Genomic DNA, 121,896 nt, shown 5'->3' on the forward strand with positions numbered 1-121,896 from the left:
ACTTTAGAGAGATCTGTGTACATGTACGGCATCACCAGGTAGCTAAAACAGAAAGGAATTGCTTATTTCTCTTTTTATTTAAGGAACAGTTCACCCAAAAAATAAATTCTGTCATTATTAGGGCAGTCAAACGATTAATCGCGATTAATTGCATCCAAAATTAAAGTTTAGTGTATAATTATTTTGTGTAATATATATAAATACACACACATGCATATACAGTATATTTAAGAAAAAAATATAAAATATAAAATATTTATATTTATATATAATATACATTATATATAAATCTATGTACATTATAAACATGAAAATATTTCTTAAATATATACAAGCATGTGTGTGTGTGCATTTATATATATATAATTATACACAATGCACCCACATATATTATGTAAACACAAACTTTTATTTTGGATGCAATTAATCATTTGACAGCCCTAGCTCCATGTTGTCACAAACCCATTGCAGTAATTCTCTCCATTAGAAAAGGATCTTCATGCAGCTCTTTTACATCATGATCAGGCTGAAATTAAAGTCACTATGAACTGTCATTTTATAAAAATAAAAAAAAAGAGATAAACGTTGAGTAAATAAAGACAGAATTAGTTTTTATGGCTGAACTGTTTCTTTAAATCCGTCTCAGGATAGATTTCACATACACAGGGCTCATTAAAGACTTACAAGTCTTGGAAGTTTTCCATTCTGGAGGCAGGAGTAAAAACGTCTAGCAGACCTATCACCTTGGATTGGACAGCAAAAAGGCAAGAAGTGAGTCACCATCTTTTCCAGATATTAATATGGTGTTAGATGGACTGAATAAGGCTGCCTGGGTTTCAGTGTTCTGTGTATCTTTTAGATGCTAATATAATACACAGTTTATGACACTGCAATCAATCATCATTGTCTCCAGGTGCCACAAGTATCCTGTACAGACATACATACACACATTCAGTCCACTAAGCTAAACATAGTGATACTCGCAACATTCTCAATGAAAACAATAGGTATGGTGTGATACAAGTCTTTTATGCCTTGCAAAAGCCATTTAAACCATTGAAACTTCTTTCTGGTTGTGCTGAAATCTAGCACTAACAATGAAAACAACAAGATCTGACCTCGAGGCATGTCAGGCATAGACAACACTTACGTTTTCATGTTTCATATGCTTGAGTAGCCTTAGTTCGCGATAGGCTCTCTTTGCGAAGATCTCTGACTGAAAGGGTCGGTGAAGCTTCTTGATGGCCACCTTCTCTTTGGTTTTATTGTTGATGGATGAGCTAAGATAGGAAGAACAATCACTATCATACCCAAACATTATGAACTGAGGTTACAGTTTTAAGAAGCAACTGTAAGATTCAGGAACTGATACAGAAAGTGCAATATTCAAATAAGAAACTACACTAAGCATGTTTTCTGACACACACACACACACACACTGCTTTGCTGTAAAGACTAAGTTGTCAGGGCATGTGTTTTTCACAGTCGCCCACTTTCACCAGAGTTTGATCAAACAGCAGTCGTGAAGGTTTTGTGGCATCAAACCCTCAACAGGAAATGTCAATCAATGCTGTTGGGATAGATCATATCATGACTAACTTAAGCAATAATGTGACTGCCGTAGTAAATGCGCAAATAGAGTAGCACAGATTAACATAAATGTCCATAGCAAAAGGCCTGCAAAATTAGGAATGCTGAATACATTAGTGACATCAGTACCATGTCAGCCCATTTGCCGGATGTTGAACATTTCTAACTAGAGTTAAGAAAAGAGATTTAAAAGCGTCAAAATATTTCACTTAAATCACATATTTAAAAACAGTCTAAACAAAATAGAGTTCTACCATATCTGTTACCATTCATAACACTGGTTATCGTATCAGGCCAGGTGTATTATATAACTCCACACATGTATATATAAGTTGATTTAGGATTTAAACGAAGTTCTGCACAAAATTACAGTACCAGGATTAGATATCTTTTTAAATTCCCTAAGTGATTATTCACATGATACTAGAAGTTAATCCATTAAGTAACTTACTGTTGTTGTGTTACCCTATTAACCTATGCTTTTACTAGGTACTGTCGTAGTAACGTTACTTATAACTGTATAGTAATGAGTAACTAAAGATTAAGCATGGAATACTTAGGATAGTGACTAGTAACAACTTAAACAGTCACTATGAATGCTAACAAAACAGCAGTTCGTTGAAAAAGCAATGAATGCTAATGCGGCTTGCCACACGGCGTCTTTCTAATCTTCGTGCATGCGGTAACCTGTTGAGATGCAGCTCGTGTGCGGGGAACGTTACCTGTCTGTCAGGAACTTACTCACCACACGCTGCCATACGCTCCAGTTCCGATTTGCTTCAAGCAAATGTACTTTTCCGGAACTTCCCATACCGTACTGTTAATCTCCTCTCGATTGAATTCTACTCGTGACTCCATTTAGCTGTGAAGGAAAACTGACAGAAATCAAACGTTCAATCACCGCGCACACAGCGACTCCTACGCGCTGTTCTGCATTCGAGCTCCAAAAGGTCACTGCGTAGGAACGATTCTGTTTCACGCCTAACTAAAACGGCCGTTTATCTGGTTCTATGTAGTGCGGAGAGGCCGCGGAATCGACGTTTTAAATCCCGATCCATGGAAACTTTGAAAAGCTCGCTGTAATCGAACGCGCTGAGATCTGCCTGACGTCGACGTCATGATCCCCGCACACGCCCTCTTTCGAATTCAAGCAACTGCAGAGTGACACACTGCTGCTCACCTTCATGTAAAAACCTACTGATCTAGATCAGTGTGTAAACCTCTATGATGTAAACACATATCTGGGTGGTTCAGTAGCCTACCTTAGCCCCATAGGGTTAGCATAGCAGCAATCTCTTTTGAAATATCTCTCGAGTTCTCTGAAATGATTCTTTTTGATAAAATATTATCATAAACCGCATTAAAAATTTGCTTAATTAAATATTAACTAAATTAATAAATAGAATTATTATATATTTTTTTACTACGGAAATTAATCAACACTGAACTTACTTAAAGGAGTAGTTCACTTTAAAAAAAAAACTTTTGCTGATAATTTACTCACCCCATGTCATCCAAGATGTCCATGTCATTCTTTCTTCAGTCGAAAAGAAATTAAGGTTTTTGATGAAAACATTCCAGGATTTTTCCATATAATGCACTTTACTGGTAACCAAACGGTTCAAGGTCCAAAAGACACTTTCAGTGCAAACTGCAAACTGTTCAAAGGGCTTTAAACGATTCCAGACGATTCGTACCAAATGATTCGTTCGTTGAATGAACAAAATGAAAGATTCGAACGAATTGACTCGGGAAAAATTCATCGTCTGGAGTCGTTTAAAGCCCTTTGAACAGTTTGCAGTTTGCACTGAAAGTATCTTTTGGACCTTGAACCGTTTGGTTGAAGTCCATTATATGGAGAAAAATCCTGGAATGTTTTCATCAAAAACCTTAATTTCTTTTCAACTGACGAAAGAAAGACATGGACATCTTGGATGACATGGGGGTGAGTAAATTATCAGCAAAAGTTTTTTTTAAAGTGAAATACTCCTGTAACGGGATTTTTCACCCAAAAATGAAAATCAGCCCATCGGAGTTATTCGGCCTGGCTGTTATGGAAACTGACATGTCCTATTGGTATATCAGACAGTTATACCAATGTGATTGATAGTACATTAAAGGTTATAGTGAGCCATCACAAAATTAAATGCAGTAGAGAATCTGGGAGTAGTATCTCTTGGATGTTCCCTCTGGGGCATATACATCTCTCTACCAGTTTTACAGGCACTGAACCACTCAATTATTGGAAGGCTATAACTGTGAAAGACAAAAATGAATTCTTACAGGCTCTCCACTGGCCCATAAATAAAAGCTTGTTTATTTAAACATTTGCTATCCACCAGATGGCACTGTCAGACAGTCCTAACGTGAGCAGTCTCACAGCAGGGTAACATTAGTCATAACGCCATAATCCCCGATATATGAGTGATTCATGACCCAACTTTACTGCATTTCCCATCTTTTAGGTTGTGAACTCATGAAAACTTATAAGGTCACGAAGTTTAATACATTAATATTAATATGCTTTGGTATAGAGGTAATATAAAAGCATTAAAAACTAGGCTTGTCTAATAAGCCCTTATACCCGTCTAACATTTTCGGTGTCAGAGAGCTGGCTGACAAGCTCTTGTAAAAATGATGAATAAAAGAAAAGTCACTCTTTTACGGCCACGACTTCCTGTGTTGCAGTGCAGAGATAATTGGCTCATTAGCAGCAGACTGCGTTGTGGTGGGCTCTTCCTTCCTGAACTAACGGTTGTGTGTGTGTGTGTGTGTGTGTGTGTGTGTGTGTGTGGGAGGGGGGGGCTTTGGCTCTTTATCCCCTCTCTGAATAATCACACTGGATCTAAATGTCAGTAGTGTCACTCTAATATGTATTCATAACACAGGGGGGTTTATTTATTAAAAGATCTGGGTGGTGATGTAAACCCGAGCTAAAATACACATTTAAACCTGGATTGACACATCTGCAAATCATTTCAAATGAATACGTTTAGGCTTGTTTCTTGGAAAGCCTTAATAATGCACTATAATAATGCATTCAGAAGTCTTAATAAAACATTCAGTGTATGTTTTAAAGGGTTTAAATCTTGCAGACTGTTTTGAACAGAGAAAATTTGACGGGTATGAGATTGTGCTTACCCAATGGCTTTCTTCAGGACCAAGATTTTACATATAGACGACAACTGGCTGATGATGTCATAGCTACAAATTAGAATGAATTACACCTCAGTTGAATGCCTTTACTGTAAAAAATAAAATAAAATAAAAGTCATATGAACAAGGTTATGACAATATATGTTTTTACTTTGCTTTAACTCATCAAAATAAGTTAAGCAACTTGTTTATAGGTTGCGAGATTCAGCTCATTTTTTATGTCAGTTTAATGTGATTTAAAGGGTTAGTTCACCCACAAATGAAAATGAGTCTATAATTTAAAAAGCCACGGCTGTACACTTAGTATATGACTTTCTTCTTTCAGCCAAACTAGCTTCCAGTAACGGCCATCCACGCGACTTTAAAGGTGGCGATGTTGCTTCTTGTTGACGTTTAAAGTATTGTCAAACAAAACGGAAACTAGCTAGACCCTCCCTCCTCCGGTAATCCATCAGCCGGAAGTTGAAGCCTCGCTGGAGCCGCCATCTTGTAGCAGAACTTCACTTGAGTTAGCATTTCCATTGACTCCCATTCATTTTGGCATCACTTTGACAGCGAATAACTTTACATCTGATGCGCCCAAAGACTTAATTTGTCCATTATTTATTTCTAAAGAAACACGACAATGTATAAAAGGCCCCATTACTTTGTATCTTACTTTACGGAAAGCTGTTTTTGTAAAAAAAAATAGGCTAAAGATGTATGGTTTTCATTTTTGGGTGACTATAATTAAAAACGATTCATTAATGACTCACCCTCATGTCGTTTCGAAACACAGTTTAAGATATTTTAGTTTTAGTTTGAGAGCTTTATGTCCCTCCATTGAAAATATGTAAAAGTGAGCTGTAATACATGAAAGTGAGTGGCCGGTGAACTGGGAGAAGAAGAATAGGGTCAAATGTAAAGCTACTTACACAATGTGTATCTGATATGAATAAAACGTGTCGTTTTATTATAATGGAAAGGATTATTGTTGCCACTTCCATAGACATCAGTGTGTATTTTCCTAAGTCAAAAATCACTTTTTTGATAGTACTTATGTGTATTTAAATATATGAAACCTAAAATAAACATTATGTGGTTGAAAACACTGAATAGTTGTGAGAGCACTGAGCACGTCTGTCTCTGGTTCAGCGCCAGCCAACGCACGAAAGCACGTTTCAATTTAGCAATTCACGTGATGCACTGACCAGTCTAGTCACACCGGTGTGATTGTAGCCTATATAAGTGCGAAAGGGTTAAGGCTTGTTTACAGTGTTCTGACATCCACAACAAAAGAACTGAGTAGTGTCTTGATTTATTTTGCAATGTTATAATTTTGCTAACTCTGAATTATATAGTTACATTTACCCAACCAGAACAGATATGCAACAGATTTTTTGGGTCACAAACCAGTTAGGGACAATTTTTATATCAAATCTTTGTCTTTTCTCTCATCGAACAACCCAATTTACTCCACTTTCTCTCTAAAGAGAGTTCGGAGAATGGAAGTGTGTCAGGTTAGTTTGAATCTCAACTCATGAATAATTTAAATAGCATGAGATTTCATATTAGTTCATATTTAGACATTTTCCATGTTCTGTCATAAAAAAAAGGACATTGAAGATGACTGGCTGCTTGTCTATGGGGAACTGCAGTCATATAGAGGGGTTAGAACAAACAAACAAAACATTCATTATTTTCACTTGTTAAAATCCCACTTGTAATCAGATCAACAGTTCGTTCTGCGTCTAGAAAATTACACTGCTTGACTGGCATTTCTGATCCTTTTTCAGGTCTTGCGTATTTAGATGTGATGTGAGAGAGAGTTCATTCAAAGGAAAAGCTGAGAGATACAGGAAACAAGTAGACGTTATGCGTTCAAATCACCTGAGAATGCCCTGCGAAGTGGTCCTCAAGATTTTATTCGGTCTAGTGAGATTCCAAATCCAAGGGAGTTTTTATGCACAGTCTGAAAGACAGCAAACGGCATATGGAACAAGTGTATCGAAAGTAACAGGATATGAAGACAGATATTTACCCATCAGTCAGTGCAATATAGGCTACTACATGAAATGTGGCCAAACCCCTAAATTACAAAGTTGGTTAACAACGCATACATAAAATTAAACATTGCAATTTGAATATGCAAGGCTTCCATTGTCAAAAACAGTCCGTTATGCTGCTTGATAGTTTATCATTTTATTTTGATGTATCATAGTCCATAAAACTGCTTTGAAGTGCAAATTGTTTCACCATTTACTGCATGTTGTTATTCTAGTTGAATACGGCTAATGAATGGGAAGGGTCGCAGATTTTGAAATCGATTACTTGCACGTGAATGTCCTGAATGAATCAGAGCCTGCATCCAGTGTTGTAGTACTCGAGACGCGGACTCGTCTCGGACTCGGTCTCGAGACCATATTTTAATGGTCTTGGTCTTGTCATGGACTCGTGTCCATTTGGACTCGGAATTGACTCGTACTCGAACATTTTTTTTTTAGGACTCGGAATTATTCCCGAGTCCACTCGAGTTCAATTAAAAATATTTTTCATGATTATTAATGTATGTTAATAAAATATTTCTTTAAATTGATTGACACGGCCAGTGATTGGTGATTTTCTAGTGCGCAACTGCGCATGACAAATTGTAATAAAATTACTTTTAACACCACCTACTATGTGGCCTTTTTACCCTAAACTGATCATATTTTTTAAACTCTAAGTAAATTCAGTAAAAAAAAAAAGGATTTCTCTAAGTAAATAAAAGTAAATTAGGTAATCAACCCTCACTGGTCTCGGTCTCGACTCGGACTCGACCGTCTCTGGTCTCGGACTCGACTCGGACTCGACTCTCTACGGACTCAGTCTTGACTCGGACTCGACTCTCTCTGGTCTCGGTGTCGACTCGGACTCGAGTGAGGTGGTCTCGACTACAACACTGCCTGCATCCAAAATCGCATACTATGGGCGAACAACAAATACGGCCTCCAAATGGGTCCCTTGTTTCCTGGACAATGAAGGATTAATAAAGGTGGACCTTCGCAGCGTTGTCTACCCTTGAATTAATTGCATGCCAATGACAATATATATATTTTAGTTCACTTTAAAACATGAGCATTGGGTTTCACTTTACTCAAATATCTAATGATAGCAGTTCAAATGTTGACTTATATCTTATTAAAATTCAATTATATAGATTATACTCTTTATTATTACACGACTCTGTGGAATACTTGATTCTGATTGGTCAGTTTGCGCTATCCACCAGTAAGCAGTGCTATACGCCTGCTAGGAACGGTTAATCTTTGTGGAAGTTTTGCGTTTGGTGAGCTAATAAAATATTAAAACTCGGTCGAATCAATATTTTGTGTACAGTTATATATTTATGCCATCCGTTATTGTGGACTTGCTCTCTATTGTTTCATACAAACGCAGCTGCTATCATTTTGTGACTACCCAGACAGCAACAAATGTTGGCCCAGATCCAGGTGTACCAAATGTGGGCCGGATCTGGGCCGATATGTTGCTGTCTGGGTATTGTTTTGTACACTGTTGGATTTTGAGATACAAACAGGTATGATTTTTAAACAGTTTAATTTACTTATCCCCATAATTATTTGTGTTGCGAAATGCTGTGTAATAAGTGATGTGAACGCAAAGCTTCTGGCTCTCTCCCAGGAAGCTTTGCGTTTAAAGACCTAATAAAATATTTTAACATTTAACACAGTCTAATTATTTACTTATGTGGTAAGTAGCCGAGTGATCCTCCACTTTGCGTGGGGGGTTATTTTGAGAGAACCACCGGCCGGATGTATTATTCCTTACTTATATACAAAAATGGACCGTGGTGAACATATTTAGACAGTTTGTGAACTCTCTTTAGTTTTCACAGTTTAATATACCTTTCAAAAAAGTCGAGTACAAACGTTACTGTCACTCATCAGTGGCAGCTGTCATAGTTGATAGGCGACAAGAAGGCTACCGTCCCATTTAACAATGCTCCGACCTTGGCCTTCGAAGGATGCAGCCTCTGAATTGGGACACAGCTAATATCTCACTCATAAAGGCAAATTGCTTGTATTGTTCCTGTTGACCAATTCGGTTGCATAAAAGAGTCAATGACTGGCTCAAAGACAGTGGCTAGATCCAAAATTAAATATTGTCTTAAATCAGCACTTATTTAAAATAAGTAGTTTGCGAGAGCTAAAAAAAAGTATGTTTGAGTATGAGTGCAAACTAGACAGACTGCATTCGCCATGTTGTCATTATCATGTGTCCTACCAGCATCAGTTACAAACCCTACCCTGTGGCCTCATGGGATACTAAAGTGTCCATCGCATGCACACTTCAGGATCTCTCCGGAAGAAGTAGGTCATTTAGGTGGCAGCCTACTTAACACACAAATCAAGTAAAACTAGACATCGCCTGATTGGCATGTAGGAAACCTTGAACACTGCTCAGGGACCCTATGAAGCAGAACACATTCATCCTTTTTCATGCGTCCTGGTTGCCATGTGACCATCCAGGCAGTGATTAGAAACAAATTAAAGATGTGATTTCACAAGTTCCACCTGCTTTACTGAGGAATTAATCACTGGCCTCAATCAATGATGCTATCTGGGACTGGCGGTGAAAAGACTCTGGCATGATTAATGGCGGCGACCTTCTTCATGACCCAGAGTCCTCTTCTCAAATCTCTTCCATTTAGATGTGACCTCAGGACAGGAAGTTGTGCAAGGAGCCCACAGCATGCTAATGCTACCAACAATCCACAAGAGATCGAGCAACAGCACGCTTTAGCTCACTAATAGCGCTGTCGGATCGCAGCATGTCCTCGGAAATGATGTTTCAAACATGAGAACGAGTTACAGCATCTTCATGATTCAGAGTTTACGTGGAACGTTCTGTGATCAAATCCGTTCCGCATAGCAACAGGTTTCTTGTTTAATTCGCCTCATTTACGAGCTGATTTGCTCTGCTTTGGCGGTGTGACCTGCATGGTAAAGGCTATGCAAATGCCATTTGCCAACTTCAGATTTCTCTTTCCTCTCGCTCTTCATTTCCTCTCATTTCACCTCCACTTCCTCCTCTGCTGGTGTTTAGTCAGTGGCAGTAAAAAGGCTCCTTTTAGGAGGATAGAGATAATGGAAACTCCCCGGTCTTGTGAATGTTTCATTTGTTTTAAAGAGATTGAGATTGGATGGCAGATGGGTAATAAGCTTTCTTTCCATTCCCCTACAGACACATGGACAGTGCACACATCCACACAATCACTCTTTCTTTTTTCTTTGCAAACATACACACACATTTTTAATTATGCTCGACAGTGCTCTGTGTGACCGGTCAATGTACATTCGGGCAACAGTAAGCACTGTCATTACCATCCATTACATTAAGAGATGGGCCTGACGAGTCCTTTTTACCACACCGTTGCCAGGGTCTCTCTCTCTTTTTCTTTTTCTCATTGTATCATTGTTATAAACTCTTAATGAGACGCTGTTGTGCCGCTGAGGCTGCTGCGCTGGTCATTTATGTATCTCAATTATTTATGCATGGGTTTATTTGCTCATTAATTTGCATTCATTGGGAAATTAAACACATGAGACATTTCGGGTCCTCCATTATTCGACTAGAGCACTTACCCCTTTCTCTGACAGAGAATATGAAACACTCTGCAAAACAAATAAAGCTATAATGAGCCAAAACTGATAAACACAGAGGGCTGAATTTCATCCAAGATCATATACGAAATGATCTGTTTTGCTCAGCCAAGCTTATAAACCTGTATCAGACTGAACAAAACAGGTCAGAATTGTCAAGGGTCACCAAATGGCATTGGAAAAATAATGGTTTCAAACAGGTTTCCCCAAATTCTCCATTGGTCAAACAATCTCACACCATTGGTTAAGCCAATGACAGGCTAGTGCAGACGCTCAAATTAGCGGTGGAAAACCTGAGGCTTTTCGAAACGCTGAATCAATATAACCAATTGCTTTGCAAAATGATTCACTGATTCGAACACTCATAACCAAAAGCATTGACGATAAATGCATGTAAATGCAACAAGAACTAACCAAATTACAAACCAAATGGTTCTTCATGAAAGTGTAATCTGTTAAATGTAATCTACAAATAATTAAATTTGAAATGCAAGTATAATTTGTGTTCTTTTTAGGCAGGACATGACCATTTAGGTACTGTCCCCTTAACATGCATGTTAATTATCAACTTCATTACTGTACCTACATTATAAAACTGACCCCGATATTGGTCAAAACCACATGTTAAACACAGATTCATGAATTCACCAGATCTATGGCCGAATTCGAACTCAGAATTCGAATGTTTCGAAATTAAAGTTCGAAACAGTTTGGCTGCATCCGAAATATATACAGTTGAAAACGGTTATGTGACAAAAGAAGTATATCTGAATTCACAGTATAATCACAAAAGAGTTGGCAAAAAGTACCCAGAAGACCGAGATTCTTCAGGAGAGATTCTGAAGTGTGTATATGACAGATCCCATGAGGCCACAGGAGTGGATTTGTGAAAAGGTGTGTTTGACTTGAAGTTGCTCTGCGCAGACCGATAAGAGCCATCTGCTCTCTCTAATTTACTCATTACTAGCTCAGGGACAAAAGGAGCAGAGTTTTGCAGTGCAGGCATCATGGTGTTTACACTTTTTAGGGGAATTAGCCAACACATTTATAGTTAACTCTGTATATGGAAAAAGTCAAGTCAAATCTTTGATGATTCATTCAGGAATCATCTGATGATTCATTCAGGAATCAGTTTGATCCAATTCTCGAGTTTGAACTCTTTGACTCACTCAAGGATCTGGTTACGAGCACTTATTTGAGAAGACTTTCAATTCAAATTTATTTGTATAGCACTTTTCATAATACATATTGTTTCAAAGCTGCTTTACAGAAAGTGCATTTCAGAAATGTACGTAGAAAAAATACAGTTAGTTATTAATTTAGGGCATAACATATCGCCGACGTTGACTCGTCTCTTCAAAGGTGTTTAGTCATGTCATCGCAGGTGTTGGGGCATCTGAAGTCTCCTTGAGAGGTTGGAACTGACGAATGCCATTTACCTCTCACGGAGACTTCAGATGCCCCAACACCTGCGATGAGATGACTAAACGCCTGTAAAGACGACTTGATGCAAGTGAAGAGACGAGTCAACGCAGATGATGCCCTAAATTAATACATGATTAACTGTATTTTTTCCTATGTACATTTATGAAATTTACTTTCTGTAAAGCTGCTTTGAAACAATATGTATTGTGAAAAGCACTATACAAATAAATTTGAATTGAAAGTCTTCTCAAATAAGTGCTCGTAACCAGATCCTTGAGTGAGTCAAAGAGTTCAAACTCGAGGAATGGATCAAACTGATTCCTGAATGAATCATCAGATGATTCCTGAATGAATCATCAAAGATTTGACTTGACTTTTTCCATATACAGAGTTAACTATGGATTGGATTTAATTGAAAGTTTTCTCAAATTAGGAGACCAGACTTGGGAAGTAAAAATGCATAAAATTGATAATCAGTAGAAAGTAAGTTATGTGTTATAGGGTGACAGAGTTCTATTCTATTGGCTGGGATATTAATAATAAAAAAAGAAAAAAATGTCCTATCTTTTGTTCAATCTTCTGTCCAATTGTCCAATCTTCTCCTCTAATCAGATAATTTAATAAAAAGCCTATAAAACACACGCACTGACATTATGCAGATATGAGAAGACCAGTCAGATATGACATATGTGTGTCCATCTGCATATATTTGTCTGTACCTAAATAGAATGCATATGTGCGTTTTTGTTTTCGGATGGGCATTCAGATGTCTACGTCTCTGATTGAGTGAATGTGGGCGCCGCATGTCACTATATATTAAAGTCAGTAAAAAAAAAGAGAATGTGTTACTCACGCCTGTCATCCCCCAGCCGGCTACGGACCGTTAAGTGACAGTGATGCTCCATGCCTAAAACAGGGGCCCGAGGGCCAGCACCTGGAAGAGAGAAACAGGGACAGAGATGAAAAGAGACCCTTCCTGTCTTCTGTCCCAATCGTCAGGTCCTTGACTTCATGCCTCACATCTGACCAGGGAGAAGGTACATTTGACCAACAAGTAGGGTTGTATAGCTAAAATTCAAGTTGACTTTGAAGCAGACTTGATATTCTCAGTGCCTCATCCCATTTTGCTAAAAAACTTAGGCGCTGAATCAGGCGGTATTGCTAAAATGCTTTGGGAAAAGTGACTTTCAGCAAGTTTTCATGCAAGTAAATGATCAGTAATCAAATAAGTAGCCTACCTAGACAAGTTTAATGTTGAGCTGTGCTTTTTGATTGTGCTCAAAGTGCTTTTAACTGCCAGTGCAAATACTAAACCTAATGGTTCTGTGATTCTACTATTGATTACTTCTACTTTCTTCTCAGCACTTTGTGCTACTTCCCATCTAACTCTAACACACTCAGTTCTTATTTATATATATACACACACACATACAGAACTGGTCAAAAGTTTGGAAACATTACCATTTTAATGTTTTTGAAAGAGGTCTCTCGTGCTCATCAAGTCTGCATTTATTTGATCAAAAATGCATAAAGACAGTAATATTATTAAATATTATTACAACTTAAAATAAAGCTTTTCCATTTTAAATATACTTGTATATATAATATACTTCAATATTTTAATATTGAAGCAACTGCCATGTGATTGATTGATTAGATAATTGCATTAATGAGAAAATGAAGAGGTGTAGATAATGAGTGTTTATAAAATACATGTAATGTATAAATATATAATGATGCATGCTAAATTCTACCTCTCTGTGTATAAATGGTTTATATGAGTTTATGGAAACAATTGATATGTAACAGTATATAATAAAAATGTACTAATGTAGAAGTCACAATAAAATATTTAAATTAAATATATAAATGTATAAAAGGGTTCACTTGGACTTGGTGTTTCATATGACAGCTGACTTGCATCCATAGCCTACTCTTACAGCACACCCCCCCACTCACACACACTTTTACAAGCATATGCTGTTTTTGCGACATGCTTTAAGAAAAAGCAACTGGCAGAAACAGAAATTCGAACTATACATATGAATAAAAGATTAGCGGTGAATGTTGGAACTTTAAAACTGTGACGTGGGAGGGAAGGTGATGTTTTCCTTAATGAGAGAAACGCTGATTGCTATGTGTTAAAAAAAGAAGTGAAGAACAAAGACTTTGCTTGCGTTTTATAGTTCACAGGTTTTCTGTTTGTCACGTTTGGGGTGTAAATTAGCACTCACAACCCTGTTTAATGTCACACCTATAACAATGTGCCTGCATTATGTACACACAAACAGATACACACATACACATCTATAAATGGAGGAAGAGAGAATTACAATAATGTGGTTCTTGCACATTACTCTTGAGTTACTGGTTTCTGCAGTACGTCTAATGTGACATATTGTCAAGGCAGACTCTTAAAAGCATTTCCTAATACTGCAAGCATAACACAGAACCTTTTCTAAGAACTCAGAACCCAGTGTAATAAAGGGCTTGTTTTTGCTTTAATACGAGCACTGTAAACCCTAATGTTGTCTTTACTTAAACAATCAAGTGTACTTGACTAAACATTACTTAAAATTTTGCATTTTGGCCCTGTCACTCAAAAATATAAGTTCAAATAACTTATTTACCTTCAAAATACCAAAACTTAAGATTTCAAGTGCTGTGAACTCAAAAAAATGATTAAACCTTACAAAAGGTAATTTTCAAAAATGTCTTAACTGTGAAATGATGCATCATTCATGCTTTCTTCAAGTGCAAGGTGTCATTCTTATTTTACCAGAAAACAAATGGCTTTCATTTTACAATTATTGATTGTAATGGAAATAAACTGATGTTTATTTTAAAAAAAACCTGATACTTTAAACTTGACAAATAAACTTTATTACCCAATTTTCATACATTTCACGTGCACATATATGCCACGTGCCAAAATGCATGAAAGAGTTCCTCACATCAGCCACCAACCAAGTCTCAATAAAAATAAAAAAAAACATAACAGAAATGACAGAAATACAGCGACGACACATTATGTTGAACGTTAAATCAAATTCATTTCAAAGGTTTAAAACGTCTCTCTCTGATCTTCCTCTGATGCGATTTGCCACGCAAGCAGTTCTGCATGGCAACAAGAGAACTAATGCGCTGATTGGTGGATTACAAAATTGGTGATTTTCGCATCGTCTCGTCAGTTGCTGACACCAGTTCAAATGAAGACGGGACGGGAGTTTTTCTTTGAGTAACATTCTCGGTAAGTACAACTATTAAGATATAAAGTTACTTTGCATGACTTTTTAACTCAGAAATATGTTTATTTAAATCCTTGCACGGTTAATAAAAGAGAACGCAGCCATAACGTTAATTAGTTCCTGGTCAAACTTTTCCAACACGTTTTATGTGATGATATGATAACTGCGATATCAAACGATTCTTTAATTTATTAGTTTAATTGTGTAATCGTGTATTTCTCGGCAAAAGAACATAGTTAACTAACGTTAACGTTATTTGAGACCGGTCAACTTAGTGACGTTTTTTCTGGTCAATCTTTTGACAACCTCGACATTAATTAACAGTGTTTTCTTCATGACTTAGTTTGTGATAGTATGATTATTGAAATGTCAACTGCTTATTTTCTTATTTTACTAGTGAGATAGCTACATATTCGATTATCTTTTTTTTCTGTGCAAGAAAGAACATGGCAGCTATGCACAAACCATGTGGGTTATTTTTCCCGGGCAAAGGTCAGTTTTACCAGTAACTTGCACATATTTTCATGATACATTTCTGATTTTGACTTGTAAAACGTAGTATTTCGTAAAGTATCTATCTTAAGTTATAAGAACATTTGTTACTAGCTACGAGTCTAGGACGAATGATGTTCCGTAGATTGAAAAATTAACGTCACGCTTGTCACCAATAATTACAGCGATTTAGTCATATATAAAATACTATAGAAGTCAATGCGAACTAGCAACTTTTGGTTACAAACATTAAACATATTACTTTTTGTTTTCAGCAGAATAAAGAAAACCATGCACACAACTGTTTGAGCATGAGTAGGCTATGATCATTTTCATTTTTGAGTGGTCTATTCCTTTAACGTGTTAAAAATATTTCTTAGCCTCTACATTTGTTTCCTAATTATTCAATTAAAGCATTTCAATGTGCACGCTAATGTGATTATGTGATCTGCTCTTATCTCCCCAGTTCAACAGAATTGCTGGCAAAAACCTAAAGCAGGATTTCTACGAGAACCTTGATAGAAATAGTCCACGGTTCATGGACCTTTTTAAGCCAAAGGGGGGACTCCTGGTCAGTAACGTTACTTGGCTAACTTTTTGAATCAAATAAAGGTTAGTAATGGTTAATAATAAAAAAAAGGTTTTGTCTTATTTAAGATAACTTAAAGGATAACTTTTATTCACCCTCAAGTTGTTCCAAACCTGTATACATTTCTTTGTTAACGCTGAACACAAAGGAAGATATTTTGAAGAATGTTTGTAATTGAACAATTTTGGGTACAATTGGTGTTCTTAGTATTGTTATTTTTATTTTTTTAGCATGTATAACTCAATGTTGGCCCAAAACTGCTTGGTTACAAACATTCTTCAAAATGTATTCTTCCTTTGTATTCAACTGAGCAAAGAAATGTACAGGTTTGGAATAGCTTGAGGGTGGCTAAATGATTACAGAAATTTCATTTTGGGGGAACTATATCTTTTAAGAGCATTCATTTAATCGTATATTCTTATAAAAGTTCTTCAAATATATTGATTACAGTAGTTGGCATTAATGGAATTTTGTGTTTTCCTCTAAAATCAGCCCAACCAACGGAGGTCCTAACCCTTGTGATTCAAGGACTACCTATCATGCTTGGAGATGATGGTGAGTTCATTTCTTCAAGTCATGTTTAGTAAGTGCATCTGTTCTTCACGTGTTAACATTAAAACAACCACCTGTGCTCCCATTAGTCTAAGCATTTGTCAAGCATTTGAAAATCATGTTGATTTTAAAGCAATAGTTTCCGAAAAAAATAAAATTTGCAGGAAATGTTCTCACCTTCAGATTATTCAAGATGAAGAAGAGTTTGTTTCTTCATCTGAAAAGATTTGGAGAACTTCAGCATTACATCACCAGCTCACAAATCGATCCTCTTTAGCAAACAGAAGCTCAAACTTGTTCAAACAGCTGATAAAAACATCACAATAATCCACAATTAATCCACACGTTTGCTCTTTGGACTCTTACTTACAACACCCATTCGCTACAGAGGATCAATTTGGGAGCAAGTGATGTGATGCTACAGTTCTTCAAATCTTTTCAGATGAAAAAACAAAACAACAACTCTATATATTTAATGGCCCGAGAGTGAGTGCATTATCATGTTTGGGTGAACTATTAATTTAAAATACAAATGTAGCCAGTTCTTCAAATTAATAAAATGTAATTTATACTGCATACTTTAAAAAAAAAAGTATTATCTTTGCTGGAAACATGTACATTTTCATAAAGTCAAATGCATACTTGTCCATATAATTTGGGATTAAGGTTAGTGCTATGTGTGTTTTTAATAAATCTAGTGCACGTTCTGATAAACATCAATTTATAGACATTTGATTCCTGATCGTAATACTCTATTTATGTCTGTTTTTACACTAGGTGTGTGATCATCGCAACTCCATCCTTAATGTGCCAGTGGGCATCTTATTTGAGGACACTGACTTTCAGCCCCCCAATTCCTTGTATTTAACTTCTACGATTGGAATAATAAAATGCAGGACCTCCCACAGGCTATGTGTCTCCTCTTCGGTCTGATCTACGAACTTGAACTGAATTACCCCAAATCACTTGGCAACACGTTTGATTTCATCCAGCGTGTGTTAATGTCAATGGGACAATATTCTCTCAAGCCTAAATTGCAGTCTCTGGCAAACCAGCTTTTTGTAAAAAAAAAAAAAAAACTTCACTTTGAGACTTTAACACCACTCTGAGAATGTTCTACAAATGATTTGCAGGATATATATACCATGTATTGGTACCATTTTTACTACCTCTTCAGTTTTGTGACCCAGAAAATATATATTTTTTTTAAAAATGCCACTTTGAGACTTTAATATTTCTGACAATGTTTTGTTTTGTGAGGGAAAATGGTTTAAATTGTGAAATGCTCTATAATTAATGTGCATTAGTCAATTTAGTATATTGTTACCATTGTTGGTAACAATACCTCTACAGTGTGTTTAATTACAGTATAGTTTGTACTGTAATATTGTGCAAATATTTGGTCAAAGACTATGGTCAGTATGCTTTACTTATTTTGCTGTGATTGCATAAAGCTTAAACCAGTAAAATGTTAAAAGAATGTACATTACGTGTAAATGTTCAGTACATTTACAAAAATCTGAGACTTAAGTGTATTTTGTAAGTGATCAGAGTTGTACAATTGATATTGCACTACTTAATGTTAGATACTGTTGCCACATGTAAAGTTATGTACAGTGTGAGACTCATTTCCATTTGAAATTTTGGTCAATAAAGACTCAAAAGATCAATATGTTCATTGTTTTATGTAAGTGCAGTGTGCACACAGCTTACAGTCAAAAATAATAGCTTTAATATTTTGAAATAATATTACAGTAACATTTTCATGTTGAGTTTACTTAAATATACAAGTACAATTGATATTAACACTTAGTTAAGTGAACTTTATTGTTTAAGTGTATTAAATAATCGTCAAGTTTGGTGAACTAAACAATTTAAGTCAAGTCTACATAACTACCAAGTTAAGTAAACTTAAATATGCAAGTTTTGGGAGACCCCATTACTCAATTAAATTGAGGGAACGAGTTTACTCAAATCAATTGAGTTAAATCAACTTATTAGGGTTTACATCATTCGACATGTACAGAGACCAGAGTAAAGAAATGAGTACAGAAATGTAAAGATATGGGTTATTTCTCAACACTGTAAAAAAAAAATTATTTTCAAGATTTGTAAATTACAACGTTTTTTTCTTTTGTCAAATCAACTTAGATAATTTATGTAGTTCAGATAACATAATATTTTGAGTTTCTGATGATTAAATCAATCTCCTTCATTGTATTAACTCAATTTTTCGATTTCAGTGAACTTAAAATTTTAAGGCAACCAGGTTACTTATTTTTTTAAAGTTAAAACAAATTTTTTTTTTTTACAGTAAACAAATGAATGTCACTTAAAGCCCAAAGTTATTAAATACTGAAAACTTGTTGATCATTTGCTGTCATGGTTATTTTATAAGTAATTTAAAATATCTTGCTCAAAAACATAGTGACACACATTACCATATCACTATTGTCCCTGCATTTACACTATATATATAGCCAACCGTGGAAATCTTTTGTTCCTCACTGTAAAAACAAAAAAAATTTCATAATTTGTAATCACAACATTTTTTCTTTTGTCAAATCAACTTAATTTATGTAGTTCGGATAACATAATATTTTTAGTTTCTGGTGATTAAATTAATCTCCTTCATTGTATTAAGTCAATTTTTCCATTTCAATTAATTTAAAATTAAGCCAACCAGGTTACTTATTTTTTTTAAGTTAAACCAACAATATTTTTATAGTGTTTATATTAACATGATTTCTAATTAAATCCAGACATTTTAAAACCTTTCTACACAGATGATTTTGATCCATTAATTTTTATATGTTTATAAATGCTCTAAATATGATTTATGCACATTAATTTGTAATTTACGTTGAATAGAGAAAAACGAACGGTATAGTCACAAATATTTATCATCAAACTATCATAACAGTGTAATTTTTATTACCTCATCTGTCGACATGACGCCGGTGAATTGCAGAGCTTGTGCAAACATATCCACATTGCTATGATCAGATGCTTTCTTACAGCTGTAACTTTTCTTGTGTGTTTATTTTGTTATCGAGAGGAAAGTACGCAGAACATATTTACATATTCATCTAAACGTCGCTCTCAGCAGTGTGGACGGCATCTGGATGTTTGTTAACAGTATAAGCAAAGAACGTAGCCGAGTGAATGTCGGGGCATTGAATGAAGTTCAGTCTTTTGTACGCTACGTGGGCACGTCGGCATGAACTGTACATTGTTGGCTGCAGTGTACTTTAAGGCCACCTGTGTTGCCAGTAACAAAGGTTTCTGAATTCTCCATTTAGCCCCTTTAAGCACTCAAAATCAATATGGATTAAATTCAGACCTTGTAAAAGCTCTTTCTTTCAACCCTCATGTTGAATGAATAAAACTTTATAGGGGTTGTAATTCTACATTGACTATAGACATTATGCTGATTTGAACTGTTCTTAGGGGATTAGTTTTCTTTGGTTCTCTCTCAGTTGGTTAGTTTTGAACAGCTCCGGCCTGGACTCGAAACAGAAAATTATTCTCATATATAGAATCAGGGCACGCCTGCAGGATGATGACAATTTTTCCCCCATTGTTTCTTGCACTTTGTCTACATGTCGACGGCATTTCCCCCAGGGTACAAAGTGTACAGAACAGTCTGAATCATTACACTAATGCCTCTATGTGTGCCAGCTCAACTCAAAACTTGTTAAGAAGTCCATCATTATTCATACAAGTTCCAACATTTTAGTTTCAACTTAGTACTTCGCATTATTTTGGGCTAGGCATGCCAAAGTATATAGCAAATATGGCTTGTGCATGATAAATCTGCCATATTTCAGTTTGGCCTCACTTAGTACCTAAAGGGAGCCATACTTCAATACAGCAGTCTGTACAACTGAAAGCCAAAACTATCAACGGCACATGCTAATAATTCACCTTGCTTGTCTTGGAGAGTTAGTAAAGGCTTCTGAAGTAGGTAAGAAGACAAAGTCTCTGGGTTTGGGATCTTTAATCCAAAGTAATTTCACAATTTGTTTAACGGTTAATAGGATACAGAACAATTATTTACATCAAACTATTAACAGCCTACTGTAGCTTTGTGTGCTTGTATCAACACAAACTTTATCAAACTTTATTGTTGTTAGCTTTTCAATTATATTATCCAAAGGTACATCAGCTGGCAAACCAAAGTATGGCTTAGGGCCGGTTCACATATCGCGTCTTTTGCGCGCTCAAGTTCGTTATTTCAAATGTAGGCGCGCGGTATGCGCGCTCATAATGGAAGCGACGCGGTCGCGGTGCGACGCGCTCGTTTTTTCCAGGCGCGTCCGCGCCGCATCGAGATAAAAACATCTCAACTTTTCAGAATGCCGCAAGCGCACCGTAGGTCACGTGTCACGTCAACCAATCAGTTTCCTCGCCATTTTTGTTACCTCTTCTTAAAATATAATCAAACTAGTCCTTGTCCACTCTGAAATAGGCTTTGAACCTCCCATTGTCCAGGTGGAGTTCCTGAATCAGCTGGTGAAATTCCCCATGGTTCTTGCGTTTTTGTAGTATGGGGTGCACCCAAACACTGCGGCGTTTTTTTACTTTTCTGAGAAAATAAATCTTGTAACAGAGTTACAGCAAAGGTTTTTCGGTGGTGGAAATCCATTTCTGAAATTTCCTTCATGTAATGGAGAGCGCAGCTGATGGTTGCTTAGCAACGACAGACGCCTCCGGAGTGCAACCGCCCTAGCGCTTCTTTGGAAAAAGGAGAACGCGTGCGCCTAGCGTTTTCTACGCGTTTTTAGGCGCGATATGTGAACGGCCCCTTATTCATCTATTTAAAGAGAATGACTGTCGTGACTCGTGGGGAATTTGGTCAAACAATGGCAGCGAATAGTTGTGTAAAAAATGTAAAAGTAAAATAAATAATATATTTTCAAATTGCATAAAAAATTTAAACAAAATACAGTAATAAGCATATTTCACGTGTCTTTTATTTGTTACTTCTTGACTTTTATTCATTATTACAAATACTCACCATTTTATATTCAATGTTGGGTAAATTTGCTTTAAAAAGTAATGGATTACAATATTGCGTTGCTCCCTAAAAAGTAACTAATTGTGTTGTTACTTTTTTTGAAGAGTACCGGTAAAACTTATAATAGCCAAATAATAGCCCGGGCTTTTATTTTCCCAAATCGTCGACCTGCACCAGCTTGTATTTGAGACAGGCGTCTATAAGAGACCAGCCTTTATAATTTAGTGTTGAGATGTTGTTCATTGAGTCTCTAATCTCTAAAAATCTCCAAATGCTCCACATGAAACTGCAGTCTCCCAACCTTTTACTATCGTGTCAATGGATTTGATTAATATGCGCGAGGGAGAGAGAGCAAGGCGGCGCTCGTGTTGTTTGAAGACGTGAGAGTGCGCACGCTCGCTCTCTCTCGCTCTCTCTCTCTGCTTGTTATGCGCCCTGTCAAGCGCAGCAGTCATTCTATTCTACATCACTCACCGATCACAATAGGTTTTGGCGGGACAAAAATTTGCTTCAAATGGCGACCGCCAAAAAGTGGACAATCTGACGGTTTTAGAAGATTAAATACAACCCGAAACTAAAAAAAAACAGAGGCGTCTATTTGGGACTCGGCTATCATTTGAAGTTTTATGGAAATACGTTACATTACATTTGCGTTACTTTTTCTCACCAGGGCTGGGTTTGCTCGTTTTTAAAGGGTAAATAAACCCCTGGTCAGAGCCTGACTCCACCCACTGGCAATATTTGAAAAATGCTGAAAAAGTGGGCAGACCCCAGCAGAGATGGAGGGGACGAAAAAGATGCTAAAACACTCTATCCTGATCGTTTTCAATACTCGCAATTCCAACTTCTGACTCGCTACAGTGGTTTTGACGAAACAAGCTGTTTTTTATACTTCCAAGGGCGTAGCTCGTACCAAGAGCGTGGTGAGCTGAAATATGTGTACGTCACGAAGAACACGCTAACATCCAATAGAAAAATTCAACTGCAGTAGCCACTGTTCAACCTGAAGAGGGCAGCACTAAGACGTTTTTACACCATATATTGTAGAAATAAAACACTTTATAAACAAATGTCAAAAAAGTTACTCGAATCAATAACTGGTAATAATAAAGATCCATTCTTATAGATCATTAACTAAAAAAGTCGGTTAAGTGTTTAGTTACTCTTTAAATAACAAAAAAGTTCTAGATTTACTCAACAGCGTGTGAGCACCGTTGGGAGTTTCATGCATTATTTAATTTCATGAAATTCAGACACCTTCAAAAGCACTGGTGTCCAATTAGGGGACTTAAAGTTTACTGCGACCTTTTTGACCTTATTTTACGAGCGTTTAGCAGCATTATCGCACTGATACTGCGAGTAATCAGCCAATCATAGCGATGTAAAGGCATTGCTCCCCCCTCCCCCTCACATGACTCCTCCACATGATCCATCAGTCTCAGTAGTCATCTAATGAAAAGCGCACCTTCTTTGCCCAGGCCTGTACTTATATCTCTATCAGTGCACTAACATGTGCAAAGCATCCAGATTTTCTGCTGATCTGCGTTGCACATGCCCATGAATGACAAACAGTCTTTTTATTATGTGGAATTGAAGGCATTCTAGTCACAGCCTCTTTATTACTTTTTTTCCCCCCTTTCTTTTTTCCCTGCTATTAAAGTGCTGCATCATTAAGCTGGATAATGCCATTTTTAAAAAGGCTGACAGTCCTGGGGTTTTTATGAGCGGCAGCGGAGACTGCCGGAATAGTGATGAAACCATATGGGGAGAACCGTTGTAAATGACTTCTTAGTGGCGCAGTGGTTCGTGAAGGACACGTTGACGGGCGGCTGGCAGGAAACTAATGATCTACACACTTCGCACCACCCTAAACACGGGGTCTGGAGGAAAACAGTCGTAATTAGAAAACACAACATCGGGGGGGGGGGTTCTCCCAGTGATTGTCACGGCTTATATCGTGTCTGGCCCGATAGCACAGCGCAGTGAGGTTTAAAGTGTGTCGGGGACACTTGGGACCTGTCAGTGGAATCACATGTGTGGGATTTGTGTGCTTGTTGCCATAGGGACTGCAGTGCAGACGACCATAATAAAATGGAGGATGTTCATATGACTTTATGAATGTTCATATTCCTCTGGGAATTTCACTGCATTCAAAGTCAGTCAAAAGCAACGGCACTGCCTGTCAAAAGTTTCTTTGTGAATGTCTTGTTTACATCACATACAAAGGACAAGTCTCGGTAATAGAAGCTGACAGTTGAACTAAATTTTAGCTGTGATGGCCTAATTTAGAGACACGTTCGCTTGATAGATAAACAGCCTCGTTGACAGGAAAATATCATTGCATAACCTACAAAGAAAAGCTGTGCTCTCTGTATAGCAGCATCTTTGACCCTAACCAATAGACAGGTTTGATAACGACGGTCTGTAATTAGTGTTCTTTCCTTTGTTTGTGTCTCATTCCTCCGAATAATTAGGATGCCGTGTTTATTTTCCTCGCTAATTAGTGTATGCTAATGATGCAGAGGTCGCAATTTGTGATCTCGGCTAACCATGTGCATCACCTGGCACTGGCGCTACACAGAAAACTTCAGTCTCTTTGACTTCAGACCACATATATTGAGTCCTTGTGCCAAAATGTATCGCTTCCTGATCCTGTGGAAATGGTTCATAAAATATATTTCCAAGCAAACACTTCAATCCAAACTGCTTTATTATGGCAGCTGTCATGCTGATACTGTCCAATAACAGTTGCGTTTATGCCGAACTCACAGTTTGACTTAAAGTAACATCTCATTTAATACAGTGTAGCCCATGTTTTTTACTGTTATGTTCTTTACTGTAAGGTAAAGGTTGAGAACAGCTCAATTCACATGGTTTTAAAAACAATTACTATAGCTACAAGAACATTTTTTACACACTGCTGATCAGCTGATTATGATTTATGTCACTTTCTTTTCAGATCATTGGGTGAACCTCATCAAGAGGTGGTCACATTTATCCCAAAAAATAACAGAAAAAAAAAATTATATTTTGATTATTATCTTAAGAATGGACAACAATGTTCACCCCAGGACCAAATAGGGAATACATAAGCATTATGCATAAAGAAAACATCTCGTAAATGTATGTTTGTTGCATTATTTTTCAGACAATTAGGCACATTTGACCTCTAGTTCTCATTAGTGTAATGTGTCTGTTATTGTCTTTGTCATTATTTTTTAATGAGGAGTCTAATATTATAATAGTGCAATCAATTTTTTTTTTACTGTTTTGCTATCAGTTTTATAATTTTTAATTAAAGGCAGCACATTTTACACCTCAATTTACATTAATATTAAATTCATAAAAATATATAATTTTTATCAATATTCATAGTATTGATATTTTTTATGAATTTAATATGAATGTAAATTGAGGTGTAAAATGTGCTTAATGAAATGTGCAGACGATTAATGTCAGAAAAAAATTATAAAACATTTGCAAAATAAATGCACTTTTTTATTAATATAATCATATTAAATTATTAATATATTTTTTCATATACATATTTTAGTGTACATATGAAGTTATATTAATATTATAATATGATTATTTAAAGAAGATAAAGTGTACATTTTGTAAAAAAAAAAAAATTTTATAATTGTCATTATTTGTCAGACAATTAAGCAATTTACCCCTCGATTTACATTAATATAAAATTAATAAAAAAATATAAATATAAACGTGCAATTTTTATTTTTAAAGGTGTTCATATAATAATACATTGTAGTATTTGTACTGCCTTTAATAAAAAATAGAGTGATAAAACTGATAGCAAAACAGTAAAAAAAAAAAAGGACTATTATAATCCTCATTAAAAATAATTACAAAGACAATAACCAGGCACATTACACTAATGAGAACTGGGGTCAAGTGCGCCTAATTGTCTAAAAAATAATGCAATAAACAAATTTACAAGATTATTTTCTTTACACAAAATCCCCATTTGGTTCTGGGGTGAAATGAGACTTGAACATAATGTTGTCCAGATAGAAGAACTGTTTACTTTTTAATTAGTAGCATTCAGCTTTCACATCGATGCCACTGCCATGCCAAAGAGACACAATGAGCTCAAAAGAGGCGAAAGACATGCTGCTGAATATTCATTACTGCTGGATACAGTTGCCTTATAAAAAAATAGTGATTTATACATTATTTGATCTCCCATTTAATGATTTTTGTTTTGTTTTATTTCTGCACTGTGGATTATATTCTCATCAAAATCTTTTTTGCAGAAGCACTGCCTCCGTTGCTTAGAGAACGGGTTCCTGCAAATGCATTTAATAAGCAACACAAAAGAGCAAAGGCATAGTTATTGGCTAGATTTATCGCTGCTCAGATGTACAAAAATTGGCTCAATATCAGTGATATGATCCAAACGTGGAACATTCTGAATATCTAAATCAGTCATAGGCTTGTTTTATCATTTTTGTTCTGTCACGCAGTTCAGTATGTTCAGGCCGTAAATGAGCAGATGGTTGGGAAAAAAACAAAAAGCTACAGGTTGTTTCATCATCTACATCATTCCTCATATGGCTTTTAGAGAATGTCTAGGATGCTCTTCTTTATATAATATGAGTATGCAGTGACCAGGAGCTGTCAACGTCTAAAAAAAAAAAACACCATTAAAGGAGCAAAATAATATTTCATATTCCAACTGTATTCCCTTGCACTATATCTGAAGACATAAAATAGCTTTGTGTGAGGAACAGACCTTCAGGGCATTTGTACTGACAGCTTAAGTGTGCAATAATTAACACTTGTTTAATGTGAGGCAGCCAATGCCAGTCCATCATTAAAGTGTCAATTAGAGGCCGGGAGTGTTTACCAATAAATAAGAAGTGCTCAGCTATACAGTCTAGAAGAATTACATCCTTTATCTCTACACAGATCCGAACTTTTTATTCTAGCTAGCGTGGCTTTCTCATTAGTGACTGCTCTTATAATTCATTTTAGGTGTTTTAGTGCATTTATCCACACTATTTTATTTATTTTTTTAAGTGCACAGGGTTTCCAAGTCAGTCTTCCAGCAAAATTGGGCTACTTTTATGCTGTTGCCATGTGTTGGTTTTTGTTTTTCATACAAATTAGATCTGAAAGGGTTTTTTTTTACTAATCAACAGCCAAATATTCTGCAATTCAAAAAAGGAATGTTTAGCTGGTATGTGGACACCCTCTATTTTAATGATTTGGCTATTCCAGTTTTTGTGATGAGAACTCTTAAAAGTGCCCCATTACGTTTTATTTATTTTACATTTCATGTAGCCTAGTGTGTGAATCTAAGGTCTGCAAAGTTTCAAAGATCGAAGTGCAAAACTGATTTTGAACTGCCTGAAACGAGTCGTCAGTAATTTCAATCCTACACTGTCCGTGAACAACGTCTACTTTGACCTGCCCTCAAACACTGTATTTGTAAAAGAGTTTAGTTGGCGCTGTTGTGTTTTCTGCGCTTTGCATGCTTTTCCATTGTTAATGTTCTTATCACTGAGCATCAAGTGTTAAGGAAGCCTCTGGAGCTGAAATTCAGATATGCTAATGTATTTTCCGACCAATCGCAACAGTGTATGAGAAAATGTAAGTGTTTTTGACCTTGGATCCATGTAAACCTATTGTAAGAGACTTCCAAAACCAAATTAGCAACCTTTAAAATAGCAAATGCACCTTAAAGGGATACTTTAGGATTTAGCATTGAGCTCTTTATCAGTAGGAAACCTGTAGTATTTTCGAATTACCATGCTTTCCACCATCATAACCCCCTGAGACGAGAGATTTATGTATTTTTTGTCTGGAGAGAATCTTCTGATGACGCAAAAAGTCTCATTTTGCGTCATCGGAGAGTAGCTGTCCCGCATGTTCTCAACCCGCCCATAGAGGGTGGGATCTCACTCACAGAATGAACACATAGTGTCAGTCATATTTTTTTGGAAGCTAAGCTAGCATGCTGTTGTTCTGTGGAGAAAGCTGAGTAGTTGGGGTTACCATCATCTTTTTCCAGGACATGTCCGACCGTCAATGTACGAGATTCAACTTTTGCTTTCTGCGGTCGCCATTCATTGTTTACATGCACACCTTTTGTTTCAATCTAACTGAATTGATTCTGATTGGTGAATCTGAATGTAATGTTTACATGAACGCTAAACAATTGATCGGTTGATGTGCGTTTTAACATTGCTAAGAAAATTCCCGCTCCTTCGTGAGAGATACGAGACCGGTGCTCTCACAGGTGTCGCTCATCGGTCATCACGCCACTGGCCTCCCTCTGTTCTCCCGCGGCCCTCACTCGTCCTAGTCGCCACAGTAAACATGATGAATGGCGACTGTAGAACGCAAAAGCCGAATCCCGGACATTTTAGGCGATCTCGAAACACATTTTCGGGCAGACTCATCACGGAGACTCACTAATAGCCTAGACTTGTTGTTTAACTACTGCGCTGTTACCGGTAGGCGTGGCCTCCTAGGGCAGTGAAGCAAGTGCATTCTGGGAGTTGTTGTCTTTCAACTGCATAAGCCAAAAATACATTTTTACATCTGGCTTTACTCAGTCTAGAAAGCTCCAAATTCAAAAAAATTTCACATTACTTTTACATAAATGACCCATTTTAAATACACATTCATCTTCCCAGAGGTGAAGTATCCCCTCAATGCTTCCATACAATGATATTCTATAGATTTTTGTGGGGGTTTTTTTGTATGTGTGTTCAATAGGGAAAAGGTTTTGTGCAGTCCAGTCAAGCTCTTCCACATGAGAATCAATAAATCATTTCTACATGGATCTTGCTTTGTACACAGTGCAGTTGTCATGTGGGAACAGAAAAGGACCTTCTCCAAATGTTGCAACAAAGTTATTGGCACAGAATTCTCAGATTGTCATTGTGGAAGAGCATTAAGGTTTGTTTTCACTGGAATTACTGGTATAGCCGAATCTATAACTAAAGTGTGTTTCAGCAGCGGGGGAGTCTCTGTCCTAACTTCATATGCATACTGTAGGAAATATACTTCATTTATTACAAAAATCTCTGTTGGAAATGTGGATTATATATAAATTATAAGTTTTATATCAAGTGTAGCGTCAGTTCTGGCAGGTCACGTTAGTCAAGCTCGCATCAGCTGACTCTCAGCTGATCCACGTCTACTTATAGGAATACGACGCCTATCACAGCATTAATATATAAGCTCCTTCAGTATTATCAGCAGTTTACTGCGTTTCTCAGTAGCAAATTACCCTCCTCCATCCTCAGCACCTCCTTTCGTCAGTCAGGATTTGGCATTCTGATTCCCCATGAATCAGAATAAATTCTTGAATTATGTTGTACACTAAAAAAATGCTGCAATACATTCATGTTGGTTCTGTTCTTTTTAATCACCACCAATCCAAACTGTATGCTAATTGTCAATCGTATTTTACGATAGTGGCCCTGACAGAAACAGTTAATCAATTCATGACATGAAACATTCATTTTGATACAGACTTGCAGTTCAGTAAGTGAGTCAGTAACTTCTCTGAACTAATCTAGGTTGCGTTTCCTAAATGTAAGAAAAACCGTAGAGACCATTGGTGGCAATTTTTCTATGATCAACTTAGTCTTACGATGCTTTTAGGAAACACAGCCCATTTCAGTAAAAGTATGATTTAAATGAATTACTCCTCATTCATGAATTGGCTCATAAGAGTCATTATGGAATCAGTCTCACAAAAGAATGTTTTGATTCAGTAAAAAGAACTGCCTCATGATTAATTGTTGAATAGTATATGGGTTGGGCTGTATTTTGATTTACTAAAAAGAACAGACTTAAAGCAGTTGTTCACTTTAAAAAAAACTTTTGCTGATTATTTACTCACCCCCATGTCATCCAAGATGTCCATGTCATTCTTTCTTCAGTCGAAAAGAAATTAAGGTTTTTGATGAAAATATTCCAGGATTTTTCTCCATATAATGCACTTCAATGGGAACCAAACGGTTCAAGGTCCAAAAGACAGTTTCAGCGCAAACTGTTTAAAGGGCATTAAACGATTCAAGACAATGAATAAGGGTCTTATCAAGCAAAACGATCACTCATTGAAAAAAAAAAATGAAAAAACAAAGTTTAAGTTTTATAAGCTCAAATGCTCGCCTTAATTGCTCTGTTCTGTGCGATTCTCCTGTTCGAACTCGTTCATCAAAATGAACAAATCTTTTTTCAAGTCATTTGGTTGATTCAACGAACCAAATGAACGAAATGACTCGAAAAAAGATTTGTTCATTTTGATGAACGAGCTCGAACAGGAGAGTCACACAGAACAGAGCAAGGCGAGCATTTGAGCTTATAAAACTTAAACGTTGTTATTTATTTTTTCAATGAGCGATCGTTTCACTTGATAAGACCCTTATTCATCGTCTTGAATCGTTTAAAGCCCTTTGAACAGTTTGTAGTTTGCACTGAAACTGTCTTTTGGACCTTAAACCATTTGGTTCCCATTGAAGTCCATTATATGGAGAAAAATCCTGGAATGTTTTCATCAAAACCTTCATTTCTTTTCATGTCTTGGATGACATGGGGGTGAGTAAATTATCATCAAAAGTCATTACATTGAATTGGACAATGCATATTGCATGCATGCAGCCTTTCCATACAATTAGAAACATTGTCTTTTTATTGCATCGCAATCAATCAACAGCAAACTCAATACAATTGTTTATTTGTCTGAACAATGATGTCGACATGAATAGTGTATTTTTTTTACGAAACCGCATTCTGATTGCAACATTGGATTTGGTGGAATAGTGTGTCAGCAGAAGTACGGCAATTATGGGTAATAGGCTTTGCATGAAGTAAAAGCAGCATGACACCGCATGCATTTATATATCCAAGCAACCTCTTAAAAACCTGCCCTGCCTCAGCTAAAATGCAGTCTGCTTCATTATGTCACTTTGTAAATAATAAATTGCATCTTTTAATGAAGGTTGTGTGCGTAATGGTCTTTAAAGTTAGCAAATGTTTAATGCTGCTGCTGCTTGCATTATGTTAAAATGAAAGGATTTGAGATGTGGGAATCTGAAAATGCGTAATAGGAACTTAAGATTTGACATCGGGTTGGTTTTGATTGTTTTTTGGGCTGTCCAGCAATCCTGGGCTTGGTATTGCTTGTGAAGTGTGTTGGGATGCAGTCTATGTAATGACTTCACATTCGCCCCACTCATCTGGGCTCTGTGAGCGTGCCTGTCTGTTTCAGAGCGTAAATTATTCCTCTGCTCTTCCGCCTGCTGCCTCTGCGTTACTGAGCCGAACTAAATGCATTTCAATGAGAGAACGACTCCAACTTTTCCACTCCTCAGGGGGGAATGGGAAAGTGAAGGGTGCAGGCATATAAAGTTTTAAACGAATAGTTCACCCCAACATGCAATTTCTGTCATTATTTACTCACTCTTATGCTTTTTCAACTCCATTTGACTTTTTTCTTCAGTGGAAGACAAAAGAAGAAATTTCAATAATGCACTTGGTCGCTCTTTTACATAAAATACACGACGGGGAAGAGAGCTTTCAAGCTTATAAATGACTCAAAGGCACCATAAAAATACACAACAGTGGATGTGTGCTTAATTTTAAACTTATAAAATAGTTTTATGCTCATTGCTGAGTCCTAAAAAAATGAGGCATCTAATATAATGAAATATTTACAAATTGTTGCTTGCAAAAACCACCAATTGTATTAATTTAAAGGAGTAGTTCACTTGCTGATAATTACTCACCCCCATGTCATCCAGGATGTCCACGTCTTTCTTTCTTCAGTCGAAAAGAAATGAAGGTTTTTGATGAAAACATTCCAGGATTTTCTCCATATAATGGACTTCAATGGGAACCAAACGGTTCGAGGTCCAAATGAGAGTTTCCGTGCAGCTTCAAAGGGCTTTAAACGACACCAGATGATGAATAACATCTAGGACACCTCGAGTCATGACTCGAAAAAAGATTTGTTAATTTTGATGAACGAGTTTGAACAGGAGAATCACAAACGCTCATCACAGTACAGAGCAAGGCGAGCATTTGTGCTTATAAAACTTCAACTTTGTTATTTATTTTTTAAATGGCCGATCGTTTCGCTTGATAAGACCCTAATTCATCATCTGGTGTCGTTTAAAGCCCTTTGAAGCTGTCCTGAAACTCTCATTTGGACCTTGAACCGTTTGGTTCCCATTGAAGTCCATTATATGGAGAAAATCCTAGAATGTTTTCATCAAAAACCTTAATTTCTTTTTCGACTGAAGAAAGAAAGACGTGGACATCTTGGATGACATGGGGGTGAGTAAATTATCAGCAAAAGTTTTTTTAAAGTGAACTACTCCTTTAACTACCCTCAAATATAGCCTTTACATTAAAAAAATACAATGTAAAATGTAAAGATGTGATTTTATAAAACGTTACTGAAAAGAAACGTGTAAAGCAATACATTTATGCAAGAATCTTACTTTAGTCATTTTTGCAGTGTCATTTTACATTATTATTTTTTATGTAAAGAGACGTTACATAATTAGCAACTTTTATTTTGATTATTGAATAGGGTTAGGTTGAATGGGGTTAACATTAACATAAAACTAAAAATGCCACTTTTAATGTAAAAATATTAAATGTAACATTCCCCAACACAAGTCTTAATTCTCTGAGCGAGGTGATCAAATTCTGCAGTGTAAGTTGATTCACTTCCCGTGTAATGTATAGAGCGGTTTCTTTGCGCACAAACAATTTTTCAGGCTCACGGCATTAGTGAGACTGTTAATGCCTGTCTCTCAAAGTTTGTGCCAAATCTGTGGAGGTTTCAGGCATGAGAGTCTGAGCCAAGAAGGCATGGCTAAATTTTCAATGAACGTACAGTATTTGCCGTCACAAGACCAAACCTCTCTCCGAGTCTTAACAAGAGCTCTTGGAAACTCTCCCTTTACTGTGAGCAGCGATGCTTTTAAACCTCTAGAGCAATTAGCTTGAATGTTTGTTGAAAATAATAGACAGAAGATCTCTTTAATTGCGAACCAACATATTTGGTTTCAAGGTTGATTTTTTTAATGCACACAGGAGAAAAATTAGGAAAACAAGCCCCAAGCTGTAGAATATAAAGCAGAAGGGGCGCATGCGAATCCTTTGTGCAATTAATATAAAGAGAAAGAAGTGTCTGCCTTCTCTTTGTGCTTAAGTGTATCTCTAATGCGTCTCTCTGTATTAGATTAAAACCTCTATTTGATTCTCTAAGGCTAATAAAAGTAGATCTTTAAAAACATCCCTACTTTCTCTCGTTTACAACCTAAGTTAAGAGTTCATTACTGTCACCTCAGTGGTTCATCCATTAATTCAAGACCTTGTCCTTTTCATGCCAGAACGGCTGGCAAAGGAACAAATAGCTATTTACGATATTGCTTTCTTAGGACCAACCAAGTGTTTTTTGTTTTTTTTTGTTTTGTCGTCTTTGATCTCTTTCTCTCTTATCAAAATCTCTTTCACGACGTCTCCTGGGAATTTAGTGAACCATTCATATCTCACAATAAGATATATCTTGCAATCAGTATCAAACAGTCTGATACACCCTCTGAAAATCGATGGAACACAATCAGTGTAGGCCAAACCAAGAGCATGATTGCATTCTGCCAGTTCTTACATTGATTGCAACGATACCAAATAAAAGACTATCAAAAGATGGGTTCTTCTTATTTACAAGACTTTTTTTTTCCCCAAGAACAAAAACTTTGATGAAGTGATATCACAACAGTCCCGATAGCCAAACGAAAGTAAAAAACTGCAGTAACCATCATTTTGAGACATCATATTCTCTCCGCACGCATATGGATAGCGCTACAACCAATCAGAGCAACGAAGAAGGTGACGACTGAGTCCCATGCGTTTTCCCACCAGCGGAGTAAGTTGATGTATTAAACTTTTACCATATCCATTCGGCGAAACTCTAAAAAAAAATGACTCAAGTGCCGTTCTTTGTTCTGGTTTAAAAAAAAAAAAGCTTAAAGGGGTGATGAACTGAGAAATCAAATTTTCCTTGAGCTTTTGACATCTGAGAGGTCATCATATTATAAGAATATCCTGCAAGAATATCAGCTAGGCTCAAAACTAGGCTACAAAATAGCCTATTACTTATTCATTTTGATGTTTTTGAATGCAAAAACCAAGCGAATGTCATAAATTGACCTCAGACAACAATATAATAAAATTTAAAAAGCCAGTTCATTAGCCCTTTAAGTTCAAATCATCCAGAGTAGCAGTCAAAGCCGAATCGAAAGCTGTTCACCAGCAGTAGCCATTATTTGTTTTCAAGTAGCAGTAAACCGTCGCAACTCTGTCGTCAACCCCGCCCGCCGACTCTAATGTGATTGGCCTGACCAGAGTTTGGTTTTTCCTGAGTTGCTAGACCACACTGGCTGTGAAATAATTTTTGCTGCCGCTAGGGTGCGTCTATATTTCTAGGCTACCTTTATGTAGCATGCATGGCATTATCTTTCCATTAGCACCATCTGTATTGTTCCAAAACGTATCATATCAGCTCATTAAACATGATGACGCATGTATAATTAACGTCTTCCTGAGTTTATTTTTTGTCTATAAATGTACAGTATAGAAATAACAATGTATGTACAAACTACAAGAAAAGAACTAAAATTCTTCCTATCAAATAAGCAAAGAGAATTCTGAATCGGAATCACATTATTTTCTACTCAACACTACTCAATTGTACAGTATATAAATCATGGTTTATGACACTATTTATGATGACCAAAAAATAAATGATGAATTATAATACCCTTCAAACACACATTTATATGAAACGTTGTCCCACACGCAGCCATAATCTGAGTGTGTGCGAGTGTGCATGACCAATTTGGTGAGGTTTAGATCATCAAATGACCAATCACAGGTACTGATGTGAGAATTGAATGGTTTCTGGCTTTGTCACTTCCCCTGGTTGGAAGCAGCTCCCTGTGGCTTTAATTATAGAGAAAGCTCACAACTCTAGTCTTTCACTGCCACACTACCCCCTCTCCGTCTCTCTCATCCACCCTCTCATCAGTTCAAACATCATCTCACCTTCTGCTCCAATTACCCAGGCCACTCTCTCCAGTGACACAGAGCTAAGAACTGGTCCTCGCTATCTATCTATCTATCTATCTATCTATCTATCTATCTATCTATCTATCTATCTATCTATCTATCTATCTATCTATCTATCTATCTATCTCTATCTATCTATCTATCTATCTATCTATCTATCTATCTCACTGTAAAAAATATTTTCAAGATTTGTTATCACAACATATTTTCTTTTGTCAAATTTATAATAATTTATTTAGTTGCGATAACTTATTATTTTGAGTTTCTGATGGTTAAATTAATCTACTTAATTGTATTGACTCACTTTTTCCAGTTCAATCAACTTAAAATTTTAAGGCAACCCAGGTTATTTACTTTTTTAAGTTAAACCAACAATATTTTTTTACAGTGTAGTAATCACAACATTTTTTATTTTGTCAAATCAACTTAAATAATTTATTTAGTTCAGATAACATATACCAGGTTACTTACTATAGGTTAAACCATCAATATATTTACAGTGTATCTATCTATCTATCTATCTATCTATCTATCTATCTATCTATCTATCTATCTATCTATCTATCTATCTATCTATCTATCTATCTATCTATCTATCTATCTATCTATCAATCTATCAATCTATCTATCTATCTATCTATCTATCTATCTATCTATCTATCTATCGTCTGTCTGTCTAATAAACATAACAATAACACTAATTTCTTGTACTTTACAATATAATCTCATTTTAATATTAGTTTATGAAATAACATGCAATATAATTTTTATGGCATATATTAATGTTAGTTAATCAAAAATGCAACTGATCATTATTCACAGTGCAATAAGTAATGTTAAGATTCTGTACGTCTGTCAATTTAAAAAAATGTATTGATAAATGTTGAAATTACATTAACTAAATGCTTTAGAAATATTGTTCATCATAATAAAACTATATTGTATAATTCAAAATATGAACGGGTAATTTATACGCGAAAAGGAGTTTTTACATGCATATGAGACGCAGTTTTTCGCGTGCATTTGATACACACACACACACACACACACACCCCATACCACTACTAAACCTACCCTAACCAACCAATGCGTATCCTATGCACGTACAGTAAAAACTCATCTTACAATACATATCACAACAGAAAATTCTTAATAAAAATGTGTCATCCTGCAATTAATAACTATCGAAAAAATTTTCGAACAGTTAGGGACTCTGGAAATGTTCTAATAATGTAAAATTGCCCAGAGACAACATGAGTCATATATCTCTCTCACAAAGCTTTTTAAGTCAAAGTTACTGCAATATATATTTCAATGTCATATATGATTTCAAATATCACTTTGACAATGGCTGTAGGCTCTAACCATGATATGACAATCACTTTGACAGTCAATCCTTAAAGAAAGCCAGGATGTGCTCCTGAAGGGGGGTGGGTTACTAAATTTACCATGTTATGCACAGAACAGCTCTCTATATGATTTAAACTATTCTTTAATACTGCTGCACAAATGGTTAATTTATATCAATATCTAATTTTGGGTTAGTTAAAAAATAATCTCTATACTTGACTGTTGTACTTTTATGTCTCTGTGTTAATTCTTCTCATATAATAAAGCAATTTCATCTCAAATCCTTATTTCATGTCCATTTCTTCATTTATTTGGTACTAAGTGGTATAATGTTCAGCCAGACGGTCATTATCACAAGATAAACCCTTTCAAAGTGGTACAGTACATGATCACCATTTATTTTCTGATAATGACTGATAATGGCTGAAAATTATACCTTATTTTATTATACCCTGTCCAAATGTGGCACCGTTTCTTGATTCCTATAAATTTGAGTCGGTCAGACCACAGGTTGTTATTTTCTTGCAGACTGAAATTCAATGAAAAGGATTTTTTAAGGGAAATTATTGATTGAGGACTCTAGGACGGAAAGAGAAAATGGAAACAATATCGATAAAATGCTTTATTAAAATTACCAATGGCGTTTTTATTAAAGACTGAAAGATTTGGTTGTTCTGCTAATGTTTTTGATCCTCACAGCAGGGAAGTTCTAGCAAATGAATCACATTAGCAGATGTAGCAACCCAAGCAGAACCTTGATATTTCATAGCAAATTACTCAGACTGACTCTCTCAAATAGATGGAAAGAATTTTTGACATTTGTGACACCATGTGTTTTCTTTAAAAGACTCATTGACCTGCCAAAACGTTAAAGCATGAAAATGACATGCAAGAACAGCTTAGCCACTCTTGATTTGTTTTAATCTGATTTAAAGACTTTTCTCACGTGCATTCGGCTGTACTTAATTTTCTGTAATTTTGTATTTGTCTTACTTGGTTTCATTATCCTAGATTGTATTAATGTGAGCACTTTGGCCAACGCGGGTTGTTTTTAAATGTGCTATATAAATAAACGTGATTGATTGATTGTTTGACAATTACTTAATTTGACAACATAATGGTTTTATTATGTATAAAGACTGCTGTGAACCACAAATATCAGTATGTAGCTGAAACACGTTAACATTTCACTGTAACATGTTTCGGTGACAATGTTTCTCTGATTCGTCATGTTTGCTGAGCTTTGATGATAATTAAATTCAACCAGACAAAGAGAGTAAACCACTTTGCTGTATTCATCCTGACTGTCTTGCATTCATAACTTGTTAATACAAATGCGGGAAAAGGTTTCTGATAGATGGAATTGTATCTGAATATTCATACAGATTTGTACAAGTAGAATGTTTATGCATGGTTACAAGAGGTAAAAACGATATAAATACTGTTCGTTTTCTCACACAAACCGCTCGTTTCGTGTCTTGGGCCATCAATGTGTACTTACATTTACGAGTCATTAAATCATGTTTAATTTGGACTTCTCTGTGCATGCTCTTTGAGGTGGTGACCATAGACCTCCATTATATGACTGACAGACAAGAACGGTTTGACCTAAAAATTTCAAAATTGAAACTACTGCGGAAACAAACACATATACATCTTGGATGCCCTTGAGGTAAGCTATAACATACCAAAAATTGAATTTCAAAGTGAACTACCCCTTTAACTCACCACTTTCTTCACAGTCCTGTATGTTGTAGGAGACTATGGGGATCTGCTTGCATTGCCTTGAGCTTGTTCTGCAGTTGGTGCGGCAGAAAGATGTTGAAGGCTATGGAAGTCAAAGATCAGTCCTGACAGTAGTGCCAGACGTAGTCAGGTGAAAGCCGGACCTGTTGAGAAAGCTGATGAGGGCATCATCCACGCCTGTGTGCCTGCAGTGGGACCGGGTCAGAGCTGTTTAAGGACCTACCTCTCAAAGGTCCTCTCGATGCGTGAAGTGAGACGAAGTGATCTGAAGTCTTCACAGGTGCCAGGGAGCTCTAAAATCATGCACAATGTCCTCCAGAGATGGGCCACCTTCATCAAAAGCAAAGACAACAGCTGCACAAGAGAGTTACATCTGCTGAAGATATGATTGAGCTCATTTTCTCCTCCACACAAGTCTGGATTGGTGTGATGGTTCAATTCTCATCAGGCTAGAGTGAAATACAGGTGCTAAATAATTGGCACATTTGATTCTGTCTCAATTATGTGAGTGCTGAAAACTATTCTGGGATCTTTCAAAAGAAAAGCCAAAGCTTTGAAGTAATATTAATTTGTTTCTGCTTTCGAATTAACGAATACATTCAGCCACAGGCAATTCACTCTCCAATCCAGAAGGGGGCACGTGCGGAAAAAAGAGCAGAAGAAAAGATTATCTATGCACCAATCTAAAACGAGAGCTAGTAGTCTATGCGCTGAGTTTCGATTAATTTTTGAGATGTGCTCTATTAACTTAGCTGTACATAAATAAAAATATAGACTCTTTAGTTTCAAATGATGTACTCTATATCTGTATGACCATAAATGTTGGAGTATTTTAAGTTGTTTATTCTGTTATAATGAGACAAATTCAATTGGCATTGTGCCAGTTTATGTCGTGGAAGTCTCCCTACTACAGCCCAGTGATGAAATATGAGGCGGTTCAAACCATGACCCCAAAACGGAGAAAGTTACGCACTTTTTTAACTCTCAGAGCAAAAAATATGGGTCAAACATCTTCTCAAATAAATAAATACAATTTATTTGCAATACAATGCAATAAGATATCAAAATAATGCATCTAATATACTGTAGACTACATTAGACTAATTTGCCACAGTTCCTTTGAGATTTTCCTATGGGTTTTTTTCTATTTATTTGCAAAATAAAGCTTGTGGTATACATAACTTGACTATACTTTGGCATTTTTTCTACACCGTAAATTACACACATGCATAGGCTAGCAAAAACTTTAATTTTGAAGCAGTAAAACACATTTTTGAAAACCTGTGTTTTTAATAAGTAATTAGATAAGGCAGTTTGGGCTGTGAGTGAGTGCAGTGTACATTGTAAAACAAAACGTCAAAGTATAGTCAAGATATATTTACCACAGGCTTCATTTTACTCATAAATTGAAAAATCAATTTATAAACCCCATAGGAAAATCTCGAAGGTACCAGCATTATACTCCTGAAGTCTTACATGCACCACTCTAAGCACACGCATAACCATGTAATGTATGATATTTATGTAAAAAAGGAAGAAAAAAAACAATTACTGTCCTGAAATCTTCAAAATTGTTTTTTTGAGTATATCAAATATAAACTAACACAGCATTTATGTGGCTACCCGTATAGTAAATCCAAGCACAAGCTCCACTTTCCACTACAATAAGCTCCAAAACTCAAAGGACAATGAATACAAAGAAACTCAAAATAAGAGAAACTTTTATAAATCCCAACAGAGCAGAACATTAAACTGTAACAAGTCCCCTGCTCAAAAACATAAAATAGCATGTAATTTCAATATTTAGGCTTACTCTCCCTATCCAGTCCTATCCAAAGCATGCTGGGGGAAAAGAAAACCCTGCTCACTTTTAACAAAGCTACATTAAAACCCATAAAAATTATTCACAGTCTCGATGCAAATGGGTAAAGTTAACTTTCGCTGGACATATTTTGATGGCTTGCACTGCAATTAGGTTAAAGAATCATGTTGCTTCAGCACATTTGAAGTCAATTAAGCAAGATAGGATTTTGAGAAATCAAATTAAACTCCAAGGAAAACTTAAGTTCACTGATTAAATTTATCTCCTCCACAATTCAATACTTGAAAAAAAAAAAACTGGACATTTTGTGTCCAACAACAGAAAATTTAACATGCATTTATATAATATTATGATTGCCATGGGTGACAGAGTCTTGTTTGTGACATTTCAAATTCAAACATTTTACATATTCAATTGTTGTCAGTAATGAACAAGATCAATGGACAGAAACAGATCAGTGCGTATCAGCTTGTTGGTCTGTTGGGTGAAATTTCTGGAAATTACAATTGAGCTGAACATAAGTGGATGTCAGGAGTTTGTCTGCATTTAGTTTTGTCATTCCACTAGAATGGGTAGTTAGCTGTGAGAAAGCAAAAGAGAGCATGTCTAATAGCTGTGTGTGGGAGAAAATACTGCAACCACAATGACAACTCAACAAAACATCAAATATAACAAACTGTATACTGGATCGCTGCTTGTTAATACACTTATATGAAACGACAACAGCAGGGGTTAAGAAATGAGCAAAGATGTCCGGCGCTATCTGAGCAACTGCTATAGAGATAAAATGGATCTCCTTCATATATTACAGACCTCTTTTAGTCCTTAAAAGGTCACACTACCTCTGGAAAGATGCATGTGTATTTAAAATGGGTAATTTATGTAGAAGAAATGTGAAATTATTTTCGAATTTGGAGCTTTCTAGACTAAGAAAAGCCAGAAAATGTATTTTTGGCTTATGTGGATGAAAGACAACAACTCCCAGAATGCACTTGCTTCACTGCTCTAGGAGGCCACGCCTACCGGTAAACGCGCAGTAGGTAACCAACAAGTCTAGGCTACTAGTGAGACTGATGAGTCTGCCCGAAAATGTGTTTCGAGATCACCCAAAATGTCCGGGATTCGACTTTTGCGTTCAACAGTCGCCATTCATCATGTTTACTGTGGAGAGCAGGACGAGTGAGGGCCGCGGGGGAACGAAGCAAGGCCGGTGGCGTGATGACCGATGAGCGTCACCTGTGAGACGTAAGTTACCGGTCTCGTATCTCTCACGAAGGAGCGGAAATTTTATTAACAATGTTAAAACACAAATCAACCGATCACTTGTTTAGCGTTCATGTAAAGTAAACACGCATTCAGATTCACCAATCAGAATCAATTTAGTTAGATTGAAACAAAAGCTGTGCATGTAAACAATGAATGGCGACTGCAGAAAGCAAAAGTTGAATCTCGTACATGTCCGGGTAAAAGAGGACGGTAAGTTAACCCCTAAAGTTACTACTCAGCTTTCTCTATTTTTTCAAGAGCCTGCTAGCTTAGCTTCCAAAAAAGATGGCTGACACTATGTGTAATCCCAATCCTCCATTTTGTATCTGTCTGCGTATTAAGTACCTTCGTCCATATTTTCAAAAAGTTTCTGCCGGTGAAATCAAACGCACTGGCACTGATCTGTGATTGGTCTGTTAGCGCATTAGGCCCAACCCCCTATGGGCGGGTCTGAAAGGGTGGGGACTAGTGCTTGTAGTCTTTACAGAAACTCCCCCCCCACCCACACTTCCTCCTACAATGACGTAAAATGACGATTTTTGCATCATTGTGGGAGGAAGTGAAAAGTGTAAATAACAGATTTCTCTCGTCTCAGGGGAAAATGAGAGTGTTGCACGACCATTCAATAGTATAACTGGGTTTCTAACCATGGAAAGCTTAATGCAAATGGGTGGAGTGTCCCTTTAATTGTATTATGATAACTGATTAATAGAAATTCACATATATCTTAATACCATAAAATGGCAACAACAAACACACTCAACCCCAATTTCTATTTGTCATTCTGCCCTCTTTAAGTCCAATAACAAGCTGCTTTCCACTTCACGAAGTCCTTTGCATCTACGGATCACAAACCCATACAGCGAATTGCTTGTAGATTAAATTATATTTCTGTTTATTAACTTTCTGAAGAGGAGTAATAAGGGTAGATTCGGTTAGTGCACACGCGCCTCTACCGCTTGGCTCCTTTTAGGGAGCGAGAGAGATGGAAGAAAAGGAGGGAAAGCGAGAGTGAGTGAGCCATCTGGACATCGCCTGCCTCTGGGGACAGGGGGCACCATATTGGGTCTGGCTCTCTCTTCAAGGCACATTTCACAACATTTGCCAAGAGACCCGGATAACAGCAGCACTGCGACCGAGACCGCTGCTTATAATTCATCCAAGCTGTTGGGTTGCATCTCACAACATCTCTCAATGTTAAAGCTGTCAATTTCAGCAGTCCTCTAGCCCTGGGTATTGATTAGGTTCTGGCACACATGGTACTGGGATTAAGGAGAGGATGCCCAGCCCCAGACATGATCCATTGCTCACATGCATGCATGATCTTGCGTAGTGCCGTCACTGCATGTTGTTTATCTAAGCATAGTCGGATTATATCAGTTTAGATATACTCTAAAATAGCTAAGCTGTTTGGCCACAATATCTTCAAACAATTTGCCTCAGGGGACATTGTATATTATGAAAATGTCATTCTTGCTTATCCGAGGGATTTAGCACATAAAGTATAGAGCGTCATAATATCTGCACAATGTTTACATCAGATTTTATAATCGGAAAATGATGCTCATGATAATAAGCGGACATGTATTTTGTATTCCAGTTTTGTGCAGAGGACTATATGAGAAAGCCATTCATAGATTTCTTAAAGAGTGTAAATATGGGGAGTTTTGCTACAAAATTACCCAGAACTCCATAGCAACCCCCGTAGAACAACCTAATAACCACAACACAACATGACCAGAATATAACAGAGACCAGTAAACAACCACACCTCACAACATAGTAAACCTCACAACACTCTAGCAGAACACCCTAGCAACCATACAAATACTGTGGTAATGAGTACTGTAAAAAACTCACATTTATTTCAGAGCTTCATTGTAACACAGTTTAAGAGAAAATCATTGAAAATGTAAGTTGCAAGCGATTTTGATTACGCATCAGCAGCGTTTAGCTGTCTGTTTGCCTTTGTCATGCGAGGTCTGTTTTGTTGCATACACAATGACCTGTTTCTAAATGCTCTGTGACATTTTGTTGCTCTTGCAGTGTGCATGAGTCGTGAACAAAAGCACAGCACACAGCAGATGACGGGTAAAAAAAAAAAGCACGAACACAGGCGATTTCCTCAGGAAACACTCCGCCAGCAGCAAGCATCTCAAAAATTCTCTTTTCTCTCGAGTGATAAAGGCACGTCTATTTGAAGCTAATTAAATGCAGGCTAGTGGCTCAATCTCATGCTTCTGAGTGCTGCATCGCAGAGAGTTTGTTTCAGAGCAGTGAGATGGAAATTGCGCCTTTATCTTGTAGTTGCAGTGAGCTGTAAAAGGCTCTGTTCATTCAACCACACATTACAGTTTGTGGATACAGGACTCAAGGAATCCCGAGCCCTTAAGGGACGGTACCTGCTAGTGTGTGAAAAGGTTGATGCATGTTTATGTGTGTAAAGGCACCCAAACAGTACAAGATGATCGAGCCGGTTTGGGGAGATGGTCCTCACTGCTGAACACAAAATTACATATACCTAAACCACCCATATCCGCCCGCTGATCCCTAACCCCACCCCTCATCCTACCCATATCTGCCCCCTGATCCTTAACCCCACCCCTAATCCTACCCATCTCCGCCCCCTGATCCCTAACCCCACCCCTCATTCTACCCATCTCTACCCCAATCCCTAACCCCAACCCTAATCCTACCTATCTCCAGCCCCTGATCCCTAACCCCACCCCTAATCCTACCCATCTCTACCCCGATCCCTAACCCCACCCCTCATCCTACCCATCTCCGCCCCTGATCCCTAACCCCAACCCTAATCCTACCCATCTCCGCCCCCTGATCCCTAACCCCATCTCCGCCCCCTGATCCCTAACCCCAACCTTAATCCTACCCATCTCCGCCCCCTCATCCCTAACCCCAACCCTAATCCTACCGATCTCCACCCCCTGATCCCTAACCCCAACCCTAATCCTACCCATCTCCATCCCCTGATCCCTAACCCCAACCCTAATCCTACCCATCTCCATCCCCTGATCCCTAACCCCAACCCTAATCCTACCCATCTCCGCCCCCTGATCCCTAACCCCATCTCCGCCCCCTGATCCCTAACCCCAACCTTAATCCTACCCATCTCCGCCCCCTCATCCCTAACCCCAACCCTAATCCTACCCATCTCCATCCCCTGATCCCTAACCCCAACCCTAATCCTACCCATCTCCATCCCCTGATCCCTAACCCCAACCCTAATCCTACCCATCTCCGTCCCCTGATCCCTAACCCCAACCCTAATCCTACCCATCTCCGCCCCCTGATCCCTAACCCCAACCCTAATCCTACCCATCTCCGTCCCCTGATCCCTAACCCCAACCTTAATCCTACCCATCTCCGCCCCCTCATCCCTAACCCCAACCCTAATCCTACCCATCTCCGCCCCCTCATCCCTAACCCCAACCCTAATCCTACCCATCTCCGCCCCCTGATCCCTAACCCCAACCCTAATCCTACCCATCTCCGCCCCCTCATCCCTAACCCCAACCCTAATCCTACCCATCTCCGCCCCCTCATCCCTAACCCCAACCCTAATCCTACCCATTTCCGCCCCCTGATCCCTAACCCCAACCCTAATCCTACCCATCTCCGCCCCTGATCCCTAACCCCATCTCCGCCCCCTGATCCCTAACCCCAACCTTAATCCTACCCATCTCCGCCCCCTCATCCCTAACCCCAACCCTAATCCTACCCATCTCCATCCCCTGATCCCTAACCCCAACCCTAATCCTATCCATCTCCATCCCCTGATCCCTAACCCCAACCCTAATCCTACCCATCTCCGTCCCCTGATCCCTAACCCCAACCCTACCCATCTCCGCCCCCTGATCCCTAACCCCATCTCCGCCCCTGATCCCTAACCCCAACCTTAATCCTACCCATCTCCGCCCCCTCATCCCTAACCCCAACCCTAATCCTACCCATCTCCATCCCCTGATCCCTAACCCCAACCCTAATCCTACCCATCTCCATCCCCTGATCCCTAACCCCAACCCTAATCCTACCCATCTCCGCCCCCTGATCCCTAATCCCAACCCTAATCCTACCCATCTCCGTCCCCTGATCCCTAACCCCAACCCTAATCCTACCCATCTCCGTCCCCTGATCCCTAACCCCCATTAGGATGTGATAGTCTGACGATTAAGTAGAAAGGTTCAGATAAAGAAATTTAAGTGATCAATTATCAGTATCAAACATGAAGAAAAGATATTTGTTAAATGTTATCCACATATTTGCAATATTTGCATTATATTGCAACAGCATTATGAATTTTTTTAAGATACATTTGGTCATTATCTGCATTATATTCAAATTGCAAACACATGAGGAGACTGCCCGCATATAAGACCCACGTCTGTCTGATTTATTCACGAAATGGTAGGAAATTAAATTAAATTGAATGTGGAGGATTTTAACTGCGACAAGATGATTGGCAGGGCAGTTTAAACGGTGACGGGGATGCACGTCACTAAGCGGCACAGCTGTCCGTTAAAGACGCAATTATGATAAAGTAGTATCTAACAAACCTTACCTATTCTTCTACTACACACTTTGGTGACGCAAATTGGCAAATTGAGACAGCAATTTTCCTTTTTTCTGTGAAAAGCAGTCCAAATACTATTATCACCATTTCTTCTTGCCCATCATCCAAGTCACATTTTACAACAATATATTTTGGGATATTTCCTGCGTTCACAGTCGGGACTCTGAGGCTGCGTCCAAAATCGCATACTTCCCTACTACATAGTAGGCGAAAAACAGTTTGTGACAAAAGATGTATGTCCAAATACACAGTACTGATAAAAGAGAGGGGCAAAAAGTACCTGGATGACCTACTTCTTCCAGCGAGTTCTGAAGTGTGCTTATGATGGACACTTTACTATCCCATCAAGTCACGGGAGAGTATTTGTAAATGGCAGTGAAGTGACACAACCGATGCTGGTAGGTCACATGATAATGACGACATGGCAAAGGTAGAACGTCCAGATACACTTTTCATATTATAGATCATACTTTTTTAGCGGTCTTCTTCAAAATAAGTAGAGAGAATGCCATTTTGGACTTTTGGCCTGGTTGTTAATGAAATTAATCTGTTAGTGTGTGCTGTGCTGTGGTCTTGGTTACATCATGGCACTCCACACACTACAGGAACACAACTGTAACATTTATGACTGTACCCTCTGGTTTGTGGTATCCTCAAGTTTTTAAAATCTTTTAGGGTTGCCGAATGAGTGGGCGGATCACAGGGATGAATACAAGGACCGTTTGTTTTTTTTTGCGAAAATGACTCGTGAACTCTCCTTTGATGAATCGAGATGTTCCTTGCGGCGAGCGCGTACTAATAATAATTGCTCTTCTTTCAAAAACAACCATAAGCGAGATACAGTACTTTGATCTGAGCTATTAAACAAATGAAAGAAACGAGCTGGAAAAAAGATAATTCATAGATAAACAACAGTGGTTCATGATGATGATGGAGCAGGCAGAGCACAGCTGCTCAGTGGTGGATCTCTTAAGTGCTGTTGCCATGGAGGAGCTGCTTCTAATGCAGCGCTAGATTCATGAGTCATGCTCGTCTCTGGTGTGTTTAAGGAGTTGAAACGGGTCAAATGATGAGAAACTGAAATTTATTTTTCAAAATAAACGCTCGGTGTAGCCTACTATATGAAAACAACTTAAGCTATACAACTTATTGAAACTAAACACCTCATTCTGAATTCTCTAGGCCTACATCAGCACATTTACACACCAACAATGACTCAGTGTTCAGGTGAAGCAAAACATAAACACCATTATCCTAAAATGTATGTAATGTATAAAATGCTAAAAAAAACCCTGAAGACTACCTTGCTACACTATGTAGCCTACTGTAGGCAAAATGATATGGTCCAAGGGTTTTTTCCTGGCTCAAAATGAGGAAGAACGGCAAAATCGCAAGTGGTGTTATTAAGAGTGACCACGGTCGATCTGACTGCAGTAGATATGAAATATATTAATAAAAATGATGTTAATTCACCCAGCTCACATACCTGTATTTACTTCCTGTTTTCGGTCGAAGTCCACAGTAGTCGATTGTCGAGTTTGCGCACGCGATCATTTGTTAACTAAATGACGTTCAACATCTGATTCGGATGAACTAACGTTATCCATTTGATCTGATTTCTCAGAACCCCACACAGCACCGTCATCGGCTTATTGAACTGTTATGAAATCAATATCTCGGTTTCAATCGTGGTGACATTTAGGAAAACAGCACTCTGGTTGTGTGTAGCCTATATTTTGTTTCTTAACTATAAATGAATATGCTATAAATAACTGCGCGAGCCTCAACAGCGCAATTTTCCGTACATTAGCGGGAGCACCACAACAACAACTCACTCTGCGCACGGCTAATATAGCTGCCCTTATTGCTGCCTCGCGCTAGGAAATAAATTAATTAGTATTTATAAATGTAAAATGTCACTGAAGACCTATCATTTTTACAATCATTTTAATATATATATTAAAAGTTTAAAAATTATATATATATTTGCCCCCTCATTTCGAACCTGATATTCCTAAATATAATTAATTTATAATTAAATAAATGATTAGTTCACCCCAAATTTTACATTATCCCATTATTTACTCCCCCTCAAGCCAGGTGTATATGACTTCCTTCTTTCAAACAAATACATCAGAGTTTTATTAAAAACTCAGAGTTAAGTTTACTACTATCCTGGCTCTTCCAAGCTTTACAATGGGAGTGAATATGGGAATGAGTTTTTGAAGCTCCAAAAAGCGCATCCATCCATCATAAAAGTATATCCACAAGGCTCCAGAGGGTTAATAAAGGCCTTCTGAAGCAAAGGGATGCATTTTTTGTAAGAGAAAATATCCATATTTAGATCTTTATAAACTATATTTACTGGCTACGGTAATGGTCGTGCACGAGTCTAGTTACGATAGAAGAGTGACCTCTGACCTGACCTCATATAGTATCAACAATTAGCCCTGTCTTGCTGAGCAAATTAAAGTCAGCATCATGTTCACGCCAACGTCTCTAAATATAATTCAGGTTAATGACGTTTGAAGGGAACTTTATCACCCCCTTGAGTAGGTTTGTTGTGTCTGCCTTCACATATTGCGTAGAGTTACGCCAGGTGCGCCGTCAACTCCCAAATCACACAGAACCTTTCCATCTTTATGACTGTCCTCAAACATAAGGCCTTTTCGCTCCGCTCACACAATTAAGATGAGATTTATCTCTGTAGCAACACCACTTTCTAAATGAGTTTCTGACATTTTCCTGACATTTTGCTTCCTCAAGTGGCCCAAACTCAAAATCCCCACCCTGCAAAACACAGCTGTGCCAATTCCCCTCGCTGCGGCAGTGCGACGGAGAGATGTCAACTTGATAGACATTCACAGACTCAATTATACCATATTGATCTCTGAGGCTAAGAGGTTTAAACAACATAGACTAGCCTCAAACGGCTAATAGCCTGTGTCACTGTCAGCAAACATGACAATCCAGCTACACACACACACTTTGGATTTTACAGTATAACAGCTTGCTGCAAACGAGTGCTTGGCTGCGTTTACAGACAATTGGCGGTGGAAAGTTATGCAAATTCATCTCGTTTTGGCCAACTGCAGGTTTCTATGGCTATTAGAACTGCTAAAGCGTGCACACCTGTGCCTATCTTGAGTAAATAAGTGCAAAACAGGGAGTGGCATTATGGTTGAGGGAGGATTTTATCCGTGCGCCACCGAACCGCAGCTGCTACCCTCCTCCATGTGCGTTGTTGGACTTCAGTTTGATTAACAACTAGTGATCCAGAACCACTTATGTCTGACTGTGTGAAGTCACTTTTGCTCTTGGTTTACTCAATGGTGAAGACTAAACGAACCAATGAGGTTACATTACCTCAACAGCTCCTGTAGTTACTGGAGCATTGGAGCATCACATATGGGCTAGACCTGTTGTTTATTATAACACACATTTTGTGCAATTTCTAGCTGGCGGGTATTTTCATTACCTCTGTTTTGTTTCCATGGCAAAAATCATGTCCACTCAGGCCCTGGAGCTGAAATATATTTCTGTTTAGCCCTACATATAGGCCTATAGAATCTAATCAGGTGACCTTCTGAAACCTACATAAACTAGTACTTATTTGCTCCATAATTTAGCTGATGTCCATTTCTTTGGCTTTCTCTGCTGCAGTGGGAGGTGAAGTGTGATTCACATTGATGATGTATGTAAACTGTATGTGTGTGCGTGCCCTGCAGCCAGCTGCCTGAACCGCTGCATACAAACGCACAGATATTTCACACAGCATGCCATAATGAATCGATGCAACTCTGATTTTTTTTCTGCAAAGCATGCTTTTTTTTTTTGCTGTCTTATTTACGCCTCTCTGATTTTAATCACATGTCTTATTCCATATCCACTCTCATTTGGGGCTGTTTTGCAAAGCGTTTTTACACTTTGATCCTTCCCGAGCTGATGTTCCCTCCGGAATAACAATGAATATGAACGCATTTACGAATTAAAGATTTCACGTCAGGGATATATATTTTTAAATCTAAAAATCTCTTTAAACACACTGCCTGCTAACTGTCTCTTGTTCAATTTACCCAGTCAAAAGCACAAAAGAAAAATCTCTTTTTTACCATTGTGACAAATTATCATCAAAACAGAAGTTTCGTATTTATCTCGGTCTCTGTGGCTGCTGCAGGATTGACATCAAAAACGAAAAACAGGATAAAAAGGGGAAAATAATCGAGCCGCGAAGTACAATCCAATTTGGCATACCAGCACAAAGATGGCCGAGTGCCCTGGAGAAGACAAATAATATTAAACACGGCGTCAGTATTTCCAGGAAAATGCATTTTGAAAGATGTCCCGAGGCTACGCAACCCTGTTATTGCACTAAAGTAAAGTTAGGATGCCAAAAGCGTGCTGGCTGTTTTGCATGGGGAAACTAAACAGGGAAAGAGCACTTATGTCTCACTGACTCATTCTGAGATCGCTGAGGAGTTTACATGTTCCCTGGCTTAGTGTGTATAATTCATCAGTGCATATTATAGCAAAGATAAATATTTTTTTTTACATAGTCAAAATGTAGTAATTTGCATAATTTCCCTTTTGGCACGCCATCCAGGCAGAGCAACCGGATATTTCAGCATCGTTTTGGATAAAAGCATCATACACATACATGTTTTAGACTACTTTTACAAGGTAATGAAGACTTTCTAAAGTCTATCAGTAAACACAGTTGCGTAATATAATAATTGTTTTTGCACATTCTGACATTCAAAGTGTACAGTCTATTAATTCACTCCCAAAGATTATTTAGCTGTGTTAGTGGCACAGCTCAAAAACCTGATGCAACCAGTTTTTATTTTAAGTATGGTTACTTTTAAAGAGATAGTTCACTTTGAAATTAGTTTCAGATATATTTTATCCTACCTCGAGGGCATCCAAGATGTAGGTGTGTTTGTTTCCACAGTATTTTCAATTTGGATATTTTTAGGTCAAATCGTTCTTGTCTGTCAGTTATATAATGGAGGTCTATGGTCACCACCTCAAAGAGCATGCACAGAGAAGTTCAAATATCACATGACTCATAAATGTAAATACACATTGATGGCCTATGACACGAAACGACAGGTTTGTGTGAGAAAACGAACAGTATTTTTTATAGTTTTTACCTCTTGTAACCAAAGCCACGTCCAAGTTCATTCTAAATATTGGACTTTTATAAATGAAGAGTTCAGATGCAAAAGCCTCTAAATGCCATTTGAAAATTTCTTCTAAAATGACCATTTTTATCAAGCTTGTATATTTAAGTTCAGTAATTTCACTTAAATGACAATTAATAGGTAATCTTCATTGCCATTTAAGTGAAATTACTGAACTTAAATATACAAGCTTGATAAAAATGATCATTTTAGAAGAAAATTTCAAATGGCACTTAGAGGCTTTTGCATCTGAACTCTTCAAATATTGGAGATTTGGACTTTTTAAAGTGTCACTGTTTGATCTAGAAACACAATAATAAATAATTATTTTGGAAAACCATTATAGAAAACGAGTAAATGCCATTTCATATACTTTAATGCAGGTTTGTGGACTGTCTGGGTGCTTTCTAAAATATGACTTGATATAAATCATAGGCTTACCTCTTCATTCAGAGAAAGACACGTATAAACAGATTTTCATATGCTAATTACAGCTAAAAAATAAACATTTATTTAAAATGGCATCGATGTGTCAGAAAATGACTACACATATGTGGGAAGTGTCCCGAGGGCCTGACTGTAGGCGGACATCAGGTTTCATTCTCTGCACCTGGATGGCTGCATGTATGAGTGTCTGAGACTGATTTCCCAGCGAATGCTCAGAGTGATGAGCAGATCCCATTCTTTTTTAAATTATAGATTTATAACACTCACATGCTCACAGGCCAGTGGGGTCTTGCAGGGGTCATCTGGTCATCTTTAAGTGTTTCCTTCCAGGTCCTCTTCTTTAAGAGCTGTGGTTCTCTCTGAGGGGGGAATTCACTAACATTCACTGATAGTGAACTGCACCCCCTTATTCACCCTATTCTTAACATACAGTGAGAGTGGCCATTGTAACTTAAAGGAGTTGTTCACTTTAAAAAAAAAAAAACTTTTTCTGATAATCTACTCACCCCCACGATATCCAAGATGTCCACGTCTTTCTTTCTTCAGTCGAAAAGAAATTAAGGTTTTTGATGAAAACATTCCGGGATTTTCTCCGTATAATGCACTTTACTGGGAACCAAACGGTTCAAGGTCCAAATGAGAGTTTCAGCGCATCTTCAAAGGGCTTTAAACGATTCAAGACAATGAATAAGGGTATATTGTTCACTGAATTTCAATGAAATTCACACTTAGACATTTTGTACTGATATTACTTCATTGATTCTAATGAAAGTCTTACATGGAATTGAGTGCTCAAAAATGTTTTAAAAAATAAATACAAAGTCCTGTGCATGTAATTTTAATATCAGGATCTTAAAGATGACAAAGAATGATAATTATGCCTCTGCATGCCTCTCTCTTTCTCACATTATCGGCTGTTTTATATCAGCTGGCCCAGACATCATCGAGCACCATGATTCATTGTAATTAAGTGTAACGATCTCTTAATTCGGGCATAAACCCCAATTATACTTGCGTTATATAGACTTAATGACAAATGCCTCCGGGTGGATAACTACCAGAGAAGCCCCGGAATAGTGAAGCGACACATTTTGAACTCCTTCAAAATCAGAATCCTGCAGAACTGCTGAAGTCCTGGTGGAATATACAGTACACTCACCTAAAGGATTATTAGCCATACTAATACTGTGAACGACCTCCTTTCGCCGAATTGCCTTAATTCTATGTGGCATTGATTCAACAAGGTGCTGAAAACATTCTTTAGAAATGTTGGCCCATATTGATAGGATAGCATCTTGCAGCTGATGGATATTTGTGGGATGCACATCCACCACATCCCAAAGATGCTCTATTGGGTTGAGATCTGATGACTGTGGGGGCCATTTTAGTACAGTGAACTCATTGTCATGTTCAAGAAACCAATTTGAGCTTTGTGACATGATGCATTATCCTGCTGGAAGTAGCCATCAGAGGATGGGTACATGGTGGCCATAAAGGGATGGACATGGTCAGAAACAATGCTCAGGAAGGCCGTGGCATTTAAACGATGCCCAATTGGCACTAAGGGGCCTAAAGTGTGCCCAGAAAAAATCCCCGACACCATTACACCACCACCACCAGCCTGCACAGTGGTAACAAGGCATGATGGATCCATGTTCTCATTCTGTTTACACCAATTTCTGACTCTACCATCTGAATGTCTCAACAGAAATCGAGACTCATCAGACCAGGCAACATTTTTCCAGTCTTCAACTGTCCAATTTTGGTGAGCTCTTGCAAATTGTAGCCTCCTCTTCCTATTTGTAGTGGAGATGAGTGGTACCCGGTGGGGTCTTCTGCTGTTGTAGCCCATCCACCTCAAGGTTGTGTGTGTTGTGGCTTCACAAATGCTTTGCTGCATACCTCGGTTGTAACGAGTGGATATTTCAGTCAAAGTTGCTCTTCTATCAGCTTGAATCAGTCGGCCCATTCTCCTCTGACCTCTCGCATCAACAAGGCATTTTCACCCACAGGACTGCCGCATACTGGATGTTCTTCCCTTTTCAAACCATTCTTTGTAAACCCTAGAAATGGTTGCGGGTGAAAATCCCAGTAACTGAGCAGATTGTAAAATACTCAGACCGGCCCGTCTGGCACAGACAACCATGCCACGCTCAAAATTGCTCAAATCATTTTTCTGTCCCATTCTGACATTCAGTTTGGAGTTCAGGAGATCGTCTTGACCAGGACCACACCCCTAAATGCATTGAAGCAACTGCCATGTGATTGGTTGATTACATAATTGCATGAATGAGAAATTAAACAGGTGTTCCTAATAATCCTTTAGGTGAGTGTACATGAGAATTACATGCACTGTATTCATATGTGGTCTTAAATCATGAGAATGTGACAGATGATGGCTTCATTCATGGTTAGCATTGATAGATAGATAGACCACACGAAAGTGCTGGAGCTTGACACAGCGGGCCGACAGCAGAGATATTGCTGTAATAACGCAACCTCTCAGGACCGTTCTGCACTCGTGATTTCATGTTATGGCCTTATTGATCCGATAACCACAAGCACTACTCACAATGAGCAAATATGTACATAAATGTCACCTAGGAATCACAGGAATGATGCTGATGATGTTGATGTTGAAGACTTTCAGGCCATTAATGAGGTTGTTCCTATTGATAAATAATAAATCACAGGTACAGTGGAGGCAGAAGCCTTGAGGACTTGCAGGATCACATTGGGATGTCATGTCATCTGAAATGTAAAAGAATAATGCTGTCAGAGCAGTACACACCAAGCTTTTTAACAACAGCACTTGAGGGATAAACACAAAGACAGCAGAGTATGTGAGCGCTGTGAAGAGATGCAGAGTTGTGAGATTTTTTGCCTGGAGCGGGTAGCGTTTTATTGAAAGTCAGACCATCGCTCCAGGATCGCTCCAATACCGTCATGCGGTAAACAGTGTTAGTATTCTGAAGGAAATATTGTTGGTGAAATAACAATGAACAAAAATACAAAATATTAGGTGGAAATTAATGATGGACAGCCTATACGTATAAGCCTGTTTTTTTTTTTTTTTGGCTCAGTGTGTAAAAAAAAAATCATCTGAAATAAAATAAGTACTGTTAATATTACAAGAAATAAAATCACAATTAATGGATAGAACAAGAAACATAACTGTGAAAAAAGTCACAATTATGACAAATACAACAAGACTGATAAGAAATAAGGTTAATATCTGGTACTAATAAAACATCTACAACAATAAAATGAAATGTTAATATTCAAATGTTGAAACAAACTGTGATTTTTACTGGACTTCATTAGTTACTAGCCCGTGCAGTGATTTCAAAGGCAGCAGACAGAAAAGGATAATAAATATTATAAAATATAAAGTAAAATATCTATTAAGAAATACTATTTAAATGCTGCTTGCAAAAAACAAAACAAAAAACACATAACAGGTATATTTTTAATGGCGTCAATAAAAAAGTGACATGACGTGTATCCAAATTTGTGCACTGCATTTCACCCATCAAGTGGTGTGCACACACACTGTGAACACACACCTGGAGCAGTGGGCAGGCATTTTTGCTGTGGCGCCCAGTCGAGCGATTGGGGGTTTGGTGCCTTGCTCAAGGGCATCTCAGTTGTGGATAATGAGAGTGGAAGAAAGCGCTGTTCATTCACTCCACAACATACATTTCCTGCCAGTACTGAGGCTTGAACCCGCAACCTTCGGGCTAGAAGTCCAACTCCCTAACCATTAGGCCACAACTCAAAAAATTGCTGTTTAGAATCAGATGGTGTAGTTACAATATCTACCAGCAGGGGCAAACTGGACCATGCTAAACCAGCCAAACCTTGACCCCTTGGATCCTCTCACCACCAGTGAGTGAAGTAGGGAACGAGCGAGGACTAAGAATAGAAAACCTGGAATGGATCTGGACAAGAGTGATTATGGACCACTTTGAGGGAGGAAAAGAAATCACTGTCACTCCACTCCAAATACACTGGTATTTCATGAGAGAAGGAAAGAGAAAGAGAGATAGTCCTGCTATTCCTAAATAACTACATGCCATAACGAATGAACACTGAATCTGCTCGAGTTTCTCAGTAATTGGAAGCGAGCGATGTCGTGCTCTGCATATTTGCCAGAAGCATAACAGACTTTATTAGGAACCATAAAAACACCATTAAAATTCACAACTGAGGGAGCCGGGCCTAGCTCGTGAGACTGATGAATTACTACTGTTCACTGAAAGTGACCATATTCTTTTACTCTTTCATCTTCCGGGACAGTGGCTATTTTCTCAGCTACATGAAACCAGTTACGTTCATCATATGGATTGATCTCCTTCACTGGCCATGCAGAGAACCGATTTGAGAATAGATCTGTGTGCTCTGTGAAAAGCAGACTGCTTTAGAGGAAACAAAGAGCAAAACACAAAAACGCATCTTAAAAGTCAACATGAGACAGCACTATTTAAATTCTACCATGTATTTACAATACAGGAAATATTGTAGTTTAGCCATTGGAATTCAATTAATGGTTCAAATTTAGCAGTCAGTCGAGCACCCTGCTGGATGAGATGTAAGTGGACTTGGTGACGATTAACATTTTACAAAATAAGACCAATGTCTACTAAGTAGGTCGATTTTGACTTTTTGAAAACATGAATCAGCATTTGCAAAGCATTTAACATTCGTTTTTACTCATTTATGTGCAAGGATTCACTATATAGATACTACTATGCGCTATATAACAAGATACTGCACTATAACCAATAAGATTATTAGGTACTTTCCTGTTATCTGGACCCCACGATATACCATTTCGGAACTAGTCATCCCTGATTGGTCTTAACCCCAGTGACGGGTAGGTTTAGGGGCGGGGTTAGGGGTAGGCCATCGTGGGGTCCGGATTAGAGCCCGACCGATAAAGGATTTTGAAGGCCGATACCGATACAAATATTTTTGGGTTTTAAAATCCGATATTCCGATATATCGGCCGATATTTTATTTCATTATTTATTTTTTTAAACTGGACATGATAGTCACAAATTTTGTCATGCTTATTTGAGTTAAGAGACCTGATGGGGATGTTCTTTTAATTGTTATTCAAGCAATGTATGTTTCGTGACATTGTGACCAACTCAACGAGTGTTGCCAACAGGAACGGTGTAGAGTGCCCTCTGGTGGACAAATTATACAACTCCAACACTCATAACATGGTTCAAGCGTGTTTCGTCCGTTTTTATTTTATTTTTGAAATATTAATTTATCTGCAATTATAACTGCCGATACCGATAGTTTGGAAAATGCCTAATATCGGCCGATAATATCGGCCTGCCGATATATCGATCTGGTTCTAGTCCGGATAACAGGAAAGTACCGAATATTATTATTAATATTATGACTTCATGTTGACTTTAAGCAGCGAATCAGCTTGGCCCATGGAGAGACTCCTCAAAACGTTGTGCACATTTACATAGACACACCCTTTATTTCCTATCTAGGCAAGTGTCAATTTACAGTCCAAATAAAGTATTGATAGAAACGATATATCCATTAGAGACAGACATTTAAAGCAGAGAGTGAAAGAGACGCCCCAGAGAGGAAGGGACAGATGACATCCACACATTGTTTGCTAATCTTTAAATCACCAATGATTAGAGTAGACGGCATCAGTGCATTGCCGTTCGCAGACAGAGCTCAACAGCACACAATCCATACGTTCAAACCACGCGAGGTCAAATCTACAGGACACATCAGTCATCCGCTGCTTTGTCCGCTTTTCTCAATTCTCGACTTGAAAGGAAAACACGTTATCCCTTTACACAGAGGTGTATATTTAAAGGTCCCTGCGCATCCTTGGCCTTTAGTCGACGACATGTCCTCGCTCTGAAAACGCAGTCGGGGTCCATCAAGATCGCTCTTAAGCAACACCCTCGCACCTGTTCACTTATATAATCTTGCACGAACAGTCTTCTCTGTCTGCTTAATTGGAAAGCGAGTGATATGTTCTCCTAGCCAATGTATCTCAAGATCAAAACAGAAACAGTGGAATCATGTCAAGGTTTCACTAAGAAAGGTTGCACGTCCCCTGCTGTGGGATGATGGTGGCTGCTGGGACTCGATGACCTGCATGTAACAGTAGAGACGCTTGACTGATGGTGCACGGGTTCCATTTCCTGTTTGAGGGTGATGTGGATTTGGGCAGGTGATATCTTTAGCTCCGAGATGAGAGGATGGACACAAATGTGTGGGGGCTGATGGATGATTCCTGTTTGGCGTCGCTCCTGTGAATGTCAGCAAACCTGTGCACACACAAAGAGAAAAGCATCGACGAGGACATTAGGGAAATGCATTTCGCGGCATGATCAAAGGCAAGAAAAAACGACATGCATTACCTTTTCCTGCCTCGTCTTTTCATGTTTGTTGATCTTGTGTGGCTCTATTGTTTGTGTTTACTTAGCGAATGATGATTTTTATATGACAGCGTTCTGAAGAGCATCTGCTTTGAAAGGCACATGCTTTTTGAAAAATGTAAATGGCAGAGGGTGAATGCAAGAAAGCCTTAGCAAAACGATTATTTTGTTACACACAGGCCTTTCAGTGTGGCTGCGCACATCGTATGGCAGTTTTTTTAAAGGGGAAATTATGCCACCCGTTGTCTGTCTGAGTGTTAATTCACACTTGGAGAATTAAAATTAAATATGTAAATAACATTGCCTGTGCCCTAATCAGCATCGTTTCCTCCGAGCTGCTGTCCTGCTAAGATATTCAATTCTTTTAAATACAATCATGCTTTAGTACAGTCCTCAGCTCTATTTTAATCAACGTTCATAATTAATCTTCCAGTAACACTTTAGAATACGGTTCCGTCATGAATGAATAACTGCATAGGAACAAATGAGTAACGCAATATTAACATTCTAGTAACCACACCAGATTTGTTATCACAACATTTTTTCTTTTGTTAATTTATTTAGTTCAGATAACTTATTATTTTGAGTTTCTGATGATTAAATCAATCTCCTTCATTGCATTAACTCACTTTTTCCAGTTCAATTAACTTAAATTTTTTTAAGGCAACTAGGTTACTTAATTTTTTTAAGTTAAACTAACAATATTTTTTTACCGTGCACTAAAGGTTATTTATTGGCGTCTTTGATTACATGAAGAAACTTTAAAGGGATAGTTCACCCAAAAATTACAATTCTGTTAGTAATGACTCACCCTCATGTTGTTCCAACCCTGTTAGACTTTCGTTCATCTTCGGAACACAAATTAAGATGTTTTGTTTATAAAATCTAAGCGCTGTCTCACTCCATATGCTTCTTAAGGGATCAAAATTAGCTGGTCCAGAAAAGTTAAAGACATCGTTAAAATAGTCCAAGTGACTTCAGTGGATCAATCTTAAGTTTATCAAGCGACGAGAATACTTTTTGTGCGCAAAAAACAAAGAAAAATAACGACTTTATTCAACTATTCATTTCCTTCTCTGTTGGCCTCGAGCTGAGCCGATACTAAAATGTGACTTAAAAAAAAACAATGCCGACTGCTGATTAGTCAGAGAGAATCGTCACCATTCACTGCGTCATCATTGCACGCGCCAGATTAACCGCGCTATTTTTAAATAGTTTTTTTATGCACGGCTATGTGATTGCCAAAATCAGAATACAATTTTGTACATTCTAGTTTGTTTCCATGTAAATATTTATGGGGCTCTCTCTTTGCTGTTCTCCATCTATTCGAGATTGACTTGTGATACATGTGGCACACTGTCTTGAGAGAAGGACGCACTATGTTGGAAATGGTGATAACATAGACCAGAAGGCCATAGAGAATTTAATTTTCTGGAACCACCGAGGAGTCCACAGCCTACAATCCGCCCTAGAAGTCTTACGCAACAGCTTCTCTCTGAGATGTTCCTTAAGTGCTCACTCTGGAGCCTTTTATAATGGAGATTTTCAATAAAAACTCTTCCCTTATGACTAGCTTTTTAATAAAGTGCTTTTCAAAGAACTAAAGGCATGTTCAACTCCAATGGTTTGACTGTTGGAATAACACTGGCATGAAAAGGCATTGTTTCCCAAAGGACTGGTGTTCTATTACTTTATTATTAGAACTGAACAATATTCAGCATTTTATTTTGCCATGTAATAGAAAGACTGGAAAGCTATTTCTCGGAAACTGACAGGTGCTAATTGCCTCAAGGATTAACATACATTTATGCAAATTCCTGTCCTCATATTGTCCTCCCGCACTGCAAAACTAGTCTTTCCCAAGCCATGTACACTCGACGGGAATCGCTTGAAGCATGACGGAAAGACAAACAACAGCTGGCATGTAAATATATCTTGTTAAATATAACCGTATCTCCTTCTTTGCTACCATCAGGCCATCTGCAATGACTACTGAGGCAGAGCACAAGGGATTTTGGGTTTCAGCTCACGTCTTGCAACATCATCTTCTCCCTTCATCTCCCGAACCGCGGCAAAAACCGGCGCCCCCAGCTGCCCTCTAATCCTGCTTTAGCCCTTCTGCTGATCAGGTGCGTCACTCTTAACACAACTTCATCAACGCCGCCGGGGCACAATTGGCTGGATAAATGATAAGATTTCCACTCGATTTCTGCTATGCCTTATTCCACCTCTGTACCTGTGCTCTGTATCTGTCATGTTGCTTTAAAGCAAACGCTGTGATAGCGCTCTTGTCGTCCGCCCCATTTTTTTTTGTCGCCGTTCTGCTTCGGACCTGCTCGCTGGACGACCTCCGTCATCGCATATTAGATTCAGAGACAATGATGACTTACTAAGGAAAAGCAAATAAGAGATAATTTTACTGGAGCACCACTCACCTCCTCACGGCAATCTCAAGTCCTTTAGGATGGCTCCTTGGGCAGAGGCTGTTAGAAAAAGAGAAAGAAAATAGAGGTCAGATATTTCACGATATCTTACGATATCAATGAATAAATGTCAGAAATGTTTCATCATTAAAATTATACCAAATAAAATAAAAAACTGTGTAAGGGTGATTCTCAAAATATGGTGACACGATTTAAAATGGTCAAGAAACTCCATATAAAAGGTTTCATTCCATAACAACCATTAATTAAATAATATTAACCTGAATAGGTTTTTTTTATTTGTTTATAATTGTTTTCCAGGTTATACGTTTAACAAGTTGCCCCCCAAAAAGTAATTAATCATTTCAGTTTAATGCGTTTAAATTAAAATATAAAATTATCAATCAAAACATTAAAATAAGTTTGTATAAAAATACTCCCAAAATCAAGGTTCAGAGTAAGAAGATGCTGTTCAAATGTGCACATTGTGATGTTCCTAACATTAAAAAATAAGTTATTTTCCATAAGAGTATTTTAAATGTTTAGCTGAATCTGACCAGTGGCTTGTGTTTTGAGATTATATTGAAACCAACTTTTTTCAAATTTATAGACAGTGTTGCAACCCTTTCCTAAAAATAAAATAAAAATAACAATGGGTCAAGTTGTCCTTCATGATTAGTAGCAATGTCAAAATGTTAATATTTACTACTTAGCTATCTGAAATTGAGATTTTTGAAATATCTATTTTGACAATGACCATAGACTGTATGAAAAATAAGGACGTAGTGTCCGTGAAGTCACCCGTAGGTTTCTGAGGAGCATTTTTGAAGCCCAAAGTGGGCAGATCCGGCTCTCTTTCTTGGCAGTGTGCAGACATTTATGCAGGTGGATTAGCTGAGGTGACGGGACGGCTATCAGACAGCAGACAAACGGCTAGTTGTGACAGCGATGGCAATCCATATCTTAATATAATGTAACTTAATATAATGTAAATGTATGGGTTACCCCCCACACTGTTGTCATGAAGGGTAAAATTAGCTATATAGACCAAAACCACTTTTTGTACTAGGCTGTACACATATTCTTTTCTGCTGTAATGTTGGCCATTTTAACATGGGGGTTTATGGGATTGACTCTCTTTTGGAGCCTGTCTCTATAGCACTCAGTCGATGAATTGCAGTTTAAGTCACTTTCGGAATTCAAGAGAGAGACAAGAAGGTTGTCGCCTGAAAATGACCGACCCATCCATCGACATCATTTCCACTGAATGATATGGCCAAGTTAGAAGTGATTTTAGTTTAGTTGCTGCCCATCACTGCCTGCAACACTCTCAACCCTGCTAATGGTGGTAATACAATGCTCTCAAAGCGCCTCAAATTAGCCAGCACTGTATTCTGCAATTCACTGGGCTTTTTTTTGAAGTCTTTACTCCCAGATCAAGTTGAAGAAACTTCCAACTTTCCATTTGCTCATTCAATGTTTATAAAAACCTCTTAACCCCTCAAGACTTCGAGTCCCTCATTGGCAAGCTCATGGCTCTTGGAGCCGCTACATTCATTGGCATGCAGAAGGCACTCTAAGCTGTTCGTTGGCACCCGTGCTGATTGGCTCGTCACCGAGTCATTCACAATGGTGTTGACAGTGGGTAGATTCTATGGGTAGAGCTGTGCCCGCCTGCCCGTATGCCTCTCTGCCCTGGAAGCCTGGCGCTATCTGTGAAACTCTTCACGCAGCGCATCTGATCTGCTGCACCTCTCCTCAAACATGTCATCTAAATGCTAAGCACTCATGCTGCATTGTTAAACGAAAACAACAAGAACAGCAAAAGCAAACAAGAAAATCCTGCAACTGGCTGCAAGCTTTTTTGATTTGATTTTTTCCAATTTCTGTTCTTCAAAATCCTAGACACATTCTTCCTTCTCCTCATGATGTGAGGAGAATTCTTAGTGTTATCATCACGTCAGCTCAGTGCACACGACTGTATGTGATTTTTTGCCACAGCTCTTCTGTCTGAGACGAACTTTGGGAATTATCTTTGATTGCTTGGTGTGACATGATCGACAGCGGGTTAATTGCTTTGTCAATGAATCTTAAGATGAAGTTTGAGCAACAGTCCTCCAGTGTCAAATGAAGAACTTGTCTGCAAGATAAATACATTGTTCATTAGAGCTCTCATTATTACAATTGTACTAAAAATGACCTCAAAATCCTTCTTTCAGCGTGAGCCAACAAATTGCTTAAATTTAGCTGTGCGCAGTGGCATGTCAAGGATGACACAGAGTACAACAGAGCCCACTTTTACTGGAAGTATTTTCCCATTGGGATTTTTAAAAAAGTATTTATTTAACAATTATAAGCCATGAACCAAAACCACCAGCTACGAGGTGAAACAAAAAGACTGTAAACTTCATGACCAAACATTCCCTGGTGCTATTTTACACTTCCAGAAAACAATTGTGCCACTGACCAGAAAAAACCTGGTCTAAAGTCAGTGGCGCGTTGTTCATAATGCTATTTTAAGCACGCATGCTTGGCCATCATGTAGCGGGTTACACGCGCATACACTTTGATTCTCTCATCAACACAGATGCAGCAGTTTTTATTCTTGCAAATCATACATTATAACAAGGAAAAATATTAACACATGAGGGAAATCATTGTGATTTACATGAAGATGAAAAAAGCCTAATTACCCATTTTTTAAGACTAATTGTAGTACTGAAGGATCAGAACTGTTTGCCCAATAGTGGCAAGTAACATACGTAATGTTTAACCGACGCTGATGTGGGTGGGGTTCTCCCATACCCATACAACGTCACTTCTCTATCTTTTACTGCCCTGATAAGAACGTCGGTCTTCTCGGCTGTGAACTGCTCCTGGCGCGCGCCTGGTAAACTCATCGTTATAATAACAATCCATCATGCAACATGCGTACCTGCTCTAAAAGGGTATGTTGGATGGCGCTCTGATTGGCTTATTTCACGTTACGCCCAAACCACACCTATGAATAATGAAGCTACTTCAGACCCACCCCTTTTAGATTTGCGCCTGGCGCAAGAGTCATTTATCCCGCCGGGAAAATAGCAACAACACCGGGATCCGCCCACAAAGTTACTTGCGCTTTGTGCTTTTACACTTGCGTTTCAGATCGTTAAAATAGGGCCCCACGAGTTTTTGTCGCAATTCTCTGATTAGTAGTGATTTCAGGAATCATGGATAATGTGGATTTCAACAGGAATTCTGCTTTAAAAAAAAGTTGAAATAATACAGACTGACAGAACAAACGCATAAGCCATCCAATAACAACCTCGTAAATCACAGTAGGTCTGTCTTTAAAGGTTTATACATTTTTGTTCCTGCAAGGAGAAAATGAATCTGAAACCCGACTGCTGCACTCTTTTGATGATGTAAAACAGTCAGTGCTCAGTTGTTACCAAAATCTGATCTTACTGGTGTAAAAATATTGTCCAATCATAAAAATAAAAATAAAAATAAAAAATCACATGGTGTTATGCATATTGGTGCAGGGATGGCTTGCTTCTAACAGAAAAATCATTGAGAGAAGCAGCCATGAGCGCACAGTCCTGCATCTGAGTTCCTCCAGTGCTTTATGCTCGACTCGATATTGATTTGGTGACACCAACTCCGAGCAAAAACTGCTGAGGCAGCTATTGTGGGAAGTGCTATTAACTGTTCAAGCTAATTAATGGGATAAATAGGTGAATGCGGTCTCGTGTGGTATGGACGGAAAGAGGCAGAACGAGACTGAGTAAGAGACAGAGGGAGAGGGACATGTGGAAAGAATAAGCCATTTGTTGTGCCTGCGAACAATCGGATGAAACGGCTCCTCTGTTAGCTTGTTACCACAGGGGATTGTGTGCTGCCACAGTACTGTGAATGTCATAGGGCATTAGTCTGCAAGAGAAAGATGAAGAGTATGTAAACTTGCCTGCTAGCAGATTACAAATGTGTACTTTGCTAATTGAGCGGATTAGCTATCATTAGCGCAAATGATGCTATTGCTCCAGGTGTTCGCGTTGCAGGAGGTAAAAAGTGCTTAACAGAGACAATATTATCAACAGTAACACTATTTACTCTCTAAAAGAGTAACTACAGCTCTGTCATTATCTATTACAAACTGCCCCATCTCTCATTTTATGGACAAATAACCCTGGACAATTTACAATGTCTTCTACAGAAGAAAGAAAGTCATATAGGTTTGAAATGATATGTGGATGGATTAATGATTGTTTTTGGTGAACTATCCCTTTAAACAGTTGAATGAACATAACATAATGATCAGATTAGCATTTTGCGATGTAAAATTGTTTGAGGCGACACTTTACAATACGGTTCAATTTGTACCAGATAATTCACAACAAACAATGAGCGACATTTCTTCAATGCTTTTATTAAAGGGGTGGTTTACTGCTTTTTTTTCTTTGCATGATAGTGTTTATGGGGTGCAATATAACATGTATTCGTGGTTTTTCTTTTTTTAAAAGTCTTATTTTTCATAAATTTCACCTTTATTTTAAGCCGCTTTCTCCTTTGTCAATTGAGCGACCGGTTTACATGTTGAGTCTATGAAACCACTCCCTCAGAAACAGGAAATGGGCTCAGATTGGTTAGTTTGGGCCGGTGTGTTGTGATTGGCTAAACTGTAGAGCACGTTGTCTGGAAAAATTCACACCCATTACCTTTACGGGCAAAGTTGCATGTGTTCATGTCAAATGTACATAATGGTGTCGATACAGCAGTATCAGTTTGAGCCAGAATCAGACCCAGAAAGTGGCGATGAAGAGAGGCAAGCAGAACCTCACCACACACGGCTCTTAGTAAACGTTTCTGAATGGTAATTTGTCTATATTTTTTTTAACTTTATACATGTTTGTCTTACACAAAATAGCATCTGACTGGCTACTATATGTATACAGCGTTGCACAAACAGTGTTGGCATTGGTTTACGTTCTTGATCAAATCGAAAAATAATGTCATAAAGTATACATTAAAAGTATATTTACAACATTAGTAAAAAATTCAGGTCCAAAATGTTTGTACTCGTTTGTCTTAGACACGAAATAGCCAACGCATTCTCATCCTAGGGCGTCATATAGTGACACTTTTGAAATTTCGTCTAAATCCAACGCACATGGCACCCTTTAGCGTCAATATAACACGCACAGAGCTTTGTTCGGTTATAGCAGGTTTAGGTCTGGGGTAGGTTTAGGGTTACACCACTAGGAGGCGCCTTCTGGCCCATATATATCTGCGACCCATATTGCAGCGCAGTCTCATCCCAAGACGTCATATAACTGACGTCTTGGGACGTCTTTTGACCATACGTCAACATGCGCCTTTTTAGAGTACCCTTAAACGTCGGTTAGATGACGTTATCGGATCCTAACCCTACCTCAGACCTAAACCTACCCCTAAACCTACCCCGTCACCTAACCGACGTTAAAGGTAAAGCGTCAGTTGTATGACGTGATATGATCGTCAGGTAACAGACGTTTAAGGGTTCCCTAAAAAGGCTGGATGTTGACGTATGGTCAAATCCCTTCTTGGGATGCGACTGTGTTACATATTGACGCTAAAGGGTGCTATGTGCTTTGGATGTAGACGAAATGTCAAAAGCATCAGCATATGACGCCTTGGGATGAGGACGGGCTGAAATAGCATAACTAAGTGGCTATAAAGCCAGCACTGGCATTTGATAAAACTAAAACATTACGTCTGAAATTAAACATGCTAATACATTTAAAATGATTAAGTCTTAGCCTACTTACAGGTTGTGGCCCAACAACTGCTGCCTCTGGTTTTAAAGTTGGAACTGCTTCATGTTAGTAACAGTTTCTTGTTGAATCCGGCATTGAATTCTTGGAGATTCTGGAAGCTGTTTTTCTTAAAATTGCGCAGCACATAATCAAACATAAATTGTATCCATTGTTGACGAACTACAACGTCTGTGGGAAGCCCGAACATAGAAGACCTGACAGCTGGATAAACATAACACACTTTTGACGAGCCGCAGAAATATGGCCATGACGTTTGTTTGCATTTTCCGGAGGGGGGGTTGATGTAAATGTATGGGTTAGTGACGTCTAAAACCCGGCTGTAGTCCCATTCGAGTCGTTTTTGTAGGCATTAATCTTCCTGATTTTTAAAAGACGATATCTCTGCTTACACTGAACTTTCAGCGCTGCAACTTTGCAGATACTGTTCATGCACCAACAGCAACATTACACACTATTTAAAATGAAAAAAGTGATATCGCAATCAACCACCCCTTTAATCTAGGCGTTCATTGTTAATTTATAAACATACTATTCAAAATGCATGCACGGATGCTCATTTTCTTGACGTGTGAAGCAGGCCTAAGGAAGGCATTTGGAAGAGTGTGGCCGTTCAACCTCATGCCGTTTAGGCAGGGATTAGTGATTATGTAACCGTGGGAGACATGCATTAACACACTCGCGTTAGTCTCCATTTCCACAGTAACAGCAGGACCGGTTACGAATTAAAAGCGATATGTGCCCTTTGCGGGAGGCAGCGAGGGCTGTTCCTCCGACTGGCCTCGGCTGGATTTTGAATTTAAGGTTTGATTAATCTCCTCCAGTGGCTGCGAGTGGAGCAATTAAGGCAATTATAAATCACTGGCAAACTGCAGGGACGAACCTGATGGGTAATATAGCGTTTATTTGATAGAGTAGCCTTTACAAATGACTGCTAAACTCCAGTCAGCGAATAGTTGGGAGACATTTTTCAGACTTTATCAAGCATCTCAATGAAATGAATTTCAAAAGGCGGCTAGATTCACTGGTGCGATATGTGCTCCGAGCCGCCTGTGGGAGAGCAGGTCACAATGGAGTGAGAGCATTTCTCTGGCTTTCATGTTTTTTTGTTTAACGCTACGCCTTTGTTCTCTGCTCGATGCAAGGCTCCCATGACAAAGAGAGTTAATAAAACGAATAAAGAAATTAATAATTAACAGACACTTATATGAACCGGTAAAGAGGGCCATTTAGAGATGTAGTTTAATCCCAGCTGCATATGATCATCTCTTGGCGTTCATATTCTTTGAGGCATCACAGTTTCAATCTCTTCAAATGCATTATTGAACGCACCTTTCTTTTGGAAGATGTTTCAAATGAATTTTTCATCCTGTTGGTTATCCTGTAGTAGAAGAGGTATGCTAATAGGCTATGTCTTCAAAAAAATAAAAACCCAAAACAGTAGCGGGGGCCTTTGCTTTGAGAAGGACAATATTAGACATCCTCTGATCATGGCCTGATAGACCCGCAGCAAACATCTCTGAAATATTCCTCTGGGAAATGTGAAGCGCTGCATGTGGGATGCAAAAACCATAGTTCAAAGAAACCCTGGCAATCCTTCAGATGGAAAATGGCCTAAACGTGGTTTAAGTGACGAGGCGGCTGGCTGAGGGGGGCTTCTGACAGGAAAGAGAAGAGGCCAGAAACAAAGGGATCGTTTTAAGAGGGAGAGGTGGTGAGGGAGGGAGGAGAGTTTTTGAAGATGCGTGCTAAGAAAACTCAAAAGAACAGAACGCGCAGAGTTTAATTCACTCAAACCTTAACAAGGCAATCTGTATCCGTCGACCAGCTAACCGAACAGAAATGGCATATATAGATGTAATTGCCAGTGTTGTGCTGCGCTCATTCTCTGTGCTCTGAAATAAACGGAAACATTTTGATATTGATTAGAGGCAGCTTTGATAAGGCAATTACTCGTAACGATCTCTTGAGCACCAAATTCATAACGAGACTCGCATGGATTTGCTCAGGGCTTTTCAATCAAACCCGTTTTCAAGGCGTACACTTGTTGTCCTAAAATCTACAATTTATATGATTTATTTTGACTGCGTTACTTGACAAGAATTTAAATATTTGCAGAAAGCAACAGTGAAAATGTAGGATCTATATTGGACATTCAAAGCCTTTTATCAATACATTTTATCTTTTCCAACACTAGAAGATTTTTCAGTGTGTTTTGTGTGTGTGTGTGTATAAACAAGTGAAAAAAATCTATATTACAACTACAAACAAGTTAAAATATCTTGCTTCCCAAGAAAAAATATTCTGTTGTAGGGTTATTAAAAGGATAGTTCATCCAAAAATGTACATACACTCCTAAAGTTGTGTCATATTTAGTAAACATGGTTTTGTTTCAAATCTATTCTATTCAAATCTATTTTTCTCAAATTAGAAATCACTGGTAACCAATATTGTTTGAAATACCTTATCTTAGCCCTTTTTGTCCTTTTTTAAGTCTCTCTCTTCACTACCTTCTGATTGATGGATCACTAGCCCCCCCCCCCCCCCCTCTCTTCTCTTAATTGTTATTTATTTAATTATATATATATATATATATATATATATATATACACACACACACACACAGTATATATTATTTTGTATTATTGGTTTTATTTATTTATTTTGTACTTGTGTAAATTTGTGATAACTTCAATGTTTCAATGTATAACTTGTTTGTCTTGAACACCTGTTGGTTTTCAATTGTATGTTAAAAAGATAAGAAAAACAGCTAAATATGGCTTTATTTCCTGTGTCATTTATTCCTTGAAGTTACGTATTTTTCATTGTGCCATGGCTCGCAATAAAAATATTAATAAACAAATACCTTATCTTAACAGTTTTGGAACTACATAAAGGTGCGTAAATGAAAAAAAAAAAAGAAAAAAGAAAAAAATTCATAATATTCTAAATTTTGTTTGTTTATCTATTATTTTTCCTGGAAAACAAGACAAAAACATCTTATTTAGAAGTTTCAGGTTTCAAATGTCTTACTACTGTATATGTATAAATCAATTTATATATAGGCTACTATATACTAATCAATTATATATATCAATTTATGATTAGTGAATTTCTATTTTTAGTAAGTAGAAAGAGAGAAAAATGAGTTAATCATTCAAATAGCAACTGAGCTAGTTATTTAGTTATATAATGCCAATGCTAAATGTTCACGTTACAATTTACAAGAGTTACTTCAAAACCACAATGAGTGCATGATCAAAGTTGGATTATCTTTATAAAATGAGGCAGAAAATGTAGCTTTCTATATGATGCTAAAAACTAAAGCATTTCTAATATAAATATGCTTTGTTCTCGTAACCTGACAAACGCTATATTTTCATAATTGTAAGGAGACGTCTAATTCTACATCAACTAAGTAATGGAAAAAAGATTGAACAAGTCTACAGTCTCTCATCAATTTGGTTCATGAAAATCTTTTTCTGTGCCTTTTTGAAGTGTTGTTTGAGGTTTGTTGACTAAGAATCATGAGCTTTCCTTAATTATTTAGTGATTACGCACAACTGAACAGGTGCAAAAAAAAAAAACTAACCTAAATGAGCCTTTCATTACAAGAGCTGAATGCATACAGTCATCTGAACAATGAAAATTTAGATTTGTAAATATAATTATATCATCAGAAACCAATAAAACTTGATCCGTGCCAGGCTTTATAAATCCACAGCCTGCGACGACAAATAACAAGTTAGATAGATTTCCTAGCGTCACTCCGCCGAGACTAAGGGTGTTTTCTATTTTGCTAACACCTTGCCACTTCAATTACAAAAAAAAAACATCCCACGCTGGCACTCGACTAATGTATTTCTCTCAATTATGAATAAAGGCACACACCGCTGTGTCACACAGGCCCCTTTGAGGACCCATGGAGCTGAATTTGGATGCCCTCCTCCCTACGGACGAGGCGAAGAAGAATCAAATCAGGCGACCCGCTGCGCCACGCGCTCAGCTCCATAAATGTATTCAATAAAAAGAAGAGAGGAGAGGTTGAAAAGGGTACAGAATCTCAAAGGATTGCCAATTCTCCAGTGTGTCAGATATTTAGTGGCCTCTAACTGTGCAGGCGTGAGCGGAAAGCTAGCAGGCGGAGCAAGGGAGACGGCTTGTGGATGAGACGCTGTGTTTGCTCTGACCCTGTCGCAGCCGATCTCACCGAGACGGCCCCTACAACGGCTGGCTAAAACAATCGGCTCATTCCAGCGCACCGCTCCGTCGCTCTTTCCCTCCATCTATACGTCTCCTTCATCCTTTCTCTCGGTGCTGATGACTGTGCAGTGACAGAGCAATGCCATTACCGAGGGGAAACCGAGGGGAGGCAGAGATTAGACAGAAAGACACACCGTCAAAAAAGAAAAACCACACACAGAGAAGCAAGGGAGTCGCTTTGGTTTAAACACAGGTTTCGATTTGGAGGGGAATTCAACTTGGTGTTTGAGTAAAATATGTTTGTTTCTATATTTAATTGTATAGCTTGTAAAACATAAAGAAGATAAAGGAACAGAATGCCCCAGTGAACACACCTAAGGCAACAACAGCAAGGATGAGCTAACAAACTGAATTTTGCAACAAAAATGAAATTAAGAAATCATGTTCTAACATGCATTTTACTCCCAATTCCATGTCTGCACAGCAGGGTTGTGCTTTATCAAAAACTGAATTGAGAATACCTCCCCCAACCCCAGTTAAGTTCCTGAATTTGATTTAAATTGAGGAACCACGCAGAAAGCAGAATTGCAATTTGAATGCGACAAAAATTCAAAACATATTCATAACTATTTGTTTAGTACTAGAAAAGCAAACCTTCCCAGATAAACTTGTTGGATTGATAGCACATTGTTTGATTAACCCTAAAACTGTATTCTGGACACATGTGGGCAAAATAGTTTTGATTTATTTTTATAAAATACTTCCATTGATCTGAGCGGTACAAGACTTGGCTACTTTTCCTAGGTTTGCCTCCTGAACACACTCAATTTTTTTTTTACTCAATTCTATAATGTTAAGTGGGTGGAAAAAAAAAAACCTCCTTAATCTTGTGTTTTGGTCAAAAATGGGCACCCATAGAAATGAATGGGAAAAACTGCAATTTAGAGCATTCTAAAATAAGCCAAAATAAGACACCAGGTGACAGCAAAGTCACTTCATCTTTAGGTTTTAGCTTTAAGAACTTATTGGAATTATATTTTAATGTAGTTAAACAAATTTAAAAAATAAAACATAAAATAATACATAGAAAATATGGTACTTTTTGAAGTAAATAAATTCAAAAATACCCCCCAAAAAAAAAAAAAAAAACACCATACATGGATAGACAAAACTTTATCGAAGACAGTGATATAACATTTATAATAAATATAAATTAGGATCACACCACATTTGTCCACAATTACAGGATTAAGGGCTATAAAGTGAATACGGTTTGAGGGCTACAAGTTAAAAAGCCTCAAGTTTAAATGCCTTACAGAGAGAGACAGATAGACAGAAACGGCTTCTTGAACAAGAAAAACGTAGAGCAGGACTTGATTCTGCCCATTGGGAATTAATTGGATTTGCTATATGGTGTGATCTCATGTGAGTGACAGGTTGTCATCAGAGAAGAGAAGAGACACTGCATGAGGGAGGGGAAGTTATTATGATGAAAGATTACAAGGACACATACATTTAGAAACAAATAATGTGCACAGACAAATAATTTTCAATAAACACTGCAAAATAGTCAATTTTGCTTTCAAGGTGACTTTCATTTTGTCTCTCAAATCTGCACTCATGCAGAGAAGCAGACAGAGAAAACCACATGTTGAGAAAACATCAGGTAAGCGCATATGATGACCGATCCTTGTTCCCGCAAGAGCGTTGTGTTTTCATGACTATAAATGACATGACAGCATGACTGGACAGAGTTCACATGCCGCCCACCCACTCTCAAACCCTTCTCCCCAGAAAACAGGGCCCATTCGCACTCTCGTTCTCTTTGTTTCCTATTCATATCCATCTCTGTGAATATCTCCACAGTGAATAGCATGCCAAAGCAGTGGGCTCCTGAGACTATGGCAAATTTGAACCTTTCAGCAGTTCACTAGTGAAGACAAATGGCCGGCGTGTTTAGGGGCCCTCGTGAGTGATCTGTATTAATGTCTGGCAGGGATTCAGCATGCTGCATATGCTAACTCCATTAGCGGGTCAGAACCCGGCTCAGTCTGAATCCCCTGCACGCTGGGGGGGCTGGATATAGGAAAGTTGCAGGTGTGTGCATGCTACAGCAGAAAGACGGCATACGTATGCACACATGAGCGACATAAACGCACTCCATTGGCACACGTTTTCTGGAATCGAGCCTACGAATAAACACTCTGCGCTCGTGGTCCGTCTGTTTCTGTTGAGTCGCCACCCCATGATGCATTTGCTAGTCAGTCATCTTTGCATAATGTGAATTCACAGCAATTCTGTTACACAAATGCAATTCAATGTTGTTGCAAATTGCAGCATGCACAAATACAGTCCCTATGCAATCTGTGACATACTCGTATGAGCAGACTGGATTTATGACTAGTTGCTAAAGTTAAAGGGCTAGTTCACCCAAAAACATCATTTAATTACCCTCATGGTGTGCATGTTCGCTGTTCAATGTTTTTATGTGAATAAAAGCCTAAATTCAATCTGTTCATCATATAGTCCCTTCATATAACCCCCTTTTGCGCCTACGTCACGGCGCTAGCTGGAGGCAAAAAAAGTGAAAACTGGAGGCGGCCAATACAAACCAGCACAGATTCGGCTACATAATAAGGAGCTTAAATTATTGTTACTATTATTAAGTGTCATCTTGTTGTGTTGTTTGGTGCAAGAATTGATGAAAAATGAATATGCTGTATCTGGAATTTTTATTTCTAGAAAATATTCAGCGTTAGTGAAGCGGCCAGAGGGATCGTTCTGCCTCCACCTAAGCTCCGCCCACAAAAAAAACGTCACCATGTTTACCAACTGAAAAGGGGTCTATGGATTAGTTTTAAGATCTCTTTATATAGACTTTTTAAAGTGGTAGTTGTGTAGCTGTCTTATGGAGGGACAGAAAGCTCTTAGATTTAATAAAAAAAAAGATCTTCATTTGTGTTTCAAATATGAATAAAAGTCTTACGGAATGACATGAGGGTGAGTAAATGATGACCTTTTTTAATTTTTGGGTGGAATGTATAATTCTGATGGGTCAATCATGACAAAATATGGTCAAACATTGTGTATAATCAACAATAAACTGTAAATTATGTAAAAATTTAAACAAAACTGAAGAAGTAAAACAAATATCAATGTAAGTGATCAAGGTTTGGTTGGCGACTCAAAATTAGCTGTGTATTCTGACAAAAACCTGTTTTGCAAGAAACATAAAGCTAATTTTTCATTAGAATATACTAGTTTTACCAGTGTTACTTAAAAAGAAGCAATCAAAGCTATGAAATAAAATTATATTTTAGCCGTGCAGCTGCCATTGAGATGAATGGCTATGCTAATGGATAGCTTTCTCCAGATATTACAAGCAACAAATTTCCTACATAGCTGTGCTAGTTTCATTTCTCTCAAACCACTCTGTGGTCTTTTTCATCTTGCATAATAAAATAATAAAGCTCAAATCAATATTTCATGTCCCCTTATTTATTTATGTGGTAAGCAGTCATGTAATAAGTGATAATCAACATCAGTCAGGCATTAGCACAAAAAAAAAAAACCTTTAGGGTGATACAGGACCCCTCATCTTTGCGTCAAGGTCCTGACTACAGATGTTATTGTTTTTGTGATAAGGATCAGTGTGTGCATTTTGAGTAAATCCTATGAGCATTTAACTCTAGCAAATATGTAAATATCTTTTGCCATTATTAATCATAAGGTCTGATAAATCATGTAAACTAATTAATGGTCAATGGTTTTTGCGATGAAAAAGTTTATTGAGCCTTTAGGCAAAACAAATGTGCATATGTTTTTTTATGTTTTGTATTATATTTAATACATCAGGCTTTCATGGCTCATAAGTACGAACATGGAGTTCATACTCGAGGAGGGGAAAAAAAAAAACACCTCAATTTTATCCAGAGGCCCAAACTGAGTAAAACTATGCAATTTAGTGCAGTTGCTGATACTGTATTTATAAGGCTAAAACTTAAGATGAAATATTTATAACATTACTTGAATAAAATGCATGTAAACATCATTGATACTCTATATCTCCCAATAATATGTCTTATTAAGATATTTAAATGCTTTGTTTTATGATCAAAGCTATATAGTTTTCGTTGTGGGAGTAAGATGAACAAATAAATGTTCTTTAAAAGACTCACATTTTAACATGATGTCTGGATAATCATAATCGTTTTTTGAACATATCAGCATTATACGGACTTCCCTGCTTTCTAGATATCACCATCAGCGATTGAAAAACCCATATGGGTCAGCAACTGCAACATACAGGAAGTACAATCATCTTTATTGAAGGTCCACTGATTTATGAACCACCTGCTTCACTTGGTAATCATATTATCTTGCTAATTTCCTGCTAGACCTCACAATAAAGGCCATAACACTTTCCTAGAAGCATATCAATATCTTTCTCCACCTAAGAATAGCAGTCACAAATCTGCTGAAAACTGCCTCTGCGGACACTGTAACACAGTAGCATTCATTCCACTATAAAGAGAGTCATTTTTAAAGGATACACATGCTCTCTCTCTCTCTCTCTCTCTCTCTCTCTCTCTCACACACACACACACCCTAATCGCAATCACCCACAAATGGACACTTATCCATAATCATGCACAGACGTAAAAATCTGTTCACACACACACAGGCACATTTCAACTCAATACACACTCATATAAGTAAACAACTCCCATGCAAACTCCTCTTTGCTGTCAGACTAGATTATATGGTGCCGGAAACAGGGGCATGAAATCTGCGGCAACTGCCCCAGGCTGAGAGACGCAAGGCTGCAGGCACACACACACACACGCACACATGCCTACACAATGGCATACACACTAACCAATGCTGTGCTAGCGAGTAGACAGACACACAAGAAGGAGGGTCAGAACAAGAGAGATGAATTCCACTCAAAAGTGAGCATCACTACGCCTAACTCATTTCCAAGGGAAGATCGCTTCAAGTGAGTCTCATAGGTGGCTATTGAAAAACAACACAAAGACATACATTACTGCCACTTATTAAGAATCTTTGATAACATAGCAGCAAAAATGATACCTACAGCTTTAGCAAATCAAAGCTGCAAAATAATCACAACCAAATACAGAAACGCACTGCAACAACAAAACCAAATACAGAAATGTGCAGCAAATACTCACAACACAACTAAATACAGAAACACTGCAAAATACTCACAACCAAATACAGAAACGAGCTTACTCACATCGCAACCAAATACAGAAACGCTGCAAATACTCACAACACAACCAAATACAGAAATGTGCTGCAAATACTCACAACACAACTAAATATAGAAAAACACTGCAAAATACTCACAACCAAATACAAAAACGAGCTGCAATACTCTAGGGCTGGGTATCGATTCACATTTCAATTTCGATTCGATTTCGATTCACAAGCTCTCAGTTCGATTCGATTTCGATTCTCGATTCAATTTTCGATTCCTGATTTGATTCTCGATTCGACTATAATGAAGATGTAATACAAATCCTATATTTATAAAAAAGAACAGTGGACATAAGTTTACTAGTGGTTAATTAATACAAGGAAATTAAGAGCCATAAACCTGTATATAAAACTCTTTTTATTTTAGGTACACTAAATGCATACAGAGAATAAACAGGATTTTGATGCAATATGCAAAAAAACTCAGAACAGTCGCACAGCTTGATCAAACAGTATCATGTTATTTTATGTTTAAGATAGATAAAGATAAATAAATATATAAATATTTAGACTTTTTTTTTTTACATTGATCTTACCTAAATGGTAATGTAATTTTTTGTTTATTTTTGTTTTAAGAGTTTATGTATGGAAGCTTGATTTCAATCTTTGAATTGAATTGAAAAAAGTAGCACAAATAAATACAATAGAATAAAGACACAAATTAAGAGACATTTTGGGGTAGTTTTTTGGGTATGTCAGAAATACTACAGAAACTGAATAAAGTAATCCAATGTAAAATAACACTGGATAGTCTTTTTAGTCCAGACTGAATTAAGTACAAAGGCTATTAATTCTGATTGCTTACAATTAATACTATATTCTGTTGTTATGACAACAGAATTAATGACTAACACAAATGGCTGCGTTCACTTTAAGAACTAGTGCGCGAATCCATTACTGTTTCATTAACTTTCTGTCACACGCGTTTAATGCTAATTTAAGACATTACTGACTGTCTTTAGGAGGTTACTCACCAAGACCAGAGTTTTGACATAATGTCGCGTGTTTTAACTGTTAAAGTGATATAATCCAGGGATAAAACTTTTGTTTCTGGCGAGCTGTTTGTGAGGCAGATTTAGGCTGTAACGTTACTGTGCACGCAGTGAAAGACATCTCTGAGAGTGCGCGAGCACGGGATGGTTTAACATTGCTTGTAAAACTCAAAAAGACGTGAAAATGATAAACGTTAGTTACGATCATAGGTTACGATGCAATGCTGGCCCGATTGTTAAGTGAATATTCCGTCATGTCCCGACTCCTAAACGCTTGTGTGTATCGACAGCTGCAGCGCTTGGCGCTTGATTAGTGCAGAGAGACGAGAAGATGCAGCACCGCGTCCGCGAGCCCTTTATATGGAAAAAAATCGATTCCGGCCGTTGAGAATCGATTTTGAATCGAACACATTTTAAAAAACGATTAATCGAAAAATAGATTTTTTTGCCCAGCCCTACAATACTCACATCGCAACCAAATACAGAAACAAGCTGCAAATACTCACAACCAAATACAGAAACACGCTACAAAATACTCACAACACAACCAAATACAGAAACGTGCTGCAAATACTCACAACCAAATACAGAAACACGCTACAAAATACTCACAACACAACTAAATACAGAAACACGCTGCAAAATACTCACAACCAAATACAGAAACGAGCTGTAAATACTCACAACACTACCAAATACAGAAACACGCTGCAAAATACTCACAACCAAATACAGAAACACACTGCAAAATACTCACAACACAACCAAACACAGAATCAAGCTGCAAAATACTCACAACCAAATACAGAAACACACTGCAAAATACTCACAACACAACCAAATACAGAAACACACTGCAAAATACTCACAACACAACCAAATACAGAAACGTGCTGCAAATACTCACAACACAACTAAATACAGAAACACGCTGCAAAATACTCACAACCAAATACAGAAACACGCTACAAAATACTCACAACACAACCAAATACAGAAACGTGCTGCAAATACTCACAACCAAATACAGAAACACGCTACAAAATACTCACAACACAACCAAATACAGAAACGTGCTGCAAATACTCACAACACAACTAAATACAGAAACACGCTGCAAAATACTCACAACCAAATACAGAAACGTGCTGCAAATACTCACAACACAACCAAATACAGAAACACACTGCAAAATACTCACAACACAACCAAATACAGAAACACACTGCAAAATAGTCACAACACAACCAAATACAGAAACGTGCTGCAAATACTCACAACACAACTAAATACAGAAACACGCTGCAAAATACTCACAACACAACCAAACACAGAATCAAGCTGCAAAATACTCACAACCAAATACAGAAACACACTGCAAAATACTCACAACACAACCAAATACAGAAACACGCAGCAAAATACTCACAACACAACCAAATACAGAAACACACTGCAAAATACTCACAACACAACCAAATACAGAAACAAGCTGCAAAATACTCACAACACAACCAAACACAGAATCAAGCTGCAAAATACTCACAACCAAATACAGAAACACACTGCAAAATACTCACAACACAACCAAATACAGAAACACGCTACAAAATACTCACAACACAACTAAATACAGAAACACGCTGCAAAATACTCACAACCAAATACAGAAACGAGCTGTAAATACTCACAACACTACCAAATACAGAAACACGCTGCAAAATACTCAACCAAATACAGAAACACACTGCAAAATACTCACAACACAACCAAACACAGAATCAAGCTGCAAAATACTCACAACCAAATACAGAAACACACTGCAAAATACTCACAACACAACCAAATACAGAAACACACTGCAAAATACTCACAACACAACCAAATACAGAAACGTGCTGCAAATACTCACAACACAACTAAATACAGAAACACGCTGCAAAATACTCACAACCAAATACAGAAACACGCTACAAAATACTCACAACACAACCAAATACAGAAACGTGCTGCAAATACTCACAACCAAATACAGAAACACGCTACAAAATACTCACAACACAACCAAATACAGAAACGTGCTGCAAATACTCACAACACAACTAAATACAGAAACACGCTGCAAAATACTCACAACCAAATACAGAAACGTGCTGCAAATACTCACAACACAACCAAATACAGAAACACACTGCAAAATACTCACAACACAACCAAATACAGAAACACACTGCAAAATAGTCACAACACAACCAAATACAGAAACGTGCTGCAAATACTCACAACACAACTAAATACAGAAACACGCTGCAAAATACTCACAACACAACCAAACACAGAATCAAGCTGCAAAATACTCACAACCAAATACAGAAACACACTGCAAAATACTCACAACACAACCAAATACAGAAACACGCAGCAAAATACTCACAACACAACCAAATACAGAAACACACTGCAAAATACTCACAACACAACCAAATACAGAAACAAGCTGCAAAATACTCACAACACAACCAAACACAGAATCAAGCTGCAAAATACTCACAACCAAATACAGAAACACACTGCAAAATACTCACAACACAACCAAATACAGAAACACGCAGCAAAATACTCACAACACAACCAAATACAGAAACACACTGCAAAATACTCACAACACAACCAAATACAGAAACAAGCTGCAAAATACTCACAACACAACCAAATACAGAAACACGCTTCAAATACTCAAGTTCAACACAACCAATTACAGAAACACGCTGCAAAATACTCACAACCAAATACAAAAACATGCAGTAAAATACTCACAACGCAACCAAATACAGAAACACCCTGCATAATACTCACAACCAAATACAGAAACACGCAGCAAAATACTCACAACACAACCAAATACAGAAACACAGCAAAATACTCACAACGCAACCAAATACAGAAACACACAGCAAAATACTCAAAATGGAACCAAATACAGAAACACGTAGCAAAAAAAAAAATATACAGAAACACGCTGCATAATACTCACAACCAAATACAGAAACACGCAGCAAAATACTCAAAACGGAACCAAAGAAACACGCTGCAAAATACTCACAACCAAAAACACAAATGTGCTGCAAATACTCACATCACAACCAAATACAAAAGCACACTGCAAACACTCACAACACAACCAAATACAGAAACACGAAGCAAAATACTCACAACACAACCAAATATAGAACCGTGCTGCAAATAGGAGAGAAATGTTTCAAGTGGACCCCAGCAAGTGACAAACCTGGCTGATGCATGCTTATTCTTCAGTGTCTACAGTGGCGTGTGCGATGACCAGAAAGATGTTTTTTATTTTATTATTTTAACACCCCGAACATATGTTCATTGTAAGTATTTGGTTGCATTGAGTATTTGCAGCACCTTTGTTGTAAAACTGATGTTTTCTTAATTTTGCTTTCTTAATTTGATTTCTGAAAATAAGTTTTCCTTAATTTGCTGGTGCTTTTTCTATTTACATGTGTTCTCTTCAGTTGCATCACACTGAGCTCTCGTGGCCACCCTAAGTGCATGTGGATAGTTTAAAAAGGAGGTAATATATTAAATTAGCTCAGATTTTAAAATGAATTGCGCCATTATCACGTGATCATAAATGACTAAACTACATCCTTTGCATGTGCACTTCTCTAACGGCCCTGTAGAAGAGCCCACTTAGAGTGTCTCCCTTCCGCAGTGGCCTTCAAATGGACAAAAATGCTATTTGGAAGTTGCCAGAGAAATAGTAGGAAAAAGAGAGAGATAGAAACAATTGAATTACCAGATAAAAAATAAGATAATCTTAAAATCAACTAAAACTTGTCAAACTTCCAAGTTAAACAAGATATTCTACAGAAATAAAAAATATGGGAAAGGACTTGATTTAATGAATCAGGAATTCATTGGATTGTGAAAAGTGGGTGTTAAAAGGGTTGCACAAGTTACTATATTTTAACTTTTTTTGGAATAACCTGCTCTAATTACGTACAATAAGATCAAGAACATGCATCAAAAAGTAAACAAGGTCAATTCTGATTTCATGTTTATTTTAAATGAACATGCAAACGCACAAAAAGCACAGGCACACAAGCAATCTTTGCAAATAAAGCCGTAAATATGCAGCCCATGAATACTCACACCATCAGTAACACATTAATGATTTCAGCTATTCTGGCCGAATGGCGCAACCCCTCTAACCCGAGCTTCACCAAGGTTGTTTCATATGCAGCCTCACTTCCCACTATATGCCTTTTTCTTTTACGAAAACACCCTCTAATTCAGCATAATTGCTCCTTGTCATTTTGTGCAAAGCTTCTCAAAAAAACGAATGACTCAAGACATTATGGGGCAGGAGCCTGCAGGGTCAGCACAGCCCAAACACCCCCTGAGCTCAGCACTTATGCCTGTGATGTACACAACACATTACGAACAACGGATCACACCACAGAGCCCAATCCATCTCCTGTCCAGCCACTCTCACAAGTAGGTGAATTTTTAAAAACTTTCCTGAGACTGCACCCCAATTTGAATTCTCAATTCACGCCGAATGCACACAATAAAAATGTGACAATTTGCTCAACTGATATAGGCAAACTTATTGCAAAATAAAATTGTTTTTGCTGCTCTTGTTGTCGTTAAGAAATAGACACAAATGCTACAGTGTACAGGTATGTCCAAGGGACAGGCATACCACAAGGTAAGATGTGATGGTTTTTGAAATAAATCTCTTCTGCTTACCAAGTCTGCATTTATTTGATTAAAAACACATTAAAAACAGTAATATTGTGAAATATTTTTGATACAGTACTTTTTATAATGTAATTTATTCCTGTGATCAAAGCTGAATTTTCAGCATCATTATTCCTGTCAGTGTCACATGATCCTTCAGAAATCATTCTAATATGCTGAAGATGTTGTTGATGCTCAAGAAACATTTCTTTAATATATTTTGTGGAAACCATGATCCATTCTTTTCAGGATTCACTAATGATTAAAAAGTTCAAACAGCATTTATGTGATATGGAAATCTTTTATAACATCACAAATGTCTTTATGTCTAAATGCGTTTGATCAATTTAATGCGCCCTTGCTGAATAAAAGTATTAATCTTACAGCGACTAACTTTTGAATGATATACAGTAGTGGCCAAAACTGACCAAATGATCTTCACCCTTTATTTAAATATCACAAATTTGTTTAAATGTTGTAGGAATATTGCGTACAGTAGTTGTACTTGGAGTCAATTGCTTTATTTGTGATAACTCAATAAAATATGCCAAATTGTGCAAACATTTTGGCCAGGCTGCCATAAAATAAAGGATGAACACATGCAAAAACACGAGAGAACCAATAAAATATTAATAATTGATTATGTTGTAGTCAATCCTGTGAGCTTTTTGTTTTTCTATGCATTCTGTTTTTTGTATAGTAAAATAAAACCAGTAAAAACGATAGTAAAAGCTGTAGTTTGCCTCACATTTTGATGGTTTAATCGAACTTGTAGGGTCATAAAAAACAAATGTCCCCTCCAGACATCACTTTTTACCACTACTACATATAGTAAAGGGTGGTAAATAATGTTTGCAGGTGAATAGAAGAACAGCATCTTGTTTACAGTAAATGCAAATAGTTATTGATACTATTCAAACAAAGTGTAAATAAAAGTCATTCTATAATACGGTACTAAAAGTAAAATATCTGAGCAATGGCGAAAATGCTTTACATTTAGTGAAGTACTTTTAATTACACTGCAAACTCAAATACTTTATTCTAATTGGTCAATCGGCGCATTCTGTTATCAAATATTTGAACATAAGAACCATTAAACTATAATTGACTGTTGTCCCAGTACTCACTCATATCACTGAGGTGTCTTTCTTCTCACATAATAAAATAATTCCAACTCAAGTGTATGTTTACATGAAATATCATAGAGTCTTGTGGTAATTATCACAAAATAAACCTGTCCAGGGTCACACAACACCCCTACACATCACCTTGTGCTCCAGATCACTCCGTCAGTGTTTATTTTGCAATAATGATAGGCTGACTCTACATTAACCCTAACAAAATAACTTATACGTAACGAGCAAACATTATTTACTGCTTAACAGATCAGTAGCTGAACTACAATACATTAAATATGAACATATATTATGAATATGTAAGATGTCTAATGATGTTTCTAATCTATCTGAATGCAAATTAACTTAGGATCTCTTGAGCATTATATAAAGAAATAATGTCGGTTAATGAAAGTCATTAGAACGTGTTATCTAATGAGCTGAAACGCAGGTGGTGTGAATGATGCAACATTGCTTCAACTAAGTGAATAAATGAAATGTTACAGATATTTAGACCGTGTCTCACCGTGACGGTTTTAATGCGGCCACCGCCCTTGGTGCAGGTCCATCCGGAGCGATTGAAGATCAGTCCGCAGATCTCGCCCTCTGAACATGGGGACATCTCACACCACTGCTTGCTTTTCACTATCCGGGCTACAAACATACAAACACAGAAGTTTTTTTAAGCACCACTTCCTAACACAAAGGAAGATATTTGGAAAAATGTTTGTAACCAAACGGTTGATGGACCCCATTGACATCTATACTATAGTATGGAAGAAAATCACTGTAAAAAATGATTTTTTGACCTTGTAAATAAAGGTAGCATGATTTAAGTAAATTTTACAAACAAATCATATTTATTCTTTTTACTTAAAAATGTCACGTTTAATTCAATATGGTACTTGAGGCTTCTTTTTAATTTATTGTGCTTAAATACATAAATAAATTCAACTGGAACTGCCCAAGTAATATTTACTAGTGTTTTGTCATCTAATGAACTAATGCAAAAAAATGACGAACGCAAGTAAAACTTACTCCAAGAAGCCAGGCAATCCAAGCGCATGCGCATTGATTTCTTGGTACAGAATCAGATTCAGAAGTGGCGCGAAGAAGAAAGCAACGGGAACTTTTCTTGAAGACTGATGTGATTTTTACACGGTAAGTTATGAAATATTTGTTTATTTGGTCGATTTAGTTACATTTGCAGAACCTATCTGCAGCTGGTGGTTAGTAAAGCGTTAAGTTAACTGTTAACATAGTTGACAGAGTTGAGTTTTTGCATAACTTAAACATCCGTTATTAGCAAACGCCATCTCTGTGTCGAAAACAATTGTCTTGTATTTTACATATAGGTTGTTAATAAACACGTTAATATACGGAGACGTTTGATGTAGGCTACAGTGAATTTTAAAATGAACTTTGCCCCCGCGTCGAGACAAATAGCGTCCAAGGGTGTGTGTTTATTCATCTGTGTGAATAAATAATCGTGACCTTGCGTGTTATCAGAATTATAAATGAAAGTTTAAATTAAAATTGGACATGATGTAATTTAGGCCTACAGCCTTGGAAGTCGCGGTTAACGTTACGAGCCTGGAATGATAACTCACCCGTGCCCAGCGTGACGGAGAACTGTTAATCCCCCATTAATTCACATCAATAGACTACTTTGTTTTATCGATAAAATAGATAAGCATATGATGATAATCAAGTTAAAGAAGAGATTATATTGAACCTATAACGTTACAATTAACAATGCTGTCTTGAACATTTAATGTTGATGCTTAGGCTAACGTTACTTGAATGCAGTTGTTCCAAAACAAATAACTGTTCATATTTCAAATCGATAAGATCAGTATATTTATTCAAAATTGGTAAAACATATATTTCTGACATTAACATTTCTAATGTTTTCACAGATTGCACTCACTATTCAAGCTCCATGCAAGGTAAGTTGGCAATAAATCTTACACCCTACAACACTGATTAACCTTGCAGTATGACACAGATTTCAATAGATTTTTTGGCTATAGCCACACACATATACATGGTTTGTGTGTGTGTGTATATATATATATATATATATATATATATATATATACAGTATATCACTTCAAAAGATACAGTAAACACAGGTCTAGCAGCACTACATATTCATATGTTTCATATTTTAAAATTGAAACATATGTTAAAATACATAATTAAATCTTAAAGGGATAGTTCACTTTGAAATTAATTTTTGATATGTTTTAGCTTACCTCAAGGGCATCCAAGATGTAGGTGTCTTTGTTTACACAGTATTTTCAATTTTGCCATTTTTCGGTCAAACCGGTGTTGTCTGTCAGTCATATAATAGAGGTATAGGGGGTCCACCTCAAAGAGCAGCAAAGAGAAGTCCAAATTAAACATGATTTAATGACTCGTAAATGTAAGTACACATTGGACACGAAACGAGCGGTTTGTGTGAGATAACGAACAGTATTTATATAGTTTTTACCTCTTGTAACCACAGCCACAAAGCGCCCGCGCCTTCAGATCACTTGGACGTGGCTGTGGTTACAAGAGGTAAAAAAATTATAGAAATACTGTTCATTTTCTCACACAAACCGCTCGTTTCGTGTCTTAGGCCATCAGTGTGTACTTACATTTACGAGTAATTAAATCATGTTTAATTTTGACTTCTCTGTGCATGCTCTTTGACGTGGTGACTTTAAATCCTCCATTATATGACATAAATATCAAAATTGAAAATACTGTGGAAACAAAGACACCTACACCTTGGATGCCCTTGAAGTAAGATAAAACATATCAAAAATTAATTTCAAAGTGAACTATCCCTTTAACCTCCACTGTAATGAAGGGTGAATGAAGGGTGGGGATGCTGGCATAAAAATTCGAAGTTTACTAGATTCACTCTGCCAGGTAAATTTATATATTGCACATCTGATATCCTGCTGCTTGCTGATTTTATAGATATGCAGTTGTATGTAGATGGAAGTGTACACTGTTCATGTTTGCTCTTACTTTTGTTTTTAAAAGCAAATTGAAGATAAGAGAGATGCTGTGATTCGCTGCCTTCTTTCCTACCTTGGAGAGTCATCTGAAGAACTCATTGAAGTCTACCAGGTACATTAATGCATAAATTAAAATTGTTTTGATTTTATAGATGTACAGTCCTGCAAAAGTCTAAGGCACATTACTATTTTCATGCCCATAATTTTTTTTTTTCTTTTATATCTTTGTGCTGTAGTTTGTCAACTCAAAAGGTTCTACATAGCATGAACATGGTTATTTAGCATGTAATCACAGGAGAAGCACTTTAAGTCCTATATAGCACCAAATCTTGGTGCTTCAGTGGTCATTTTAATACCCCCTTTTCAACAGAATGAACCGGGTATTAGTTCAGAGCTAGTGCTTTTGCCGGTTTGGAGAGGGAACGACTGACAAGCTTTCGATGAACTGGTTTGCCTTTCCACAGGCTAGAGCCACCACAGAGCCAGGTCTTACATCTTTCCCAACAACGCTAGCACGACAGCGACAAACACACCAAACTTGTTCAGTTTTGAAAGCATTTTAAAGGCTATGCCACTTTAGATTTTTTACACAAGTGCCTTAACCTTGTTACAGTACTGTAGCTTCGTAGGTAGTTTAGGTGTCTTGCAGACAGTTCCTCTGTACTTTGTCTGTCTTGATTCCCCCCCTCCCTTTCCTTTTCATGTAATGACAGATTTAATGATGGTGAGACCAAATCTGTATGGGGCACTTATCACATAAAATTAAAGAGAACATGCAACTTGGTGTACATTATTGTAATCATTTTGCTCTTATTTGTGTTTTTGACAGGATGTAAGCAGAGACATGATTAAAGATAACATCACCAATCATGTTATGAAGATCATTGTACTGGGCAACACTGCAGGCCAACATCGCTGATGTCATCGTCGTCATTGAGGGAACTGAGGTGCTGTTGGGATGTAAGAATCTCACAAATGCGTGCCTTCTGCTCATGGGCTTCATTTACGCCCTGAACTTAAGCTATCCACCAAAGCTGAGAAACACATTTGAAGTCTTTCAAAAAATCTTTCTTGGGCTGGATGCTTTAAAGTTTTCTCCAAAAGTTAGCTCTTTGCATAGAAAACAGAAGCAGAGTTTTATTTCAATGCTGTATGTGAGATCAGTTAAGCATCTTGCATAAAATGTTTGGTCTGTTATGACCTACACAAAGACATTAAAACATCTGTGATGGTTTAAAGATGCTGAACAATTTTGGTCGTATTTTTTGGCCAATAGCAAATAATCTTGATGTGTCCATTTCTTTTTTGTGCACTTGTTTTTCGAGAATTTAATTAAAATAAAACTGTAAAACAGAAAAAAATGTCTTGTTTTTTTATTATTATTATTGAAAATAAAATTTGTATTACTAATGGTAAGTAATGTTTACGTAATATTTAAAGTAAAGGTTACTCAAGATAAATAAAAAAATATATAACTAGGACTCTCATGTAAATTTAAAAAAAAAAAACTCAATACATTTATAAGCTTTACTTAAGTAAAATTTACAGACAAAGAGTCAATAAAACTTATTTGGAAAACCCAAGTAAATTTAACTTAAACATTTCTAATTAAGGCTGCTAGTAAAATGTTTGTAAATTTTACTAGCCTTTTCTGAGTGAGATTTGTTAGCAAGGTTTTTTCAAGTAAATTATACTCCAAATTTTTTACAGTGCATGGAGTTCAATGGGGTCCGGTTACAAACATTCTTCAAAATATCAAGAAAGTACTGGCAATATAATAACTACAGGGGTTAGTGTTAGGTTTAGGTGTAGGTTCAGGGTTATGACCCAGTTATTGCTATAATAAATACATAGTACTGTATGTACACAGGGAATATGACTGTAAAATAAAGTAAATCAATAAAAACCAATCAAAAACCAAAACACAAATCAATTGAAATTTATACACAATAAACTGCTGCATTAAAACAGGTGTTTAGTAAAGTGCTGCAGTGGCATTTGTTGCCATGTAGTGTACAACATCATAAATAATAGTACTAATGTGGGGCTAAACAATCAGAAAATGTAGGACAAATTTGATCATTTACACTAGAGCCAGACCGATATATCGACCGATATTAGGCATTTTCCAAACTATCGGTATCAGCAGTTATAATGGCCAATAAATGAATATTTCAAAAATAAAATAAAAATGGACGAAATACGCTTGAACCATGTCTTGAGTGTTTGAGTTGTATAATTTGTCCACCAGAGGGCACTTTACACAGCCCCTGTTAAAGTCCCCGTGAACCGGAAGTTGCAAACGATTTTTCTCCAGTGCAGTGACGTATTTCCAAGTGAAACGGAATATTGAACAGAGGGCAGGGTTTTACTCTAGCGCTCCTCCTCTCCATCTCTCGCTCATAGCAAACTAACGGTTTGAGGGGAGTGGTTAAGCGTTTCCCCACCCAATTTGTGAAGCCTACGTCATCAGAAAAAGAAACCGTTCCAGACCGGAAGTAACTTTTCAGATTTTGATTAAAGATTACTAAGGTAAAACATTTTGTTAATATATATTCACTTGCACGGATTAATTGTTTACCACAAGACTAGTAATATGCGCTAACAAAGTAAATAGGTTCAATTTTGATTTCACGGGGACTTTAACCACAAAGCTAGCTAATGCCACTATCATCAGTGGAAGACCACTAACGTTAACATTAATGAGCTTTGGTTCCTCTGTTCTGTTGCGACAATAAAAGAAACAATTTTCTTTTTAAAATGCATTATCATATTATTTTAGTTAAAACTCATACATAACTACAAATAACTAATGTTAGGGAAATCTGTTAATGTTTTGTTGCGCGTTTCTGAAAAAAAAAATAGCGGCCGATATATCGGATTTTAAAACCAACAAATATTTGTATCGGTATCGGCCTTCAAAATCCTTTATCGGTCGGGCTCTAATTTACACAACCATTTAAAATGCAGAAAAGCCAAAGGTGATACTGGTTCTTCAAAAAAGCTGATAAATTGCTTAAACGTTGAAACCAATGTGGTATTTCTATATTCTTGACAATTGAGATGATTAAATTTGGAAAACGACACCATGTAGGCCTGTAATGTCTTGTAATGGATTTTTATAAACGATCTTTGTTACTACAACCCTTTGAGATCCACCAGACATAAAAAAACACCCAACCTTTTATATTCAATATAAAATATGGATTTGTGTATGAAAGTGGATTTGAGATTATGGCAAAGTCATGCATGTTTCAGTAAGCAGCCTGCAGGCCTTGATTCACTGCACACTTCATTATCGTCACATTGTAAACCCGAAACCATCAAACAACTCAAAGAGGGCTGCATCAGACATGTGTATGCACTGAGGCTCCCGCTTTCAGTTCTCTTGTTTGCTCTGAAGATCCATGTGAAATTCCATAAACCCCTGCTGTTCCTGAGCTTCAGACGCAGATCAACCAGCGCTCAGAAGGTGAGGGGAACAAAACGGGTCAAAGACGATGGAGAGCGTCAGAAAGCGTCTCGCCTGCATACCAGGAAAGAAAAATGACAATTGACATCCCAGTAATATCTCAGTTGTTTCTCCAAGATAGCAATTACTCCAGCTTCTCAGATGTTTCTTCTGAAAGAAGTACCATAGTTATCTCCTCTTGTACATCTAGGGAATCAGAAAAGATCTCAAACTCAAGCTCAGATTTGCCAGGATATCAAGGTCAATATCAACATTTCTCGTCATATTCTTCCAGAGCTAAATGAGTTCAGAATCAGATACACAAATTCATTTGTATGAGTCAACAACTGAATCATTTTTGGTTTCTATTTTTATTTCCCTGAAGAAATGTTACAAGTAATTCAACAGAGTGATACTTAAACGAAAATGAACATGGATATGCACAGAATACATTGCCAGGATTTAGATTATCCTTAAATTCTACAAAATCCTCAATTCCATTAACATACCATGCCTGTGAGACCTCTGTTCCTTGATTACTCTGTCCAAGCAATTTTCTGCGCACAAAGGCTCACCTTCTTTTTAGAAATGTCCTGTCATCAGACGCTTAAAATATGTTTACAACCATTTTCTCGATGTGAAACACAGCGGGTCTTTCATGGCAGTGTGTGAAAACGTTATCAAAGCTCCATCCCTGAATTTATTAAAAGTAAAGTGGTGTCGCTGAAATGAAGGATTACGCCTTAAAACCGATCCAGAGCAAAAGCTGTGGATGGCCGAGCCAGCTCTACAGATCTCATCCAAGTCCTCCTGTCCCCGGGGGCCCGAAAACAATCAAATCCATCCCACATCACATAAACAAGCCTCCCTCCGAGGGACAGTATTCAAAAGCACAAATACAACTGGGCCATGAAGAAAGAAAACAAGTGCTAAAGAAAATCAATGTGCTTAAATGAAGCTGGAATACTTCAGCGAGGTATTTAGCACACAGTCGGTCAGGGCGTCTGAGCCGTGATGCCTCATGCAGAGGAATGGCTATATTGAGGTAACGCTTGTGATTACACACTCCAGTTGGAATCTAGTTGAAAGAAGTGATGGGGTGTGTGGACTAGTTTTAACATCTGTGAGAAATGTCAACTGAACAGAGCACCTGAGCACTATAGGCATGCTCTCCTTGGGCATAATCTTGGCCCAACTTGTGAAACAGATACTATAATTGTACCATAACCATGTGACAAGCAAAACTTTGAACTACTCATAATATTTTCAGAACAGACTTGAAATTTAAATGAAACTTCAAACCATTGTAGTAATAATGCTGATAAGGAACTTGAGCTCATACTAGGTAAACACACTGTACCATTACTGATCTGAACTACTGTAAAACTCAAACTAGCATTAGTACTGTCTTTTGAAAAAAAAGGTACAGAAGCTGTCACTGTGGCGGTACCTTTTCAAATAGTACACTTTTGTACCTAAAGGGTGCATATTGCTACCTTAATGGTACATATTTGCACCTAAAATGTACATATTAGCACCTAAAATGTACATAATAGCACCTAAAATTTCCATATTAGCACCTAAAATGCACATATTACCACCTAAATATCCATATGAGCACCTAAATGTCTATATTAGCACCTAAAATGTATTTGAGCACCTAAATGTCCATATTAGCACCTAAAATGTACATATGAGCACCTAAATTTCCATATTAGCACCTAAAATGTACATAATAGCACCTAAAATGTCCATATTAGCACCTAAAATGTATTGATTTTTGAGTATTGATTTTTCATAGCAAATTAAGTACTATCTATGAACATTTTTAAATAAATACTCCTTTTAGCACTAATAGTAAGCCTTTAAACAAGTACTCCCTACTGGACTTACACGTTGCAATCTAGCCCTAGATCTGCTCCGCACTAATGCTAGTGCTCATTCATGCTAGTCCTGACTTCAAACTAGTACTACTCATACTAGCACTAGAAATGACCTGAATTATTATGTCTACAAAATTCGTTTTGAACTGTTGCATTTGCAATACTGACTTTGAACTAGTATTTAAACTAGCACTAGAACTGACTGTGAATTAGTACACACTAGCCCTAATACTGAATTATATTCAGCACTCTTTGTCTTTGTAATAGTACTGACGTTTCTACTATCTTTATTATTTCATAACCAAATCTGTCACGAAAACAAGTTTTTATTACACACTCTAAACAATGCTGGGTTGTTTCAACCCATTTGGGTCAAATATGGACAAAAACCCAAATGTTGGGTTAAAAATTGAATTTAAAATTTTAACCCAACTTCTACTTTCACATTCAACTTTTTAATTTTTTTTTATTACATTTTGATTTTTTTTTTTTACATTTTTAATATGGACAAAAAACCCAAATGTTGGGTTAAAAATTGAATTTAAAAATAACCCAACTTCAACTTTCACTTTTTAATTTTTTAACCCAAACATTTGGGTTTTTGTCCATATTTTCCCCAAATTTGGATTGAAACAACATTGGGTTAAAATTTTAAATTAAACTTTTAACCCAACATTTGGGGTTTTGTCCATATTTGACCCAAATTTGGGTTGAAACAACCCAGCATTTTGCAGCCACCATTAAATGTTTGCAGCCACCATTTAAATGTTTAAATTTCAACAACACAATTAAATCAATAAAAGGTTGATATAAAGCCACCTTATATGCAGTTGCAAATATGCAAATGTTTATATACAACTCATTTTTTTATTTGAGAACTGATTATTAAATAAATTTAATTTTTGGTTACTAATTAAACTTATTTTTGGTTAATGAAAATATAAATTTTCCAGTTGATAAAAAAAAAAAAAAATCAATTCGGTGCATCACTTCTACTCATACCTGCTATAACCTTGCCCGATAGCTCTAATACTGACTAAACTAGTACACGTAATAGAAACAAAATTGAATTTGAACTCACACATTCTATTACCAATCCTGACTTGGATTTAGCAGTCAGTCTAGCATTACAACTGATTTGAATTAGTTCTCACACTAGCACTAAAAGTGCCTTTGAAATTTGAATTAGTACACATACTATAACTAGTAATGACTACTGACTGGAAATAGTACTCAAACTAGTACTGACTTTTAACAAATACTCATATATTTGCTGGCCTAGAACAGATTTCTCTGATATTCAAAACCAGTTTTCCTCAGAAAAATCCATTTCCCTTTTCATATCATCCCAAAATGGAAACTCCTTGTATAAACAAAACCGAAAAGGTGCTGATCCATCGCTGCCTTTAAAGCCTTGATCTAAAAACAAGCCTTTAATGTAAAATAAGAATATAGCCTTAATTATCATTAATGCATGTGAGATGCAAATATACACGTCTCATTGGGTACAGTGAAGTGCTCTAACTAGGCCACACGGGGAGCATACACGGGCAGATTACAGCGCACACGAAGTTTAGCAGATATTTTCGTACCCTATTTGTTTCATGTGAAGCCTGATGAGGCTCCTGAGCTGAGCTCTCCGCTGTAGAGGCAACCAGTGAACACACGGCCTCCTGGGGAGCCGTGTGCCACCGCTCCAAACTCACTCATCATTAACTGCTTGCAAATAGATAGAACAAGAATACTTTCTCTTTCAGGGTCACTGTATGTGGGGCAGCAGGATTATGCAAAATCTCCCCAGAAAAGCAGTGGAACAAGAATCAATATAAACACGCAGCAGCCCACAAAACCAGATCATTTCCTGTTCCTCCCAGCATGTTAAAAAAGATACCACCCACTGACCAGTGTGTTTGTGCGGAGTCCAGTTTAAAAAAAGGATGAATCACACCCACACACACACCGATTCCCATGGTACCTCTGTTCTGCATCATGACTCAATTTGTCTCTCTGTGTGCATGCAACACCTGAGCCGGCTCCAGCACGCCTACGCTGATTCAGATGTCTCCAGGGACCCGACTCACGCACGCCCTCGACCCTTGACCATCTGCCCCCCGGACTCATCTGCCAGACACAGCCTCACCTGCACACTGACATCTAACCGGAGAGAGAGCGCACACTCTCTCAGCACTGTGGCTACGGGAAATATATTTCCATTCATTCTCTCTATTTTAGAAAATCATTTAATAAAGAGTGCAGAACTATAAATATATGTGGGTTGCCTGAGTGTCGACTAGTTTGTTGACTAATCTTAACCAGAAGCATTTTTAAAAAATGGTCATTTTAACTTAAAGCACAGAAAACAACAAATCAGTCCCTAATAGAAGGAGTAGTTCACTTTTTTTTTTTTAAAAAAAACCAAACTTTTGCTGATAATTTACTCACCCCCATGTCATCCAAGATGTCCATGTCATTCTTTCTTCAGTGGGAAAGAAATTAAGGTTTTTGTTGAAAACATTCTAGGATTTTTCTCCATATAATGGACTTCATTGGGAACCAAATGGTTCAAGGTCCAAAAGACAGTTTCAGTGCAAACTACAAACTGTTCAAAGGGCTTTAAATGATTCCAGACGATGAATAAGGGTGTTATCATGCGAAACGATCGCTCATTTTAAAAAAAATATAACAAAAAATAAGTTTTATAAGCTCAAATGGTTGCCTTGCTCTGTTAGGGTTAGGGTGTGATGCGCGTTCGTGACTCTCCTATTCGAACTCGTTCATCAAAATGAACGAATCTTTTCCTGAGTCAACTCGTTCATTTCGTTCGTTGAATAAACCAAATGACACGAAAAAGATTCGTTCGTTTTGATAAACGAGTTCGAACAGGAGAGTCACGAAAATGCATCACAGAACAGATCAAGGCAACCATTTGAGCTTATAAAACTTAAACTTTGTTGTTATTTTTTTTTAAATGAGCGATCGTTTCACTAGATAAGACCCTTATTCGTCGTCTGGAATCGTTTAAAGCCCTTTGAACAGTTTGCACTGAAACGGTCTTTTGGACCTTCGAACCGTTTGGTTCCCATTGAAGTCCATTATATGGAGAAAAATCCTGGAATGTTTTCATCAAAAATCTTTATTTCTTTTCGACTGAAGAAAGAAAGACATGGACATCTTGGATGACATGGGGGTGAGTAAATTATCAGCAAAAGTTTTTTTAAAGTGAACTACTCATTTAAATCACCACCATTAAAAATATCTGTCTGTCTGTTGATGGATGGATGGATGAGACACAAAGAGAGAGAGAGAGAAAGAGAGAGAGAGAGAGAGAGAGAGAGAGAGAGAGACTAGCATTTAAAAGTTTGGGTTTAGCAAGTTAATAGAAGAAAATACTATTTTTATTCAACAAGGATGCATTATATCCATCAAAATTGACAGTAAAGACATTTATGATGTTAAAAAAGATTTTTATTTCAAATAAATGCTGTTTTTTTTAACTTTATATTAATCAAAGAACCCTGAAAATATATCTAAATCGTCTATTTCCACAAAAATATTAAGCGGCACAACTGTTTTCAATAAGCATTTGCATGATAAGCATAATCAGCATGCGTTCTGAAAGATCATGTTAAATTGTATTTAAATAGAAAATAATTATTTTAAATTGTATTAATATTTCATAATAAAATCTGACCCCATACTTTTGAACGGTATATATATATATATATATATTAGTGTGAGGGTGTCCAATTCCATGTACTGTAAATTAAGCTGAAATCACATTGACTTTTGGTTTCATACATTTTCACTTAAAAATCAATTTCCATTTTAAATTTCATAGTCCTTGAGCTCTATAATGCACGAGATATGATGAGCAGATGAGAAGTAGAAGGTAGATTGACTAGATGCAAATGGATGGACCTTTATTGTAATTTCCACATTCTTTAAAACTTTAATTGTCTCTGTACATCTGTCATAGGGTTGTCTGTAATTGTACAGTGTGTGTGTGTGTGTACGCAACAGGTCCTTCTTTAATGGATCCACTACTAATGGAGCATGAAGGCAGCAGAGAAAGCCAATAAAAATCAATTTCCCACAGCTGTAATTATGGTACTCTCTTGGTTAATTACTCTGGTCTTGCCGTTACAAAGTGCTACTAATGTGTCGTTGAAGAGCTCAAGCTGTAGCATTACCAAAAACACCACAGCACAGAAGAAACTAGCTACACAACCCCTGCAGCTGTCAGGAGAGTTGGGTTTATTTGCTACAAAAACAACGACTACCATCATTTTCAGGTTTACAACCTAAGAAAAGCTGAAAGCTTCCAACCCCATGAGATCCTCCGCCATATCCGCCGCTCGGCAGAACAGACAAGCTCAAATATTCCTCTTAAACCACAGTGACAATCACAATCCAAAGATTACATTTTTTTTTTCCCTTTTCACCGATCCTCAGCCGTCCTCGACTTTGACACAGCACACACTGCAGAAAGGAACATTTCTTTACATGTAGCAAGTCTGACTATTGTGTTATATTGTGTGATACAAGATTTTGACACGAGACAAAAAAAAAAAAAAACAATGCAATGCAAATGAAACAGTGAAGTTGAACGACATGACGTGGCTTGTTGCATGCTGTGAGCGGATATATGTGTGTGCGTGTGTGGGCCGCATCTCACCGTCCACGCATGCTGGTCGGGCCCGTGTGGTGCCAGCGATCTGTCCTCTCCGGCAGGCACAGCGGGCTGTCTGCCTGGCGATAGTGCGCTTGGGTTGACTGCTGTCTCTATTCAACATCACTATCTCACACGTGCCTACTGCCAACTGACCTGTGGAGGACACACAAACACACACATGCATTTCAGAAAGCATGGCTTTGGAAATAAGGATATCAATTGTCAAGTCCTGTTATAAACTCTTAAAACTTCAACATAAAGGTTTGATATCCCTTAACATTACGTTATCACTGAGTGCAGTTATGTACCAGTCTGAGAGTCAGTGCCAAAGCAATCATGGAGGGAAATAAACATGGACAACTTTCAGTGAAATAGAACAAAACATTTAAAGGAACAGTAAATCCCAAAATAGAACATTGAAGTCACTCCAAACTTGGATAACTTTCTTTCATCTGTGGAACACAAAGGCATTTGTAAATCAATTTAATGAAAGTGAACAAGACACTTTAAGGTGGTTCATTTGACTCAACAACGATCCAAATCTTCTTTAGCTTTCTTGCGGCCATCTTCTTCTCTTGGCGCAAACAGGAAATAAACAGCCCTGGTCATGTGACTATTTACAGTATATTTCATTATTTCATGACATAGAGACCCTTTATTATTTCAATATCTGCAGGAAATGCATTGATAGATAATCAGTAACAATTCAGTTTTTTTTCAGTAACATTTTTTTTCCAAAATCCCAGTCTGTAGCAGGCATTAACTTACACCATGTCCTAACTACACGCGACGCGCGATAAAAGGTAGCTAACGTTATCTTTTAACGTTACACGTTAATCAGAGTTGTTGTCCTAACCAGACGCAACGGCGACACATGAAGTTTCTAATTTAGAAACGGTTCCTATTTCTGCGACGTCGCGGCTGACAGAATGAAGATATTACACTGGTTATGAGTACACATCATTTATTTTTAGTTAAAAATAAGTCACTGTGCCACAACAAGTGATAGGCCTAACGGATAATTTACCTCAGGTTTTGAAAGCATATAATATAGCGTTCAAAATGAATTCCATGTAAACATACAACTGTACTTCATAACAAAATTAGTCACTGAGTATATTTTGTCAATGTTTTGATTTTTAAGAATGTTATTTCTTGATTTAATTATGTCCTTCCTTACCGTCTATAAATGCGAGTGCGGGGCGGGCCAGCAGTGCGCTTTCACGAGAGACTCCGCCCACGCGCTGTTCTGAATGGCTGTGATTTTTGATTGACGTGTGCCGTCTCACGGTTGCGTCTCTGGTCGCGTCTAGTGTGGACAGACACTCTTGCTGTCGCTGGAATTTTATCGCGACGCGTGTAGTTAGGACACGGTGTTACACAAATCCTAGATAGATCTCTCCAAAAATATCTAGACAACCAATTTGCTAGACATAGCATAGCATCAGATCAGAGAGAGGTACAACTCATTTTCTCATTTTGGTTTCTCATGTCTTTACAAGAAGAGACCATTTTAAAATGTCAATCTTTATAAATGGTAGCTTTTTACTTCTCTTAAGGTGTTCATTGTTGTTCAAGCCTTTTATAAAGCAAAATCTCTGTCTCTCGTGTCCTCAGAGACCACTTTCCCCTCGACACTTTCTCTGACGAGCGTAAATGCTTGGCTGAGTATATTTTTGACACTTTTAGTGTGCTGGCAAAGCTTACAACTTCAAGGTACCACAATGACCAGTAAGCTTTGCAGGAAAAGTTTAAAATGTCTGGCTAGTCTTGAGCTTTCTCATACATAATCAAAGTCATAATTCAAAGTCTTCCTCAGTCTTTGCTCTTCCTTTGTGTTTGATCAAAAAGGAAAAGTGGCCGGGTACAACTCTATGAATCCGGCTGTTAAAAATGGTAATAAAGCAGATTTACAATATTAATTAATCTTATGTGATACCGCTGAAGAGCCAACAGAGATGTGATGAAAGGGGATTTTTATATGTGTAATAGAACTCGGGAACAGTGATGAATCACCACTGACTCCAGCTTTAAGATTCCTTTTCACAGGGAGCTCATCTCAAGGGCGCAATAATTCACTCTGATCAGACCGAACGGAGAGCCAATCAGATCTCATCGTTCGAAGCAAAATGGCTAACTATTGTCTCCAAAATGCAGCGACACTGCATCAGGACAACTTTAATCAAGACAACCCGAAAAGAAATCAGAAAACTCTATTCAGGCATCATATTCTCTGATCGTCAACGCGTAAGCCTTGATTTTAGCTTTAAGCGGCTGCTGATTGCGTGGCTGAACGGCTTATTGCTTTTCATCATATTTTACACCCTCCCCAACCCAACATGCACAAAAACAGCAAACCCACCCTCCCGTGGCATCTGCACTTGACCCACTGAAATGCAAAGACAGCAGTGTCGAACTGATGGCCGCTACTGCTTGATCAACAGTCGGTGCAGACCGAGCAGATTAAGACAGACGTGCTGAACGCAAAACTTGTACTCTCTACAGGAAGACCAATTGGTTTCACAGTCCAGCGCCCTGAACAATTACTGTTTCAAAACAAGGTGAAGGTCAGCCAAGCACGAGTAGATACCTTGATACCAGAGGAATTGAACACAATGTGCAACGGACAGACAGTCAACCCCATTCCTACAGTGAAAACGCTTGATATTTTAGGAGTGGTGACGGCGCAGTGGATGAGACACATGCCTTCGGTGTGAGAGACCTGGGTTCGAATCCAATGTGTAAGACACCAATGCGAATCTTTTTCCGAGTCATGAACGAATCTTTTTCCGAGTCATTTGGTTCATTCAACGAACGAAACGAACTAATTGACTCGGAAAAAGATTCATTCATTTTGATGAACGAGTTCGAACAGGAGAGTCAGGAATGTACATCGCAGTACAGAGCAAGGCTACCGTTTGAGCTTATAAAACTTAAACTTTGTTATTTTTTTTAAATGAGCGATCGTTTCGCTTGATAAGACCCTTATTCATCGTCTGGAATCGTTTAAAGCCCTTTGAACAGTTTGCCGTTTGCACTGAAAATGTCTTTTGGACCTTGAACCGTTTGGTTACCAGTGAAGTCCATATGGAGAAAAATGCTGAAATGTTTTCATCAAAAACCTTAATTTCTTTTCGACTGAAGAAAGAAAGACATGGATATCTTGGATGACATGGGGGTGAGTAAATTATCAGCAAAAGTTTTTTTCAAAAGTGAACTACTCCTTTAACCCCTAGTTGCTCCAGAGGTGTGCGACCTCTGACATTTATAGCAATTGTACGTCGCTTTGGATAAAAGCGTCAGCTAAATGAATAAACGTAAATGTCTAAAACACTGGGAGCTGTTAATATAACTAGATTTTACATTTTACAAATGACATGTGATTACCTAACAAGTGACTAAAAACATTGCACTGGGAACTCATTTTAAGCCCATTCTCGCTTGTGTACCAAAAAGTTTTCTCTTTCAACAAACACAACATCAAGAGCAAAACTTACATGCAATTTCAGGCCGAACATGTCAGATGCAAAGTCTATTGAAATTGTTTTAACCTTGAAGGCGATGGGGGCATCTTGTTGAGTGGAGATGAGAAATCCCAGCAGACATCATTATTGTAAAGACTATGGAGAATGCTGAAGGTCACCTCTCTCTGTCTCGCTCGCTCTCTCGCTCGGATCAGCCTTCTCCAAAAGAGAGCCACAACCTCTTTCCATAACGGCCCACATTAATCCTCCACAGCTCAGAATTTAGATAAGAGAATTAACCCCTCCTTCAGTTCTCTGATGCTTTTCTCTGTTTGGCCCATTTCATTTTGTTTCATTTCATACCGAGGCGTTTCTTTAAGTACGGGGGCTATTGGCTCTGTTAGAAAATACATTCGTAGGCTACTTTACACACTTGGACTAGTTAATTTGATTTGTCTTCCAACAGCAAATATACATGGATTACAGACGGATTCAGGTATTTGTCATTTCTGAAAGCCATAAACACGAACTTGACGAAATTAGAGCTTCATTGGAAATTAAGTTGTTTTTTTTTACCTTGATTTTGTTCACATATCACGTTTCATATTTTACATACACTCACGTCTGAAAACCAAAAACACTAACTTTAAACAAATAATTAGAGGCAAAATTGAGTTTTAATTAAGAATTTTAATTTGTGTAAAAATAGACCAAAATCATTTTCTTAATAAATATAAAACTGTTAGTGTTTATTCGACTATATAAATAATTACATCAAAAATTACATGAAACTATTTTATCATTTAAAGGTAATAATAATTACTCTCATTCAGCATATAATAAGCATTTTGGAAAATGAAGACATTTTAAACATCTTCCAAGAGAGAGTGACCTTCATATGACAACGTTAATTTAATTATTTTTTTTAATTAATTTGAATAAAAACCAACCCCTGGGACATAAATGTGCCCGTAATTGAAGAAACACAAACAAAACGACACACACACATCCACGAAAACAGCTGGCCAGGAACATCCATGGCATCGTTCTGTCCATGTTTAACAGCCAGAGGATGAATGGGTATGGATGGAGATAAGCCACAGAAAACAGGATGGAAGCAAAAGAGTCAGCGGGTTTGATGTGCCAAACGCTTGACAGCCATTCCATCACAGGTTGTTAAGTTAATTGATATGACAGGAGATTTTTCTGCCTGTTTAGTCCAGACACGACAGAGCGAATCAAACGATAAGGATCTACATGCACTTGGGCACAGAGCAGAGCAGAGACCGGGTCACCAAACTCTAGACTTCTCTATACTCTCCCAGAGGAAGTATAGATTCAGGTCTGCAGTGTCACTTTCAGCCTGAAGATGTAGGTACAACTGCAAGGGAACATGAATCTCAAAGCTAGCGCAGTTCAAAACACCACCTCTTCTCCAAACACAACACCACAGGACAGCTGACAGGAAGATGACATTCGTTTCTTTCTAGAGTTTGCTGCAAAAGATAAGGGTTAGACAAAACCTTTTACTGCAAACTCTCGAGTGAATGAATCTAGTCAATGAATCTAGATGCGAGTGAATGAATCTAGTCAAGAACATGTTTAGGTTATATTTCAAACCAAATTCAAAAGATACAATACTTTATATTTTGTATAAAGAAAACATTTAATTGATTTTTTTGGATTGCGACATTTTAATGATAATTATGCACATTTATTTATCAATGGTCATTACTGTTGTGCAAAATAACAACAACAATACTGCAACACTTGATAGGGCAAGCGGTTTGGAGAATAGGTGAATGGATGGTAAAAATAATGATGATAAAAATTAATCAGATTTTACTTTGAAGATTTCCGTAATTCTTTTTTAGTTCTCATTACTGTAACAGTAAGTTTCACATGTCCTATAGTACCAAAATATATATAATATAAATATTTTATATTAAAATCAGCATAGAGGCAGTGCAATAAAGTATAAAAAACATTCCAATTTACAATTTTATTTTTATTTGTCTTTAATTTTTTTTTTAGAAATGCTGGGTTGTTTTAACCCAATTTCGGGTCAAATATAGACAACCCCAGCCATTGGGTTATATTTTTAACCCAATGGCTGGGTTTGTCCATATTTTACCCAAAATTGGGTTAAAACAACCCAGCATTTTTTTTAGAGTGAAGAAGTTAAGAATTTAGAGGAAAATGTCTGCTAAGTTTTGCTCTGAAATAAACTATATTTTGAAATCCATATAATTTTCTCCCACAAACACAAAAAGTTCAGATATTCAGAAAATAACTTACATTTCAGTCCATTCCTCACACAAAGCTATTGTATTGTTTTTAGTTTCAGAAGACACGCAGACTTCATGTTTTATGGTGCTTGTTTCCATCCTTTTTAGATACTGATCCCAATCCCCTTTCATCACAAGGAAGAGAGCAGTTCAGACGCTGTGTTAAACATCCTCTTTGGTGTGCCGCAAATGACATGAGAGAATCAGTGAATGCAAGTAAAATGTACTATTCTCTTTCTTTGTGGTGGAAGATGATGTTCTTGACAGGTATCGTGAGATTCACACAAATACATCTCTTCAGTCCACAGACAGCCAAGCAAATCCTTTATTACTGTACGAGCGGAAAGGAGTGCAGCTTGAGCCGCAATTTCAAAATTGCCCGTCTGTAGAGTTTGTCTTTGCGGTTAACAGTTGTGTTCAGCAAAAGAGACGGCCATAACCTCCTCCATTGTGAACGGAAGAGCTAATTAACCCATACTAACCCTCTAAGAACCTGTTTAAACATCTATGTCATTTACTATCAGCCTCGAGGATGGCTACAACAAAAAATTGAACAAGTTAGCAACAAGCCAGGGAACAAAGGTCACACACTTCACACAACATCTGACAAAAGTAAACTCAGACGGCATTTCACAGCAGTGAAGTTCAATACTGCAGACCATCATATCATTCATCTTCATATTAGACACTCCAGAATTCCTCTCAGCCAAAAGAGAGAGAGAGAGACAACAGCGAACTACAGCAGGAAGGCATTTGACATAAATTAAACTCATAAATACCCAGGAGCTAAAAATGATTAAAAAAAATGGGTGCCACAATGTGCACAATTGATTGTGCCTTACAAAAGCTTTTGAGTTTTCCATAAACATCCGTTCAGTTCCACGGCTTCATTACCTACAGAGGCACAAGTTGTTTCTCGCCAATAAATTTATGACACGGACCATCATTAACATCTGGCATGCTGGGAGCTGGTGCCCTTTGTTGAGGAAGAAATCGCATTTTGCAAATTGTCATGCTGGAAATGACATATCTGTCCTGCCCACCTACACAGCATTATGACAATGGCATTTAGAGAGAGTGCAAAAATAACCAGCAATACAAACCTTATGGTTCAGCCAAGTAATCCCAGAAGACACATTTATTGCTCAGAGGTTGCTCGTTCACAGCTCAGTTATCTTTTATGAGGTATCAATTGTCTCTCCTACAGACATTTCTCCTACAGGGTTGTTCACCATTAAATAAAACAGACAGACTAATCAATAAGAGGATGGATGGATGGATGGATGAATGGATGGGTGGATGGATGGATGAGTGGATGGATGGGTGGACGGGTGGATGAATGGATGGATGGATGGATGGGTGGATGGATGGGTGGATGGATGGATGAGTGGATGGATGGGTGGACGGGTGGATGAATGGATGGATGGGTGGATGGATGGATGGATGGATGAATGGGTGGGTGGACGGGTGGATGAATGGATGGATGATGGATGGATGGATGGATGGTAGGATGGATGGATGGATGGATGAATGGGTGAATGGATGGATGGATGAATGGGTGGGTGGACGGGTGGATGAATGGATGGATGATGGATGGATGGTAGGATGGATGGATTGATGGGTGGATGGGTGGATGGATGGATGGATAAATGGGTGGATGGATGGATGAATGGGTGGATGATGGATGGATGGTAGGATGGATGGGTGGATGGATGAATGGGTGGATGGATGGATGGATGGATGGGTGGATGATGGATGGGTGGATGGATGGATGGATGGATGGATGAATGGGTGGATGGATGGATGGATGGGTGGATGATGGATGGGTGGATGGATGGATGGATGGGTGGATGGATGGATAAATGGGTGGATGGATGGATGGATGGATGGGTGGATGGATGGATGGATTGATTGATTGATGGATGGGTGGATGGATGGATGGATAGATGGAGAAAAGCATTGCTCAATAAATTTGGTCTTGGAAGGATTTGATGTGATGTATGAGTTCTCTTCTGCGACACTGTTGAGAAGTCTTGAAAAACAAATACAAGACTATTGAATTCTTTCTTTCGTGCAGGATGTGCTGAGAACTTCTGCCGCATTATAATTAGAAACATCCCTTTCCGCCCACTGATACCCAAGCTTAACGTTGGAAGCCAAAAGGTGTCGGCGGTGGCATGGCGAAAAGTCCGCAGAGGGAACACTGACATTTCCAAATGTATTGTTAAATAAACTGGCAGCGCTGATGTTGGTGACAGCTCATCCATCTGTCTGTTCTCTGGCCCAGAGTGCACACCCACAGCCAAGCGCACTTTGATTTCCTGTCTGTGCCATGACGAATGGTGGCGCTTTGTGGGGGAGCTGTCAGGGCAGAATTCACAGCCACTCGTGGAGACCCACACATTTCTTTGTAACCGAACCCCCAAAAGGGCCTGACAGACCAATGCATGTGTTGCAGGTAATGGGCCTGTCTTAAAAAGCACACAGTAGCCCTTTTTATTACATCACTCTCTTGTACTGTAAATCCATTTCCTAAGCCAAACAACCTCCATCTGTCTCTCAGCCATAGACAAGTTTACTAATATGAATTATTCCCGTCTGTAAAGGGTTTTTGGATAACAGTCAGGGAACAACATCTACAACAAATCATGCCATTTTAAATCATTGCTGGTGGTTTTCAAAGGGGGTTATGAAATTTCACCTGCCAAGAATCAACAGATGGATTACCCTCCTTGAGTGCACATCCAGAAAATACCTCATGACTTTGTCAGATGAGCTCGGTTTTCTGTCCTGTGTTGACATTTTTATTGAAACAAAGTTTAGGGAACATTTTATTTCAATAGTCCACTTTAGACATTCTTAAGTAAGTAACTTTGCAACTACATGTCAACAAGCAGTCATTAGTGTATTAGTAGACTGTCTGCTTAATATCTTTATTTTGATGCTCCCTAACAGACATTCTAGAAGTAACTTTTCAAGCAATGTCAACTTATTCTACTAAACCAAACCCTAAACAACTAACAGTCTACAAATACTCGAATGAGAGTTAGTTGACTTGTAGTTGCATAGTTGAAGTTGAGATGGGACATATCGCAAAATTAGCCAATAGTAGGGCTGTAGTCAAGACCACCTTTGTCAAATCCAAGACCAGAACTAGTCGAGTCCAAGTCAAGACCGAGTCCAAACAGGTTTGAGTCCAAGACAAGACCGAGTCCGAAAAGGTTCGAGTCCGAGTCAAGACCAAGTCCAGTACAGGGGAAAAAATAGTATATGCATAACATTATCAAGACAGTAATTTTGGGTTATTATTTGTTGATATAAAAGCAAAAGTGTCACAACACACAGGATGTTTAAGTAGTAGCTAGTAAGATAGTAACTATAGTAACAGCATGAGAAGACGCGCTCCGCCGTAGTGAGCACTTGGTCGGTCTGACGTCATGCGTCTTTCCGGGTTGTGTGTGAACGCACTCACAGATCCCAGCAAATCACTGGCAGTGTGAATGAACCGAAATCAAACAATCCCGAGACAAATGCCGGGTCACAATATCCATGTATTTTCCCGAATCTCTGTGTGAAAGGGGCTCTAGTGGCATGTCCAAACTTTGGTATGAAGCCCTAAAATATACAAAAAAAAAATAAAAAAAAAAAAAAATGAAACAATGAAATAGACTAATTGAAAAAAAAATATTTAGATAAAAAATTCTAAAATCAAATAACCATGTGCTCTGGCATTCACTATTGTACATGTTTCACCAGTAGGGTTGGGGTATCGAGTATCGATTGGAACCAGGACTAACTTTTCATTTTTCCCGGAATCGTTCAAAAGTTAAAATTTCGATTCCTAGTTTCGATATTCACAGTCCGCCGACCAGAAGAAGAAACCGCCGAACAACACCAACGAAGAAGCGTCTACCGGAAGTGTTGGCATAACCGTGAGAAGTCAAACATGAGTAGCTTACGTCGGCGGTCCATAGTGTGGCTTCACTTTTCTAAAAATAACAAAATCTCGGCAAAATGCAAAATTTGTGACAAAAGGAGTATTTGTGACAGACGGAGTATTTCCTTCAGAAAGACCGTTGGTTAGCAAGGTTAGCTAAACTTTTTTGACCTTGCCTCTTAAAAGAATCGGAATCGAGAATCTTTAGGAACCGGAATCGAAACAAGGAATCGGAATCGGAATCAGAATCGTTCAAATTCAAACGATACCCAACCCTATTCACCAGTGACCTATTTTTCTCACAGGGCTCTTAACAGCATGAAACAGAATTATGTTTTCCCTGTATGTTACAAGGTGGCTAATATAGAACGACCAGAGGCATATATGGCTCAGGTGATTGGCTCAGAAAATCTGTCTGGAACTAAAGCAAAGGCAGCAGCATCCAGCCTACATATACACCAGCAGAGCAACGGGCTTTCAGATAGCTCTCCAGGTTTATTACAACTCCTTGAAATCAACTTAAGAGCAGCTACAGTTGTCTCTGCATATTAAGATAGAAATAAGACTTCTTTAATGTCAGAAAAATGTCCCACATCACCTTTAACCAAACCGAGCAGTATCTCTGATGTGCAGGGAAGCATTAGAAGCCCTTGATTGATAAAGGGAGAAGTCAGTCGGTGACATGAGCTTGTGGTCCTAACAGCCTGCACATGAAGAATCTCATATAAAAAAGCAGCTGAATCAAATTTACACAGGCATTAGTTTGATTAGGTGCTCATACAATGAAACCTTTCTTTCTACAATATTTAACAATGAGCTTACCAGGGAAATTCCAGAATGGAAGAAGAGAGAATTTTTAATTGGACTCCTGACAATTGATTTTAATCTTGTAAATCTCACATCTCGTCACTGTCCCTCTCTTTACGCCGGGCATCAGTGATGAAAACGCTCTGTACATTATCTGTGATGTCATCACAGCAGCTCTGTTGTGATTCTGGATGACAGCTCTGGCCTGGGAGGACGGCATAATTAAATCACGACTATAACACACACGCTGCTGGCTCACACAGACACACACACATCTCCGTATCACTTACGTCTTACCACAATTAAAGTAGTATAATAATGTGCATGTGTAGGCTGGATCTTTTAAAAGGCCATTAAAGGACAAGAGCGATGAGGGTTTTTCCATCACATTCCTATGGTGCTTGAAGGGTCGAGGCCTCATTCGAAGGCACATGCTTTCATCTGTAAATGACTCGGAGCCAAACAGATGGTAACACACATTGATCGATCAATATCTCACAGAGAACTTCAGTGGGGTCACGGATATCATTATCGAAATGAAAGGCCACCACACTGTAGCATCACAGCAATCAAAAGTTGTCATTCCATCCAGCTATTGAACAAAATCCTGTCGCTTAAATGGACAGTTCATCCAGAAAAGAAAATTCTGTCATTATTACTTACTCACCCTTATGTTATTCTAAAAATGTACGACTTGTACTTATAAAAGTATATGATGTAGGCTTATATAAAGAAATATGTAAAGAAATTCTTCAATGCAATGTAAGTCACATAAAAGTACATCAAAAGCATAAATGTATTACAGAGCGGGTGGGAAAATGTATATAGTGGCCTTGAATTCATTCGTTTCTCTTTTTAGTAAATCATGGCCACATTGTATTAATTCATTCCCTTGATATGTTAAATCAAACCGAAGGAACAAATAAGTTCATGATTTACTAAAATGAGGGAACAAATTAATAAGTCGTGGGAACGAACTCTTAACTTGTGTATATAATATGATACTCACTCACCTAAAGGATTATTAGGAACGCCATACTAATACTGTGTTTGACCCCCTTTCGCCTTCAGAACTGCCTTAATTCTACATGGCATTGATTCAACAAGGTGCTGGAAGCATTCTTTAGAAATGTTGGCCCATATTGATAGGATAGCATCTTGCAGTTGATGGAGATTTGTGGGATGCACATCCAGGGCACGAAGCTCCCGTTCCACCACATCCCAAAGATGCTCTATTGGGTTGAGATCTGGTGACTGTGGGGGCCATTTTAGTGCATTGAACTGATCATGTTTAAGAAATTTGAAATGATTCAAGCGTTGTGACGTGCATTATCCTGCAGGAAGTAGCCATCAGAGGATGGGGACATGTTGAACATTAAGGGATGGACATGGTCAGAAACAATGCTCAGGTAGGCCGTGGCATTTAAACGATGCACTAAGGGGCATAAAGTGTGCCAAGAAAACATCCCCCACACCATTACACCACCACCACCAGCCTGCACAGTGGTAACAAGGCATGATGGATCCATGTTCTCATTCTGCTTACGCCAAATTCTGACTCTACCATCCGAATGTCTCAACAGAAATCGAGACTCATCAGACCAGGCAACATTTTTCCAGTCTTCAACTGTCCAATTTTGGTGAGCTCTTGCAAATTGTCGCCTCTTTTTCCTATTTGTAGTGGAGATGAGTGGTACCCGGTGGGGTCTTCTGCTGTTGTAGCCCATCCGCCTCAAGGTTGTGCGTGTTGTGGCTTCACAAATGCTTTGCTGCATACCTCGGTTGTAACGAGTGGTTATTTCAGTCAAAGTTGCTCTTCTATCAGCTTGAATCAGTCGGCCCATTCTCCTCTGACCTCTAGCATCAACAAGGCATTTTCACCCACAGGACTGCCGCATACTGGATGTTTTTCCCTTTTCACTCCATTCTTTGTAAACCCTAGAAATGGTTGTGCTTGAAAATCCCAGTAACTGAGCAGATTGTGAAATACTCAGACCGGCCCGTCTGGCACAGACAACCATGCCACGCTCAAAATTGCTTAAATCACCTTTCTTTCCCATTCTGACATTCAGTTTGGAGTTCAGGAGATTGTCTTGACCAGGACCACACCACTAAATGCATTGAAGCAACAGAATCTGAACAGGTGTTCCTAAAAATCCTTTAGGTGAGTGTGTATATATATATATATATATATATATGTTTTGCACTTTTAATACAAGTGCATAAACTTTGGCATCACAGAAAATAATATATAGACATTTTTGTCCACAGTAAAAGTTAATGGGACCAATACAAAAAAAAAAAAAAAAATACTGCAGGAAGAAAATAATCCAATAGTCTTGTACTTGTTTTTCACATCAAATCCTTCCAAGACCAAATTATTTGAGAGATGTTTGTCTGTCTATCAAAAAAACATCACAAAGATTCATGTCAGAAATATCCTCTCATGTTGCCTGTAAAACATGAACGTAGAATTATTCATTGACATTGTGATGACTGATTTATCAGCCTCTGTAGCTGAACGTGATGCAAAAATCTCAGGCCCTCTGGTACAGTATTTCTAGTTTCCTCTTGGTGGTCCGAAGAACATAATTTATTTTAGGATTTCCCCTATACCTACATTGAGCTAGAGGACATGAAGCCCAAAATAAAGCTCAACCATTAACTGAGAGGATCTAAAGGATGTTTGATCCCTCAAACAAGACACCAGTTTCCTCCTAGTAACGTTTAGTGCTCTGAATGTCTCAGTTATACATGAGGATTTAAGCATCAGGGTGCCCGTAAATCTGCAGTATTACCGTGCTAAGATGCCACCGTGAGATGAAGTGTTAATGTCTGTAATATTATTTTATTATATCCTATCTTCTTAACTCAACCACCCTGACAAAAACCATTCACTGACAGCCATCTGCAAAACTTCCACATCAGCACACAAACGCAGTGCCATGTTTGACATGCCTCCCAGTGCCTTTTTAGGCCAGTTAGCTTATCAAATGAGTCACATTCTTACCCCTGACTCGAATCATGACTGTCCTCTTCATTAACTCTAGAACACACAGAGAAACGCCAGACAGACATGCACACACAAGCAACAAAACATGTGTGATGCATAACAGTAGGCATCGATGCGAATCCATGCACACAAAAGCATTGGTCCCTGAAACAAATCACTCACAGCATTAGAAGTAGAAGACAAGAACTTCATGACCCATGAGCTGCACAGTACAAGAATTCTGACATACACGATACAGCCCTAATAGCCATTCAAAGGAAAGGAAATTCACAAAGGAGGTCTCAACTGCTTCTCACAGAGAGATCTCTAAAATACACAAATTGTACTCTTATTTCTCTAGTCTGTCATCAGAAATCTTAAAAATTCCTCATTAAATTCTCTACATTTGTGATCCACATTTTTTTGTACCTATACAATCTTACATGTCTTAAATTTGATATCTTCAAATTAATTTTAGGAGAAACCTCTAAGACTAAGTTACAGTAAATGAGATCTCCCCTATGAACGAGCAACCCCTAAGCAATACAATTTTCCTCTGGGTTGTGAAGCATGCCCTCCATATTATGCTATAGATTTCCATAATAATGTCACAAGCTCTCCAGGGTCTCTCAGAGGAGTTGTTTCTGTCCTACACTCTATGTTTTCATCCCCCTGGGTGTTAAAGCACAGAAGCTTGTCTCTGAGAAATATGACTTATGTTTTTTTTTTATTAAGCAACTTTATAAGGACAGAATCAGAGGTGAACCTATATACGCATAGAAAAAAAATATGAGGTTATTTGGTTGCCCCTTTACCATAGTGTAAGTCATGTATAGGGATGCTCAACACTTGCCTTCTTTCAGGATGTGGGTGTAGATCATCCACAGCATGAGCAGGCAGCAGAGAGACGCGCCTCCGCCGGCACAGAGCGCCCGCATCCCCGACTGCATCCTCACTACGTCCCGCAGAAAACACTCCCGGACCCAGCCTAAAGCAAGTTCAAAGCAAACTCGGCTACTTCCATAGATTTTCACGGATATGTGGCCGGGATGCGATGAGACAAGTTAATCCGATGTGAATTTACGCGCAGTGGTTTCCATTTTACGCATCTCATTAAACATATTCAAATGTTTAATTTGAAGGGAGGGGCATTGAAAAGTAATTATTTAATTGTTATTTGATCAATTAAAAATGTAGCAATATAATGTGTAATACGATCGAAAATCAAAGCAAATGAAATTGATGGAGAACTCATTCAAGCAAAGTAAAATGAGTCATAATGTGGTCCGTTGGAAACTGCGCGAATCCTCTGCGGTCTGGAGAAGTAGCTATCCACACAGGGTGAAATGGTCAGTGGTACCAGTCCAGTGGTAACAGGTCCAGAATGTATACGGATGATGACTGTAGATGAGCTCGAGAGGGAGGTTCGTTTTTTGGGTCTTCAGAAAAGCGTCACTCCGACGTTCCCAAACCCGTCCGTGCAGTCATATCATACAGAATCTGTCCTGTGGAGTTACAGAGAACAGCAGTAAAGCATTTCGCGCACATTCTCCGTGATTCATGGCTGGATTTAAAGCTGAGTTCTCCCTCCTCCAGCAAGCGCGCGCACACAAACACACACGCGCGCGCGCACGCGCACACACAAACACAAATTTATATGTGGTGAGAAGGGATGGGGACCGTAAGGAATTTAACTATTCCGTTTCCTTAACGTTTCATTGAGTACTTTAAAGGAAGAAATGTTGGACAATAAAACTGTTCAGTTTGTGGTCCTAAAACTTATTTTCACACCAAATAGCCTCCTTCAGGAATTTCCTATGGGGTTGACATGGCTATCTGCCCAACAAATAATTTCACGTTTTTTACTTTACCAATTACCTAAGCTACTAGCCTACATTTCATAAGGACTCATTTAAATATTCGTTCGTGAAGAATCGCACTAGCTATACTTGTCGCGCTGGATGCGTCTAGATCCAGTGAAAAGAACCGGCTCTTTAGAATCGCTCCCTCGGGAATCGAAATAGGTCTGCTGTTGGTCGAGTCGTCTGGATTCGAGTCAATAAAAAGAATCGGTTCATTAGAGTCACTCCTTCGGGACTGCAGATGGATTGGTCTATCTTAAAGAGAGCAGAGCACCTATCATGGATTTTTGAAAATGACTGTTCAAGTAGTGCGGAATATAGCTTTAAGGGAATGAAAACATCCTGCAAAGATTTATATCTGAAAGTGCACCGAATATAAAGTTATGGTCTTTCAAAAGTGAGAGTCGACTCTGAGTCTATGAAATGAATTGGTTTTGAAACGAGTCATTAGCTGTTACGTCGTGACGTAGATACAAAAGATTAGCTCATTGGCCGCTCCCAACAACTGCGCGCAGACGGGTAAACTTGAAGTCTAGTCTAGAACACATCAAAAACTTCAGATGATAAGCGTCATGTCGAGAAGACGCTGTTCTACATTGCAAAGACAGTTCAGCCACCTTTTTTTTATTGCCCAGGGACAAGCATGTGAAGAATCAGTGGTTCATATTTGCAACGATACCACAACAGTATAGCCCGAACCTTGTGTTCTCATCATTTTTATGGCGAATCATTCAAAAACATAAGTGAATTCAAATGTGGATTCGCAAGCTGGTTGTTCCCGAAGGACGGCTCAGTATCCAGTGTATGGATCAGGTTCGTCCTCCTCCGAATCACAATCCAAGTAATATTAATAATGTTATGTTTTCTGTAGCATGCACAATATACTGTAGTTGTATTGTGTTGTGTACACTCTGCGCAGCTTCTAAGCGGGGTAAAGTTAGTTTTGTTTTTGATATTCACCAGACATTCTTTGAAAAATGGCAATTACCTCCTAAACGACTTAGCCAAATATGACTTCGCTCTATATAATAAGCACTGCCCCTCAAAACTGCCGCAATGTGAGTTTCGCCGGGAAAGCTCTCTCTTGACGGAGACGCGAGTAAGGGACCGTGTGGAAAGTGCACTTATTCTGACATGTTTGTTCAAACACTATATAAATTTTCAACACTTGACAAGCTATAATCCTGGTTATGGGCGTTGCGTTGCCGACAATCTCTGCCTACGGTTTACCAATAACAACTGACTGGGTCATTTGACCAATCGCCGCAGATTCGAGTCACTCAAAGGAGGTGTTTGGGAAAATGAATCGTCGAACGAATCATTTGGGAGTCGTTGAGCAAATCGGGTAAAAATAAATGCATATTATAAAAAAAACAAAGTGTTTTTTATCCTAGCCGCATGCATGTTAAACTGTTTTTGGCAACTCCCAAAACAAAATAGGAACATTTCAAATGCCATGATAGGAGCTCTTTAAATAATAATACTGAATGGCTGGTGTCTTGTTCATCCCACGAAATGTGTGCTTTCCATTTTGAAATGGATATTTTTAAACTAGCCTAAATCTTCTTCTTTTTTTAAAGAAAGGGTTTTGCCAATCAGAAAAAGCAAAGAAATGTCCAAAAATGTTAATATATTTACATAGCCATTTTAATAAAATGACAGGGAAGATAATTTTATGCTAATAGCTTTCTGCACACTTGAAATATCCAGGTTTCAAATATCAGTTGTTTACTGTTCATGGTAACAGGTTGACCTTCAGATCATTTCCTACAGACAGAAACAAAGCAAACTAACAAGGGATACAAAAGAAAAGACTTAATTGTCAATTGTTAATAAAATAAATTACAATAGCACTCTTTTCATAGTCATTGTTTACACAAAGCACACCTTTTGTGGAATGACCAAGCAATATTTGCAAAGTATTACAAAATCTTGTAACACACTATAGGGTAGTGACTGGAATTGCAACAACATAAGAGTCTAACATGAAATATGTATATGAATACCAGACAGGATTAGATAGAAAAATAAATAAATGGAATGACTTCTTTCATATTAGTGAATATATGCATAAAATATCAGCCCATAAAAAAAAAATCTTGTAATGCAATATGCATAGTGAGCATTAAACAACAACATTTCCATTGCTTTATTAAACAGGATCACAATCCATCAAACTTATCAGAATAATAAAGGAATTAGTATATGATTATGTAATACGGGTTTAAAAAATGTGTTATATACAACCATCCCACAAATAAGCATTACAAAGGAAAGATCATATATCACAAAGAGATTAACAGACACATACCTCAGGTGATTCATAGCAATATTGTACAAGCTGGAGTGATTGACATGAGAACGCTGCACAAAAACACACCACAAAAAATGTCAAATAGAGTCAAGTTCTTTTTTTCATTGCAAATTCTACTGTGCTCTCAGTGTGTTGTTTTTCCCTCTCACTCTCTCTCTCTCTCTCTCTCCCAAAATCTGCACGTCATTCCCTGGGAGATAAGACCAGGTACAGTTCTTCATCTCCATATTTTGGTATTCTGTACTGCACTGTGCTGTGCTGTGCTGTGCTGGTGTAAAATCCATTCCCATCTTTCAGTCACGCCAAACCACCATTAAACATGTTTTTCTCCTTTTGCTAATGGCATAAAAAAAAAAAAAAAAAAAAAAAAAAAAAAATCGCCATCCTTTGCCAGCAATGTGAAATAAAAAGAAACAAAACATTATTATTTACTCACCCTGTCTTTCCGAACCAGAACGAATGACTTCCTTTCATGGATCACAAAAGATGATATCTTGAAAAATGCGGCTCTTTTCTTTTCAAAGAATGACAAAAGGACAAAAAGACACCATATAAGTACTATATACGACTTATGGGATTATACATTTTCTCCTCTTTTGGACTCTTTTATTATACTTCTGTCCTATTTGGAGCTTGGCGGCCCTTAATATCTGTATACGGATCCCCTTAAAGGGACATGAAGAAAAAAAATAAGTTGGGAGGAAAAAATATTTGCCAAAGATTTTGCATATGTTTTGTGCAAAGAACACAAAGGTTTTGCGAGCAAATGAAGAGTTCAGATGCAAAAGCCTCTAAATACCATTTGAAATTTTCTTCTTTAATAATGATTTTTATCAAACTTGTATATTTAAGTTCAGTAATTTCACTTAAATAACAATTAATAGGTAATTATCATTGCCATTTAAGTGAAATCATTGAACTTAAATATACAAGCTTGATAAAAATGATCATTCTAGAAGAAAATTTCAAATGGCACTTAGAGGCTTTTGCATCTGAACTCTTCAAATGCAAACGCAAAGTCAGGGGAATGCAAAACATTTGTGAGAGAACGCAAAAATCACAGATTTTTTTTTCTCCAATCTAATATTTTCCCCCCTCAAACATTATTTCCCCTTAAGGCCTCATTATGCTTATAGGGGCTTCATACCTGAAGGTTTTTGGAAGTGGAAAAAAAACATTATTTTCGTGTGGGGAAAAAAAAGAAGAAGCTGTTTTAACATGAGTCAAAACATTATCTTTTACAGCTTTACAATAGTATAAGTGAGAACATGATGACAAAATCGTTTCGGTAAACTATTCTTCAAAGGAGTAGTTCACCAAAAAATGTATTCTCTCATAATTCTCATGCCATCCTACATGTTTACGGCTTTCTTTCGTCAGATAAAAAATTTCTAGGACAAAAATCCAGTCCATATGAATGCCACTGGATGGCATTTAAGAAACCACACACAGCGATCGTGACGGTAATCTATACCGTAGTGGATGAATAAATGTCTTCTCAAGGCAAACTATACGTGTGTAAGAAAAATGAACGTATTTGTAACTTTTTAAACTATAAATCATTGATTCTGGTCTACTGCCATTCACAAAAGGGACAAAAGTGCAATGTGAAGCTTGTGAGAAAAGTGGTGGCACTCTGAGCTTCTGCTATTCTCATGCAAACTTCACAAAGCATGTATGTTTATGTCAAGCTGAGCTTGTAAACGCGCCTATCGCTTCACTTCAGAAGACATTGATTCGCCCACTGGGCGACTACAGTCGCGATAGCTGTGTATGTTTTTCATGTGTCAACCAAGCAGCAGCCATTCACTTGCATTATATGGAGATACAATTAAAAAATGTGTTTATCTGAAAAAAGAAAGTCCAATACACCAGGGATGCCAAATTACTGGGTGAACAATCCCTTCAAGCACACTGAAAAACGTATTAATCATGCATCTTAAATGTCGATTCGATTTGACCTCTTCTAGGCAGTCTTCTTTGGGATGGGCTACAGAACAGTAAACAACAGATGACACCCAGGCTATATTTTAGAGAGCATCTGAGCTCAGAAACGTGACTAGAAGCCCTTAGAAAGCAATAATCTTAAACCAGCGCCACTCACTTCCTCTCAGAAGAGAGAGCATGCCAGAGAAAATGCAACAAAACGCTCAAACCTTGAAACATACCGTGCAAATATATCTAAACGCATTATCACACATCAACACAAATCTAATTTCATTTATTGTATTCTAGCCCTCTGTATGTGTGTGTCTGGCGCTTTGAAGTCAGTACACACGGGCCATCTGTGCGGCCAATAAAGTCCCTGTTTGTGGAGCACGCTGTCAGATTTAGCGCCCTGCTGATGCCTCTCCATCTTCTAAATGACCGTCGTTAAAAACTCCCCACTCATACAGAACCATATCAATAATTCAGACCCAGACCCTACAGCCAGCAGCCTCATTTGCAGGGTCCCGCATGGAAAATGCTCACGGTGAACGCGGACGTAATTATCTGATGTTGACGACAACTTTACCAATGATCTCACAAAGGTGACGCGGGTTATTCTTCAGGACGAGAGAGCGTGACGGCACAGGAAGACCTTTGACACCAAAGTCTATTAAAAAAGACCCTCTGTCATCGGCCCCTGGGCCGTTCATCCTTCATTTTAATGGTCTGAGAGTTGAAGCGCCTTCTTTAGCTATGTCACCACTCTGTCGCTCGGAGAGAACTGAGCCGATCCGGTGTCTCCGTGACAGATGTCTGCATGCCCATCCAAATGGAAATCACAGCATTTCATCCATGCAGAGGCAGCATATGGTTAGTGTTCGTGCGGTTAACTTTGCTTTTCATTATTAGCATCCTTTACCTCGCGCCTTGAAAGAAATACCACAATTTGGCTGTCCGTGGAACATCATTACTCTTGCAAGAGTGCGGTAAGAACAGACCCGACTCCACGGCGATCAATATTTATAACTGTGGCCGTGCCTTTGCATCTATTGTTTCGGTTTTATCACTTTCCGCCGTTCTGGTCCTCAGTTATGGTTTTGCAGAACTGCGCTGCCACAACACAGTCTGTGTGCTGACATTTTCTGCCAATTTGTAAGAAGTGGGAATAAATGCAATCCAATTACTGTATAAAAAACAATTATGTAGAAGTGCATAATGGATGTTATTAGTCCCTTCTGCAATGAATATATGAATATACAGTAGTATAAGTTGATGTCAGCCACACTCGTGATTCTCAACAAGGGGTACGTGGAGAGATTTCACTTTTGTTAAACCTATAAAAACAAAAATTAAGGCTGTCAAAAGTAGTAAGCACTATTAATCTCATTGCGATTAACTGCTTGATATGTTCAGTTGAATTTTTAGAGGAAAATCCATTAGTATTAATATTTTGTTAATTTATAAATGCATGAAAAATGGTTTACCACAGACAATACATTAATAAATATTATTATTAAAATATATTTATATTTGTTATAAAGAAATATATAATATATATGTTATAAACCACATTTCTATTAAATGGGAGATTGCTATAAATATGCTATATATATATATATATATATACACAGTATATATACTGTATATATATATATATATATATATATATATATATATATATATATATTCTAAATATAAATATATTGTGAATATAAATATACTTATTTTTCAATTATGTCAAATCAATTAATTCCATCTACCATAAATTTGTATATATATTGTATACATATAAAATATGTGCACACATTATATATATATATATATATATATATATATATATATATATATATATATATATATATATATAAACATTTATGTTAGATGTGATTAATCGTGATTAATCAATTTGACAGCACGGAGATAAATATAATAAAATAATATCTTTACTGAGCAACAAAATTGTTAAGTTTAATCATTGTATGCTTATGTTGAATGTTCATTCCAATCATATTTGAGAAACAGATAAACTTTAGGATCAAATCTAAGAAAACTTGTCATCAGCCCAGCACAAAAATAGGTTGAGATGCAAATTGGATTTGATTAGCGAGATTCTGAATTGGCCATCTGTGTTTGCAATTATAAGAATGACAATTTAGGATTTATAACACATTCATATTACTTTATGAGCAAGGTCTGTGACTGAGAATTATTACTTTCATAAATGGACGATAATATGACAACAGGATCCCATGATCTGTAATTTGGAGGCATCCAGACTGTCAGCACTGACAAACAGAACACAACTTCAAAGGTCAAATCAACTTGATCAAATAAAACTCAAATGACTGGATGTTGTTATAAAGTCATCAATAATATATATATTTTATTAATAAGCAACTAACCAAAATGCCAAGACATTTAGACGAAAGAAAAAATGTTTTATTGCAGTCACATCCGCATTTGGATGAAGCTGTGGAATAACTTCTGTGGTGTTTCTCATTCCAAATAATGCTGAGAAGAATAAAAACAAACAGAAATGCTGTAAAACTAAGCGCACGATAAACAGAAATAAAGTGACGAGGTCCATTTTAAAGGAGTAGTTCACTTTTAAAAAACTTTTGCTGATAATTTACTCACCCCCATGTCATCCAAGATATCCAACTCTTTCTTTCAACAGGTGAAAAGAAATTAAGGTTTTTGATGAAAATATTTCAGGATTTTTCTCCATATAATGGACTTCAATGGGAACCAAACGGTTCAAGGTCCAAAAAGACAGTTTCAGTGCAAACTGTTCAAAGGGCTTTAAACGACTCCAGACAATGAATAAGGTCTTATCAAGTGAAACGATTGCTCATTTAAAAAAATTAATAAAAAAAAATTAAGTTTTATATGCTCAAATGTTCATCTTGCTCTATTCTGTGATGTACGTTCCTGTTCGAACTCGTTCATCAAAATGAACAAATCTTTTTTCGTGTTATTTGGTTGATTCAACAAACGAAATGAACGAATTGATTTTGATGAACGAGTTCAAACAGGAGAGTCACGAACGCGCATCACAGAACAGGGCGACCATTTGAGCTTATAAAACGTAAACTTCGATCGTTTCGCTTGATAAGACCCTTATTCATCGTCTGAAATCGTTTAAAGCCCTTTAAACAGTTTGCAGTTTGTACTGAAACTGTCTTTCGGACCTTGAACCTTTGGTTCCCATTGAAGTCCATTATATGGAGAAAGATCCTGGAATGTTTTCATCAAAAAACTTAATTTCTTTTCGACTGAAGAAAGAAAGACATGGACATCTTGGATGACATGGGGGTGAGTAAATTATCAGCAAAAGTTTTTTTAAAAGTGAACTACTCCTTTAACAGCCAAAAGGAATACAACAAATTTCAGATGTTAAAAAAACGTTATGCTTTACATCACGCTAAATTCTATCAGATGAGATTTCTGTTAATGACAGACCATAACATGCATTTTGAGGATGGCATTATGGGCAATCACTTGTGTTTCTTATCTCACGCCTGTTAATGACAGTGTTCGTTAAAACAGCAAAATTGCCTCTGTCAAGTGCTTCTTTCATTGGAAATGAGCTCTTTATCAGAACCTGCAGCCAGAGGAGACATCATACATCAGCCTCTCTGCTTTATCGTATTTTCAATTCTTCCCTCTAATGGAGTTATCTGCAATTTCTCCGCTATCAGCCCCGAACAGTGGAACCGAGCTGGTTTGAGCAATGTGGTTTGATTTGCATTGTTTAATAGCTTTTTTTTTCTTCTTACACTTCCAATGATTAGTGAACGTACTTTGCGGACAATGGCCGACCAATCATTAATCATCTTGTGCTCGTTTTTGCGGAAGTGTTGGGAGTGAATAATCTGGGAGTGAATAATTACAGCTGCATTAATAGCAGTAAATAGGAAGTTCTTTACAGAAGAAAGAAACGCTCGACACATCAAAAGCTCCAGAACGTGGCGAGATCTGCTCATTAAAATGGAGCGATTCAGTCTTCTGTGATAATAACTGATAAACGGTCAAATCTCTCGCTTATTTTCTCCAAATCACAGGGGGTGAAAGGAGCCGTGTGGCCGGCTCTCAAGGTCACATGGTGCTATTGGAGTTGAGATGAAGTTAAAAAAAAAAAAAAATCAGGTAATGAAATGATCAAAAAGCCATTATGGTGATACACCTCAATGACCAGGTCTTATATTTACTAAACTCTAATGTCAAGCTCCGAAGAATACTTACTGTCCCAAACAATGAAAAAAAAAATAAAAATCTTCTTCAGTACAACCATGGGGAGAGCTCAAAGCCCGAACTCAATTTAAACTGTAAAATAACAGCAAGTGTACATGAAGATTCACATAGGCTTACATAGGGATGTGTAATATGGTTTCAATTATATTCATATTGTTTGGGGCATATATTCTTCAAATAGGTCACATAAATTAAATAAAATATTTTCTTTATATTTCACACAACATAACACAATAAAAAAATAAAAAAAATTTATACATAAATTCAAATAAAACTAAATGGTAACACTTTACTTGAATGGTTGTGCATAAGACTAACATGACACCTTCATAATCATGACATGACACATGCATGTTTTATGTATGTTTATGGCAACTGTCATTAAGTGTCATTCGCTCAGTTATGACATTTTTTGCAAATATGACATTGTTTGAGATGACACCTTGACATAAACCAAAACATCATAACCTGTCAAGAGTCTTTGTCATGACTCATGACAACTTGATATTACTAAGACATAAACATGACATAGCATAATAATTATCAAACTTAAACCACCTAGCTTTATTGGTTAACATTATATTAAACTGTCAGCTGATTGCTTTTGACATTGGATGTCATGAAGCCATTATAAATTTTTAACGACAAATTCAATTAGTACCACTATAGTTGAGGTCACGAAAAATATTCACGACACAGTTATAATGGCCTAAAAAATGTCAAAGCCAACCACATGACATTTTAAATGTCAAGTTGTCATGATAGGTTATGATGTTATGGTTTATGTCAAGATGTCATCACAAACAATGTCATATTTGCATTCAAAATGTCATTATTGAGAGAAAGACACTTAAACATGCATAAACCCTATTTCATGTTCAAGACATACGTCATGTCATGGTTATGAAGGTGAAATGTCGGTCTTATGCACACCCCTTCAAGTAAAGTGTTACCAATTAAATACTACAGGGCATACATTTTTGTAATCAAAATTTTTTTGACTGAGCAAACGATTTCAGTACATTTCAATAATATAGTATAATTAATATAATATAACATAATCCCAAAACTGATTTGTAAAACGGTTTGTACAATCAACATTTGAGCAATTTTGCAACTTGCCTTAATTGCTTTTTCAAACAGGACTCACCTACTGCTTCTGCCTCGAATATTAATGTTGAAAAAGCAATACGGCAAAAGTTCTCTTGAGGATGTAAATGTTCTAAAGAAAAATGATTAAAAATGCACAATATTTGTTATCACGAAAACAACCTTGTAAATATATTTTCCACTTCTGGTGCATACAGTATACCTGCTGATTCCACAGCCACCTCCAAAACAGCACAACAGGTTTCCGTGTCTTTGTTTTAAATTGAATTGTTGTTATCAGAAGGTCTGGTTGTAGGCACCTCTTGTTTACTTAGCTTTAATGGTTTTAAGGCCTGAAGCGGCGCACGGACTACATTGCTTTCCGGAATCTGCTGGAACAACACATTTTCGATGAAGGTTTTTAAACAACAATACACAACAACAACAACATCCGGGAGTTTAGCAACTCAAACATTATAAACGCAACATTCCATCTCTGAGGAAAACTGTGAATACAACGGTAGGCGAAATGATTCCTGTGCGAGACCACACACATTTATGCTAATGTATTTCAGGTAAAACTGTTTCCACTCTCTCTCCCTCCGCGTCTATTTCCTTACATCTTTATGTTTTCTTTACATCTTTAAAACAAGCTGATCTAGATACTCCTACACGACATGGAGCATCCAACATGGGCCATGCACAAATGTTCTGTGTGATCCTGTGGTATTTCTATTCCAACGTGGCCACTGAAATAGCATCGATGGTCTTTGTAGGGGAAACAAGAGCTAGCTTCCTCCAGACGACATCAAACCCACATTTCATCTTCTCTAGACTTCACCTCGAATGAAAAACAATTGCAGCTGAAAATATATATACAGAAATGCTAATGCTGCTTTCAATCTGTTATTGCTCTGGTGATTAGCAAGTCCAAAGCATAAGACCAAGCTTCTATTCTATAAAGAAATCATCTTTTTTAGATATATTTAGAAAATAAGAACATGTGAAATGGACATGAATAAATGAGATATTCCACACCAAAAACATCTTGTACTTTAATGGAAGCAAGGAAATCTTATTTCCCATTGTCAATATGAAAAATTTGCATTAGAATTTTCACTCTTGAAAATGTTTTCACAGAGATGCCATCTTTCAGTGGTCAGTTCTTAAATTATGCATTTTTCTTAGTGTGAAGAACATTTAATAATCTAAAAATCTGATTTCCACTATAAAGAACCTTTTGAGCAATGGAAAGGTTCAGTGAATGTTCTTCATGAAATCATCAATGCCAATAAAGAACATGTATTTTTTCACTTCAGTGGGAACCAAACGGTTCAAAGTCCAAAAGACAGTTTCAGTGCAAACTGTTCAAAGGGCTTTAAATGATTCCAGACGATGAATAAGGGTCTTATCAAGCGAAACGATCGCTCATTTAAAAAATAAACAAAAAAGTTTAAGTTTTATAAGCTCTAATGGTCGCCTTGCTCTGTTCTGTGACGCACGTTTTGACTCTCCTGTTCAAACTCGTTCATCAAAATGAACTAATCTTTTTCCGAGTCATTTGGTTCATTAAACGAACAAAACAAACGAATTGACTCGAAAAAAGATTCGTTCATTTTGATGAACAAGTTCGAACAGGAGAGTTACGAACATGCGTCACAGAGCAAAGCGACCATTTGAGCTTATAAAACTTAAACTT

General features: G+C 37.6%; 2 protein-coding genes and 3 long non-coding RNA genes across 5 annotated transcripts in view; 2 read left to right on the forward strand and 3 right to left on the reverse strand.

Annotated features, from left to right (window-relative positions):
* The window catches only part of mapk13 (mitogen-activated protein kinase 13), a 13,824-nt gene extending 11,041 nt beyond the window's left edge, over window positions 1–2,783 (reverse strand). Inside the window, exons 1-4 of the mRNA XM_039665341.2 lie at window positions 2,336–2,783; window positions 1,151–1,280; window positions 685–743; window positions 1–42 (exon numbers count right to left, since the gene is read on the reverse strand). The exon at window positions 1–42 is cut by the window's left edge and continues 64 nt beyond it. Of these exons, the coding sequence (XP_039521275.1) occupies window positions 1–42; window positions 685–743; window positions 1,151–1,280; window positions 2,336–2,448 (344 nt within the window). The 5' untranslated portion in view covers window positions 2,449–2,783. The remainder of the gene's footprint in view (window positions 43–684; window positions 744–1,150; window positions 1,281–2,335) is intronic.
* Window positions 2,784–3,591: 808 nt separating this feature from the next.
* On the reverse strand, window positions 3,592–19,874 carry LOC120474765 (uncharacterized). The gene is made up of 4 exons (XR_005621825.2): window positions 19,633–19,874; window positions 12,667–12,747; window positions 6,616–6,697; window positions 3,592–4,835 (listed from the first exon to the last, which is right to left on the reverse strand). It is a non-coding gene; the product is annotated as an uncharacterized LOC120474765 (long non-coding RNA).
* Window positions 14,334–18,318, forward strand: LOC120475682 (uncharacterized). Its single transcript, XR_016146548.1, has 4 exons — window positions 14,334–15,063; window positions 16,020–16,165; window positions 16,635–16,697; window positions 17,472–18,318. It is a non-coding gene; the product is annotated as an uncharacterized LOC120475682 (long non-coding RNA).
* A 36,844-nt stretch (window positions 19,875–56,718) lies between the features above and the next one.
* On the reverse strand, window positions 56,719–110,377 carry tafa5l (TAFA chemokine like family member 5, like). Its single transcript, XM_039665380.2, has 5 exons — window positions 109,603–110,377; window positions 95,265–95,414; window positions 82,768–82,895; window positions 60,102–60,149; window positions 56,719–57,555 (listed from the first exon to the last, which is right to left on the reverse strand). Exons 1-4 carry the CDS (start codon window positions 109,697–109,699, stop codon window positions 60,126–60,128), a joined length of 399 nt encoding a protein of 132 aa, XP_039521314.1. The 5' UTR covers window positions 109,700–110,377; the 3' UTR covers window positions 56,719–57,555; window positions 60,102–60,125.
* Window positions 83,035–86,610, forward strand: LOC120470638 (uncharacterized). The gene is made up of 4 exons (XR_005620572.2): window positions 83,035–83,402; window positions 84,161–84,190; window positions 85,281–85,367; window positions 86,085–86,610. It is a non-coding gene; the product is annotated as an uncharacterized LOC120470638 (long non-coding RNA).
* Window positions 110,378–121,896: the final 11,519 nt, after the last annotated feature.

The sequence above is a fragment of the Pimephales promelas genome, chromosome 14, assembly GCF_988280905.1.
Source record: "Pimephales promelas chromosome 14, fPimPro1.hap1.1, whole genome shotgun sequence".
Taxonomy (NCBI): Eukaryota; Metazoa; Chordata; class Actinopteri; order Cypriniformes; family Leuciscidae; genus Pimephales; species Pimephales promelas.

Excerpts from the sequence above, each read along its gene's own strand:
- tafa5l (XM_039665380.2), bottom strand. The coding sequence starts at position 109,699 with ATGCAGTCGGGGATGCGGGCGCTCTGTGCCGGCGGAGGCGCGTCTCTC. Across the intron at positions 82,896-95,264 it reads CCGACCAGCATGCGTGGACG|CCCGGATAGTGAAAAGCAAG; the intron begins GTGAGATGCGGC and ends GTATGTTTGTAG. Across the intron at positions 60,150-82,767 it reads GCCGCATTAAAACCGTCACG|CCTCTGCCCAAGGAGCCATC; the intron begins GTGAGACACGGT and ends TTTTTCTAACAG.